At 34.2% G+C, this 144,179-nt stretch overlaps 2 protein-coding genes across 8 annotated transcripts; one reads left to right on the forward strand and one right to left on the reverse strand.

The window, feature by feature from the left end:
- The first annotated feature begins 3,801 nt into the window (after window positions 1-3,801).
- Window positions 3,802-28,342, forward strand: ZNF711 (zinc finger protein 711). 6 transcript variants are annotated; one of them, XM_072956115.1, is made up of 10 exons: window positions 3,802-3,935; window positions 5,679-5,804; window positions 7,403-7,507; window positions 13,188-13,736; window positions 19,665-19,820; window positions 20,526-20,663; window positions 22,696-22,833; window positions 23,702-23,749; window positions 25,004-25,147; window positions 25,644-28,342. In XM_072956115.1, the coding sequence occupies exons 3-10, from the start codon at window positions 7,429-7,431 to the stop codon at window positions 26,819-26,821; spliced, it is 2,430 nt and encodes an 809-aa protein (XP_072812216.1). In that variant the 5' UTR covers window positions 3,802-3,935; window positions 5,679-5,804; window positions 7,403-7,428; the 3' UTR covers window positions 26,822-28,342. The 6 variants fall into 6 exon arrangements, with proteins under 6 accessions (XP_072812216.1, XP_031527411.1, XP_072812215.1 ...); XM_031671551.2 differs by lacking the exon at window positions 22,696-22,833; XM_072956112.1 differs by lacking the exons at window positions 3,802-3,935; window positions 22,696-22,833 and adding an exon at window positions 4,364-4,411.
- A 3,856-nt stretch (window positions 28,343-32,198) lies between these two features.
- On the reverse strand, window positions 32,199-104,113 carry POF1B (POF1B actin binding protein). 2 transcript variants are annotated; one of them, XM_015250767.3, is made up of 17 exons: window positions 104,010-104,113; window positions 103,578-103,901; window positions 87,795-87,869; window positions 86,216-86,296; window positions 78,286-78,387; window positions 72,814-72,996; window positions 59,357-59,487; window positions 54,852-54,879; window positions 53,626-53,700; window positions 48,449-48,541; window positions 47,485-47,598; window positions 46,528-46,680; window positions 46,053-46,172; window positions 44,555-44,683; window positions 43,596-43,678; window positions 35,167-35,281; window positions 32,199-33,721 (listed from the first exon to the last, which is right to left on the reverse strand). In XM_015250767.3, exons 2-17 carry the CDS (start codon window positions 103,860-103,862, stop codon window positions 33,716-33,718), a joined length of 1,773 nt encoding a protein of 590 aa, XP_015106253.1. In that variant the 5' UTR covers window positions 103,863-103,901; window positions 104,010-104,113; the 3' UTR covers window positions 32,199-33,715. The 2 variants fall into 2 exon arrangements, with proteins under 2 accessions (XP_015106253.1, XP_006217816.1); XM_006217754.4 differs by lacking the exon at window positions 32,199-33,721 and having other exon boundaries at window positions 35,143-35,281; window positions 104,010-104,058.
- Between the last annotated feature and the right edge of the window lie 40,066 nt (window positions 104,114-144,179).

A 144,179-nucleotide genomic window follows, 5' to 3' on the forward strand; every position in this document is an offset into this window, starting at 1 on the left:
AGATATCACTACACAACTATTAGACCAGCTGAAATAAAAAAAAAATAGTGATAGTATTAAATGTTGGCGAGGATGGGGAGTAACTGATTAAAGGGTTCAAGTAATGACAATCTGAACGCCTTTATAAAGTTTTCCATCAGTCTTTCATCTAATGTTTCATCCAATGATGATCCTTGCTTGGATCTGTTACTTCTTTAAAAGTTGTAAAATGGCGATTTCCTATGTTTATTCCTATGTTTCTTCTAAAGTTATTAATTGTATTTCTTGTGAAAAAAAAGAACTTTCCTTCAACAACCTAGGGTTATTTGGTTGTCCTGAAATAGTTTGTACAGGAAAAGCAGTATAAAACACTGAGTTAATTTCTTTTAATTGCCAATTGTCAGAGTAAGGAGTTGAATTCTTATTTACTTTAAATGGTATCCAGTGAGGCTTTTCTTTGGCAGAGGTTGGGGGAGGCACTCTCTATTTCTCTCTCTTTCATTAAGTATCCTTAATAAATTCATGATTTTTTTACATATTCAATGTGCTTCAGTCACTTAGTAATCATGAAGTTACTATTATTTGTTGATGCTCTTGGGTACTTTTGACACGATCCGATTAATCTTTGATGGTTTTCTTGCTCACCGACACAACAATATAACACAATTTCATCTTATTCATTTCCTATCTCAAACCTGGGATTAGCTATTATCCCCGAAGAGTCTTGATGCTTTTTCTGTAGAATAGAATTTAAAGATCTTTTGTGCATCCTTTTGTATTTTTTGTATTACAGACTAAAGGAAAAATATATGTACTCAATGTTGATTTAAACTAGTGTTATTACAATGTTACTTAAATATAAATAAACACCTTAGGTTTATGGTGTTTATACAATTACAAAACAAAAATAATAAACAACAAAACTAGTAAACTAACAGCATTAATTTGATGTAATGCATTATATTGTTTTGCTGAAACTAGATTACATTTCACGACGTGAATATGACCCCACAATGGCATATTGAGCGCAGCTTAATCTTATTGTATGCTATGGTATGACTCACTTCCCCCACCACTTTATTCCAACTATCAAGAAATTGTATCATGTACAGCACATCTGGTATAGGACCATATAACTTACAAAGTCTGACTCCTTCACATCATATCAACCCCAAACAATTAAAGCAGTACTATCTGGTGTTGATGTGCTTGTAAATACAAATACAAATGTGAGTGTTGATAATGCATGATAGTGTTCAGTTACAAGGTGGTCTTCTAGATGGTCCTGAATATGATTACGTTAATTTATTTTAGATTCTTTCCTTGGGAGATAGTCAGGTGACAGTTAAAGCAAGAAGACTAAATTTTCACAGAAGAGGCTGAGGTTAAAGGGAATCTAGCTGAGGACAAGCTGTGACTCCAGAAGCGTATGAGGAAGAAGAGACAGCAATATGTTGTTTCTAAATGTACCACAGCAAAACACTATTAGGTAGCCAAGATTACTATGGGAAATAGAGGGAGTGAAGGAAGCAAACCACAAAACAAAGCAAGCTACAAGTGACAAAGAGCTTACAGCACCTAACTAACATTATTGGTCTTGGGGTGAATATGAAACTGCAAAAAGCTGAACCATGAATATAAAAGCAACACTTATTATTTAAAATAATAGCACAAACAGCCATCCTTAACATAGCATTCAATTTACCCTTCAAATAAATATTGACCAAACATCTAAAAGATGTACATTGGATGGTCTTCCACATTGATGGAAGTCCCACAGGTCTCCTTCTCTCCTTGCATGAATGTTATCCTTGACTTCTAGTGGGAACTGAAAGCAATGTTTAAGTAGGGGAATGAGATGTCAGTTTTGTTTGTTTTGTTAGGCAAGTGATCTCTGCAGTGGTGTAGACTCTATAATGGAAAAGACATCAAGTGGAGTAAAGAGACACTTGTAGCTGAGAAATGAGTCAGGAGGCTACTGCACAGTCCTGTTTGTTGAAGGCCTCAACTGAAGTGAAAACGGAGTGGGGAGGCTTGATCTGAGATATTTTTCTGATTTGGTGGTTTCTGATTTCAAGATTTGATGAGCAAATGGACAGAGATAAACAAATGAGGAAGGTGCTGCAGTAATCCAGGTAAGAAAGGATATGAACCTGAACAAGGTAATGATATTAGGAATGGAAAATTGGATAAATTCCACTGATATTACGGAAGTAGAAGTCTCAGGACATTTTCACGATCCAGATGTTTGGAGAAAGAAGAAGGAGCAAGACTGACCTTCAGGTTTTAAAAATTATCTACCACAATGTATGTTCACAAAGGTTATTGATGCAAAAATCCCACATCTTTCTTGGATTCTTCCATCAGTGTCCTATTGGAATTGCCGCTGAGAGAAGCCCTTTCAAACAGTATTTACCAGGGTATCCAATATAGAAAACACACCATGTCTGGGAATACACTCATAAAAATACCTTTCTTCATCTGGAGGGAAAATAAAAGTGTAAACAAATAATACATTCAGGGGTCAGCAAACTGGCACTCAGGCCAAAGCTGGATGACTGCTTGTTTTCTTAATGGCCTGAGACTAAGAATGATTTTTAGGTTTTTAAATAGTTTTTCAAAAACTCAAAGAAGAATAATTTTTATGGCACTTTAATATCACAAAACCCAAATGTCAGTGCCCATAAATAAAATTCTACTGGAACACAGCCATGCTCATTTATGTACATACTGTCTATGGCTGCTTTGGGGCTACAGCTGCAGACCTGAATAGTTGCGACAGAGACCCTATAGCCCTCAAAGACTAAAATTGGCTCTGTATACAGACAGTTTGCCGACTCTTGGTCTTCTATAGGCCAGGGCTTTCACACCGTGTTTCCTCTACTGTTCTCAAAACCTCGAGTGGTATATTAGGCTATAGAGACCTGGAGAAATTATCCAGCTAATCAAGAACAATAACATCTTTTATTTGTAAAATATTCAATTTAGGCAAAGGTAATGTTACCTTTTTTTAAAGGATCGTAAACTTTCTCTTTTTAAACACTGCTATTCATTCTAAATGCTTATAGTACTAGAACTAAATTTTCAGAACATAAGGTCCTTTGCAAATGCAACCTTTTAGTCACATCTCATCACTTTTTTCCCCACCCGTCACCACTGAATTTCTCTGTTCTCCCATTTTGTGCAGCCACAAGCTGAAAGTGACACATGCAAGAGATATTTAGTATTCACTTCATTTAGGTCCCTTGTCCACCTTTCCCTTCTATGCTCTTCTTCACTTTACTTTCTTCATCAAATTGTCTACCATTACGAAATATAAAAGGAATGAAGGAGGGAAAGAGGAAAACTGCAAAACGCGCAAGGGTTTTACTTGGGGGAGGCATACCTCTCATCTCTCTGGTCAGCCTAATTGGTCAAATCCTCGAGGGTAGGGACGATTTTTTTTAACGTTGTCCAACAGCTATTAGAGGTTCAGTGAGTGGCCATCCAGTCATTGATTTCCCCCCTCCCCCTCCCTCTCCCCTGGGAAACCTGGAAAACAGAAAATCTTTCCACGGAAACTCCTCATGGGCGCGCCAAGATCGAGGCTCGCGCACTGGGACTCGCCCTGCGCTGCAGTCCCCCACTTGGAAGTCCTCGAGGTCTCCCAGCAGAAACTGAGCGCGGGCTTCTCGATCTACCGCGCGCGCGCGCCTGCGCGCGCTCCCTCCTCGGCCCCCTACCCTGCAGCAAGGGGAGCGTGACGTAATGCAACCTCAGCATGTCAGCAGCGATATAAAGGAGGACGGGGCGGCGCGCCTCCCAGACGCAGAGTAGCTTGTGATTGGCTCGAGCTGCGGAACCTCGGAAACCCGAATGTGAGGAGCTTACGGATCCACAGCTGCCGCCCCCCGCAGAAATCCGGAGCGCGGTCAGAATCCAACTGGCGGCGGTGGCGGCGGCGGCGGCAGCAGCAGGTAAGGAGACTCCTGAGGAGAAAGTGGACGGACTTGGATCCGCGGAGCTCAGTGTTGTTCGCGTGACGGGAGGAGAGGCTCCCACCCAGCGTGTAGTGTAGGGCGAAAGGGAACAATGGAAGTGGCGTCTAGTCCTAAGCTTTCCCTCCCCCTCGGACAGACAGTTCTCCTCCGCAGCAGCCGGTGGCTGGAGGAATTGAGAGAATTACTTTCCCCCTCAGCCAACCTCTTCTGCCCTCAGGCCAGAGCCCCCCCGGGGGCGAGAGCCGTCGCTGAGCCCGTCGGTGGTTTAGGGTGAGGGGAAAATGGCGGAAAACAAAACGGTGAAGTGAAGAATGCGGCTTCCCCTGGCATTTTCTCTCAGCGACCCCCCCCAATATTCCTTTCACTTGCAACCCCCCCCACCTCGCCCCCGCCCCCGCCCGCGGCGAATGGTAACCTTGGAATGCGCGAGGGATGGCGGCGTTTGCGAGAAGGTGGTACCGAATCGGGCATTTTAGGGGCTAGGGAGCCGGCAGAGACCGGGGGGGAGGCGGTTCGGGGGGAGCCGTGTGCGGCAACTGTCGTCTCCGCTGAAACACCACCATTTTGGTTCCCAGCCGTCTCCCGTGTAGCGGGGCAGAGGGAGCAGGAGAAGGATGAGGGTTTGGGCAGCACGGCGTGGGTAGCAGCGGTGGCGACCGCTGCACCAAGTGAGAGGGAGGAGGGGAGAGGGTATTCTTGTCTCTTCTCTCCCTGCCTCTCCACTGCGAAGGTTATCTCTTTCGGTTTAAGATCCAGTCAGATGGGTAATATTGGAGAGGGCACGTGTGTGTATTCTGCTCAAAATGATTGAAACTTGGCATGATCGTGGGAAAGGGAGACTTCTGCGGGAAGAGGGTTGCGTCCAAAGCTGCAATACTGCTACTTGCCAGGGCTCCTTTGTCTCCTATCTCTGCAAATACTACTTTCGCATTCTCTTGTTCTGCCGCCTTAGGATTTCTCTTCTATCCCTCACCCTATTTACATCATCCCGAAGCTAGGTCCTGAATGAGCTGTGCTTAGAGGGGTCGGATGAGAGCAAGATGTGTTTTGTTTTGATTTGATTTTTGTTTTGTGATTCCTGTTCCTCGTGCATTGATGGAAAGATGTTTACTTCAGGCGTACTTGGTGGTTACCTCCATTCAGTGAGGATGTGAGATACACTCTCGAGAAGACTGAGAAGCCTAGCTATCTATTGGCTATTGAATACTTAACACACTACTGTTCTCAGACCTCATTCATTATTGATCTTATTGAAACTTCCTATATGGGAGAAAGGTGCTCCAATTTATTTATTTGGTATTCTTACAGTGTGATGTTCCCCCTAATAGTTGCACTATGTGTTAAATTTTACGCTTCACTGAGCACTAGTGCAGGTTTTTCTCTATGGATTTGGCAAGGATAAAGCTTGCCCTTGGTCGGTTCTCTTTCACTTTCCAAAATAAGGTGTTGCTAGTGATTTTTAAAATATGTTTTAGAGAAGATACTGGTTTAGTCAAGTGGTCTAATTCTAAGTGTAATAACGTTGCTTACTTATGTCGTCGTAGGTAGTTGTTTCTGTTAGAATCCCTTCGGTTGCTTTTTGATTGACAGATTTAAGCTTATGAACCCTTCCCAAACTCACCCTGCATGTTAAAGTGTGACGAAAAATTTTTAAGTTGTGTAAGAGATTTGGTTTAAAATGTTTTAACATATCTAATGTTGAGTGTATTTTTACAATAGGTAAAAAGGACGTTTTTCCCAAGAAAATAATAGTTCAGAAGGAACAATAACAAAAAGAAATTGCTGCAGACTGTATTTTACAATATGTAAGAAAATCTACAGTTTCTTCGAGACACTCATATTAAGGTGATTAACAAATTACTTAATGTTTTATCTTGTTTAATAATTAAACAAAATTAAATGTTTAAAACATTTTTAAGAAGTTCGTAATTGTTCTGTTAGTTACGTGGTAAAGAAAGCGGTTGCTCTAATTAAATTTGAAATAGTACACTATTTTAAATTAAAAATAAATACTTTTGGCATTTTAATTTATCTCTGTGGACATATAGGTAGTTTATTGTGAACTCTCTTGGCCCTTCTAGACCTCATTTTGAAGGCAGAAAACAATATGGTATTTGAAAAGAGAAAATACAGCTAAGAATTTCTAAAAATTTGTAATTTTGCTCACACAGAAAGTAATTATTTTGAATTGTTTTAATATACAGAGATGTCACCTACTGCTGTAGAATTGTGATTATACATGACTCAAATGTTGATAAAGATTACTCTGTGAGTCTCTCCTGCCTCCGGGACACCTATAGAACTTTGAGGCAAGGGGAAAAAATTCTTAGTGATCTCCTGTACTTTTTTTAAGGATAGATTAAGTTGTCTTACATGGCAGCTTTCTAAAACTTTCTAAAACTTAATGATGTAACCTCATCTTTTGTGCAATATAGCCCAATTTATTAACCACTCAACTGAAAATGAGGAAGTGTTTTATAAAATTGACAGATTTTTTGGCTGATTTACTTAGAATCTTATGTTTGAAAGGGAAGTATACACACAGTTGTAAGCAATATGTTGAGTGACAGAATCTGACTTTTGGTTCCATACTGTCTGGTGGTCTTAAATATAGGGTAAGTGATTTGAAATTAAATAGGTTGAGCCCTTGCTTTCAAAACTAACATAAGTCTAGCATGACTTTATTAATCATTAATGAAAAAAATCAGTTATACAATTAAAGCTATCAGTTGTACAAGTAAAAGATATTCTAAAAGAAACAATTTGCTAAATGTTTGTATGTGATTGATCTTATCTTTACCATATTTAGGAAGCAGTCATGTTTCATGAGTCCTCAAAACTGTGAGACAAGAGAATGTAGTAGAGTGAGGCCAGACGTCCTTACTGGCTCAAAGAACTCCAGGGATACTGGGATAGAACATTTTACATTATAAGTAGAACCCCGGGATCCAGAGGTGAAACACAAGTTTATCTGCAGAACTACGCTGCAGGGCTGATCTGGGTCTGGAAGAAATGGATGAGAGCCACTGGATGAAATTCACTAATACTAGACATCTGAGTCCTCTAGTAATGTATAAATATCCCAACTATTGTCTGTTGTCATCTTGTTCTCCCTTTTCTTCTTTTATAACCTATATTTTAACTGGAACCTCAATGCTACAGTTTTGTTCTTTTGCTTGTTTCTATCACTTCCCTATGGCTCATCACCCTTACTGTGCTTATTCTCCATTATCTTTGGTTTACTTCCATTTGGCCCTTCTTTTACTTATGGTTGTCACATAAGTCATCTAATAGAGGTTTTTGTTTGTTTGTTTTGTTTTCCTTTGTAATGAAATTTGCACACCTGGTTGAGAGGCACATTTTCAATAGCCATTTTTTTTCTCAAAACTGCTGGCTGTAGCCTAAATGTATTTAAACTATTTTTAAAACCATTTCTTTTACAGAGATTTGTGAATGCATTTTGTTAAGTATGGATTCAGGTGTTGGAAGTCTTGGACTACACACATCAGACTCTAGAATGGCCCATACCATGATTATGCAGGATTTTGGTAAAGCATTTTCTTTGTTGTACTTTTTTTCTTTCTTTTTGAAAAGTCAGAACATACTAAATATAAAATCTATATTAAGGAAGGGGGTAATTACAAGGAAAAATTGTTCTTTTGCTGGGAAAACACATTTGTAGGGCTTATTTTCTTAAAGTGAAGCTATGTGTCAGTAGTCTAGTTAAAATCATTCTTATAATTTTGTGGGCAGTTTGAGGTAAAGAACTTTGGAATATAGTGGTAATATATCATTGGAAATGAAAACCCAATTTGCATAAATACCTGCATCAGTTCTCACATGTAGGAGATACTAAATTGGTTTACTAAAATACAGTTTTGTTGCATTGTTAATAAAGGTGAAAAAGTAAGCACTTCAGTCATTTCAAAGAAGTTAGATGTTTATATAGTGATAGAGGAATATTTTGCACTAAGTGATTAATCATATTCTGATGCCATATCCTCAGAAAGTTGTTACTAATAGCATTACATTTTTCTTTTTTTGAAAAAGAAAAAAATTCCTACTTGAGTGGCCACATTTTTCAGTAGCCTCTTAACAGTAGTCATTTTGATGAAGATGCTAAGATTCCATTGACAGTCAACAAAGAAACTGAATTTGGGCAGAGTCAGTCTGAATGATAGAAGATAGTGAAGTATAAGAGTCAGGGAGAGGGTGGTAAGAATGAAAGAGAAGATCAGAGTGAGAATGGAAAAGACAAATGGTAAATTGGGATAAAAAGTAAACAGAAACATGAGCTATTGTGGAACTGTCAAAGATGAAATTAGGAATGGGGGATTACAACAAGTGATACTTAAGAAAATGCTCCTACTGTTTTCAGATAATATGGTTGAATATGTTTTTTTGTCTCCTGTTGTAAAGCCCACAGTAATGAGAGTCAGAAGAACTGGAGTCTAGTCTTGGCAGTCCTATTAATTATCTGTGTAAACTTGAGCAAATTACTTAATTCACTTTTATGAGGGGTTTGGACTAGATAACATTTAATGTCCTCTCCAGTTCTGTGATTCCTTGACATTCCGTCTGATGGATAAAGCTGCAGTGCGTAGATCAAGATTCAGTGTGGTGGGAATTGAGATGACTATGTAGTTAATTGATGAAATAGAAAGGAATCATAGATTTATTCAGCTGAGTCAGAAGTGAGTTGTGTTGACTAGGGATGATTTAGAAGTGATTTTAGGTGAAAAAGGGATAAATTCTAGAAGAAGGACAAAGAGCTGAAGAGTAAGATTTCAAAAAGAATTTTGTGAATTCTTTGCTAGAGAGAGTTTTTCAAATACTGGCACACTTGAAATTCAGTATGGTAAATTAAGTTTTGGTTGAAATGTCAACTTTTTTACCTCTTAAAAATAAGACATTTTAAGTAGAAGAAACACACTATTTCTTCCATTTAATACAAAATATTGCCTACCCTGTGGCATTTGGTACAGTGCCAGAACCTCCTTCACTCCTAAAGAAGTTGCCCATTAGCAAGTAAAGCTTAATTCCTTTCAAAGATTGAAAAAAAAGTCTAATTGGTGCTGGTGAACATTTACTTGGAGTTCCTCTTACTTTTCTTTCCATTGTCTCTCCTCAGTGTCTTCAGGTTTAATTAATCCCTTATTATATCTAATACTAACCTTTCCAAATTCTAAAATTTCATTAGAAATTAGATACATTCTTTAAGTTTTGGCTAACATCAAAACTTAGATATCTATCTGAAGTCTCATAAATTAATGATATTTGTGAAACATGAAAGTTTACCATTCATAGGTAGCGCTAGCCAGGTAAGCACACTGTGTGGTACAGGATCTCTAAATTCTGTAAGGTTCTTGGTTGGAAAGGGGTAGCAACTATATTAAGAATCTGAACTATTAATTTAATTCAGAAATGTATTGGAACAGTTTCTTTTGAAGGATATTTGAGAGTTTAAATTTTATAGTAGTATACTTTATGTAATAATTTTGCACACATCTCAGTATAATGGTTGGAATCTGTGCCATTTAATTTAGTTGTTAAGATTTCACTGCTAAAAAGAATCCATATTGCTTTGGGATTTCAGCAACAAAATAGTCTTAGATAGTAGCCCAAGACAGACCCAGCAAATACCAAATTTTATGCTGTCCTTCTGGTGAGATTCCAAGTATTCACATTTAAATGTAATAATTTTAGTAAGAAGGGAAATGATGACTTGTTTCTTACTGTTACCTGGTTATCTAATTGATTTCACACTTTTTAAATTATTTTCTTCATATCATTTCTAATTTGCTACCTAGTGAGATAAATTTTTAATGCTCTTTAATGCTGCTTACTGAATGCCTTAACATTTAAATGATTGACTTTTTTGGTAGGTCTTTTAATTCTTTCTCAAACTATTCCTTTAGTAGTGGTTCACTTGGTTAATCCTATAAATTTATTTTTTTTAAAAAAAACGGTCTCTAAAGTAAATAAATTCTATTCTCCTCATTTAACCAAGTGAAAAAAAGCCAGTCTGGGGTGAAACAATGAATTCAGTTCCCAACTTAAACCTTGGGCAATCTTATTTAACCTCTATAAACGATGGTTCCTTCATATTTAAAATGGGGATAATAACACACCATACTATACAGTTCTAAGGCTTAAATGAGGTAATATATGTAAAAGATTTAGGTTGCTTGGTGCATAGTCAGTACTCAATAAATATAGCTTGTGTATAGCTAAAATAAGTGACTTTGTTTAGAAATTCAGTGGAATCTAACAGATGATCTGATAAGAGGAAAGAACAAAATTTAATAAAAGACATCTTGGATCTTGGTCTGAGTAATCTTCCAGTACCCTATAGGGAATTCATCAATTCTTAGTCTAGGGTAAACAAGCATATTTGAATTCATTTTGGTTTAGCCCTGATTTATTTTGACCTACAAGTTCCTGCTAGAGTAAAGGCTAAGCAAGCTGAAAAACACTTATCTTAGAATTCTCCCAAACAGTTTAATCTGAACCCAAGCTAGCACTTACATTATTCTGTCCTCCCATTCTTCCCTAGTGTCTACTCTCAGGAACCAAATTAGCTTCCAACAATGCTCTAAAATAAATGGAATTTCTCACAATTTAAGTCTGACTTGTGAAAAGATTTTATAAAATACTAATTTTGTTGTTCATATACATGGAATTTCAATACTCTGAATTTTATAGGCATAACATTTAATTTTTCCTTACTAAAAACCACATTTCCATTCTGATTGAATACTAAATTTGAACCCCCACCTTCTCCTCACCTCCAGAAATGGCCAGTGGAGTAATGAGGGAATAGAAAGTATTTGTTCTATACATACTCCCTTTCTCTACCAGATTTTTAAGGTTGAGGGCTGTGTCATTTTGAGGTAATACGATGGTTCAGTTGAGAGTTTGAGAATAGGGAAAAGATACAGAAGAGTTGAAAGGAAGGTGATCCTGAAAGGCACCTTTCCCTTCTCATTGTTATTTTTTGATGTGTTAGGGTATTTTTTTAGAGTGAGAGTAGGTTTATTCAGAGAGATGCACACTCCATAGACCCAGTGCAGGCCATCTCAGAAGGCCAGAGAGGCAACAAGGTGTAGGGGTGGGTGTTTAGCTTAAAGTAAAAGTAGATACACACTCCAGAGACAGAGTGCGGGCTGTCTCAGAAGGTGAGAGAGAACAATAGGCTTAGGAGATACACACTCCAGAGGCAGAATGTGGGCCATCTCGATGTGTTAGGGTATTAATAGTGTTCACTCGTCTCCATCCTAACTTACTAACAACTTCCATAATGAATTGGTTAGTAATAGTGGATAATGCATAGCAAGTGGCACCCTTTCAGGTATTACTTTGTAGGCAGTGATCATTATGTTAAAAAAACCAAACTTTGTACTGGATTATTTCGTGTAGATAATTTTGTTATAAGTTAGCCCACAGATTCTCTTAACTTGTTTACTCTACCACTCCAGAGAGGCAGAATATAACAGAATTACTCATGAAGGAATTTTACACCCTTACAATAGTTATAAGGGGGTAGGAATTGGTGTTTACCATCCTGCTCAGGAAAAACATTATTTAAAACTTTCCTTCTGCAGATTTGCTAATTTAGAATTCAGTACAATTTAGAGTCTATGCATGCTTTTTAAATAAACAAATCAAATCTTTATCTAAAATGAGTTGAGTTTTTTCTCCCCAAATCAGATGTTAAAAGATGCTGTACACCAGAAATTGATACAACATTGTAAACTGACTAGACTTCAATAAGAAAGATGCTTTCTAGTTTTGTATATAGTAATTCTCATAAAATAAAGAAGTTCAGGGACTTTTATGTTCATAATACATTTTTTATAATATAAAAACTTATATTTTATTAACTCAATGTAACATGTTAGCAGCCTTTTATGTTTGTGCGTCCTTTTTATTTTTTATTTATTTATTTTTTTTAGATTTGATCTTGTGTATATTTCCCTGTGCTGTACAGTATAATCTTGTTTATCTGTTCTATAATTTTGAAATATCGTCTATCCCTTTTTATTTTAATTTTAATTTTTTGAAATGCTAGACTCACAGGAGGTAGAAAAATAGTCCATGGGGGTCCTGTATACCCTTTACTCATCTTTCTTAAATGGTAACATCTCATATAATTGTAGTACAATGTCAAAAACAGAAAATTGACATTGGTGCACTACTGTTAACTAGACTACAGACCTCATTTGGTTTTCACCATTTTTGTGTGTGTGAGTGTATATAGTTCTATGCAGTTTAATCCCATATGTTAATTTGCGTAGAGACTACTACAATGAAGATACAGAACTGTTCTATCACCATATATATGCTATGCCAATATATTCACACACACCCCCTACCCTTCATCACACCACAATTTCACCCCTCACACTAGAACTGCTAGTCTGTTCTCCATCCCTGAAGTTGTAGGATTTTGAGAATATTATATAAATGATTCCATTTGTACATTATATGGTACAGTAACTGTTGGAAATTTTCTTTTTTTACTTAGCATAATTTTCTTGATATTGATTCAGATTGTTGTGAATATATCAATGGTTTGTCCGGTTTTTATTGCTGAGTAGTATCCCATAGTAAGGATGAGCCAGAGTTGGTTTAACCAGCCATCCATCTGCTAACGGACATTTGGGCTGTTTTCGATTTTTTGCTACTATGAATAAAAGCCTACTATGAACTATTATGAATATTCATATACAGCTTTTTTGTAAACGTATGTTTTAATATATCTGGGAAAATGCCAGAGTGTAATTATTAGGTTGTATTGGTAAGCCCGTGTTTTTTGTAAGAAACTCTCAAATTATTTTCTAGAGTGGCTGCTACTGCTACTGTTAAGAGATCCAGTTTCTCTGCATCCCCACCAACCTGCGGTGTTATCACAGTTTTTTGTTTTAGCTGTTGTAATTGGTATGTGGTAATATCTCACTGTGGCTTTTTTGTTTTACTTGAAAATAAAGTACATTAATTTTAAGGTCTTAATTTAGATTTTACTGACATTGTTTTCACCCACCTCTGCCCTAATTCCTGGTCAGTAATGATTTTTATTGCAGTTAAATTGTGTGATTTTTTAAAATGATAGTTTGGCCAGGGCTGTTTCATATTTAAAAACTATTTTATGTCACCTGATATACTAAGTATAATAATTTTAATTAATAAAATAACTTTACTTTTTTTGGATAATTGTTTGTATTATAGTGGCTGGAATGGCTGGTACTGCACATATCGATGGAGACCATATTGTTGTTTCAGTTCCTGAGGCTGTATTAGTTTCCGATGTTGTCACAGATGATGGGATAACTCTTGATCATGGCCTTGCAGCTGAAGTTGTCCATGGGCCTGATATCATCACCGAGACTGATGTAGTAACAGAAGGTGTAATTGTTCCTGAAGCTGTACTTGAGGCTGATGTTGCTATTGAAGAAGATTTAGAGGAAGATGATGGTGATCACATCTTGACGTCTGAGCTAATTACAGAAACCGTTAGAGTACCTGAGCAGGTTTTTGTGGCTGACCTTGTTACTGGACCTGATGGACACTTAGAACATGTGGTCCAGGACTGTGTTTCAGGAGTCGACTCTCCCACGATGGTATCAGAGGAGGTTCTTGTAACTAATTCAGATACAGAAACTGTTATTCAAGCAGCTGGTGGTGTTCCTGGTTCTACAGTTACTATTAAAACCGAAGATGATGATGATGATGATGATGATGTCAAGAGCACTTCTGAAGACTACTTAATGATATCGTGTAAGTGAAATTTAAAGTCCATAATTACTTGGTAGATTGATTTATATGTAACACGGAAAGGTTTTCTAGGATGAGGAATCTATTCAGTAAAAGTCATGGAAGTCATCTTTTTGAAGAATATTTTTCAAAGCTGTGTTGTTGAGGTGTTTTTTTGAATTTGCTCAATGAAACTCCATACCCACAATGAAGTAAAATAATGCGATTTATTAATATATTAGAACAAAAATATAGATTGGAAGGTTTAAAAAATACAAAATTGTAATGGTAAATATATATATATATATATATATATATATATTTCAAAATGGAAAGTTTGTATGGCCACTGCTTTCTTTTTTCTTTTTTTTTTTAAGTGCAGGGAGGTAATTAAGTTTATTTATTTATTTTAGAGGAGGTACTGGGGATTGAACCCAAGACCTCCTGCATACTAAGTATGTGCTCTACCGCTTGAGCCATAGGCTCCCTCCTGCTTTCTTTTTAATATGACAGGTACTGGAGTTGTCAGTTTAGTTTTGCTTAGGAATTTAAGCATAATGTTAAGAAATGTCTAATTAGTTTTTTCGTTAAATCCTGGAAAAGTAAACCATCAACTCAGATTGTATTCTACAATTCTTCCTGTGTTTATTTTCTATTTGACTATATATGTGTGTGTATAATCTCTGCAAAAATACTTTAAACGTATTTATTTCAGACTGCTTTACAATGTCCTTAAGACATGCTATCGGAATGAGGAAGATAAAAATATCTTGTTTTTGTTTTAAGTGGTAGGTTTGCCTAAACAGCAACAATAATAAAAATCTCATGATAAGTTGTTGATGGAACTTGAGGAAGAAGTGGGTCTATTCTTATAAAATTTGAAGGCATTATGCTAGAAGGAGTAAAGGTTAGATGAAGACTTCACTTTTCCAGGGAGGAATTTTGTTCTTTTTAAGATAAAACACTGTTGATTGGGGGTGCATTACTGGGTAGAATAATTGTGTATGTGTGAAAGTGATTGCATGTTTTATGTGTGCATCAGTGAATTTAAAACTAAAAATAATTTAGATTTACTTAATTTGTAAATATGTTTCTGAAGTCTGAAATGTTAACTTTTTTCCTCTATAAGCACTTTTGAAAGTGAATATGTACGTTGTTTTTAAGGGAATGATTCAAGCCACTAAAAGAACTCTGTGCAAATGTTACTACTTCTTTTTAAATTGATGTGGATTACAAAAGCAACTTCATATTTACATCTTAACCTGGCATGAAAAAAAAAGCAAAACTATAGTTATGGTATGGCAAAAGTCGGTAGTCTTTTCTATACCAAAATAAATTCAATATGCCTTTAAAAGGATACTTGTCAAATTAAAATCTTTGGTATTAAAGTGGTCTAAAATTTAAACGTCATATATATTGTGAATAGGCACACCTTAACATATATTCTATGATTTGATTCTACAAAAGTTTTTTTAACTTTCTAGAATATTTTAATTTCGAATTTTTTTCTTGATATTACCATATATGTCAAATACAAAGACTTCTGTCTTTCTAGTCTAATAAAATTAGACTGAAAATTATAAAGAACATTGTGCTGCTCAGATAATACTTGAACTGCTGTGGGTTCATTTTCGGGGGAATTTAGACTGGGGATTAATTAGCTCCTTAATCATTAGTAAAGAAACAGCAATGATTTTTAAAAATCCCTTTTAAACTTAAGCAATTTTTTATTGTGGAAAATGGGATATACAAAAGTTAAAATTTTTTTATATCATCCATTTTCCCACCACCCAGATCCTTGGCCATTTTTCTAATGGTTAGAATACTCAAATTAGGATGATTTCTCTTTATTACCATTTTCACTTTCTTTATTTTATTCAAAATTTTATTTTTATTTAGTGTTTTCTTCATCTCTTAATCTTCAGTTCATTTTTTTTAACCTCTTGTTATCTGTTGACTATTGAATCTTTCAGGAGTTAGAGAATAAATTGCCTTGAAAGGCCTCAATGTTGATTTTAAAAGGCTGTTTTTTTTCCCAAGATATCTTCAAACAACTCTAAGAGAGAAAGTTGAGGATTTAAAACAGACTTCTGTTGTGTTCCTGAATCCCTAACTATTCCTATAAGGAAACCTTATCAGTAGCTGAGTTTTAGTGGTAGGAGTTTGTCTTCTTTTGGTTTCTGAAGTGCATCTGAGTTATTCCCTCTTTCAGGTCAAATGTCACAATTTCTTTATTTTAGCAGATAGGCTCTTTCACTTGTGCTGAGTAACTTGGAAATTAATATAAGATAACTTTGTCTGTCTAAGGTTATCCCAGGTGTGCTATTCTTTAAAAATACCTAATACCCATAAGACATTCATGGGTGATGATTTCTTTTAAGAAAGCTTTGCTACAGAGGGAGATTCCTTTAATAATGAACCAATATAATGCATTCAAATTATTTTTTTTACCTTTATATAAAATCAGCTTATATTTCTTTCAGAAACATAGTTTTGTATAAAGCAAAATATCTTGGTAGGGTTATTATGGGATGGTTCATCAAACCACCAGTTTCAGGAGTGAAAGAGAAAAAGTTAACATCTTTGTATTTTTTTAAATATAACAGCTTTATTGAGATGTAGTTCACATACCATACAATTCACCCTTTTAAGGTATGCAACTCAGTGGTTTTTAGTATATTTGCAGAATTGTATCACTATCACCATAATTAATTTTAGAATTTTTTCTTCCCCCCAAAAGAAATCCCCATACCCTTTAGCAGTCACCACCTCCTACTCCCGCCACCCATCAGGCAACCACTAATCCAGTTTCTCTCTCTATAGATTTGCTTGTTCTCAACATTTCATATAAATGGAATCATCTAAAATATGGCCTTTTGTGTCTGGCTTCTTTCACTTAGTAGAATGCTTTCAAGGATCATCCATATTGTAGCATGTGTCAGTTCTTTATTCCTTTTTTATCAATGAGTAATATTTCATTATATGGATATGTGGTTTATCCGTTTATAAGGTGATGGACATTTGGATTATTTTTGCTTCTTGGCTATTACAAATAACGCTGCTATTAACATTCTTGTACAAGTATTTGTGGTCATAGATTTTCAGATCTCTTGGGTACATATACCTGCGAGTGGAATATCTTTGTGATTTAAATGTTACTAAGTTTTGTTTGTTTCACATTGTGAAATACAGATCCTTTACACATTGCCTCACCACATCTCTGTGGTACATCAACATACAGTTGACACTTGAACAACACAGGTTTGAACTGTGCGGGCCTACTAATACAAGGAACTTTTTTTTCAATAAATATGTACTACAGTACTACATAATTTGAGGTTGGTTGAATGCACAGATGTGTAACCTCAGATATGGAGGGCCAACTGTAAAGTTACACACTGATTTTCGACTGTGAGTAGTCTCAGTGCCCTTAACCCCCCGCATTGTTCAAGGGTCAGCTGGACTTTATATTGATAATATATTCACCATATAATTTTAGTGGATGTAACATGAAAAGGGTGCAGTAAAAAGCCTACTTAGCTTTAAAAAAGAATATTATATTGTACATTTTGGTAAAATTAAATTTTAATCAAATTGTGCCAACAGGCTGTAGAAGAATATTGAACAGTAGCAAACTTTGCAGTGTTGGCAATTAGTGCATCTTACTCTTTAGCACTAGTAGATTTCTGTGTTGTGTATAATATTACAGGCTTATTATTGGCTGAGATGTAGTATGGATTGAGAAACAATGCTGCAGGACTTGAATATTGCAAGCCTTGTAACAAACAAAAAGGTTAAGCTTGAATTTTGGATATTCTGAGTATTATCTGCATTAAGAAGAGTCTTTGAGGATCTATTTCTAAAGTGTGTTGATTGCCTATTAAGTCTTTGTTAACTTTGTACTTTCTATAACAAAGGATATAGAATAAATCTTGGTAAAGTTAATGGTTTACCTCTTAAAACTGCACACTAACACATTTAATAACTTTATCATCGTCTATGAACTTAAATACAGAACAAGTTTAGTTACTCAATAAATTTCAAAATTGTCCATTCTGAGGAATCTAATCTAAGTAAAAAATAATGGATACACTAAGCTATGGACTTTAAGGAAAGATATAAATGGAATCAGAATAGCAACAGTAATTTCAACACTTCAAGCGAAAATTATGGTACAAAACTGTTGAGAAGTAACCAAACAAATGTCTGTTTCATTTCATGAGCTTAATTTTGTGAATTATAGTTTTAATTCAATTTATCCCAGAAGGAACTGTGTTCTCTTTAAACCATTGAAGTATAATAAAGTAGTATTTATCAAATGAGAGAATTTTTTTCATTAATTTACTGTAAGTTATTCTACCTAAGAAACTCATATTTTGGACACTTTGAGTTTTTTTGTATCCTATGTCTTTATTCCCAAGAATGAGAAAGTACTTTTTTTTCTGAAGGCTTAACTTGACTCTTTTAATTTTTTTGTGATCTCATTGTTTTTTCCAACATATTTTAAAAGAGAAGCTATTGAATCAGTAATATCAGAGTCTTCATCATCTTTTTTTCTTATTTCATTTTAATCTGTCCCATTGTAAAAAAAAAATTGCCCAAAAATGTAGTAATAGAATTAGGGGCAATGATGGAATGAAATTTTTTTTTCTATTTGTTTTGATCATTTAGGTGCTTTCTTTCATAGACAATAAACTATTTGAACTCTTAAATAATGTGGAATCATTTATATTTAATCAGAAAGTTAAATATCTTTGCACTGCGAAAAGAATTTCTGAAATATGTTGCTTTTCACCATTTTGAAAGGCCAAAATAATGTTTTTGAATTTGCATGTTCAAAACTTTGAAACTAAGGTAGAAAAAAAAGTAGACTTTGACCCATTTAGATCTTTCTGAAATTCATATTTTAAGAGTACTGAGTTAATAACTTTTTAATGTCACTTTATTCTGTTTTCAGTGGTTCTGGAATTGTTTAGGTATAGTCAGAGACTTTGTGACTTCATGTTTCATATATGATACTATGATATATATATATATATGTATAGTATGGAGGGAGGAGAAGATTTTTAAATTTAGATTACATTTCAACTTTTATAGAGACAGGACAAATATTGAAATAAAAAATGGTACACATGTAATATTTGGGGGAAAATATTGTTTAATATTTATGTCCAAAGAATAAACTCTATGAATATAATAGTCATTGCATAGCTTGTACATAATAGCCACTTGAAGCTAAATGCTGTCCTTAAAGAATCAAATTTTTAAAGTATACTTCAAATGTAAGTAATATCCTCAGATATTGTTGCTTTATCTTTATATATGATTTTGAAGCAAAGCCTAGAATAGGAAACTTAGAAGTATACAAAATTTCTGATTTGAAGTTGTCTTCCATCGACTCAAGAGGAATTACAAGTATTTACTAAGATTTTATTTTTATGATTTCTGAAAAGCCATTGTTGTGAAATCATTCAGGTGTTTACTGTGTTTCCTCTTTAAATACTAGATTTCATGTTAATTGGTTTTAGACATGGTGCTATTTAATTTTGAATTTGGTGTTTATGTCATCTTATTTTATGAGTACTATGTATTTTAATTTTCTGTTATTGATTTTGGTGTTAGGATTTAACTTAAAATTTTGAACGTGATGGAAGTTTATTTAATCTTTTCCCATACCATTCAAATTAAAGCTGTATAGTTAAGAGTATTTCATATATATAAATTGAAATCTTGAGTAAGTTTTTAATATAATTGTGATCATATAGTGTATCTATCTTGTATACTGTTTTTTCATGAAATATACCACTTTTAATAGTTGCATAATAGATCATTAATTGAATATAGTGGGTAGGTGGTTAACACATTATTTCACGTTGCACTTATTATACTTAACACCCACTAAATGTCAGTGGTACTTTCTGACTGAAATAGTTTCCTCTTTTTATTTTACAGTGGATGATGTTGGGGAAAAATTAGAGCATATGGGGAACACACCGTTAAAAATCGGCAATGATGGCTCACAAGAAGATGTTAAAGAAGATGGATTTGGTTCAGAAGTTATAAAAGTGTATATATTTAAAGCTGAGGCTGAAGATGATGTTGAAATAGGTACAAAGACTAATTTTAATTTGTTGTTATAATAGTTGAAATTAGAACTTAACTTTTTTGGCAACTATTCTAATATTGCCTTCAAAGTACAGATTTTTTATAGGTTTCTTTGGGGATGGAATATTTTTAAATTGTATATAAATATAAAGCAAGAATATAGAACAAGTCAGATCCTTAGACTTTTTCAAACATAAGTAGAGTATTCCAGTTGAAATATCAAATGAGTGGAGGGGATTTGGTTTAGAGTAGGAAATTACAGTTATTTAAGGGCAGGCTAGAAGCTAGAGGTTAGAGGCAGGCTGCTTGGATTTCAAGCCTGGTTCTGCTATTTAGCTGAGTGGTCTTTGGTGATTACTTAACCTCCCTTCTGCCTCAGTTTCTTCATCCATAAAATGGCTGTAATGATAGATAGTAACTACCTTATAAGGCTATAGTGAGGATTAATGCACAGATACATACAAAAGACTTATGTAGTGCTTGGCATATATAAGTGTGATGTAAGTGTTAACATTTGTTATTTCTAAGTGATGACTGAAAATTTAAAGTGCAATTTATAAGAAAATTCTCTTAACTCTTAGAAATTCATATTGGAATATTTGGAGGGAATATTTTTCTAAAGGAAAATATTTTTATATATCCTCCTTATTAACTTAAGGAATTATTTCATTATACTTACTGATTTTGATACGTGTTTTAATTTTTAAGGTGGAACAGAAATTGTCACAGAAAGTGAGTACACCAATGGACATTCTGTAGCTGGAGTGCTTGACCAGAGCCGAATGCAGCGGGAGAAGATGGTTTACATGGCAGTTAAAGATTCTTCTCAAGAAGAAGATGATATCAGTAAGAAAAAACGGCATTGTAGTGACTTATCAGTAGCCATGATGCATTCTTTTTTAAAAAACAAAGCAATCTTAGAGATTCAAGCAGTACATAGGAACAAAGTTCAATAAAATAAGTCTGACCCTTTGCTGTAATTAATTTAAAAGGGAATGGTCCTTTTGACCATTTGTGCATACATTATTTTTCAAATAAACAAAAATAAAATACAATGTTTCAGATACTAGGGATTCAGAGATTGGCAACGTATGGTTCTTGACTTTAGTAGAGCCCACAAATATGTAGGGAATTACTGAGAATCTACTTTGTGTGTGTTATTGAATATGTTGCATATATTATCTCATTTAATTCTCATAACTTATCTCTGAGGTAGGTGGTATTATCCCTGTTTTATGGAAGGAAAAGTGTTCAAGGAAATTAAGCAATTGCCCAAGATCATTCCAATATTAAGAGAGGAAGGTAGGATTTGAACTCATGTCTGTCTAATTTTACTGCCAGTGCTCTTTGCACATGGCAGTGAGCACTGTTGGCCTCTCTCTTTCAATTTAGCAGTGGAAGGGCTAACTGGTTGTTCTTCTGCCACTGAGGGATTAGCTGAGTAAGTATTCTTCCAGTCAAGCTGCCAGGATTGTATTATTGTGCCTTTGATGGTCTCCGAGTAGTTGGCTACTTAAGGTTTCTTGGGGCTGAGTACCACAGGGTGAAAAAAAATCTCCTCAGATTTCCTTTCCTGCCCTGGTACACATTTTCTTATGAAGACATTTTACTCTCTGCCTACTTTCTCCTCCCTTTAGTGTAGGAATATAGCCCTTCCCTAAGGTTTTTTTCTGTCTTCTTGCCATGCTGAGACAAAAAATGCTTTGTTTTGCCCTAGAAGATGAAGAGCCTCCACTTCAGTGCATTACTTTGACAATGCTTATAGACTTTACCTGTACTGCACTATGATCCCCACTCCTCAAATTTCCTTCCCTAGAAGCTATGAAGAGCTGAATTCCAATCCCAAACGTGAATAATATGCCACAGCTGAAAATATCAAAACAAATGAGTCTAGAGGATTTGGTTGGAGAGAAAAAGAGTTAAATAATTTCTCTTTGGTCTCTAAATTCTTTATTTTTTTGAATCACTGATCAGTAAAAAGGGACACAGTAGAAGGTGAGAGACTGAGGGTTAGGTTAGCTGATGCCACAATTCCATGGGGATGTAGAAAACTTAGACCAACGTCTTTTTCTGACTAATTGAAAGAAGGGAAAACTAGAAGAAGGATACCTTTATCCCCCACATTTTTTCCACATTTTTCAATAGTGAATAGAAAGTCCCAGTATGTGAATCAAATGAAAAGCATAAATTCGAGCCAATTTTCTATATAACAGGTTAAATCTAAATGGATTATTTCACATAAAATATACTAATTGACTATCTAGATTTAAATTCTTTTTACACCAATATACTGCATTTTGTTAAATGAGTCTCACGTAATGCTTTTGTCATCAGTAGGGTCTCTGAAAATCCTGCTTCTTAAAGGGTGTCCACATATCCTTGAGCACCAGTATTTTATATAATATATATGTATATAGTTTTAATGATCTCCATTTTTAATTCTTTTTCAGTTACTAGTATTTTTTATTATTTTTCATTGCATGTACAGTACTACATTTAAGTTATATTATGTGGTATAGCATGGACCACTTTCTAGTATTGATTCTATGGGAAGTGCTTTCTGAGTTCCAAAGAATTATCAGACAGAATTATGGAATACAACTCTTATAAATTTGCAATGCCCAATGGACTGTAAAATCAGTATATTTCAAGCGCACATGTTTTATACAATCTAAAAGTCATTTTCACAGGACTAGGTTCCAAGAGGAGAATAAGAATTCTAATAAATAAATTGGCACTAGCCTCCAAAGTGCCTAATGTAATTTTTAAATTAACCAAATTGAAATCTTGAAAGTTGAAAGATTTAAATTGTTTGGAAAATTTTACCCATTTATTAAATATTTGGGGTTATAAACAAGCAATTATTTCTAAAATTTAGGTTGCGCTGAAATAGCAGATGAAGTTTACATGGAAGTCATTGTAGGGGAAGAGGAAGGAACTTCTCTCCCTGAGACTCAGCTTGAGGACTCTGATGTTAATAAAACAATTGTCCCTGTTGTCTGGGCTGCGGCATATGGTAGGACACTGGCATTTTTTCACCTGATAAGTACATAACATATCTATTTGATCAGCCTTTAGGTCATTAAATATGCTATGCTAATGCCCCCCATGAGTTGGCTAATATAAAATGTTTTGCTGTGGACCGATTCATCTCTAGTTACTTACATGATTTTCATACCACATATCTTGTGTTATTTAAAATGAACCTTGCTTAATGCATTGTATTTTTCAGTAGGGTTTATTTTAAATCCTACCTGTATACGTGAGTGCCATAAAAATTTTATTTTTTCTAAAATAGGACTGTCCTTTGAAAATTGAAATATTCCCCTTTTGGAAAAACTTATTTCATGTATTAACACCACAAATAATAAGATATTGAGGTTTTGAAAAGGAACAGAAATCCAGGTGTGCTCTTCTAGGAAGTACGTAATGGAAGGTAAATTTATCAAGTTATTTATTTCCCTTTCTATTTTATCTCATTCCTAGTAATTTACAAGATGGTTCAGGTATACTCTTTACTTTGAAAAATTTTGTTGTTCAAATGCATTAATTTATCTTAACTTGGTTTTTCCAAAGGTTCACTCATTCGGCAGTCATTTATTGAACATCTTCAATTTTGAGGGTATTCTGCAGAAAGAAATATCTACCCAGGTTTTATTTTAAAAGTAAGGTTTTTTTGGATGTTAATAGTTCCAAGGATGCTGACAGCACCCCTTATTTTCAGTGTGTGAAATTATCTAATCTATGGGAGTGGAATAACTCAGCAACAAAAAAAGTTTAATCCAAGGAGCGGTGGTCAAAGTAAGATTTGGTAGATTGAGATGTAATCCACCAATAATCTTTATACTTGGTCTAGCAGTTTTTAATAATCTTTTTTTTTTTAGGAGATGAAAGAAGAGTTTCTCGAAGGTATGAAGATTGTCAGTCATCAGGTGAGAGAGCATTATATGTGAGATCTAAGTTAAGTAGCTGGTTTTATTTACTGCTTGGTATATATAGGGTTATTAGTTTGTGTGTACAGACACATTCGTTGAACTCTACTTGCCTGATCATATCTGGTTATAAGAATTTACCTCTTTGAGGGACTGATTAATTTATGTGCGTTATTCTATGAATGCAATTCATTTTAAATTTACCTATAGATAGCAAATATTAGGCCACTTACTACATATGCTATAAAAGATTGCTATGGAAAAAATTATAAAATAGAAATTATTTGACATAAAAGTAAAAATTATTCATGATATCAACCACTTATTAATGTCTTCTTTGGGGTGGAAATGTTTTCTTAATTTCTATGGCAACCAGTAAATTTATATAGCTGTTGCATAAAACTCATGTCCCAGCTTAATTTTTTTTTCAAGTTTTAATATACTTCATATAGTGTTATTTATTCCATGGTTGATAGTTTTTATTTTCTTAAGCAAGGAGACTTTTTTTTTATGATAACGTGTCTTACTGTTCTGTTTCTATCTTTAGGAGGTATTTGACTCTAAATTTAACTAGATTTCAGTGGAATTGATGAGAGTCATATATATCACAGCATTTAAGCTAAACAGTTTCTTAGGTCTACATTTTTAAGCTAAATTGTATAACATAAGATAGTGTGAGAACTGAGACTTTATTAAGTACTTTATTTTGTATACACTGATCCCGCTGAAATTATGGTAAATTGACTGCCACATTTATCTTAACACTTTAAAAAATTAATCTTAATACTTTTAACATGAAGTAAAGGTATTCTAAAGCATAAATACAAGAAATCTGTTGTTTGTCATGTATTACAGTCACCATGATTGTATTGGTTAACTAACACATAAAAATTTCTTTGCCAAATCTCTTAAATTTCATTGTCCTTCACTGATGAGAAATTTATCTGATGCCAAGACTTTGTTTAAGGTCATAGAATTAAGTTTCTTACATTATATTCACCTTACCAGTTTATTCCTTTAGGATTAGTAAATTGGGATATTTTAAAGTTAATTTCACGTGATATTGTATTAAAAGTGTTTGCATATATACATGTGTGTGAGAGAGTGTAAAAAAGAAAGGAGACAATGGATATACTTTGTGAAATTCAGTACCACAGTGGCCACTTGATGCCATGTCATCTCTAGTAATTTATCTAACCAAAACCAAAAAGTATAAATACATGTAGTTTCATGGTATATCGATTTATTTTTCAGGAAATACTTTGGACTCAGCGTTAGAAAACAGAAGCAGTACAGCAGCACAGTACCTTCAAATTTGTGATAGCATTAATACAAATAAAGTACTTAAACAAAAAGCTAAGAAGAGGAGAAGGGGAGAAACCAGGCAGTGGCAAACAGGTAAAATACTAATACTTTGCTTTATGAATATTATAATTCCTTTAAATGAGGAAGTATTTTTTGTAACCCAAGAATATAAGTCAGTTGTTTATAGTGTAGTCCTACTCACATGTACCTGTTTGTGTTTCATCTAAATAGTTCGGTTTTTTAAGTGTTTTACTGGTACTTAATAAAACTGTGCTTGTTTGCTCTTTACCTAAATGATGTTTTTAAGGAGGATTTCATGTTGGTTTAATAAACGGTGCCTGTTTCTAGTTTGCAAAGTGCACATGATACAGCATTTTGGCAGCTGAGTAGTCTATAGTAGAGTGCTCACTTTTTAGTGAGCTACTTTGTTATAAATTGCTTTTCATATGCATTTTATCTTACAGGATTTTATTTCACTAGTATAGTTCTCACATTGTGAATGTCAGCTAATTTTCGCACCTTTGCTGTAAAACCCTTTTAAAACAGTCTGGCCAAATGTCACAACTTCCCTTTTTTTTTTTTAATCTAGCTGTTATAATAGGCCCTGATGGACAGCCCCTGACAGTATACCCTTGCCATATTTGCACAAAAAAGTTTAAATCCAGGGGATTCTTGAAAAGACACATGAAGAATCATCCTGATCATTTGATGAGAAAAAAATATCAGTGTACAGATTGTGACTTTACAACTAACAAGAAAGTGAGTTTCCATAACCATTTAGAAAGCCATAAGCTTATAAACAAAGTTGACAAAACCCATGAATTTACGGAATACACACGAAGATACAGAGAGGCTAGTCCACTGAGTTCAAATAAACTTATATTAAGAGACAAGGAGCCGAAGATGCACAAGTGCAAATACTGTGACTATGAAACTGCAGAACAAGGACTGTTAAACCGACATTTACTGGCTGTCCACAGCAAAAATTTTCCTCATGTTTGTGTTGAGTGTGGGAAGGGCTTTCGACATCCTTCTGAACTCAAGAAGCATATGAGAACCCATACTGGTGAGAAGCCATATCAGTGTCAGTATTGTGTCTTCAGGTGTGCAGATCAATCAAATCTGAAAACTCACATTAAGTCTAAGCATGGTAACAATTTGCCATATAAATGTGAGCATTGTCCCCAAGCATTTGGTGATGAGAGGGAGCTTCAACGCCATCTGGATTTATTTCAAGGACATAAGACACACCAGTGTCCTCATTGTGACCATAAGAGCACCAACTCAAGTGACCTTAAACGGCACATCATATCTGTCCACACTAAGGACTTTCCTCACAAATGTGAGGTCTGTGATAAAGGTTTCCATCGGCCTTCTGAGCTCAAAAAGCATAGTGATATCCATAAGGGTAGGAAGATTCATCAGTGTAGACACTGTGACTTTAAAACATCAGATCCATTTATTCTTAGTGGCCATATCCTTTCAGTTCATACTAAGGATCAGTCATTGAAGTGTAAAAGGTGCAAAAGAGGGTTCAGACAACAAAATGAGCTCAAAAAGCATATGAAGACTCACACTGGAAGGAAGATTTACCAATGTGAGTATTGTGAATACAGCACTACAGATGCGTCTGGCTTTAAACGGCATGTGATATCAATACATACAAAAGACTATCCACACAGGTGTGAATTCTGCAAGAAGGGATTCCGAAGACCATCAGAAAAAAACCAGCATATTATGAGACACCACAAAGAGGCTCTTATGTAATAAGATCAATATAAAGAAAGAAGCTATTTAGAAAATATAATATGCTACATGGGAAGATAATTTCACAAACTTCCATCTGGTTACAAAGCTTGATATTAAATTTGCATTCTTTTTATTAAAGATCTTAAGATATTTGAATTGATGGGGGGTTTCATAGCCCTCTGAAAATTAAAGAATTTAAGGAGCACCATAGAATGGTTGCAGAAAAACCTTATTGTCTATTTAAATAGTATTATATGCATAATTAAACTACAGAGGGGAAGAGCAAAGACAACCACTTTATTTGGCTGATCATACTAGAGACAAATGTTTCTGAAAAGATCATACCTAATTAAGGAGTTTAGCGATGCTTTACTATGGTAAGCAAACCTCACTTTTACACAATTTTAGAAATGAGGTGGGGTCATCCATCAGTCACTTAGTCATTGAGCCTTTTATATGGTACCTGGAAATTGAATTCCAGAAATGGCAAGTTTTATGCATTCATTAAAAAAAATTTTTGTGCATTCATTTAAAAAAATTTCACTGGAGAACTGGTTAGATTAATTCAATACTATTTAAAAGAATTTCAGAGCTGCTAAGATTTTACCATGGGATAGGATGTTTAAATATAGCATTCTGTGCTGAAGTCTAAGGTGAGGTCTAAAGATTAAAGTTCCCTTTTTTCTGATGTTCAAGTTGATTGTTGTTCAGTATGGCAGTTATGACAAAAGTATATTTGAGTCAAATGTGGCTTTCTAAAATGGATGCAACAGTAGTGTTGCAAAAGTTAGCACTATATTTCTTAATGACCTAAAGATTAAATTGAGAGAACACAGTTTTCTTAACTATTATAATGTTTAGAGGTTTTTTTAGGACAGTTTTAGCAAGTATGATTGTTCTAGTCTTACTTGCTCTAATGTTTAAAGGTGCAATTTTATGCCATTATTGAAATTTTTGATTTTTAGAATCTATACACCATGTTATTAACATGCATTTTCAATATGAGGCAGTATTTATGCAGTATTTAACAAAACACTATGCTGCCAATAGTTTGGAGGTGGATATTCAGTTTACAGTGTGTAAATTTAAAATATGCATCCCTTTAACAACACTTTGTGTTAGCATGCTGCAAATCAAAATGGCGCTTAATATTAAAAAGCTGGTTTAGGGAAATTTAATGAAAATCTTGTTCATAAATGTAATGCATATGATGTGTACTTTTAAGTTTTAGTTGCTTCATGTTTACACTCAGCTGTTCAGCATAATTAAAATGTAATTTTACTTCATGCTATATTGTGGCTTTGTGTTTCAAATAATGTTCACCTTTCTGTTTTTGCACCAGATAAGAATCAGTTCCTTGAGAATAAATTTTTTATCTTTCTTAACTTCAGAATATTAAATTTGGAAAATCTAAAATTGTGTGTCATGTGGTTGTAAATGATGTACACGCTGTAAAATAAGATTGTCACTGTTACGTGGAATTATTATTTCTAAATGTTACTCATTGAAATGAGCATACAATAAAAAGCATTTATTGCACTTCAAGGTTTTATGAGTTTATTTAAAGCTGTGTTGTAATATTCAATTTTTATTAAAAGACTTTTCACTTAAAATTGCTCTTAGGCAATTTTGTCTGCAGTTTAACATCTTGGAGAATTTTGTGAAGTAACAGCTACATGAGCTAGGAATTTAAACAGGAATTTATCATTGTGGCATGATTATTCCTCAGAAATTTGTGATTTTCTAAAACCATGATGGAATGCTTTAAAGTTGCCCATCTTAAGACTTAGTATTATAGAGAAAACTAAAAATTATTAACCTGCTTAAGTACCAGGATCCTGAAAAATGAATCTAATTATGTTCCCCATAGACCAATATACATTCAAAAGGAAAAGTATTAAATCAAGTATTTGGGGAAGATTTCTGCAAATGAGCATAGAAATAACCTGCTATACTCAAACTAGTGAGCATTCAATAGAATTCATGTACCTAGATACATAGCACTGTTAAGACTTTTTGTCAGTTGGGTTAATTATTCTTTAATAACCACTAAGAGAAAAAGAAGACATCTATTACCCATTACATGTTAAGCTTTAAAGTCTATAGCATTCACCTAGGGATATCGTTAAAATACATATTGTATTTCAGTAGGTGTGGGATGGGGCCTACAATTCTGTGTTTCTAGCAAGCCCCCAGTATGTTACCACCATAGGATTAATAAGGTGGTAGACAAAGCCCTCCGTGTAATTCTGGTACACTTTGGCAACTTTGCTTAAACAAATACATATGGGTGAGTAGATAGAGGAAATCCACACTCAAGACATGGCATTTGAGCTGAGACATGAGTGACAAGAAGAAACCGGTCATATGAAGATCTTGTGCAAGAGCATACAAAGCAGAGAAACTTACATGCAAATGCAAATAACCTGAGATGGTACAAGGTTTGTCTGGATCATGGTGAGGGGGTGCTGTTAAGAGATGAGACCTGTGATAATTTCAAATGGGAAACCAATGGAAGGTTTTAAGTAAAGGAATGATGTGAGATGATTTACATTTCGAAGATCACTGTGGAGGTTGTGTGAAGAATGTACTGTAAAGGAGCCGAGGGAAGCAGGGAGCCATGTGAAAAGATTATTCCAGTTGTTCATGGTTACAGTGGAGCTGGAGAAAAGCAAATGGATTTTCTTTCTTATAAATTTGGTCTAGAAAATGTCAGCCAAGATAGAACAGGTAAGGATTCAGTCCATGTTGCAAATGAAAGATTGTCTTAAAAAACATAGATTTTGCCAGCACAGGCCTGCCTTAATATGACCTAAAAGTGTAGGTCAAAATACCTTCACAAGAAGGAGAAACAATTTGGGAATTACTAAAAAGGCATTTTTTTTTCAGAACAGTTCAGGGTGATAATGTGGAGATGGGTTTGTCTGATTGTCATTTATAAATGGCCTATACCATGATGGAGAGAAAAGTATTTAGAATTACTACTCAGGTAGAGCTCTCAAGTTCAACTCGTCATACAGAACCACCAGTTTGAACCTTAAACTTACCTTAAAGATATGTATGAAAGATACATGATAACTTTTATTGCATAAAATTTTCAACCATATACAAAAATACAATATAATGAACCCCTATATAGCCATCATTCAGCTTCAATAATCATTACTTCATGGCCAATTGTTTCATTTATACTCTTCCTCACTCCTACCTTCACCCACCGACCCCTCATTGGTTCATTTTGAAACCCTCTTCTCTCACCAGTTTAATTTGAAGTAAATCCCACACATATTTCTAAGAAATTTTGAAGAAAAATAGAGCACAGCTCTTAATCTTATATATGCTTACTTCCAGGGGCGGGGGGGAGACACTTCCCATGAAGGCAGAGGAACTAAAGAATCTTCTTGTTTAGATCTTTTATTTCCCTTTATTGTCAGAATCAATTAAAAAAACTGGCTATAATTGGGATTCTATAAAAAGGCTTTTTGGACTAATGAGGCTTCATTTAGAGAAAATACAGAACTAGATTAAAATCCTAGAATATCATTTGATTAGAAAATCTTTTCAACTTTGTTCAGTTCTAATCTGTCTTACCAAAAGAATTAGCTTGTAAATTTGATACTGCTTAACAAAACTTTCTTGGAACCTTGGATCCTTGAGAGGAACTGGCTATTATTATTGGCAATCTAGAGGCCCTGCAGAAGAAATTGTACAGTTTGTAGGGTCAAGGCTCTAGCACTAGATAACTCAAACTAAAAATGTTTTCACCTGCCTTGTTCGTTTCTATGCCTCTTTCTTTGAGTATTATCCAAGAAACTTCCAAAGGGAAATCTCCATTTTAAAACCATGACCAATTGGCATTTAATCCATAATGTAAGTCCAAGTAAGCCTCCCATCTGACTCGAAAAGCCTATTAGCCTAGATCCCAGCCTACCCATCGTAACACAGCTGGCTCATCAGACCCCTGTAGGGAACTACTTCAAAAAGCTTATATATTCTCCCATTTTAAGAAATTGGTCTGATCTGTTATATCTTGGCACACTTTGGCAAGGAGTGTTCAACACTGATTGTGTTAGCAAACCAGCTATTAAAGTATTATATTGCAAAGTCTATCCCTTGACAAAGGATCTCTGGAACATAAACTTTAATAACAAATGGGATGGGAAACCAAATATAAAGACCCTGGAACTTAAGATCTCATCTATAAGAGACCAATCCAAGAAGATTACCAAGACTGCCTGGCTATCATCTAATTATGTCATAGAACAATTCCAGTGTTCCTTTGTAGACTCGAGAGGTATGACTTATTTTGTCACTAAATATTAATGGTTTTATAAGACAAATGTACTTGTTTATTATACTTTTTATTTTTGTAAATGTGTTTATCCTCATCCTACTTATCCTAGAGTGAGCATGAAATACTTTGTACTTTTCATTGGACAAAAAAGTACTATGGAAATTCAATAAATTTAGTAAAGTTGTGTGGTAGGGTAGAGAGACCTTATAGGGAAATCTTTTCACAGCTTATTTGCTTTCAAGGGAATTAAGTCTACATGTTATCTTTGTAGATTACAATAACGGGAAAGAAGTCAGAATGGCTTTTTGTTAAAGTGATCTAAATTGGGCGGTAAGATGCAATTTTTAAGCTATGTTTTGTTCCTTTTGTACTGCTTGTGAAAAGACAAGGTATTACAGTTAAAGCACCATTACAGAGATAAGAAGAATGCTTTGTGGCATCTAGTTCTGAAGTTAGTGAGTTATGGAACTTAGAAGACTAGGTTTATAAGCTAAGAAATTCCTATTTAAAGCAGAAAGCTGAATCAACCAGAGGCCCAACGATTTTAAAGTGTTGTCTCTAGCAGTCCACATCAGGAATTTTTATTTTTAGAGTGGTGCTTGTTAGCTGTAACATAAACATTCACAGGATAACAACTTTCTGACAAAAATATACAACCAAGCTAAAAATCCATCCTGTAGGTTTCTTACTAGGACTTCCACAAAGACCATACAGATACACATTTTATTTAAACACTTAAACAAATTACTTTGCATGTCATTACACAGTCTCCATTTTATTTGACATCTGAAGCAAAATATGCTGGAACAGAAATTAGATCAACAGGTACTCCTCACCTGACAGTATCTTTGCAATTTTCAGAGAAAAGCTGTGTGAAACTTGTGAGAGAAAAAAAAATCACTATTTCTATTAATCAAAAATTGGAAAAGAAATACATTTAATTTTGCTAAGTATAATAAGCACCTTGTTATGACCCCCATTCACTCACTTTGAAGTGAGCCAATGAAGTGCTGACTTCTTAAATGTCCCAAATTTTAGACACTGTTATTTTTATTTAAGAGTATTTGTTTTTGAAAAATTTATACTTGTTCTAATTTTCAGTTATGGTGGCAGTTTTCTATCAAGCTACTAAAAACTTCCACTTATATTATATGTAATGGGTAGATAACGTGGTATAATTTTGTTACAGTTACATATATGAGTAGCTAACAGAGGAGAAACTAGCCTGTTGTTCCTACACCAAGGAAAAAATATAAGGACTGTATAGTTCATGAAGAATATTAACATTTTCTGTCACAAAGTATCAGGATAATAAAATAGAGCTTTTCACTTCATATCAAGACTTATTAGAATATTTATATGAGTATAAAAAGCATATTTCTCTTCATTTATGGTTTCATTTTGTATAGTGCCTCATATGTTCCTATCTTAAGTTTCTTAGTATAATGAGTAATTATTAGAATGTAGTTATAAAGCATGACAGAATTCTATATAGATATTTGCAGAGATGTTTCAGTGCAAAACCTTGCTCACATATAACCCGAATTTATTTGTTACCTTAATCTATACATTGTCAAATGCTAACATTTAAATTTTTGCTAATTCTTAACTTTTACCAGAGGGTTTGAAATTAAGAAATTTCATTCTTATCTACTAATGTATTTAGAAAATGTTAGTTCACTCTGTAAGGTCATTAGAGCCCAATTAATCAACCAACTTCTAAGTACATTAATATACTGTACTAGATAATCTCTTTCTCCCAAGAATCCCAAGTAGAATACAGATATCAAGTATTTGTTGTTGCTATTTTCATTCCCTAAGCCTTTATGCAATATTTCAATATTATGTTTTGTATACCGCTATAAAAAAGCCCACTTTCCTTCCTCCCGAGACTACAATATAGTTATATGTTTTTAAAAAAGTGGGTGGGCTCATTTGGGGATGTTATGCTTCAAAAGAACAGATTTGCCAAGCCACTGATACGTACTTAGAATCATAATAGTATAATGTGCAATTTAGCAGATTTAGTTACTTAAAAAATATTATCCTACTTCCCTGATAAATGAAATTAACCACCACCTTTGATTTAGTTATATCTCCCAAAGGTATTAAATAGCATATAATAAATCGTATCTTCTAATCACAAGATTTAATGTAAAAAAATCAAATATAGACTGTATATACCATGCACTAGTTAAACTGATTTTTTTAATTCAATAGTGTTACTTTTTGTTGTTGTTAAAAAACAGTATTTACTCTTGTAGGTGAATTGCACATTCAAAATCAGAGAAAATCTTTTAATGGAATAACCTGTAAAATCTCTACCCTAACAAATTAATCCAGTGTTTAGGAAGCACCCTATTGAAAACTAATGGATTAAGTCCTACAGTGTCTGTAATTAAAGTTTAAACAAGTGGTGTGTTGCTATATTGAATACAAAAATGAGGCTACAGGCCTCATTAATGGCTGGAGAAACTGTCTTCTATATAACTAATTAATTCCATTAGATTGCTGAGTAGTAGCATGGTTCAAAATATTGATTGGCCTCTAGTTATGGAAAAATAACAATTAAAGTACTAATGCAGACACAACAATATTCCTTTGAGTTGGAGATTCATTCATGGCTAGAAAAGAAAAAAAAAGTTAGTTTAGAACTGGCTTACAATTAAGACATTGTTATTGTACGCAGCTATAAAAATGATTTAAATCAATATGAATAATACCAAAGGAAATGCATGGCACTGTTTTGGCACTCTTTTATATGTATACTCAATGAAACAATGGTTTGTCTGACTTAGTCAAAATATATGTTTCAAATGACTTAAAGCGCAAGGGAGGGAAAATTGAGTAGATTTACTCCTTGGTGTCATATTTAGAGGTTAAATATGTCCAGACATCTCTATTAATAAATACAGCTCTATCATCTGTGAACTTACTTAAATATATTTTGAACTTACTGCCAGTATCTAGTCCCTTCAGATATCAAGTTTGATGTTCACTGCAGTACATTTTTAATGAAGAGTGAAGTAATGACTATTATTCTGTAGACACTTTATTTGTCAGGTCTTCACATTGATACCACCTCTGAGGCAAATATGGTTAGTAGCGGCAATTGCGTCTCAGTATTAAATTTCAGCATCAGATAATCTCTGAGTGAAAAATTTTAAATCCTGTGCTGACTTTCTGCTCATCTGGTTCTTGGGCCACCAAGTACCCTGTATCAGTTAAAAATTAGTAATAAGTAATTCTTAACTAATTAATGACCTAAGAAACACAATATATTTCAAAGCTCAAATTATTTTTATTTGGGGGTTACTAAATGTTGGTTGCTTTCACTGATAATAGATAATCATATTATACAAGATTGATGGCTTGATTGTAGTTAGGAAGGGTTTCAGAGCTAAAAACATTTTTAAAGTGAGTTATTTAACAGATGTTTAATTTTATTAACTATATCTGCAGTAATTTGTAATTTATACATCTGCAGTATTTTATTAAATGTAAATCTGCAGTTTTAATATTTCTTCAAAAGGTTCTGGAGAATAATTGACTGACGTATTTATCTATTGCTCATCACAATATACTTAAGCCTTATTTTAAGACTTTTATTGAAGTATAATAAATGTAGAAAAAATATACATATAGGTGTACAACTAAATGAATTTTCCCAAACTGGACACACACATATATAACCATCACTCAGGTCAAGAAACAGCATATTGTTAGTACCCCAGTATTCCTCCTTTTGTTTCCTTCCAAATAGTACCCGCCTTCAAGCAGAGCCTCTTCCTGACTTTAATAACCATAGATTAGTTTTACCTGCTTTTAGTACCTAAGAAGTTTTTAACATAACAAAACAAAGGCTGTCATTTTCATAGTGTTAAAGTCAGATTCTATATGGCTTTAGAGGCAGCTAAATATCCTACAATGTGCAGGATAGTCCCTCACAACAAATTATCCAGCTCAAAATGTTAATTATTGCTGAGGCTGAGAAACTGCTAACACAACCCAATGGTCGTGGAATTTTTTCCCTTAATTATATACTCTAGAAATGCCCAAGTGAACTTACACAAGTCCATTTGTCTTCTGTTTTCTCAATCACAATAGTCTGTGTGTCACTACCTGCTGGTATATATTCGTAGTCATCATACAGGAGGCCTAGGATTGGATATTGTGTTCTATACCTATACAGAAAAAAAAAGTTAGTTTACAAGCTGCACAAGAAAATAACTTTCACTACTTTTTAGTCACTTCTAGTTTGATACTCCTTATCAAATTAATTTGGTTCTGAATGACTTTGAACTCTTTCTAGAAAGAAAATCTCTCAGTTTACAGATTTACTACTATTTTCAAGAGAATAAGAAGGAAGTACTTCTGCTTCTGGCAATGATGGACCACTGGCAGAATAATACAATGATCCCAGAGAAGGGAAACAAATGACATGAACCCTACAAGTGCTTAGCTCACTGCCTGGAGTCAGAATTTGTGGGACAGAATACCAGACAGGAGAGAGTTACATACATTGAGAGAGGTCAGGAGATCTGTGGAGAATTCCTTACAAGTTTTTGGGTGAATACTGATCAGTGTAAGCATGCAAAAAAGGTACTGAGGCTGGGGAAAGAACCACTGAAAAGAAGGAGTCTTGAAATTCCTGAAGCTCACATAGTGAAGAGAATAGTTTGTGTTTCACTAACCAGAGTGGAAAGATCTCCTAATACTAGAGGGCATCAGGCAGACACTACAAAAGCTATTGCCTTAGTAGTGAGATGACCTAGCCTTAGACTGCAGGTTGTTCTAACAGTTCAAAAGAAAAGCTTAAAAATATCAAACTATTTCCAAGTAACTTAACCTCATCTCTAAAGACATCTCCAAAATTCTTAGAGTGATTACCAAAAAAACCCAGAACTCAAGTATGTAAAATCATAATATATGGCACACAATAAAAAATTAGTAGGCATGGAATGAAGCAGGAATATATGAGTAATAATGTAGAAAAAATAAATTAGTAGGAACATACCAAGAAATGAGATAAAAGAAATAAGCAGGGATGCATCTATTAGAAATATAAAATATATACATAAAATGTATAATCAATAGAGGAAAGCATGAACACAGTGAGAACAATGGAGGATACAAAAATCTACATTGGATTTCTAAAGATGAAAATTATGTTGTATGGGATTAACAGATTAGGCACTACAGAAGAAAATACTACTAAATTTGAAGACATCAAGAGAAACTATCCAAACTCAAACATGAGAGAAAAAAGACTGAAAAATACATACAGAGTACAAGTCAGCTATGTAAAATATCAGATGCCCTTATACATGTATAATTGAAGTCCTTTGAGATTGGCAGGAGACAAAAAATAATTGAAGAAGTAATGACCTAATTGTTTCCAAATTTGATGAAAATTATAAAGACAGAGATCCAAGAAGTTCAGTGAACCTCAAGAAAAAGAATGATGAAGATAAACACAGAGAGGCCCATCATTATCAAATTGCTGAAAACCAGTGATAATCTCAGTCAGAGAAAACAAAGCATTACTCAGAGGAATAATCATAACACAACATAATTATATATCATAATCATATCAGCCAACTTCTTATCCGATACAGTGAAAGTCAGAAGAGTGGAATGACATCTTTAAAGTACTGAAAGAAAAAATATCTTATCAACTTAACTATTCTATACACAGCAAAAATAACTTTGAATAATAAAGTCTAAATAAAAACTGTTATCAGACATAAAAAAACAAAAGAAATCTTCACCAGCATGGCAGCATGACAAGAAATGTTAAGGAAAGTACATCAGACAGAGGGAAAATGATATCAGATGGAAATTTCGATCTCAGCAGAAGAATGAATAGCACCAGAAATGATACATATGTGGGTAAGTTTAAAACATTATTTTTCTTATTTTAATATTTCTTTAGAAAATAATTGACTATTGAAAACAAAATTAGCATTGTGTTTGTAAAAGTAAATATAGATAACAAAAATAGCAAGAAGATTATGAAGGAGAAATAGAAGAATACTATCATGAAGTTTGTATATTACATGTGATGAAGTATAACATTAAAGATAGACTGTGATAAGACTAAAAAAAGAATGCTTTAAACCTTATAAGATTTAAAAAAAGAATGCTTTAAGCCTTATAGCAATCATAAAAAAGAAAAACACCTAATAAGCCAATAAAGTAGATAAAATGCAATAATCAAATAATGATTAATCCAAAAGAAAAGAGTAAAAAGGGGAATCAAAAACATACAGCAAAATAGTAAATTTAAACTAAACAATATAGATAATCACATTAAATATAAATGGCCTAAATGTTCCAATTAAAAGGTAAATATTGTTACATTGGATAAAAGCACAATATCTGGCTATATATGCTGTTTAAAAAAATTTTAAAGATAAACAAATTAATAGATTAAACTACAAGTGAAAAAAGGAAATATATATTATGAAATCTGTAACCAAAAGAAAGCTGGAGGAATTCTATTAATATCAGATGAAGTTGCCTTCAGAACAGGAAGCACTAGTAGAGATAAAAGGATTGTTTAGTAATAATAAAGGTGTCAATCAACAAGAGGTAACAATCTTTCATGTTTATTCATCAATACAACATAACAATCTTAAATGTTCATGCACCTCCTAGCAGAAATTCAAAATATTTAAAGCAAACACTGATAGAAATGGAAGGAGAAATAAGCAAATCCACAATTACAGTTGGAGATTTTGGCATGCTTTCCCAGATAATTGATATTAGAAGTATACAGAAAATTAGTAAATATATAGAAGATGTTAACAACACTATTAACCAAATTGACAAGGCAATATACAGATTCAATGCAATCCTTATTAAGTTACCAACAACATTTTTCACAGAGCTGGAACAAAAAATGTTAAAATTTGTATGGAAACACAAAAGGCCTTGAAAAGCCAAAACAATCTTGAAAAAGAAGAACAGAGCTGGGGGGGGAATCTTGCTCCCTAACTTCAGACTATACTACAAAGCTACAGTAATCAAAACAGTGTGGTACTGGCACCAAAACAGACATATAGATCAATGGAAGAAGATAGAAAGTCCAGAAATAAACCCACACACTTATGGTCAATTAATCTATGACAAAAGAAGCAAGAATATATAATGGAGAAAAGACAGTCTCTTCAGTAAGTGATGCTGGGAAAACTGGACAGCTACCTGTAAAAGACTGAAATTAGAACATTCTCTAACACCATATACAAAAATAAACTCAAAATGGATTAAAGACTTAAATGTAAGATCAGATACTATAAAACTCCTAGAAGAAAACATGGGCAGAACACTCTTCGACATAAATCACAGCAATATATTTTTCAACCAGCTTCTGGGGTAATGGATATAAAAGCAGAAATAAGCAAATGGGATTTAATTAAACTTAAAAGCTTTTGCACAGCTAAGGATACCATCAACAAAACAAAAAGACAAACTACAGAATGGGAGAAAATATTTGCAAATAATGCAACTGACAAGGGACTAATTTCCAAAATATACAAACAGCTCATACATCTTAATATAAAAAAAAATGCAACCCAATCAAAAAATAGGCAGAAGACCTAAATAGACATCTCTCCAAAGAAGACAGACACATGAAAAGATGCTCAACATCACTACTTGTTAGAGAAATGCAAATGAAAACTACAATCAAAACTCACACCAGCCAGAATGGCCATCATTAAAAAGTCCACAAACAATAATTGCTGGAGAGAGAGTGGAGAAAAAGGAACCCTCTTATACTGTTGGTGGGAATGTAAATTGGTGCAGCCACTATGGAGGACAGTATGGAGGTTCCTTAAAAACTAAAAATAGACTTATCCTATGATCCAGCAATCCCACTCCTGGGCATATGCCCAGAGAAAAATATAATTCAAAAAGACACATGCACCCCAATGTTCATAGCAGCACTATTTACAATAGCCAAGACATAGAAACAACCCAAATGTCCATAAACAGATGACTAGATAAAGAAGATGTGGTGTACACACACACACACACACACACTGGAATACCACTTAGGCATGAAAAGGAATAAAATAATGTCATTTGCAACAACATGGATGGACCTGGAGATCGTCATTCTAAGTGTAGTAAGCCAGAAAAAGAAAAATGCCATATGATATCACTTATATGTGTAATCTTAAAAAAAAGGACACAAATGAACTACTTATTATTTATAACTTAGGTGACTGATTTCTTGAATATGTGTAAGCACATTTGACTGTCCTTTATGATTGGATTACTGCATTCTGTTGATTCTTCTTTTGTGGTTGGCTTTATTTCTTTGATAACTATGTAAGTTTAAAAAGCTAAAGCTCTAATCTGTTCTTAGAAACAATGAACAGTACATATATGTAAATTAAAAAATATGTGCAGTATATTGTATATATGTATTTACATGCAATATATTGTATATGTGCAGTCAAATTGTATCAATTTTACCTAACACTGAAAAATGAAAAAAATTAAAAATAAGAATTTTAAAATGACATTTATAAAACACTCCAACTATCAACAATAGAATGCATGTTCTTTTCAAGAGCACAATGAATATTTACCAAGAGAGTCCGTATTCTGGACCACAAAACAATTCTCGATAAATTTAAAATGATTATATCAATGCAAAACATGTTCTTTGACCATGATGGATGTAAATTAGGAATCAATAACAGAAAGATATCTGGAAATTTCCCAAAGATTTAGAAACTAAAGAACACAATTCCAAATAACCATGGATCAAAGAATAAGTGAAATGAGAAAGTAGAAAATATTTTGAACTGAATACAAATGTAAACACATCTTATCAAAATTAGGGAATGCAGCTAAAACAATGGTTAAGTAGAAACTTATAGCATTAAAACTCATAAATGGTTTACAATAAATGGCCTTCGTTTCCAGGGTAGAAAATAGAAAAGAAAAGGAAAATTAAGTGGAAAGTAAACACAAGAAAGACATAAAGATAGGAAAAGAAACTGATGAAATAGAAAATAGGAAAATAATACAGGAAAATCTATTAAAACAAAACTGGTTCTTCAAGAATATCATTAAAATTGATAGAGTTCTAACCAGACTAGTTAGCAAAAGAAGAGAGAGCACATAATTTACTGGTACCAAGAAAGTGAAGACATCACCTTGTACTTGTGTTAGAATGGCTATTATCAAAAAGACAAGAAATAGCAAGTGTTGACAAAGATGTGGCAAAAAGGGAATCCTTGTGCACTGTTGGTAGGAGTGCAAACTGGTGCAGCCACTATGGAAAACAGTATGAAGGTTACTCAAAAAGTTAAGAATAGAACTATCATATGATCCAATGATTTCACTTCTGGGTATTTGTCAGAAGGAAATGAAAACACTAACTCTAAAAGATATCTGCACCCCCATGTTCATTGTGGCATTATTTACAGTAGTCAATACATGGAAACAATGAGTGTTCATCAGTGTCAGAATGGATAAATAAAACATTACACACACACACACACACACACACACACAGACACACACAGAGGAATATTATTCAGCCATAAAAATGAAGGAAATCCTACCATTTGCAACAGCATGGGTGGACCTGGAGGGCATTATACAAAGTCAGACAAAGACAAATACCATATTATCTCACTCATAAGTATAAACTAAAAAAAATGAACTCAGATAAGAGAACATATTGGTGGTTACCAAAGGTGGGGGGTGGGGAGTGAGCAAAATGGGTGAAATTGGTCATAAGGTATAATCTTCCAGTTACAAAACAAATTTTAAGTCCTAGGAATGTAATGCACAGTATGGTGACCATAATTAATAATACTGTATTGTATATTTGAAAGTTGCTAAAAGATTAGATCTAAAAGGTTCTTATTAGAAGAAAAATTTGTAACTATGGATGGTGATGGGTATTAACTAGACTTACTGCAGTGATCATTTAGCAATACACACATAATGAATCATTATATTGCATACCCGAAACTAATATAATGTAATGTCAGTTATATCTCAATTAAATTTTTTAAAGAGAGATCCTTTGTCTTAAAAGCATAATAAAAAAAGCCTTTGTCTTAAAAGCATAACAAAGGAGTATTATGACCATTTTATGCCAAAAAACTCAACAACTTAGGTGAAATTCCCTGAGAAATACAAACTACAAGACAGGAACAACCACTGTTGCCACTTCTATTTCACACTATACTGGAGGTTCTAGAGCAATTAGGCAAGAAAAATAAATAAAATGCATCCAGATTGGAAATAAAGTCAAACTATCTCTATTTACAAATGACATGATCTTATACATAGAAATTTTTAAGGAATCCAATAAAACCATTAGAACTAGTAAATGAGTTCAATAAGATTAAAGGGTACAAAGTAAATATACAAAAATAAATTTTAAACCTATATACTTGCAATGAACAATCTGAAAATGAAATTAAGAAAAAATTCAATTTACAATAGCACTGAAATATATAATACTTAGAAATTAATTTAACAAAAGTAGTGTAAGACCTGTGCAATGACAAATACAAAGTATTGTTTTAAGAGATTAAAGAGGATCTAAATGGAAAAGAATCCCATACTCATGGACCAAAAGACTTAATTTTGTTTACATGGCAGTAATACCTAAAGTGTTCTACATATTCAATGAAATTTCTATAAAAATCCCGATGGTATTTTTAAACAGAAATTAACAGACTTATCCTAAAATTCATACGGAAAACCCAAAGACCAAGAATAGCCAAAGCAATCTTGAAAAGAACAGTTTAAAGACTCACACTCCTGATTTCAAAACGTAACTAAGATGCTATAGTAATTAAGACAGTGTGGTACTAGCATAAAGACAGACAAATAGATCAATGGAGGAAAATTGGGAGTCTACAGATTTACCCTTGTTTTATGATAGGTTGATTATGGACCAAGTCAATTTAATGGGGGATATAATACATTCCACAAGTGATTCTGACACAACTAGATATCCCCATGCACAAGAATGAACTTGGATCCCTAATTTATACCATGTAAAAAATTGAATCAAAGTGAATCATAGATTTAAATGTAATAGATAAAACTATAAAACTTATAAGAAAATATGGATGTAAATATTCATGACCTTGCATTAGGCAATGGTTTCTTACATATGATACTAAACACACAAGTAAGAAAAGAAAAAATAGATGAACTGGACTTTCTCAAAACAAAAAACTTGTGCTGCAAATAATACTACCAAAATAGTGAAAAGACAACCCATGGAATGGAAGAAAATATTAGCAAATCATATCTCTGATATGGGACTTATATCCAGAATATATAAATATCTCTTGCAATTCCACAAGAAAAATCCAATTTAAAAATTAAAAAAGAATTTAAATAGTCATTTCTTCAAAGAAGATATACAAATGGCTAATAAGCACATGAAAAAATACTAAGCAACATTAATTATGAGAGAAATGAGATAATACTTCCCACCCCTTAGGATGGCTATAATCTAAGAGATGGACAATAACAAATGTTGAGGAGGATGGAAAGAAATTAGAATCCTCTTACACTGCTGGTGGGAATGTAAAATAGTGCAGCTGCCTTGGAAACGTTTACTGGTTCTTCAGAAAGTTAAACAGAGTTACCATGTGCTCAGCAATTTTACTCCTAGGTATATTCTTAAAAGAAATGAACACATATGTCCACACAAATTTGTACACAGATATTTATAACAGCATTGTTCATGATAGCCAAAAATTGAATATAGCCGAAATGTCCATTAATTGATGAATGGATAAATAAAATGTTGTACGTCCATAAAATGGAATATTATTTGGTAACAAAAAGCAGTGAAGTACCGACACGTGCTAAAACATGGATAAATCTTGAAAACATGTCAAGTGAAAGAATCCATTCAAAGACCACATTTTGTATTTTTCAATTTACGTGAAATATCCAAAATAAACTTTTGCTGAAACTATTCACAAAGAGTCACTTTCTACTTGGTTTTGCTAAATTGCTGAGATGTAAGCTGTGGTCAATTGCTACTATGAGGGGAGACCTTGCCTAAGAACAACTACACAGGAAGGAGCAGAGTCAAGAGATAAAGACAGATTTCTGAAGACATATTTTGATCACACAAATCCACATGGACACCAAGCAATCCCAATTAAGTGAATTAACCAATTCCCAGTTTAAGTTGGGTTTCTGGCATGTGCAACTGAAAGAGTCCTGACTAATAGGGTTGCTTAGACAACCATTATTTGCCTTTCACTTCCATTGTATTTAATGTATTGAAAAAAACAGGAAAAGTATGCTGTTGAATTTTTATTAACCATAATAGCTATGTCTTTTTTGTGAATATTCATTCTTCAGTAGAATTACTGGCCTGCAGAAAACACCAAACTCTGTCTAGGGGTGTATATATCAATTAAACATACTATAACTTGGATTATATCATAACCAAAGTCATATCCAAATTTCATTTTTTTAATACATTACTTTTTAGTGGTAATAGTAGTCCTTCCACCACTGGAGGGTTGGTTATGAGATGAATATATTTCTTGTCTCAACTTCGAGAGTTCCTTACAAATAAAAGACAATACAATCATTTGAAAACAGCAGAAACATGAGGTAAGAAGTATATTTGATCATTTAACAAGGTTACTAAGAATAATTTTTCCCTTCCTTTCTAGCCTTGAGGTAAGAATGTTTCAATCCCACTTGTTGAATTCCATATATTCTTGCTTCATGGTACCTAGTAAGTTACATTATAAGCCTGTGCAGGAATGTAACTGGTATAGGATTTCTATATTTAAGGGACATGAGGTTGAATGGCCATGCTTCTCAAGATGAAGATATGAAAGTTTTTGTCCCAAAGTTTTTTGAATATTTTTATTGATTTATAATCATTTTACAATGTTGTGTCAAATTCCAGTGTAGAGCACAATTTTGTCCCAAAGTTTCAAAAGTTGTAGCCATAGCAGAAAAGTACTGAACCTTCAGTATAGAAGGAGGCATTGTTTCCTAACAGAAATCTATCACTGAATGGGACTACAAGTGCCATTTGTCCAATAACAGCCACCATTTTTGGTAGTTTCTTCCTACAGTACACATTTTATAACAGATCCTGGGCTACCTGCTACAGATACAGGAAGATATATAACACAGTCCCTTGCTGAAACAGCTCAGTCTCCTTGGGAGTTTCACTGCAAATGAGATAGAAAATCAATGTCTCAAAAATATTAAATGCACAATGGCACATTTTTTTTTTGCTTCCATTCTAGCTTTCATTCAAATTATTTCTCCTGAAATATGAAAATTTTACTTCTTCACAGTCACTTACATTGTATTTCATAAATAAAGCCTTGGAAATGTGTCCTTTTATAGTTCATGGGAAGTATTTATCCTACAGGGCTGAGTTGTATTGTTCCTCTCCACTTGCACCCCTTCTCTCTTACCTCTGACTGACGCTTTATAAGGGAATCCTTCTCTTCCAGCAAGCTTGTCAGTTCATGAAGCTTGAACTGGAAGTCACTGCAACTTCCTTCTCTTCTTGAAACATCTTTTTGGTACTGATTTAATTGAGTCTAAACATTTAAAAAGAACTAAGAATTATAATTCTAATTTAACAAAATGGGTAACTGAGTTCCAGAGAGGTTAAGTGACATAAAGTTATACAGCTAGTTATGAAATGTACAGCAAAATACCAATAGCTATAAGCATTTATAGAATGTTATGAATGTAAAATATGAACTGAAATGTCAATTAGGAATTTCTCATTTTTTAAAAGTAATCCTACTATTTCAGCCTAGGCAGTACCTAGGTAACAGTCCTAGGCCACAAGAATTAAAATAAAGCTAAGAAAAACAGAAAAGAAAAAAAAAAGCTAAGAAAACAGGTACTTTAGATTCTTTTAAATACTAATTAAGGAAAGCTCAATAATAACTAATATAATATCATGATTTGCAGTCCATAAAATATTCCTCCTGCATAACTTATTTCAGTCCTCACAGCAACCCTCTGAGATAAGTATTGTTATAATCCTTATTTACAAAACAGGTAAATGAGATCTGGCGATGTTAAATGACACAAAGTTACACAGCTAGTAAGCAACAAAGCTGCAACTCCAAGACAGGTCTTCTGACCCCAAATCTTGTCCGTTTTCCCCTTTACTACATTATGTGTGCACAGATAGCTATTAGGTAGGTTAAAGTGTTATTAGTAACATTGGGCTGGAAAAGAAACTAGTGGAGGAAATCTGCAAGAAAAATTGGTAGACTTTTGAACGAATTCTATTTTGTTTCATTTTAACTTTTGGTAAAGATTGTACAGTTATATTTGTAAAGAAGGATCCTATGGTCAGTTTTTCTTTCTAGGTTTACGTAACTCCATTGAAGAATCAGTAAATTAAAAGTTAGTCAATCTGACCTAGAATGACAAGATAAGGCAATGTATACTTATTCTCACAAATATCATCTTAATTTTTATGCTAATTACAGGTACATAATTCGACACTGTTTTTATCCTTGTGCTTGATAAAGTACTTGATATGAATCACCCCACAAATTCAAGTGAGAACTTTTATGAATTCAAATGCAACTTTATTGGATAATCTTTAAAGTTACTCTTGCCTGCATAAGCATGCTTTATGCAAGATCATAAAGTGTTCCTTCCCGCCCCTGCCATCAAAAAAAAAATAAACAAATAGAAATTAAAACCCCCAAACTTGAACTTATTGTCTTCTTTTGTTTTCCTAGAAAAGGTAAAGCTAAATTAGGAAAGATTTAGCAATATTCTCTACACAGTGATATGTATTTAAACAAAGGGTTCTATGGCATATTCCTAGAACTCTACCTTCAGTTGATTTTTCTTTGTAGCATTGAACTTGAAACCATCATTATCTTATTAGAAACTTTGTGCTGAACTATGCATTTATGCAGTGTGGGATCCACATACCCTTAGTTTGGAGATCTCTCTATCTTTCTCCATTCTTAAGTTTTTAACCATCTCCATGTAATGGGTGCCAATCTCATCCATTTTAGCCTGCAGCATTGGGCCTGTACAAGTCTCAGAAACCTACACAAGAGAAAATAACTTTCTGTAATTAGATTGTTGTGAAGAAAATACATATTATATTATAAGACTTATTATTAGATGAAAACCACATGATTAAACAAGACATTGAAATAATGAGAGTGATTCTTAGGAGTTCAATTATACAACTCAAATGGCAATGAGTTAAGACCTAATTTTATGTGACACCATCAGAAAGCAGTCCACATATTTTCTCAAGAAGAACAGGATATATGTGTGTATGTATGTGTGTGTGTATATATATATATATATATATATATATATATATATAGCCAATGCTAGGATTATAATGGTACAACTAAGGCAATAACATATATTTAAAACAAAAATTTAATACCTGTATTCTAAGATTTTTATTCTCTTGCTCTAAATTACGCTTACAGTATTCCAGTTCTTTTAGTCTATACTCCATGTCTGATAGTGTATGCCGAAGAGAGAGATTGTTTTCTTCCAATGCTTGGCATTTTGAAGTTGAGTCTTGAAGTCCTTGCTATAAAGGAGGCACAGTAAATAAGACTAATGAATTCTACTTTGAGGGGAGAGTGCTTTTAGTTGATTAATTCAGTGAAATGAAGGAAATATTTTTCCATGCCCAGTTTTCTTCTATATTTCCCCTTAAATGGTAAGTTAAATCAGCCAAGAAAGATATTAATCTTACTTTCCTAACTTGAGTGAGAAAGAAGTAAGAGTAGATGAATTTTCAATGTACCAAGCAGTTTAGCAATCTGACTCTTGGTACTCTTTGACAATACCATAACCAGCCTTCTAGTAGGCACCAAAATGACCATGTGCCTGATAATGTGACAACTGGAAACTGAGCAAAAATTTGGGACTGTCATGGGAGTGAAGATTAGGAATGGATCAGACTTATAGATTTATGATTTCCTACAAATCATCTCTGCTCAGTTATCTGGAGAAAAATTGTAGAGTTCTTTCATTCAAATTATTCATTGAACAAACATGTGCTAAGATCTACAAAAACTTTTTTCATCAACACATTAGAAGATAAAATGAGTGAACTTAGATTTTCAATATTTATACAATTTTTATCACCCAACAAACACTGATAATTGTGGATTATATATATAATCATATCTAATACTTAAGGTTATCTGTTTTTCTGAGAGGGCTTCAGTCATTGGAAATAACCAAAGCCATTCAATTCTCATATGAGCAAACTGTTCCATCAAATTTTAATTCTGTCTGGATTGTATCTCATAACTCCAATGTGCCAGTAATTGTGCATATGGAAAACTATCAATCTAATTTATTATCAATAAAAATATCAACTTACCTGCTGCTGGCGATTATTTGCTCTGACTGATGCCAAAAGTTCTTCGTACTCTTTTATTTGAGTTTCTTTGAATGCCAAGTCTTTCTCAAGTCTTATCTTGTCATTTTCCAGTGACTAGAAGTAAAATTATTTGTTATGATTCAGAAGTACAGAAACTTGTCAATAGTTACAAAGACTTGTTTAGATTGGAAGGTTTAAATAAGCACTTGTTTCATTTGTAGTTATTTAATAAAACAGAATTCTTAAAAGTTAATCAAAATATGGGGATACAAAAGGATTGAAATGTTAAAAGCCTGCACTGAAAGAGACATTTTAATGAACTGACCAATTCTAAGTGCAATGAAGCAGAACCTTCTGAAGTATTTTAATGTTTTTCTTCAATATACAAAGACTCCTTGTTAATCCCAGCAGGTGGTGAATTTTCATATTCGAGTCTAAATATGTTCATCAGAACCCAGAAACAAACAAAAAAGCCGCACTCCAAAGTCCTCAAGGAGTTATTCATTGTATAGAAAGTATTCTGAATGTATCTATTTGATGGCATGAAGAGCACCAATTAAAATAGAAAATAGAAAAGGTTTAAGTTCTTGGAGAAAGTTTTCAAGTATTCAAAGAAATTCAAAGTATGCTTTATTTATTATTACAGAAAAGAGGAGTTTCCCAATTAATGAGTCAGATTATTCTAATTTTACAAACTACTCCCTAGCTTTAAGCATTAAATTACCTTAATGGTAAATTAAATAATGCGTACACCCAACTTTCTTCCATTTTCACATTGGCCAGCTTTTTATTTCTCTCCCAACCCGAATTAACTGTCTCAAGGAAATAACTATATCTGGGTGAGCATAACATTGTTGTGTTGTATTCAGTATTTTTTAAAGAAGACTGAATGCTTTGACTTCTATGCTAGGAAGCCAGGAATTAGAAAGGCTTTGGAAGAAATAAAAATCAAAATAAATGTTACTGTCAAGTCATTCTGAAGATGTCCAAGTTCTTCCCGTATGTTGCTGAATGTGGACAGCACTAACCGGAGTGATTTATCAGACATACCCCTCATCTGGAAGAAGAAAATGATTGATAGTTTAGTTTTACTAGCATTTAAAAATAGGCAATGTAAATAATAGTAGTCTTATTTTCCTGTTCCTACAAGCAAATTTATTAACAGTTTTATATTTGATATGGAAATATTAGAATAGGGATACAGGATATTTTACCAATAACATACATAAGTAATCCAAACAATATTCCTGAATAGATCATAGCTACATAATTAGAACAGCGGTCTATTATTTTTTTCATGATGAAGTATCATCTTTCTCATGACAGAAATCTATCAGCAAATTCTCAAATTTACTTTTATTCTCTAAAGATTAGAAAAGATGAGAGTCAAACTTCAAATAATAAATTGCAAGTGTGCTGCCAAATATGTGGATTTTGCCTTAATTGAATAGAATATAATACTAATTAAGTTTAACCTTGAAGTATAGAAATATCTCAAATTTTAAAGAGGAGAAAGAGAAACCCTTTCACTAGGTTGAACTAATTTCTTCAAAGAAAAATGGTTTTAAAAAGAAGCAAATTGTTTCTGAAAAGATGGAGCAAAAATACTTTTCTTTATTCCTCCTGCTAAGTTTAACTAAAAGCCCTAGACTTTATGTATAAACAAACATAAAAAGACTCTGAAAGGTGATCAAAAAATGAAGTCTGGTTAGGAACATTGGGAGCTGAGGAATAACACAGAAGTGAGTTCCTGGATTTTCTTTTTGCTTCATATATCACAGGGTGGTGTTGGGGAAACCAGTTAACCCAGAAACACCAGTGGATACAAACAACAAAAGTCCCTAGTATCTCTAGCCAAAGGACCATGAAAAGGGCGGCCTAGCAAGGCAGAGAACATTTAAATAATAACCACTCTATTCCAGTCAAACACCACAGAAAAAAACCTGTAACTCTACCCTACTCCCACCCAAACCATCGAAAGCCAAGAAGGGAACCTAGATTGTCTCTCTCGACCTCCCTGCTAGGATGATGTCAGGAGGATTCATAATGGAGAGTCAAGACTTTCATCACTGCCCAATAAAATGAGGCTATTCACTTTGCAGTGTTGGTAGAAGCCAAGAGGAGAAAGGTAATGAGACACTTCCCCCCATCCAAACCAGGGTGTTATCAGTGGGGGCCTAGTAGAGAGCCATAATTCCTAGCCCTGCCCAGAAGGAACAAAGAGCTATTCCCCTAACCAGTCAACAGAGGAAGAGGGGGGAACCTGGACGTCCACCCCAGTTGGCAGTAACAGGCAATGCCCCCATTTCTCCTGTTGTTTCAGTACCAGAGGAGACCTGATAAAACAGATTTGAACAAGATCGAAAATCATAACATAATACTCAAAATGTGCAGGTTTCAATTTTTTTAAATTACTCATCATTCTCAGAACCAGGAAAATCTCAACCTGTTAAGAAAAAACAGTTAATGCATGCCAACAAGACAGCAGAAATGTTGGAGGATTTTAAAACAGCCATCTTAAAAATGCTTCAACAAGAAATTACAAACATTTAAAATGAAAAATAGAAAGTCTCAGCAACAAAACAGAAAATCTCAGGAAAGAAATAGAAGACATAAAGAATAAGTAAATGGGAATTTTAAAACTGAAAAGCTCAATAACTAAAAAAGCAAAAAACTCGGTGTATGGAAAGAGCAAAGAATAAGTGAACTTGAAGTTAGAATAATAGGAAACACTCAATTCTGAACATCAGAGAGAAAATAGGTAGAAAAAAAATTGAACCGAGCCCCATAGACCAATGTGAGTATAATATATATCTAACATTCATGTCATCAGAGTCCTAGAAGGAAAAAAGAGTAGAGTTGAAAAGTATTTGAAGAAATAATGGCTGAAAACTTCCCCAATTAGCAAAAAACATAAATATACAGATTCAAGAATTTGTGCAAACCTCAAACAGGATAAACTCAAAGAAATCCATGGCTGGAAGTATTAGTCAAACTTCTTACAAGTGAAGATAAATTTTAAATCGTAAAAACAGCAAGAGAAACTATAACTATTGGAAATAACAATTCAAATAACAGATTTCTCATGAGAAACTGTAAAGGCCAGAAGGAAGTGGCACAACATTTTTAAGTGCTAAAGGAAAAGAATTATCAGCTTCAAATTCTGTATCCAATGCGGGGAAAAAAACTTTAGGAATGAACAGGAAATCACATTTTCAGATGAAAAATAGCAAAAAGAATTTTTCACTAGCAGACCTACACTAGAAGAATGGCTGAAGGAAGTTCTCTGAAGAGAAAGAAAATAATAAAAGAAGGAATTTGGAAGATTAAGAAGGAAAAAGTTAACAGGGTAAGCAAAAATAGGGGTAAATAGAGTAGATTTTCCTTCTCCTCTTGCATTTTCTAAGTTATATCTGATAATTAAAGCAAAAAAAATATGACAGTCTGATATGACTCAAAACATGTAGAGGAAATATTTTAAAAATTATAAATGCGGAGGCTAAAGAGAGATAAAAGAAGCAAAATTTTCTGCAGTTCACTGAAACTAATAAAATGTTGACACCAGCACACTGGGATAAGTTATGAATATATAATGTAATATTTACAGCAACCACTATAAAAGGTATAAAGCGATACACTCAAAAGCACTAGAGATAAATCAAAATAGAATTCCAAAATATGTTCAAATAATCTACAGGAAAGCAAGACAAAGAAAACAGAGAAACAAAAACAGAGAGAACAAACAGAAACCAAGCAAACAAAAAAAGTAAAAATGGCAGATCTACCCTAACATATCAATAATTACAACTTGGTCTAAATATACCAGTTAAAAGACAGATTGACAAACTGACTTTAAAAAAAACTATGACATATATGTGTTTTATATAAGATACTCATTTCAAATATAATGAAAATTAAAATATATATGAGAAGAAAAGTTTGGAAAAAAGATATACCATGCAAACATTAATCAAAAGAAAGCACGAGTGTTGTATTGATATTAGATTAAAATGAATTAGGAGCAAAGAAAATTACCAGTGACACAGAGAGACATCACATAATGGAAAAGAATCAGTCCACCAAGAAGACGTAGTAATCCTAAATGTTTATGCACTAAACAACAGAGCTGCAAACTGGACCAAACAAAACCTGGCACAACTGAAAGGAGAAACAGACAAATCCATAGCTATAAAAGAAGACTTTTATACCCTTCTCTCAGCAACTGATAGAACGACTTGGCAGACAATAAGCAAGAATACAGAAGAATTCAACAACACCATCAACCAAAGGATCTAATAAGCATTTATGAAATACTTCATCCAACAACAGATACACATTCCTTTCATGCTCACAGGGAACGTATAGCAAAATACACCATATCCTTGACTATAAAACAAAACAACTATTTCAAAAAATAGATCTAATATGAACTATGTTCTCCAACCACAGTGGAATCAAATTAGAAATTAATAACAGACAATAGGAAAATCTCTAAACACTTGGAAACAAAACAAATACACTTCTGAATAATACACCAGTTAAAGCAGAAGTCTAAAGGAAGATAAAAAATAAATAAAACAAAGAGAAAATGAAAATACATACCATAATTTGTGGGACACAAGCTAAAGTCATGCTGAGAGGATATGTATAGTATTAAATATTTACATTAGAAAATAGGAAAGGTCTGAAATCTATAATCTAACTTCCTATATCAAGAAATGAGACAAAGAAGAGCAAAATAAACCCAAAGCAAGCAAAGGAAAGAAATAATATAGACAAGAGCAAAAATGTGTAAACAGGAAAATAGAGAAGATCAATAAAACTAAAATCTAGTTCTTTGGAAAAAAAATCAGTAAAATTGATAAACCTCTAACAACACTGACAACAAAAAAAGAGAGAGGACACAAATTACTAGTATCAGGAATTAATAGGGGATATTAATACAGACCCTGCAAAAGTCAAAAGGATAATAGGGAATACTACAAATAATCATACACATATACATTTGACAATTTTGATGAAATGGACTACTTTCTTGAAAAACACAGGCTACCACAACTCACCCAATATGAAACAGATCATTTGAACAGACTTATACCTACTAAGGTATTGAACTCAGAATTTTTTTAAAAATCCTGGAAAAGAAATGTCCAGACCCAGATATTTTCACTGGAGGATTATGCCAAATGTTTAAAAAAGAGTTAATATCATGTCTATACAGTCTCTTCCAGAAAATAAGAAAAAAAAGAAACACTTCCCAATTCATTTCATGAAGCTAGATTATCCTGATACCAAAACCAAGGAGTGAACAAGGAAAGAAAACTGCAGACTAATGTCACTCAGGACTTAGATGCAAACATTCCCAGAGTTTTCCTAAGAAATAGGCCTTGAATGCACTTTGGGTGGACATCCGCCACCAGAAATAATACCAACGACATCTCTAAGATTCAGGTTCTGCCAAGCATATGCATTCCCCACACATATTCTCCTTATAATACAGACTGTGTACCACTTAAAAATAGTATTTCATTTAAGTTTCACAGATATAATGCCAAGTCTAATATTTTGATGATCAACAAAAACTTGAGACCAAATATCAAACTTAGAAATTTTCCTGACTAGACAAAACTAGATTATCTTCAGAATCCTTTCTTGCAAACACACCTACTCTTCTTTTTAGTCATATTTCCTTAGTACCTATCTTGATCTGTCCTGATCTGTCTCTCCCTTCATTGTAGGGGAATTTACTGCTGCAGTGGTCTCTATCTTTCCACAGTTCAGGAAAACCAAGGCTTTGATTTTTCCATTTCTCACTGTTGGGGTAGGATGCGGAGGTGCAGAAAGTAGAATGGAGGAGGACAAAGCCTGTAAGTTAAAGTCAGGTTATGCTACAGCATTAGAGAATAAGGCATTCCACAGCAGGGAATAATATTTCTATAATGATTTCCTGAATGCTAATCATTCAATACTAGTGTTTGATAGTCTGACCAAACTATAACACAATCCTTGTTTAATCAAAGTATAATCAACTCTTGTGAAACAGGGTTTTTATTTCGAACGTTCTGTTCTTAATTAAGGGAGATGCTCTTGGCTAGCAGTTTGTTAGTGTTGAGTTCCCAACCACTATGGACCCCATCTTACCTGCAAAATATAGCGAATTTGTTGTTTTGTAAATTCTGACAATCCTTTTGGAATCAACGATTCAATGTCTTCTGACTGTAAGAAAAGAGAGGCTTATCCATTAACAGATACACATTAGTATTTTAATGATAGGGTCAGTAGACCACAGACTATCAAGCAGCAGGACATATTTTTAGGGACATCAAAAGATTATTTCATTTTTTGAGTAAAGGTTGCTACAAACTTTACTTCTGGCTTTATCAGTTCTTACTTTAAAAATGTCGATTATACTACATACACCATGAAAAGAAACCTGAATTCCAGGAATTTCAGGGGAAAGGTTTTGGGCAACCAATCAAATATTCCATTTCTATTTTTAAAAAAAGCAATTTAAAAACAAAAGAGTGGACTCTAAAATCCCGTTAAACATTTTCTTTCCTCATATCTTTCAACAACTGGAAGTTTTCTTGGGTGGTAAACGTGACATTTTAGAGGCTGATTTTTTAAATAATGAAAATTTGGGGAAATAATTTTTAAAGGTTTATTGAGAATTTGCATAGAGCTGTAGTGACTTTTGAAAGATTATGATGTTGCCACAGCAACATTAGGAAGCTTCAACTAATTTTCAGTGAGGAGCTGAATTGAAGTCAATACTTCATAAAGGCAATTTAGGGCTTACTGAATTATTGTAATGAATGCAGTATATCAATACATTGAAAATAAAGATGAAAATTAACACAAAAGAGGCCACTTTGCCTTTATTACATTGAAATCAGTTCTTTCTCTATTTGATGACTTATTCTATTAAAAGTAATTATTAATAGAATGCATATATAATACTTGAAGTTGCTGGCTATTTGGCATGGGACAGACATGGCTTTGAAATACATTAAAACTAAACTTACTATTTATTTGGTTAATGTAGATTTCAGTTTTCTAAGGCAGAGTGTATGTAGTCAATGAAATTTTAAATGTTCTGGTAAGTAAAGACAAATTAAATCATAAAGCAATGGCTGATTAACCATTTTTTGTGTGAATGATTATTACTTTCACAATTATCACTTTTACAGCTGTCACAAAGATATAAATGGTTATATCATTTTAAAGGCAAAATGATCATCATTTCTGTCGCCAACCTGTGTTTCCAGTCTAATAAAGGTACCAAACGAAAATATTATTAGTGCAAAAATCAGAATCTGCCTTGTTATCAACTATATTTGATTTTCAACTCTTTTTTTACTACTTACCTCATCTGCAGATTCAAAGTCCTGTTTGCTGCAAGAATGAAAAAAAAAACTTAGGAAAATATATACATTGATCATATATAAATGCTAGTGTTCTGATTATTTTATCTTACTTTTTGATATATCATAATAGTACCAATTCAATTTATAATCCAAATGAAAAAATTTAAACTAACTAAAAAGGCACTTGACAAAAATAATTTTCCTGGAACTAGTCAATCTATTCAAAATGAACAACATCCAAATAGCAAACCAACTAAATATGCAGAATTGGTTAGTACCATCCATTAAGACCAGTCTATTTGTGGCTAGATGTAGAAGTCCTCAGTGTCTGACAATAAATACTACCGGAGTGAACAAATATCAATAATAGTTGTTCTCTGTTTCCACCTCCTTTTTCTCCTTGTATTGTTTCCTTTCAATGCTGACTCCAGCTTCTCCCTACAGTGTCTTTAAGTTGTTCACCTCCTTTTTATCAAAATCAAAACTTGCAAGATAAGACTGAGTAACTCATTCAATCTACACCACAGTCTATATGGCAGTGACAAAGTTTAAGAGATACTTGCATGTTTACATAGGGACAGCACCTTAAGCAACATGATCAAAATTCTAGTGGGATAATAGAATTTCCAGCATCAAGATAAGAGTTTGTCCATGAGGGTTGGAAGACCCTTTGTGGAGCCATTTTAGGTAGGGAAATGCTGCAAGAGAATTGTTAGTGGTCATACCAGTCTGGCACTTGCTCATTTGGGGAATGGTGACAGCAGGGAAGGATACAGTTCTAGTGTTGTCAATGGCAACAGACAAGCCTTTTCACCTACTTGTTCCCTCTGCACTTAGTAGAAATATTGGATATCAAATACATATGGTGAATATACGTCTCAAACAAACAAAAATACAGCAGTCATGTTCTGATAGCAAGATGGAGTATTTTAAACTAAGATGATCTTAGGAAATCAGATATGGTTGCCATATCTTCAAGTACAACAGAAAAGTATTTTAGACATATAAACTAGTGCTTTAGCTTCTACCTTTACCTTCTAAGTAAGTGCTTATGAGTAATATATTGCTTACAGAGATAAGTGGGTCACTCACTGTGCAAAACCTCTTGCATGCACTTACAAAAATATACAAAGTAATGTGGAGAATGAGAACTGAAGATTTCATTTCCCAAGGCATGACTGAATATGTGCAATTGTTCATATATATATGTATGAGGTATTTCCTGTGTTGCCCAAAATAGAAATTATGGGGAGGCCCTAGTGAAAAACTGAAATATCTCCTACTTTTTCAATGTGGTACTAAAGTAACTATGTATATACTGGAAGCTGAAACAAGTTAAAAATACGTATCATAATGCAGTTGCAGTAATCTCACGTTACTGTTAACTGGAATTATCACAGTATGAATAGTCTTTTTACATTTAAAATCCCAATTCCAGTGCCAACCTAGTACACATGTCCTTAGTCACTTACTTATTTCTACAAATAAGAAAACAAAAGAAACAAAACAAGGAGCAATCAACAGCCCTGAATACTGGAATTTACAAATGTAACCAAAATGGTTTCATAAGACAACCTTCTTTAATTCAGACCCTCCAGCCCACTCATTGTTGAATTCCAATTCAGAAAGAGAAGAAAAGTGGAGACAAAAGGAGAGGGAGAGAGAGATTGGAAACAAAGAGAGCAGAGTCAGGAGGTAAAAGGTCAGTGTGGATTTCATCTCCATTCAGCACAGGGGGATGGTGGCTAAAATTACAGTGGGCAGAAAAAAGAAAAAAAATAGGTGCCATCTCACCTCCTAGGAAGGAAGGAATGTAATAAGGAAAAACAAAACTAAAAGGAGGGAGAAAGGGAAGGAATGAAAAGAAAAAAACTAACAACCCTCTGACAAACAGAAACTCTTAAGCACCAAAACTTTATGCAACCCTCTCCACTCTGGAGTGTTTACTATGTGGAGACACTTTCTATTTTCTTTTGGGTATTTTATTTACTCTCAAAATTAAATTTAATGCTTTGCAGGGCTTAATTACACAGTTAGGTCACCCATGTATATTTATCAAAGCCCTCGATGAGAGGAAGTTATTTCAGAACCTCAGATTACACCTATAGCTGATTATTATAAAATAATTTAACTTCAGTTACTTTGTCTATTTATAATTAGTATGAGACTAATAAATCTGGAATATATCTAACTCTCATTCTGTAAACCTTTATTGAGTAGCAACTTTGTCAAGATCATGCACTTTGAACTGTTTGGGGGCAATACAAACACAAATATTTTCTTGTTCTGTCACAACCATAATTTAGCCAAAGCAAAATTTGAACAATGTAAAATTGGTCTCAGTCCTGTGACCTTTTCCAATTTGATGATTCAAAAATTGAAAATTCCTTTAATTTGTCTCCAATATCTTAAATAATTTGGAGATATGTATCTAGTATTGAAAGGTTAAGGGATTTACCTAAGGGAGAAAAAGGGTCTCCCATAGGTTCGAGTCCCAGATTTTGCCACTTTTGTGCCCATAGGTCAGTGGTTGTCAGACTTGAGCATGTATTGGAATCCTCTGGTGGGCTTGTTACGGGGCCTTGTAAGTACATGTCTTACTTATTTATTAAGTAAAATCATTTATTACTTATAAAAAGTCTATGAATTATTATTATTATTATTATTATTATTATTATTATTATTATTATTATAACCCCTATTTTACAGATGGTGAAACTGAGGTACAAAGAGGTTAAACAGAGAAGTTGCCTAATACTACACAACTAGTATGTAACAAAAGCTGGGGCATAAATCCAGGATATTCACAGGGCATGATTAATGCACAGAAGAGGAACACTCAGACCAAACTGAGTATCTAGGGAAGGCTTTGCGGAAGAGTTGGGTCATGATTTATAGGGATAAGAATGCTCAAAAATGCTGAAATCCACCTCAAGCACTTAATAGTTGTGTGATCTTAGGTTAATAACTTAGTCTCTTCGGGTGTCCATTTGAAACTTTCTATGGTTACTATGTGAATTAGACAATATATAGAAAAAGTACTCAGCACAGTGTCTGGCACATAGGGGACACTAAATAAATAACAGAGTACTCAGAGTGAGGGCGAAGATTTTAAGGCAGTGACCTTATGCAAATGAATGAATGTGTGAAATAGTTCTTTGGATAATAGGAGATGTTGATTGCCATAAAACAATGATGAAGGCTTAGCTGAAGATGGAAATCTTGCATTAATAATGACCTCAATTCAAATAAATGGCTGCGCTTTTCTCTTACTGTGCTCAACTGCATGGATGTAGTGTAAAGAAGGCATTCATTCATTCAACAAATATCTATTAAGTACCACACTAAAGCAGTCACCACACTAAGGACCAAGGAAACCAGGCTAAATTAAACAGTCCTCAAGGGGTCATGTCTGAATTCGAGGGATAGTGAGTGTTGAGTAGTGCATGCAGGGAAAAAAAAGAAAACAATAAAGCAGAGAGCTAGACTAATCCAGAGTTAGGCGCTTGCTAAGTCAGAGGGACAATAAGATAAAGAGGCCAGGCAGTTGATGATGATGATGATGAGAGAATGGCTGTAACCATGAATATAAAAGCAAGAAAATCCAAGGACGAGAGAGCTAATCAACAGAGCCGTAGTAAGTCGAGAGAAAGATAGAGAAGAGATTAAAGATTTCTAAGAAGTAGAAGAATCTAGTTAGTGAAGTCTGAACTAGAAAAAAATTACACTGACTTTTCCTTTATCCTCCAGATTTTTCTGAAATTTTGGCGTTTTCCTAAATTTTGCCTGACAGACAACAGCATAAATGATGTGACTATGTAGTAGAAGGCAACTTTTGGAGTACAGCTCATGGAATTCATTTCATAACATAATCTGCTCTCATCTACACTGAACAGTTGATAAATTGTTTATGTTTACACATTTAAATATTATTAGATATTATTATAAAATATCATTATATAACAGACATATTTATATTAATTTATAAATAGGTATTTATATAATTTCTATTTCATATATTATATATAATATTAAATAATATATACCATTTCTAATAATACATAACCATAAGTGTATTAAACTCTGGCCTTCATTTGGTGAGCACACATCAGTAGAAGATGAACAGTAGTGTGTTGACAGTGGGATTGTTTCTTATCTTATCAGTGTAATATCTTAAAACAAGTCATAGTGTGCCATCCATTTTTTGAGCTCCTTGCCCAAGAGGTTACATTTGTTGTCAAAGTACATTACAAAAGAAGGTACACAGAATTATTTACTGATCCTAAAATAGCTGGTGTGACCTCTTTGATGATTTTCATAAAGTACATTAACTCTTAAAATAAGACATTTGCTCAGATCTGCTCAGAGTTGCCCTGTTTCCCCATCAAAAGTACATTTTTGCTATGAACCTAAAATTGCTCTAAAACATAGTCTATTAAAAATACCAGAGTATTGTAAACTGTTTGAAAATTACAACATTGAGTCAAGTGATATATTTATAGTACCTTCCTCCAATTCTCTGCAAATGTTCTAATAAGCAGTGATATAGATCCGTATTTTTACGGCTTAGATCAGCAAGCAACTCTCCAAAATACTTGGGGTCCAATTTTTCAGGGCCATCATCCTGAATTATCACCTGAAGAAAACATCAACCACAATTATAAACAATATTAAGCAATTCTAAATTCACAGATGTTTTGACATCAAATGAAAAAAGTGAAATAACCTATTAATACAAGTAACTCATCACAAAGTCATCACATGAATCAAGCAGCTAAATCGTCTTTGCATCTGGTGTATACATTTTTCAATATGGGAGGAATTTAAAGGAAAAGCAAAAGTGCAATAACATTTTCAGTTTCACTTCACTCGAGTCTAAATGACCTAATGAATGCAAACTTGAATAATTTATATAAAAATTCTTGAATATAGACATTTAAATAAAACAGTAAAACAAGTAAACCAAAATCTTTGAATTGCTTGTTACCACTACATGGCTTATTCATCTATCCCCTGCTGGAAGAGAAGATGGGAGTTATTTAAATTATACTGACTATAGAAGAATTTCATTTGGACTTGCATTTCTCAATGAAAATCAGCTTGATGTACTAGTATATCTTAAAGTTGGATTAGATGAACCTTGGCAATTCAATGTATTTTTATTATTTCTTATTGGATTCCCTCCATTTATTATTTGGACTGAGTATTTAGCCAATCTGACATGGGAAAAAGTAGCTCAGAGCCAAATGTAAAACATTTGCAGTCCTCAGAGACATTTGAAATCCTAAACACAGATTACTATGAATAGTGTCCTAAATAAGTTTTTTTTTTGTGCTCTTCTGCACTCTCTTCCTACTCAAAAGAAACAAACTTAAGTAAAGATTGAGCCATACTTTTTGGTATATGCCATAATATCTTGCACAACACTGATTGAACACCCTATAGTGGTTCAGTAAGTACTCGTTGAAATGTAAGAAGTCATCTACCTACTTGGTTGTAAGTGACTCTGAATGCTAAGTGATTCTGGAAAGAATCTTTTACAGGTTTCTCTCTTAAAGCAGCTAACCAAGACAGATTAAGAAAGCCAGAGTACTTCCTCAAGAAATGGTGATTCCTTACACTTTCTTTGTAAGTTCAGGTACATCTAATGGCAGCAACCAAACTGAACTCCTTATAAGAGTTGAAAACTGACATTTGAGTCCTACTGGATTTCTAGATCTTGGCAGTCAGCTCCTTAGTGATAGACCCCTCTCAGTAAGTGAAGGTCAAAGTTAGGCAAGTTTTTATTCAGAATAATCAGTAACCTTTGATTTCACGTTTTATTCAAGCATTTCTCCATTATGGGCCATCTATATATTCACCAAACTGGGAGTGGCCTAAAAACATGGTTTCAAATCTGATTTTAAAGATCAAGGTTAATTGGATAGAGGAAAACCTAGCTGTCATGTCAATGTCATTCCAGTGATCTACAGGTCATTTCATTGCTGAAGCTGGCCAGACAGCTGCCTGCCTCCCCTCTCTTTGTGGGTCCCTTCCAAAACCGTTAACTTTCCCCAGCAGAAAAGGGCAGTTCTTTAGCCGAGGCTATTCAAGTACTGAGCTCCCCACTAGAATCCACAAACAATTAATTTGATATGTTTAGTATTTTGCTTGCCTTTCTCTTAGCCAATTTTAATCCCCTCATAATGCTGCGAAAATCATGGGGTTTTTTTTCCATCCCGTTTGATCCATTTGACAATAATTTTATAGTTTCCAATTGTCTTGAAGTATTTCTTTTTTAATTTTAGCATAAATATTCTGTCCTTGCGCTGTACACTAGTAAACCTTTTGGGTACATGAATCTCTAGTGCCATCACTAAAACTTTTGCTCGCATGATTTCTATGTGGCACCCAAGTAAAGAATCAGAGCCCAGGAAAAAGAATGATTTACATCGTGTCTGTGTTCATACATAAAGAGAGGTATTAAAAGTTACCAAAGGGAGGTGATTTTATTTTGAGAAATGATAGTAATAACTAATATTTAATTAGCTCTTGCTATGTTCAGGCATTATGCTACAAACTTGCCACAAAGATTAAATGAGGAAAGGCTTGTAACCACTATACAATATTGCCTCCCCAGAAGACCTCTTGTGTTTGCTCAGCAAACAGTTTCGGAGGTTAGTTAGGCTAGGAGTTGAAATAGTCAAGAGTTTGATTTTCTTGGTATGAAATTATGCAAAATGTTTAGAGAAAATTTAAGAGAGACTAAGAGCATTAGAATTGAAGAATAGGTTCTTTTGGCAAAAAAGATGGCAAGGTAGAAAAGCAGGAAGCAAAATTTCACTCATTTGTGTATATATTCCTCCTCGGTTTTGTACAGTCTACAATTTACAATAGCATTTGAGTAACATAGCAAAAACCAAAATCCAGTTCAGTTCAAAAGTTTGGAGGGAGAGGACAGACAGAAGTCAGCTTCTCATCTGCTTTTAAAGTCTTTGATGGAATTATGCTCAACAATAAAATGAAATTTCCTAACCATAAACTATGATGTGCCAGTGAGCAATATTTTCAATTACTAAATCACAGGTCAGTAGAGCTCCCTAGTTTTATTAGAACTGTTTGTAGGTGTGTTTTGACATTTCTTTTAAAGTTGGCTCAAATCCATGTTCTTGTCACCTTGAAAGAGCCAAGATATGGAGCCTCCCAAGGAAATACGAATGTTTTCGGTCAGAATAATGACAGCTCCTAATGGATAGAGGTTTTCTCTCTGTGACAAAATTCAGTTGACAGGATACTTTAGATAAAAAGAGTACCTCATGTCAACTCTTCTGCCTGATGAATGAGAGCTATCTCAAGTGTCAGTCAGATAAAAGCTTTAGCTTTTCACATAGAAACAGGGCAGAAATACAAACTGTGCTGAAGAATAGTTGCTTCCAGATATACAAAATGTGGGCTTTCTCAAAAAATTATTAGACATTCTTAAGCATGCATTCATCAAATATCTTTTATCAGATCACTTTCTGACCATAAAAATGGCCAAGCAGTCTAACTCCTTTTCTCTGATTCCTAGTAAAAAAAAAAAAAACTTTCATTAGAATTACTGCCATAAGTGGAGGAGGGTATAGCTCAAGTGGTAGAGGGCATGCGTAGCATGCATAAGGTGCTGGGTTCAATTCCCAGTACCTCTTCTAAAAATAAATAAAATCTACCAGCACCACCACAAAAAATAAAATAACTTTTAAAAAAAGAATTACTGCCACAAACCCAAAGAAAGGCAACACTGTTTAGGTGTGAAATCAGAGACAAATTCATGGTCATGTTTCAGAAAATCTGTAGAAAGGAAGTACCTTGTAAAGAAAAACCATGGGCTTCCACTAACTTGGAAGTTCTTGTCCTGGTTCCAATCTGGGGTTTTGTTTCTTATTTGTGATCTGTGAGATTCCAGGAGTGGAATTTTCTTGCTAGCATCAGGGGTTGGTGGGTATAGGTCAGTGGTAGAGCATGTGCTTAGAATGCACGAGGTCCGGGGTTCAATCCCCAGGACCTCCATTAACAACAAAAAAAGGGTTCAAATTTCTTGCTAGCATCTACATTATATAAACTTCAATATTCAAAGATACTTTTGACCAACCATACTTACAAAATTCAATGGTAGTGATTATAGAGTCCTGCAGATAGTAGACACACAATAGTAGCAGATTTCAGCTGAGCTGTCTATTTTCTTGCCTGCCCGCCCCCCTCAAGCTTAATGACACACATCCGTGAGAATGCTGTTCAAGACTAGGGACAGTCTGTGATCAAGGCACAAATCACAATCCAGTAGTAATCTAGTAGTAGAGGGTATTGGCTCAATTGAATTTATCCTCACCAGGCAACTGGCCTAAATGTGTGCATTTTTCACCTATGTAGAATGGTTGCTTAACAGATTAAAGTGCTTAAGAAGCCATGTTATATAAAAGCAATTGTACATAAATGCCTAATCCTCTAAAAGGTCATGAACTTGTTAAGAAACAAGGTCTGCTGTGCTTAGACCCTCCCGGGTAGTAACTTTTTGCTACATGATAACAGAAAACATTACTATTAAGAAAAGCTCACAATATATAGATTATTATCCTGCAACCCTCATAATGATATGGTGATACTTGTAGAAAAGTTACTGCTTCACTAATTTTGCTTTGATTTGGGACACTTAATAGCTATCAGACTGATTGAAACCACAGTTAATCCATTGGGCATCAATCCCTGTGAAATTAAATGCATTTTATGTACAATGTCATTTGGCTAATGAGGTTACAAAAAAACACAATAATTGGTCTTTTCCTATTTTGTACCACAAGAAGAAATCCTAGCAGGAGAAAAAGTGTCAGAATTTTAGGTTCTGAAAATCCTCATTGCTATTTTAACCTCCATAGGTATTTTAGGAAAGAAATGTTTCATTATACAGTATGTGGTACATAGAAGAATTTCAATAACTGTTGTCACTGAGTTGAATGTATTATACAATGATCACAATTCTAAAATGAAGAATTTACTCATCCCAATAGGTTGTTACTTGAAATAAAGACCTAATTTAATTTTCTATGAGTAAACTCAGGCAGCAAAGTGTTGCAATGAAGAAAGAATGGAAATTGGAGCCAAAAATGGAACCCCCACTTCCTAGTTGTAGGTTAAGTATTTTGCTTAATCTTTCTGAACCTCAGGTTCCTCAACTGTAAAATGTAGGTAATTTAGTACCTGTTTTAATAAAGTTGATGGAGGTATTATTTTTGGGGGGAATGGGGGTAAATTATTCAACTGTCATGTAAAACCATCATATAAATAATGGTTTTATTTAACTTAAGGCATATGGACTATTGGCTACTTGAATAATGATAGGAGTGGAAGATGATTATAAATTTTCTACAGAAAATTTTTCTTCTAAGACTCTCAACTACCTAAGAGTAGGTACAGTTTTTTTTTTAATTTTACTGATTGTAGTCATTTTACAATGTTGTGTCAATTTCCATTGTAGAGACACTATATCTTTCTTTAAGTCCAGCACCTACCATAGTGCCTGAGTATAGTAGATGCTCAGCAAACATTTACTGCATGAGGAAGCTATCATAAAGGATGAAGGCTAAATATTAAATATAATAGATAGAAAAGCACTAATTGGAAGTGATGCTTTAACAAAGCACACTGAAATTAACTTTATTGAAACCTAATCAAAGCTGTCCTTGCTCCATTTTTTAGTGTACATTTTGATATCTTGTTATAAAATAACATGATTCTTCCACTTCCAACCAAATAAAAAAAAGTAGGTGTTTTGGATTGTCATTTTATAATGAATCCAGGTGATTGAATTTTTAACAGCTTAAAGTATTCTGACTGGAAAATAAAATATATTTTCCTATAATACAAGTGGCTATTGAAAACTTATGAAGCTTTTTCTCATGGACAATGGGAATTTTGTCACTAATCATGTTTTTCTTGTTTTTCCCTATGGTTTCCAAAAATCTCAGAGCCAAGTTTTTAGTGCATTTTTACTAATGACATGGAACTCTGTGCCCTGCATTTCTCTGTACTCTCTTCTTTCTGGTGTTATTGCTCCATTATATTTACATTGTCTCTGACACTTCTTTTTCTGTTCTATTACATCTCATTTGTTCTCCACTCCAAATCCTTTTTGTAGTGAAGTGGGATATATATATATATATATATACATACACACCAAAGAATTAATTTGAAACAAATACATATTTTTCATACATAACTTCTTGGTAACACCTTTCTTGCTACCTTTTTCTCTTCTCCACCTCTGCTATTTATCTATTCTGCCATTCCTTAGTATACAATTTATTCAAGGAATGAAACCACTTCTGTAGTATGTAAGCTAAGTCAGTGGAGGAACTCACTGCACATATGCAATAGCTCTTTCAATGTAATTTATCTTATAGTCTAACTTTTTTCTTAACCTGAAAGCTAAAATCTATACCCACAAGCCACATGTAGGATTTAAAAAGTCTCAATGGCATACTGCTTTCATTCATTCAGCATAGATTTATTGAGAACTTACTAAGCACCATCCTAAGCTATAAAGTGCTTGGGGGGAAAAAAAGACATAAGATACTGTCATCTCCTCTCTCAAGGACTTTATGGTCTTTTAGAAAAGCTAAGATATGTACCTAAATAACTTTAATGTATGATAGATTGATCAGTTGATAAGGGCTATAAAGAGAAGCACAGATCAGATGGAAAAGAATTCTAAGAAAACCTAGCTTTCAGCTATATGAGAGAGGTTATACATAGGAGCAATCTTCAGATTACAATGACTGATTAAGTGTGTGGTGGCAAAAACAGAAAGTAAAAAAGAATGCTCAATGTTAAGTCTGGTGATTAGGGCACTAGAGATATTATTAATAGAAATAGAGGGCATAGAATGAAAAGCTGATACATGATCAGCTGGAGGTGACTGTGGGACAGCCAAATAGAGGCATCAACTGGTCCATTAAAAATGATGAAAAATGATGAATTAGAGCTTTAGGAGGAAAGTTTTGTGAGTTGTCCATGTAAAGGTGATCATGTAAAGGTGTCCAGGTAGAGGACATAGAATTCAAGATTGTATATCATATAGTCAAGGGAGACGTGGTAGAGAAAGGAGAAGGAGGCCAAGGATGGGTCCTTGGGAAAGATCTCCTGAGGAAAGAAGGAAGAGGAGCCTGAGAAGGAGAATTAGAAGCAGCAGTTCAGTATAATCGGCAGAAAGAATATCAAGAATACAATGGATCACAATGCCACAGAACTGAAATAAGATGAGGATGAAGAAAAAAAGGAAGTAGAATTTGTATTTAGAAGTCAATAACAGTAGTTTCAGGAGAATGTAGAAACTAGAATCTGGTTTTCAATGTCTTTAGGAATGTGTGAGTAATGAGGAAATAGCAGCAGCGAGTATGTCTTCCTGCTTCAGGGATTTTGCAGGTGAAGGGAACAGAAAAAATTGAGATCGTAAGTCAATAGATTGGTAGGGTTGCCAGGGGAGTCACTTTGAAGACATGGTTAGCTTCTTAATTCTCGAAGATCAAAAGAATCAGAAGTTTGTTAAAAGTACAGAGAAATTTTTTCAGTGAGGGAGGGTTTTGAAGGAGTTCACGTAGTGAACTCAAATTGTGGTCCTTGGATCAAGTAGCACTAGGATAACTCGTGAACTTGGAAATGCAAATTATCAGGCCCCAGCAATCTAAATAGGCCCTCCAACTGATTCTGGTGCACAATAAAATTTGAGTTCCACTGCCTATTCTCAGTAGAAGGCAAGGCCACCGGCAGAGAGTGAGAGAACAGCAGTGGACCCTGGAGCATGAAGAGCGAGGGGAAAATAAGGATTAGATAGAAGACTGTGGTAGCAAATCCATTAGAATTAACTAAAAGGGCTGTCCAGCAACAGACGGAGTCCAGCAAGATAGAGACAATCTGTACTAGATTAAATTGGCCTCATTTGTGAACTTTCTCTAGCACCCAAAGAAGTCAAAATCTAGGGGCAAAGGAAGTGGATGGCAGTCTACCCAAGGTAAGGGATCAGCAAAGTGAGGACTAATCAGAGAAGGCAACAAAACATTTTAAGGATTTCTAGCAAGAGCATTGTTGAATCAGCTAACAAGGGACACCAGCCTGGTTTGGAACTGAGGGCTAGAGAGCTTGATGAGGGCAAGTTTCAGTGGGAATCAGGGAGCAGGAGATGAAGTACGAAAGTGATGATAAGAAAAAGAGACATTCAGAATTCCAGATTAAACAGTTTCAAGTGATGAGGAGGTTCAAGGAGTGGCCAAAGTCTGCGTTGGCTGAAGATGTTGTAATGAAAAAATTAAGGGTGACAAAAAAGCATGAGGACAGAGCCTGGGAAAGATCACTGATTTCAGTGGTGAAATTCTCATAGATGATTCAAGGGCAGGGGTCAAGGGAAAGTGTGGAGAAGATTATAATATAAGCCTGCCAGTGAAACTGCTGAAGGATGGAGAGAGTGACTAGAAGGTCAGTAGACAGTAATGATACAAGCCAAGAGGAGTGGTGTATATGGATTGCAGGGTTTTAAGGAGAGGAACTGTTTGATCAACAAAAACCAGAACACTTGACTATAAAAAGTTATATTGAGAAAAGAATTAGCAAAAAATAAATATGCATTTTTAAAAGTGGGGAGTATTGCTCAGTGGTAGAGGGCATGCTTGGCATGTGCAAGGTCCTGGGTTCAATCCCCAGTACTTCCATTTAAAAAGTTTGGTATTTTTTTTTAAAGAAAAGAATTAGCAATAGATACATAGAAAACCAAGCAAATGAAAAAAAATTAAGGAATTATTAACACCAGCAAAAAATAGTTGTACTAATAAAAGCAGTAAAATAGTACACAAATTGGTTCAGCAGTAAATAATACTTTCATCGCAATAATAATATAAACACTGAATAATGATTTAGCCAAAAAATGGGGGTTTAACTATACTGGGATGGGATGGAAACAGGTGGATGGGGGATTAACAGAACTAAATCCTTAAGTACCAGAATTATCAACAGATAAGCTACAACACTAACAGAGAAATAGCAGCATAATAGCAGCATACTATTTAGCTATATGGAGATAAATACCAAAAGATAAAGCTAAGAGTTGAAAATGGTTGCCTCTGGGGATGCATGAAAAGGGTTAAAACCAGAAATTGCTATTTGCTGTATGTCATTTAATACTATTTGATTTTTTAAGCTATATATATATATATATATGCATTACTTTGATTAAAAAATAAAAACTATTTTTAAAAGAATAAATGATTCATTTGCTGCAAAACAAGAATTCAAAGGGGCACAAGAGCAGGAGGTAGCAGGAGACAGATAAGGGTGGTGTTGAGGAAAAAAAAATGGGTCCAAAACAGATATGGATTAAATGTTTGGAGCAGATAGCAGGAAATAGAGTTTTGCACAAAAGACATTCATTTTAAATGGGGATGAAGAAGGCAATAAATAGGGAGAGAGACCAGAGCCACGTGTGAATGAGTGAGGGAGCAGGTAGAACTGTGTGTTTATCGAGCTAACCAGCCCAGGGTTTCCATCATTAGTGAATGACTTCTGTTAATCATTCTAACAAGCTTCCTGGATACTTATCAGAAAAAGCACCTGACAGTAAGATCGGTGCTGTTGTGGTGTTGACAAAATTAAATTTTCCAGTGATGGAAGAAAGTCATCACAAATTGGGAGTATTTTCCATTGGCAAAAGCACAGTCCAAGTGATCAGGAATCTTCCCTTTACATGTTCCCATGACTCTTAAAATTTTCTTGGAAGCCTCAAGCCAAGTGGAAAAGAGTTGTACGTGCAATAAGTATAATTATTTAAGTCTTTCTTATAAACACCACCTGTACAACTTGTAAAACGAGTTCAGCTGAGCTTTTCCCTGTCCCTAGCATATGTGGAATTATCTGTTCCTTGCTAATGGCAGGGAAATGATCACAGCATGTTATTCTTAATGTCCTGAGGGAAGAAAATGTGGTCAGTGATGTTTTGAATTTGAAACCAAAACGGTGTTTCTAGGGAGCACCATGGAATACATACACAAATTTGTTTTATACAAAATATTTTGAAACCAGGTTTTTGGACACTTGATTTTCAAAAATATTTTAATGCCTTCTGCTTTGAGGAAAGTACTCTATAAAGGTGATTTCATTTCATTTAAAAAGATCATTACAATGGGAGCCAATTTCTTATTTTGATGCTTTGAAAGATTTGGGGCTTGGGTTTGGGAGAGGAAAAGGTGAAGAAGCAAACATTCATTTGAGCATCTACTATGTGCTTGGCACTAAGCTGGAAACTTGACATACTTTATCTCACTTAATCCTATTGTAGATACAGTGCACATTAAGTATGATTCTCCCTCAGTCTAGTTAAAGTCAATTACCTAGGATCATGCAGTTCAGCAGAATCAGGTTTTATAAACCCAGATAATTAAATTGAATGCCTCTGTTCTTTATGCTTTATTATGTTACCTCCAAATTGCAACGTAACTCTAAACACAAACTGAAAATGGGCCAACCTTTTTTTTTTAAAAAAAGCCTAACTGTTGTCTGCTTTATTACTCTTTAGAGACTCTTCCACTCATGTGAAAGGACACATAAACCCGAAGGAGCCTGGGTGAGCAAACTCGTCCTCTGCCCTCCTTTGTCCATGGGAATCTGCACAATCAGGTTAGGTCATCCTCACTCTGACCAGGAATGGCTCCAAGCCTCTGTAATCCACACAGGTGGAAATTACTAACTCTAAGCTTCCCAGGGCACTCTTCTGTTGTCAGCAGCACTTCAACTTTATCCACATAAAATACTGAAAAACTGGAAAAAAATTTTCTATACAGAAAGTCTTCAGCCTTTAACAAAGCTAAATTGGAATCTCAAACTGCAGTATGCATAATAAAATAAAAAGTAATATATTAGTTACCCAACTCTGCCCATTTTCTAAACTGACAATATCGTCTGGTCAAATGCATGATTAGTTAGTTGTACTAAGCTAGCAAAAGTATATTGTAGCATTACCATTGCCACCAGACAAGATTCTTAATCCTGTGATATTGTTTCCATCTCTAATAATTGTCTCTCACTCCATTCCATCTGTCATTATCCTAGTTTAAGTTTTACATGTAGACTAAAATAGCTTTTTTTAAAATGAATTTTTAATTGAAGTGCAGTTTACAATGTTGTGCTAATTTTTGGTGTACAGCATAGTGTTTCAGTCATACATTTAAATATTTTTTTCATATTCTTTTTCATTATAGGCTATTACAAGATATTGAATATAGTCCCCTGTGCAATACAGTAGGACTTTGCTGTTTATCTATTTTACATATAGTAGTTAGTATCTGTAAATCCTGAGCTCCCAATTTATCCCTCCCCACACCCTCCTTCTCCCCGGTAAACATAAGTTTGTTTTCTATGTCTGTGAGTCTGTCTCTTTTGTAAATAAGTTCATTTGTCTTTTTTTTTTAAGATTTCACATATAAGTGATATTATATGGTATTTTAACCGCATTTGTTAACTTATTTAACCATAAATTTGTTTTTTCTATGTCTGTGAGTCTCTTTTTGTTTTGTAAATAGCTTTTAATAAACTTTCCTCTGCAAATCCTTCTCTGTGACATTTTTTCATGTTGTAAACTTTATGAAACATGCTCAAGTTATATTTTCATTTACTCTTTACAACAACCCTGTGAGGTAGACTTATTACCTAAATTGTATGGATGAGGATTATTTCTGAAAGATTTAGGGTTTATTAAGAACACACAGCTTGGAAGGGACATAGCTGGGACTGGAACCCAGGTCTTCCTACCCTGAAGCTAGTCCACTTTCTGTTACATCACCAACATCTCCGCAGGGGCAGACTCTTTAATCCACTGCTTTACTCATATTTACATTATTGACCAAGGACTTTCCACATTACTGACTCAACTTCAAGAGGGAACTCTCAATAAACTCTGGAGTCAGGCTACCTCTGTATGAATCCTGGCTCTAACACATGCTAGCTGTGTAAGCCTCTGCAAGTTACTTAACTTCTCTGAACCTCAGTTTCTTTCTCTGAACAATAAGGCCAACGATGACACCTTCCTCATCTGATCACTGTGAGAAGAAAACTAATCCATCTTCCAGTCTATCTTGTACACAGCTGCTGGAATTAACCTCCTAAATCATACCTATCAGTACTTTCCTACTCAATAACCTTCATCCACTCTCCACTGCCTGCCAAATAAGGTTCAAAATTTTCAACTTAACCTTCAAGGACCTTGTGATCTGGACTTAATGTAACAATTTAACCCTACACTCTAGAACTCCTCATCCTATGTCTTCCTTGCCATACAAACCAAACCAAAAACTACTCCTGAAACTCAAAATGTACTTTCCCAAATATATGACTTATCTCATGTGATTCCCTTTTCTTTGGATGTCCATGCCACACCACCATACTACATATGGAAATTCTGCTCAGTCTTCAAAGCCCAGGCCAATCCTCACCTCCTCAACAAAGCTTTACTAGATCTCCCAGCTAAAATTATTTTCTTCTTTCTTCTGTTCCCAAAACACATTGTTTATTCCTCTTTTACAGCAGGCAATGCTTTGCTTTGTAATGTTTTACAGGTTTGCCACTTTCCCCTATTAGACAGTAAGCACCTATGAGAAATATGACAATGTCTTACCCTTTTATATTTTTCATACATTCTAGCATAAAGCTTTAATGTTTATGAATAATAATTACTGCTAAAAACTAACAATTACCATTTGTTAAGTACTTTCTATCAGCACTCAACTATAGTTAAATGATTAACATACAAGGCATAATTTATTCTTACAACAATCCTGTAAGAAATAGATGATAAATCTCTACGATGAGGAAACTGTGAAGCAAAGTTAAGTATTAGATTGAACCATATGAAATTGTTGCTATTTGATCAACTTTGACCTATAAAAATGATTAATTTCAAATGATTTAACCTAATAAAATGTCTAATGGTTATTACTAATTCATTTAATGTAAGAAATTCAACATCATCTGGACCATATTATGAGTAATTCTAAAGGTCAGTATTTCCATTCATGATATTCAGAGAAAGGATCATTTTAGGCTTTTTAGATTGGAAAAATGTAGATTTTAAATCTTTTGAGGTCCTTTTTTTTTTAACCAATATGGCCAAAGTACATATTTAATATAGCTTTTGTGGGCAGGCTCCTTGTTTTGTTTTGGTTTTTTTTTATTCTTTTTCTTTTGCTTTTTAGTAGGAATTGCTTATGAAAGAAGTCAGTTTGAGCAAGTTATTCCTTATTGGAAAGAATATGAAAAAATACAAATGGTAGTTTATTCCCCACAGTTCTAGTTATTATTGTTAGTTTTACCAAGACACAAGAACATCTTTTTTTCCTTTAACACTTGTATAACAGATGTTTACAAGATTCAAAAGTATTCAGAACATAAATTAGTCACTGATGATTATATCCCAAGAGATTTCTTCTTAGCGATTGTTTTAGTTTCTATTTTGTTGATGTAATATACAATAAAACGTGCACATATTTTGACTTAATATGCCGTATTTTCAAAGAAAACAAAGTAATTACCAGCTTGTGAAATGTGACCTTTACAATCATCTTAGACAATATCATTTCCAATTCACTGTTCACGTAAATACCATACCCCCTCCCTGAAAATATTTAATGTTGCACAACTGTTGGACCCATTCAAGAACTGAAGATCAGCTAGAAACTGGTATTTGCTGATTGGTTCATAACTTCTCTCAAAGATTTAATGTATTAATAGACCTGAATTATTTTGTCTTCTGAGGTGGAAAATTTTGTTTCAAAATGCATAACAAAACACAAATCCCAAGGATGTAACTGCTCAATATTTTGATGAAAGTTTAATGTGGGTACCTGCACAGTGGTTTAAGAAGGGTTTAAGAGAATTATTCCAGTTTTATAAGGAATCAGCTGATTACTCTTACCTGCTCATGGGTAAGGTTTGATCCACCATGGCACAGTTCATTTCCAATGTTTGTAGAAATTGAATCACTTCCTGTGATGGTTTGGATTTGCTGGCTAGAATGGGATTGTTGACAGTGTGGAGAGTGGATGATCTGGGGCTGTTGGACAACGTGATGATGGCACTGAACCTGAGGATAGCATTCCTAAAACATATACAAATGCCAAAAAAAGCCACTGAGAATAAAAAAATACTAATAAAAAATCCCCACAACTGAATCTATTTTTAAAAACTTAATGTGTTCTTTCACAAGATAATTCAAGTCCTAGAATGTATAGTTTCAATAAGTGATATATTTTTTTTTCCAATTATTCCATTGGGACAAATTACATTGAACCCTTTTTTTACTTGATCATGTGGCTGTGGCCATCCAAATACCTAAGTTGGCCAGGGAATTGCATGTTCTGATTAAATTAATATTCCAGTTATACTTAATGCTAAAACTGTAATGAATATTAATATTAGTTAATGTTTCTTTGATGATTCAACAGGCACTTCAGGATCTAATTGCATAATAATACTATAATACTGAAGATGTTGGCAGATATAAAATTAGAAAATAATATAATGTGGTGATTCTCAATGTCAGGAAGCATATTAAAATCACAGTGGGGGCAGGTGAAGTCCTTATGCTTATGAAAATCAAGCATAAATTAAGAAAAAAGATAGGAAAACAGAGACTGAAGCTTCAGATCCAGAAAACATGGATTCTAACTCTGATGCTGCCACTCACTCTGAATTGGGGAACTGTACATGCAACCTTTAATGAGCCTCAGTTTCCTCATTTGTAAAATGAAATAGTATGTACCTCATTAGGTTGCTACAAGAAGTAAATTAACTAATGTGTGTAAAGTGCCTAGTACAAGGTAGGTGGGTAATAAACATTTATTATTATTGTTACCATATTTTCATCATTGTCATCATCATCATCATCAACTTAATTATAATCCACTCCATTAATTTTGCAGGTGGGAAAAAAATAATTCTGAGGTCCAGAGAAATAAGATGATTTACTTATGACACAACTAATTAATGGTGCAATTGGAACTGGAACTCATGATTTCCTGCTCACTGTTCTTTCAGACCATTAGACTGAATTTGTACTGTCCTCAAAATATTCTAGAACTTGTTTTGGGGAGGAGGGGCGGAATTAGGTTTATTTATTTATTTAAATGGAGGTCCTGGGGATTAAACCCAGGACCTTGTGCATGCTAGGCATGCACTCTACCGTTGAGCTCTACCCTTCCCCCTGGAACTTGTTTTTAAACTAAATCTTTGTTATCTGCTTGCTTACTTATCTTTTTTTTTTCCTCATAAGTATAAAGCCCAGAATAAGAAAAGATATCTGGTTATTTCCCTTTTGGGGATTTCAGGTATGCTTGATTTTCTTTATTATTTTGTTATTATTCTACTTTGAAAACAAGTAGCTGCAAGCTGGTTTTCAGAGAAAAGACTCTGTTTTGAATCATAATGCTGCATTCATGGACATACAATTTTTAACTCTGAAAGTGTAAATTCAATGCTCTGTTTCCTTTTGACAGTGGAAAGCTGACCTATATTAATAAAGTAAAGCAGTTTTCACATTTTGAAAATTTTATATGGAACAATTTTCAAGCTATATTAAATGAAGAAAGCAAAATACATATAAAGGAATATAGTGTGCTCCTTTTTGTATAATATTCTTAAATGTATTTTACATTTAAAATGCATATATTTTGCATAATATTTTAAAAGTAAAATATGTTGTATAGTATTTTTAAATGTATAATTTTAAATATTTTGTATAATATTTTAAAATTTTAAATACATGTATATTTACAAATATACACAACTGCTTTTAAAGACATAGAGCAAAAAGTTTCACAGTGACTGCCTCTGGGAGGAGGAAGTGAGGGACAAGCAGGTCAGGATAGAGAAGCTTTTTTTCACTACATATATTTTTATTCACTTTTTAGACTCTTTTCACACTTTTTTATACTTTCTATGTTTTGAAATTTTTTACTCTGTATACAAATTACCTTTTCATGTATACAAAAATATTTTGAAAGAAAATACATATCTATAAAGAAACACATTTTACAGAGAGAAACTGTCTTGGTAGACATATAGACAATAAAGGTCATAGAATCAGTTCATTCACAGAATAATTTTCTCTAGGCTCTTTTCAAATATGACCCAGTTTACAAATATGCTAGCACTAAGATCTTTACAGTTTAGAAGTCTGACTGTGTATTATCAGTAACTTTTGTACAAATTTTGAGGGTACATGTATTATCTGTTCTTTTATGTTACCAAATTCCTTCATACCTTAGATTAGGATAAAGTTAAAGTGACAGTCTGAGAAAAGTTTTACCCAGTGGGGAGCTGGTACACTACTGAAATAGAACTCCTCCTGGAAAAAAAAGTGTTCCTTAAAAAGCAGATTAGGAAACCCTTGGAAAGGACAATAAAGAAAACAAAACCCATTTCTCAATCATCTTTCTTTATTAATGTATCAGTTGACTCTTGAATAGAATGCTGACAGTCTCTCCATCTAGGATGTCTTGTGGCTTCCCTTAGTCTATTTGGCGCTGAACCACTCACTGGTACTACTGAACTCTTAGCAGGTTTTCAGTTTTCAATACTCACACCTGAGTACTAAAATTATTGTTCCAAAGCAAGGTATTCTTACATTTCTCATACTTTTGAAACATACCACAAGCTGAATTGCTAATGTACAAAAGATCAAACATTGCTGATTTATCATATATTTTTTTCTTTGATCAAGAAAAAATACACATAGTACGATTTATATGAATTAGGTAATTATCTTGCTATTGGCACCACTTTTACCACCCTTCCACTGCAGAGACCTTTTTTTTTTTTTTGGATAAGTCCCAGCTCCTAAGAGCTAGTCTTATTTGAATAGTCTCATGATGTGACATTAAACAGGTTCATACAGACTCTGCCTTTATCCAGCTTATTCTACTGCATCTCAACCAGATCAAAGCAGTTGTAGTTCTATATGAATGGTTCCTTTTTAACTTGGGCAGTCTCCCATGCAGTTCCAAAAGTCCCAAATCATGTAAGTCATTAATAAAAGAAGTGAACATATAAAAAGAAATATTCAAGTTAATAGTAAGTAGCAGTGATCTTCTTCTTTTTTTTTTTAATGGAAGTACTGGGGATTGAATGCAGGACCTTGCGCATACTAAGCATGCACTTTACTGCTGAGCTATACCCACCCCCCAGCAATGTACTTCTTTAATTATTCTTCCTTAATTGTTCCAGATGTATAGCAATAATAATATACAGGATAGTCAATATTTTCCTCTAAGGCCAAGATTTAGAAAAGCTGTTTATTCTCTTTAAAATGAGAAGTTGGAAACAGCATGAAATGATATGTCTCAAACATTCCTTACTATTTAAAATGTGTCAAATGCATTGTTTTGGCAGTCCAGTTAGATAAAGGACAGATATAATTTGGTAGCTTAAGGAAAGTGCCCTTTGAAGAACTGACATATTTGATGAAATTTTTCTATTTGGTATCATAATGTCCAGGAATATTCTGCTATTCCTCTGGAAAATATGTTTAATATTTATTATACCAAACCCATCAGACTACATCCAGCTTTCCAAGCAGACCAGAATCCTGAAGATTTGGATGTTTATGATTCTGAGAGTTTACTCTGTTTCGTTTTTATTGGGCATCAGATGAGTTACCATGTATTAGTTTCTATGAATTTGGTAACAACTGCCCATAAATGTTCATAAATATAAGACATGTTCTCATGCCAAGAAAATGAAAGAGGTGAATTTAGTACAAATTAATGTTTTGTTTGTATATGAGAAAAATGATCTGCTCAAAATTCATTTGATAATATTTAACTGCCTGTTATGGGGTGAATTGAGCCCCCTTCCCTCAAAAAAGAATTTGTTAAAGTCCTAACCTTTAGTATTTCAGAATGTGACCTTATTTGGAAACAGGATCTTTACAAAGGTAATCAAGTTAAAATGAGGTCATTAGGATGGATCCTAATCAAATATGACTAGTGTCCTCATAAAAAAAGGAAATCTGGACACAGAGATAAACATGCACAAAGTGAAGGCGGGCATGTGAAGACACACAGGCAAGATGCTATGTGATGATGGAGAATCAAAGTTATGCATCTCCAAGCCAAGGAACACCTGGGGCGACCAGAAACAAGAGACAGGCATGGAAAAGTTCCTTCTCTAGAGGCTTTAGAGGGAGCATGGCCCTGCCAACATGGTGATTTCATATTTCTGGCCTTAAGAACAGTGAGACAATAAATTTCTGTTGCTTCTGTTGCCACCCAGATTGTGATACTTTGCTACAGCAGCCCTAAGAATCTAATACACTGTCTTAGCTCAAGAGATAAATCCCAAGCTTTATCTGGGTTGGGCATGCTTATCCCCACTGAGAAGATCAACGTGAAACCTCTGCTGGTTACAGTAACAACTCTGCTTGAAGGACAGATGGGTGGGAGCAGTGGGGGAGCTCTAGATGCCATGGAATTGTCACCCTGCTGCAGTTTTGTACTCTGTGTCTGGTCTCTCAATTAGAGTTAATGGAATTTTTGCAACGTGAATTGAAGCTTTAGTTTTCTAGATTTTTGACAGTATGCAGTGGTTTACAAATCTGTTCATAGATATTATTCATTTAAACATCCATTTCATTCTGGGTTTTTTTTTTAACCTTTGTTTTGTAATGGAGTGCGCTGGAAGTCTCTATAATTTTGTTCAGATGACTACAGAACCTGGAAAGGCTGTTGCTGCTATTGATGCATAACATACTGCTATTGGTCCTTTTATATAAAGAAAATAAATAAATCTGTATATACACATAGATTTATATAATTTGAATTTTTGGAAACTTTAGCTGTGCTGTCAACTTTGGAAAAAGTATCTCACTTGTACTTTGTTGGGTTGGCATTGTATAAAAATTAACAGCCAAACGTAATTTTTTCCATTTGTACAGGGGTAATACACTGCATTAAATATGTAAGGTCTTATCTACATGGGTTTGATTACAGAAACTAATAAAGTATTTTCTAAATAATGAAAAAATAAATAAAATTCATTTCATATTAAATGAATTAACACAAAAGTACTATGTTTTCAATTATGATTTGTGTGAGCCCAATTTAAAAGAGACATTCAAAGCACTGGGATATCTATATTAAGTTCACATTCTATTGTTATTTTTTTCCATGACTGGACATATCTTTATTTAAGTTTCCCTTTCAGTAAAATAGGGACAGTAATACTTCAAATGAGGAAAGGGAAATAAAACTGTTAAGGATATGAAAGGCTGTGGATATAATAATGGTCTTGCCTGGCACTTGACAACTGAATGTCGTTTTAGAGCTATTAAAATATTCTTTATTCAAAAGTATACACTTATAAAATAAGCCTTAAAACAAACTTTACGTACCTGATCCATATTTAGCTTCTCCACTTTTCTTATCGTTTTTTCATAAATAACATTGTTTCCTGGAAAGAAATGGCCTCCTCTTAGGAATGGAGACAGTGGTTCCTATAAAGACAATAAAGACTGTGTTTTGCTTTGAAAGTTACCTTTTCAGAATCTTAACTTAAAAAATATCCAGCTGCCTACACTTCAATACAAAAAAAAAAATCCAGTTTTGAGGGGAGGGTATAGCTCAGTGGCAGAGTGCCTGCTCAGCATGCACGAGGTTGTGGGTTTAATTCCCAGTACCTCCATTAAAAAAATGAATAAATAAATAAACCTAATTACCCCCCCCAAACAAAACCAAAAACAAACAAACAAAAATATCCAGTCTCTAATAAACTCTGATGTAGTGGTAGACTTTAGGAGGAGAGTGGAATGACATCCCAATAAGGTTCCAAGAGTTGTAAGGCAACAGTAATAAAGACAGTCCATTTTCTCAAACGGAACAATCTGGATCTCTCCTACTACATTTTACTATGCCTAACAAAGTGTCTGGAGGAAATTGGAAGTGGGTGGGAGAGATTTTTTTCTGTTTCTAAAACAAGATATAATAAGTTTCCTCTGAGATAGACAGACATGAGGTCAATCTCATTTAAATTGGGTTCACTGGAATGTTTCTTTCTATGCAAAATTATTATCAGAGAAAAGCAAAATAAACATAATTCAGCATCATTGAGCCATAAAGCAGGTAGAACTATATTAAAGATTGTTTTTCCTCTGGGAACTCAGTTTGGGTGCCCTTGAAGTGTATAATTCTTACATATGATTATAACCAAAGTGAAGACTTTCAGTATAACATATGTTTTGAATACTAAGAACAGAGTAGAGGCTTTAAGAGCCACTGTATCTCTATATAATCAACTAAATTGATGTAGGATTATCCAAGTGCTTAAAAGATGTCACCCAATGAAAAAAAGGCTGCTGACATGCCCAAGATCTGAAATAAACGAGGGAAGGGCTAATAAGAATCAGACCAGGAGTCCAAAATAAATGAAATATGTACTATACTCCTTTCCCTTATCTTGGTTTTCATATGACTCTTCACTTGTATAAGAGGAGTTGGGGTTATTTTGTTACAAACCAAAAATTGCATTCATTTATTTTATAATACAGAGGAACAGTATAGAAGGGGGTTGGCTAAGTCTGTTATCAGTTAATCTGTTCAGGACCATTTCAAAATCAACAAAATATGGTAGCATTTTTGTACTCTGTTTTTGTGAAAACTCATGGAACAACTGGACTAAAACATTTTTAATTTGGATAAAGGGTGCTTTATCTAAATATTTCTGGGACACTTTGGTAAAACAAACATATAAGTGATGAATTTTGGCTAGCTGATGAATTACTAAATCTAAAGATGGATATACTTTAAAAGATTCCCCTAGAAGATATTTTGTGTTTGTTTTGTTTTTTTTTTTAAAGCTTATTTGGTAGTTTTTTACATTCATGTAACACATGTTTAAGAGTTTACTATGCACAATATACTTTGCCAGATATTACGAGGCATGGATCAAACTTAGATAATTACTAGGAGCACTGAATATTGATCAGGGTTCAGGAAACTATAGCCAGCAACCTACTTTTGTAATATCCTCAAGCTAAGAATAGTATTTATATTTTTAAAGGACTTGTAAGTAAAAAGAAAGAAGACCAAGACACTATGTGGTCAGCAGAGCCTAAAATATTTACAGGCCCTTTACAGAATAAGTTTGCTAATCCCTGGTCTAGGTGATGTATGAACACAAACATCTATAATATAAGATGGAAAGAGGCAATTGCCCATAAAAGGTACAGAGAAATGGCTTATGGAATGTAATTCAGAAGAAGAAAAACTGAGCTCCACCTGGCAGTGCTCGGGTAGGTTATTTAGATCAGTTGGCATTTGAAAGAAAGTAATGGTGGGCTTTGAATATAAGGAGATGAAATAAAATGGTATTCCAACCAAGGAAACAAAACAAGTCAAGACACCAAGGTTAGAAAAGTGTAAAATTGTGTAGGGGACATAGTTGAAAGATGGAGCTTGGTTCTGCAAGCAGTGAGATGCCTTTGAATGCTTTTAAACAGGGCTGGGATGTGAATGTAAGTCTACTTCCAGAAGATTAAGTGGAGAATGGAAAGAATACAGGTAAGGAGACGAGTTAGAATATTATCCTAAATCATCAAGGACAGCACTTTTCAAAGATGACTGGGATTTTGAACCTGAGGAATCTACTTACTATATGTCCAATGGTTCCCAAAACAAAAACAGTAAAGGTGGAGATGCATGGAGTTTTATGTGTTCCTGGTAAGAATCTAGGTCTGATTCATGTTTTTATTCCTCATAACACTTAAGAAAGTATATAGTGTATAGTAATGTCTTCAACATGCATTAACTTACTGCAAAGAACTAGCCAAGAGACTTTTTTTACAACACACAGTTGAAAACATATGTCTAGAACTGAGTGGGGACTTCATGGCTACAGTTCTAGATTTCAGAATCATATGCTTAGAAGTTCTAGTTAAAACCAAGCAATTGATGAAAAGTCAAATGAAGATCAAAGACAGAACTAGACAAGTTTTAAGAGATATGAGAATCGTAAAAGAAAAATGTCATGAAGTCAAGAAGAGATATTTTTAAGAAGCAATAGCAAAGTGACTGAAGGCATAAATGCTTCAGAGAGGTCATCAGGTGAGAATTACAAAGTAGTCTGGATTTGGACTACTAAAAGTCTGTTGGATTTGACTACTAAAATTAGTGGAAGCAGCTGTAGTGGGAAAAAATTCTGAAGTAATAAAACTTGTGTTCAGTTCTGCCTCTATCACCTACATACTATGAAAACTTAGGCAAGTCATTTACCTTCTCTGAGGCTCAGTTCCTTTATCATAGGGATAGTAATGCAGGGTACTTTATATCAAGCAAAATAATGTATGTTAAAGTACCTTTAATCTGTCATTTTAATATACAATTAGCATTGGCCTTGAATAATACAATATTTAAAAGTCATGCTGCATTTAAAATAATTTATGAGAATCTTTTTAGAACTTTTCTAAGATATCAAGTTTAAAAATATGCAAAAGTAAGCTTGTTGAGGGCAGGGACTTTATTCATCTTGAATACCCTGTAGTGAATGAACAGATGATTGGATGAGAAGGGATGATATGAACCTTTATCTTAAGGATGTAACATCTTCTAATAGGGGGGAAAGTTTAGCAAAAGCATGAAATTTTCTTTTCTGTGAACTAAAGTTCACTATATATGCTGAACCCTTCTTATTTTTTAAGAAGAAAAATGGCTTAAGATGCTAACAGTGTTGATTCTCCCTAAAATGTATGTTGGACTCATTATTGTAAATGATTTACTGAAAGAAAAATTTCTAAATTTAGGGAACTGTTATTTTCCCCAAATCTATAAGAACTCAAAACCAAATACTAATATGAAAAAAAAATCACTCTGCATAAAATAGGTCAGTAAAATTAATCAAAAGTCTTAGCTTTCTCACAAATAAGCTGCTAGACAGTTTCACTATTTTGGGAGCTTATTTTTTTCCCTAGCCGTACATTTGAATTGGTGCCAGATCCACCCTAAAAATTAACAGGTGTTTTCAAAGATGGTTGATCTTATAATTTAATTGCTACTTTTAGAACCTCTGGCAGTAGTTCTCACATCTAACAAAGTACACAATCCCCAACAGCTACTTTACTGTTCCCAGGCCATGAAACCTTACTGGAGAAAATTAAAAAAAAAAAAAAGATTTGCAAAGATTTGCTATTTTGGCTCAGTACAAATTCAAGGTATCCAACTTTAAGAGGCCCTCCAACTTTCATAGTCATTAGTCATACTTATATTCACCAAATTCTCTATAACTTGGTTACTAATCTTTTTCTTTTCCTCAGTCCCCCATGCTCATGTTCCTTCATTCTTTTTCTACTTACTGAGAAAACCAAGATAATCTACCAATGAGACTCCCCCATTTTACTCCCCACCTCAAAAATCTTCAGTTTCTGCTCCTTCTACTCATTATGAACAAAGACATACTGCTCTTTTTTTTTTTTCCAGAAATCATTTCTCTGTCTTTACCTGGAACCTATCCCCTCTTGACTCTTCCAGAATTATATCCCATTTGTTTCCTTTTTCTGTTGCATGTATAGTCTTCCTTATTACTGGTTATTTCCCTCTGCCTATAAATTTCTCAGATTTCTGAGACTCTGTTTTCTCCTTCAGCTACCATCCCATCTCTCATTCCTCTGACCAGTATCCTTTGTGGAAGAGTAATCCTCACTTATTTCGTCCACTCCTTGATCTAGTCACCCATTAATTTTTTGCATTTGGATTTTGCCTCCACAAGTATACCAAAATGGCTCTCTCAAATATCACCACTGCTTTCTTTATGGTCAAATTCTATTTTCCAACCTCATCCTCCTTGGTCCTTTGGTCATGAGATGATTGACCACTACCTTCCTCTACCTGCTTTAGTCAGTCTGTGTTCCCATCCCTCTCTGACAACTCCTCTGCCTGTGAAAGTAGCTCCTTTCCTTCTATTCCTTTAGAGTAGCATTTTAGGTTCTGACCTCACGGTTTCCATTATCCCTCAGGGATCTCACTCATTCGCACAGCTACAAAGATAACTTTAAGAGGAATAACTCCTATGTCTCTATCACGTAAGTGACCTTTCTCAAGTCATTTTTAACTGCCTCTTGGGCATCTTCCCTTCCACGCACCTCAAATGCTACTGATTCAAACAGATCTCACAATCTCCCCCTTTCCGAAACCAGTTTCTCCTCCCCCTTACATCCTAATCCTTTTAATTGGGTTACCATGTTCCCAGGATCTCAAACTGGAAAATGTAAATCCTATTCGACTTTTCTTCTTCTTTTAACCCTATCTCCAATATAAGTTATCAAATCTTGTCAAAACTACTCCCAGAAGAGCTGTCAGAATAGATAGAGTGATAGACTGAGAGTCAGTAGACCTAAGGAAGTCCCACTTATTGAAGTTCTTGTTTCCTCATTAGTAAAATGATCCCGATAACAATGTTCATTGTCATAGTACTTTAAATACCACAATAAATCCTTTTCAGATTCCCCCAAACAAATGCGTTACCTCTAACCTCTGAACTTTGATAAAACTTCATCTGTATGTCTCTCGTGGCATCTATCACCCACCCTACCATGTGTTTTACATAGTGATTTGTGGACATATCTTATTCCCCTTCCTGAGAGGAACTGTAAGCTCCTTTGGTTTGGGAACCATGTCTTACTTCCTTTTATTTTTCAATTTGAAGGCTATAGAGTGCCCTCCCACAGCAGGAGCTCTGCAACTGGAAAATTAATGAAACTGATTAATATCAATTGGATTCTATCACCGATGGAGCAACAATATTTCCTCCATTTCTGGGTCATATTATATACCAGAATGGCTAAATCCCTTGACTAAAATGACAATAAATGGAAAATAAGGAAGATCAAGAACAAGCAAAAATAAAAAGGCAGAGCTAGAAGGAAATCATAATGAGAGAAGTGGATTGAGATCAGTTTAATTACAGGGAGAAGAAGTAACGATTAGACAAACTGGGAGGTGAAAGAGGATGAAGTTGCCATTTAGGAGGCTCAGCTTATTATAAATATTGTAATTAAGTCAGAATCTTCTCCTGGGAGAATTTCAAAGAACAAACAAAAAGGCATATACTTAGATAAATAAAATGAGGAATATATCTAGACAGGATTTTCAAGCTGCTGTGCAAAACTAGTTACATTATTTTTGTTTACAGAGTATGGGGATTGAAATGTGTTTCATTCTTCAGTAATGGAAAGAGTTAAAAGCTTTAAAATGATCATTTTTCTTTAACCCTCTGTGGGATCTTCTCCCTGAGAAACTATTTGCTTCTCTGCAGTTGAACACAACCATAATAATAAGCCTTCACAGAGGGAGGCTCAGTGTTACAAATATGTTATATACTTGCATACATATTTCTAATTTCTCTGCTTCTGTGATTACACTGTGGCTGGGAAGGATGTGGGGCTGGGAAGGTGGTTATGTAGGTGAGTCTCTGGATCCTAACTCACTGACATCATTAATAGTCCTTAATTCGCAAATGTTTCTCTCCCACGTCTGCATTGTTCTGTTTCAATTCCAACTCTGCCATTTTGTAACTCAGTGGTTTGGGGCCAGTTAAGAACTTAAGTTCCAAGAGAGTTGGGACCTTGTTTTTCTCACTGCTCTATCCCCAGTTCTTGGGGCAATTTTTGGTACATAGTAGGCAATCAGTAAAAATTCACTGAATAAATGACAACTACTTTGTGCTTCTGTTTTCTTGCTTGTTTTAGGATTAAATAGGATAAAATATGTAAATTGCATAGCATGGAGTATATATCCAATAACTTAATTCTTCCATTTCCTCATTAGCTAAAGAATAATAATTCATCCAAAGTTACATAAGAATTGAGAGCAAAGAGGGTTGGAATTCAAATGATTTGATATTTCAAATCTCTGTGGATGTATCCTAGGCAAACACAGCAATTCTCATATTATGAAAAAAAGTACTATCTAGAGTTAATTCTTTGAAAGCCAGATAATCAAGTATAATATGCATCCAAGTCTGCATATTCCCCAGTTTGTTTGTGAAAGAAAGAAGAGAGGGACGTAAAAAGGGGAAAACGTAAAGTGATTGGCCAAGTTACAGAAGAGGCACTCTCATCTCCCACGTCCTCCTCATGGCTCCCCTCCCCCACACACATCTTTCAGATTTGTTGCTTAAACACTTGATTCTGCAAGAGGAGCAAGCAGCTGCTTTACTGTAATCATATTTTCTCTTGATATTTACATAGATATATGAAGACTCAAGCAAATGTCCCAATCACTGCCTCCAGCACAGAGCCTGCACACTCCTAGGTTTGCACGTGCACAACTAACAGCCTCTCTAGCTAGACATGAGAAAATAAGTTTTAAAGAAAGAAAGAAAGATGGGAGATAGACACAAGCAAAATGGTACATCCTCCCCACAGACCTAGAATAGTACCAAGTATGTTACCCTAATTTAACCTTTTGCTTTCCACAGCTGAAGCAAATAATCGATTTTATTTTGTGAGAGGAGAGATTGTTTCTTGCAACAGTGGAAAAATAAAATAAAGATAAAAGCTGAGAATTGCTGTATCATTATCTGGGGCACACTGTTTCTATTTGTGAAACTTTTATCCTTATAACCCCCTAGAAGAATCTCCTGTTGCAGCTTAAGTAAGGCTGTGTGTGTGTGTGTGTGTGTGTGCGCGCGCGTGATATATGAGTCTTAAGGAAAGCTTATTACTGTGGGGAAAATATTTTCTAAATTTTCTCCTCAAAATGAGACAGAATAATATCCTAGTTTTTAAAATATAAGATTATGTATCTTCGTAGAAAATATAATGTAACTTTCAAAAGAGCTCATTGCTGGGCACAAAAGTTCATACACCATAGGCAACAGACACATGGAGACACTTTTGAACTTTTGACTTTTCATTTTCTTCTTCCCAGCCCGTATCTCAACTGCAAATCTAAATAGACTAAAGACTCCAACCTCCAATACAGCAGCTGATAGTTTTTTTAATATGAAGCCTGTGAAAGAAATTTGTCCCTTTTTCCTTTGGTCCAAAGTGCACAAAAGTCCTCTGTAGCACAAGGGTGGTGTGCTAGACATAGAAAGACTTCATAACCCAAGAATTTCCATGCTACTTGAAACTGCTTCGTCTCTGACGCACATGGCTGTCTGGAATTAAAGATGACTTTTTTCATACCAATGATTAGAAATCAATGTTATAACTAGAAGGAAGTCCAACAATCTGATTTTAGGGATCTTATAACTGACTTATCCTTCTTATTTAAGTTATCAACTTCTGAGGAATAGTAGGTTTGGACAAGAGTTTACATGATATAGCTTACCTGTTCAGGATTTTGTACTATGTATCTCCTAATAGTGGTCTGTGGATATGTAGTGACTTTCACTGTTGGAGAATGGAGTTCCTGTGATGAAAAGACAGAAGCTGCATATAATCATAGTTATTTAGTGACTTTGAAGCCATCAATAATAATAGGAAGCAATTTTCAGAGTGAAATTTTAAAAGTCTTTTATATAAATGTTGACATATAAGCTTATGTTTTGGTTAATTTCAGTCTGAAAACATATATGAAAGCATCCATTTATGGGATAGGTTTGATTATGTGGGATTTTATGTAGGTTTTAAATTTCTTCATAATGAAAAACAAAACAAAAACTAAAAACAAAAGAACAAAGAAATCCCTATTTTTATTAGCAGAAGTCAAACATACAGTAAAACTACTTCTAAAGACCTTCATTATGACAAATAACAGTAAATGCAATTTTCTGACTGGTGAACAGCTCTGTGATTTAAGTGGACTTATCTTCTGTGATAATCTTATCTTGGTGGTCCCATAGGGTTCCATTTCTAACTCAGTTGTAGTCTTTATCCCACTGTCTTATGTCTTGTTAGGAACATGACCCACGCTAGACTGTGAGTTCTTTGAGAACAGTGATTGGTTCTAATTCATCTTTGTGCAAGATTTGGTTTATACTTGGCACTCAGTAAATGTTTACTGATTAAATACATTACTCTAAGTGACCAAGCTCTGGGCTAGGCCAAATTGGGACGTGGTAGGCAAATTTTTCTTCCGTAAGCTATTTGTTCTGCATAATATCACCTCTTCCTTACTAGATCCCAAGTCTAGAGACCAGCTTTTGTCCAAATTCACAATGTGGCACCTCAATCTGGGCAGGTCTGTTTTCTTAGAATAGCATCTTCCTCCCTCTTATCCTCCATGTTCTGTAGGCTTTATACTCCCCTCCTATGTACTGACAAACATGGGACATCTTATGGTTTATTTTCTTAGAATTTACTTTTTGATATATGGTGACTAGTTCATCAAACACATATTTGTTAATCTGGTATTTAATTATTATTACAATTACTTTTTAGAGATATAATGTCTACACTCAAAAAACATCTTAGAAGTGGGATTATTTGATCATAAAGGCTAAGGGAACTTGACCCTTGTGTGTCTTTCAAATCATGCTCCTCTGAGAAGATCTAGTTCTGATCCTGGATTATTCTTTCTGGATATACAGTTTCAGTATTATCACTCACCAAGTCACGTCATCAATCAATCGAAGATCTAGGTACTTTATTTGTGCTGAAATCAAGGACCCTTAAAATATACATAATCAGTGGGAGATCCTTGGCTAAAAATAAACTGCATTCAAACTAAAAGTAATCAGATTGAGTAAACAATGCAACTGAAAAATCTCAGTTCACAGCACTTGTTCCAGCACTTGTCACATTCCTTTAATGGGCTGAGCTGATATTCATCATGTGAGACTCCTCTGCAGTTTCATGTTCCTGATTTTTTACGAATGTGTAAAGTTTTATGGGGACCTAAAGATTGCTTAAGTGTACAAGCAAGGCTTATGTAAAAAGAAAATTATCTAATCCGTAACTTATTTTACCTGTTCAGTATTTGGGGTTATATGTAGAGCACTTGGGGCACAAGTAGATAGTTTCAGAGTTGGAGAATGGAGTTCCTGTTGAGAGAAACAAAAGCGGGTTCAGGAATTGTTACTAAGCAGCATCATCTGAATGTCTTAGGTTCTTAAGGTATTATTAGTTCCTTTATTTTTATAATAACCCAATTTGTTGGAAATAAGGTTAGTGTTTTCTTAGGTGATAGACACCTTTCCAAAGAGCACATTATTGAATTCCTTTGTCAGTGTTGCAAGTAACCTAATGAAAAATAATTTCTAGAATGCTTTCCAAACAATACATTTTTCTTGTACTTTTAGTTTGCATCCTTTTTTTTTCTCTTTGAGAACTCTGCTGATATATCTCCTGATATTGTTCGATGTTTGCAATCAACAAGATGCAAAATTTATCAGACAGAAACATTAAATGTAAAAAATTCTCAAATCAATATAGGAAACTCCCTTTGAAAACCCAAATAAGACTACTGCTCTTAGATTACTTTAGGCTGATTCTTAATTATGCTTTGTCTGATCTGCTTCTAGTTTCATTTCAAAGAGTAGATTCTGAGGTTAAAAAATGATCCATAAAAGTGAGTATGTTTTTTAATAAGGAGTAGATAAAATGGTCACTCTATCAATTATGCCAGCATTCTTTACATGTTCCCCAAATCAGCAAACTGCATAGCTCTATTAGTGTGCAAAAAGTTGATAGCTTTACTCAATTTCTTCATACATTACTATAATTCACAACCAACTGATACAACTCCAGGATAATATTCCTTAAATGATAAAAATATTGTTTTCTTCAGAACAAGGAGGTATTGAAAATCAGAATCACGGATTTACAAGGGAATCCCTGACAGACTCATACGAAGTATAGCTATAATGTAGGTGTAACATGCTGTTTTTAAAACAGACCTATGCGTTTACTCAAACTGCCAAATGTTCTGCACACTGTGGTTTTTCTTTTGGTTCAACTTGTAATATTTTTATCCCTCCTCCCCCTGTTACATCAACAGCAATACTGCAAGCTTAATGTTTCAAGGCAGCCTTTGAATATGTTCCCAGATTTCCTGCTGGTAGCTGAGGATAATTGCTCAGACAAATGCAGAGAATTAAAGACTGTCGACCAAACAGGTACATATTCTTCAGCTTAGGAATATGGCTGCAAATGTAAACAAGTGCAGGTGGATTTGGCCCACAGATCCAACAGAAGAGGGTTCAGAGAGACAAGGGGAAAAAATATGCTGTTTAGTTATGCAATAGCATGTGAAATGGAGGGTATAGCTTAGTGGTAGAGCACGTGCTTAGCATGCATGAGGTCCTGGGTTCAATCCTCAGTACCTCCATTAATAAAATAACTAAATAAATAAAAACCTAATCCCCCTCCCCAATGAAAACACAAACAAAAAATAAATAAGCAAAATAAAAATAGTACATGAATACATTCTAACATAAGAATTTATACAGATAAAGTCAAAGATCCTTCTTAACCACCTCCCCTCCATCCAAATCTATTACCCAGAAGTAACCTTTATTATCAGGGGTATCTTTACATAAATATATATGTATAAATAATAATATGCATTGCTTTATTATTCTGCAATGTAAGCCAAACAATATCTTACATTGTAGATTAGATATGTCTTAATTCATTAATTAATTCATAGTGTTCCATAATGTTTGTTTGATAGCTTGTTTAGCTATCTATCTTGTTTAAATTGTCTCCAGGTTTTCACCATGCTGCAATGAGCATCCTTGTCCAATGTGAGTATTTCTCGAGAATCTCACAAAGAAGTGATATTGCCATCAGCAACTGTGTAAAAGTATTATGTCTGAAACATGCTTTTCTGAAAATTTTTAGCCTTTTTAGGCTGGGCCTAGTAATACTAGGGTCATTTTGAGAAGACAGTGCACACTGCCTGGCACCTGGTTCTATATACAGTGATTCTTTCTCTTTACCTTTACCCAGTTCAAATCTAATGACATCAGCAAATTAAACAGAATGACACTGACTAGCTATGTAGACTAGCTTTTGAGATAAAAATGTGCTGAGTTCAATAAACTTGCTGAAATTAAGTCAAGTAGGAATACACACACACACACACGAATATACATATATCTTACATCTTTAGGACATCTATTTGTAGTAGTATAGGCAGGGTTACTTTATTCAGATGCCAGGACAGTAGATATTCAAAAGGCAAATTCGTGTATTTGCACAAAGGCTAGTGTGGTCCTAAAATGAAGGAATTATTCAATCTTCTTATATTTGGAAAGCCAGTACATTCATTCCATAGATTATACTTAATTGTTTTCAGCCTTATTAGAATTGATCTTGCCTCTTTGCATACAACCCTCATGGAAACAAAGGACAAATAGAAAAAATTCCAAGTGTTAAATAGTAAGGTGGTAGGTTAACATGGGTCAAAGACATTAAGACATACGGTGTTGACCAGCACGAAATTAAACTGTAGCAGTATTAGGTTGATCATAAAGTGGGAAAAAAAAACCCTATCTGAATATAAGGTTTATTAATTCCAGGAAGACTTGCTAAAGAAAATCCTTTTTTCTCCTGGAAGTCTGCAGAGTTAGGTAAGTAGTGTAAGTGTCCAAAAGGTAACTAGTGTAAGTTTCCAAAATTAACATTATCTGGATGATGGAAGATACCTTCAGTGGCATCAAGCTCTAGGCAAGATTGCAAGTCATCCCACAAATAGCTATCACCTATTCTACAGGAAATGATCAAAAATGTTTGAATGAATGAATGAAAAGGATGTCTTATCTTTAAAAGCATCTCAAGAATGGGAGTCAATCTCCCTCTTGGTAACCTATATAAATGTTTAATTTTCAGTGTCAGCCATCTGTGTACAGCTTACCTAAATCTACTCCATGTTGAAATCATTAAATCCAATGAATAGTTCACACCTTATGTGCCTATGCCTTCTAACGCCATAGCCATGTTTCTTTTTTTAAAAAAAAATGTTAAACAAATTTATTGTGGTATAATTTCTGTACAGTAAACTACACATATTTCAGATGTACAATTTGATGAATTTTGATAGATGTGTACACCTATGAAACCACCACCACAATCAAGATACCTAACATTTCCATCAATAATAAAAGGCTGGGGAAGGGGTGGTGGTGACTATCATAATATAGTGCAGAGTCCTGGACTTAAAGTCAGAAACCCTGGTTTCTACTTCCAGTTATATCAGCAGCCGGCTGTGATAATGAACAACTCATGCCATCTTCCTGAGCTTCAGTTTCCTCATGTGAGGAATGGGGTGTGAATATGGATGAGTGTAGATTAGAGGATCTTTAGGCCTCTTTCTATTTCTGACATTCTGTGAATACAAGAGGTCATTCCCAGCTTATTTTTCCATATAGACAAAACAATTCCAAATCCTTTCAACTTGTCAGTCTTGTTTTCCTTTGATAATGATGATCATGATAATGACAAGGAACAACTATTAAGAGCTTCCTTTGCCAAATATGCTACATAGATCTTATTTAACACTCAGAAAAAATGCTATGAGGAAGGAACTCTTATAACCCCATTTTACACGAGTAAAGTTAGGTAAATATAGATAAAGTAACTAGCTGAAGATCAGACAGCTAATACTAAGGTGTTGGAATTCCAACTCAAGTAGCATGACTCTAGAACTAATGCTCTTAATCGTTATACTTTGCCACATCCATAGCCTGTCTCATTATATTTTTATTTTTCAAGTGTGGAACATAATTCTACTATTAGCTTTGACTAGTTCTTATAATGAGAGGCGAGATATTTGTCTTTTTTATTATTTACTGTCAAAAGCAACTCTGAAAACAAGAGATCCACCCATAAGTGACTGTGTGAGAGAATAGCCCTGATTAAATAATTTAAACTTCTACAAATTCAATAGGGTTTTTAAAACAGACAGCCGGATATAGCTATGGAGTGTACTCACAGATCACTAAACTCAATAAAACACTGAATTTTTATTTACTACTCATAATCATTTAAGCTCTTTGATTTTAGAGGAAGGCCTTACTTTTTCTGATTAAATACTCAGCATAGTATTGAGTCATTTATTCCTGAGGTTCAGATTGGCTAAATATATAAATATTGCCTATTGGCAACATTCTTTAGGTAGAGTCCTGTGGAAAAATAATTTTGTTTATAATTAGGTAGGCTTAGCCTTAGTATAAAATCCAGGCCTATTTTTCCCCACACTGACTAAAGGAATGATTTTCAAGTTTGGGGAAGTTGCGGGAGCCCTCTTCCTTTTCTCTTCCCCTCATCTTCCACCTCCCTCCTCCTCCTCCTCTTCCTCTTCCTTCTCCCTTATAAAGTACATATGGAATTACCAATTTTAAGATCAGAGTGGATTAAAATCAGCCTGCTTTTGAGAGATAATCTTATTATGTCACTTGAGATAATTGGCAATTTCTTGGTATACCCTAAATCAGAGTTGGGAAACTCTAGTTGCCTTAAGGAGAATTCACTAGTCACAAACAGTATCTTATTTCTGTTTGTTAAAATGGCTATGTGATTCAGAGATAAATCACATGAAATGCAAATGGCCCCAATCACTCAGTTACTTACCTCAGTCAAAGAGCTTTTGAGTAGCTCAGTGCAGTAGAGATAGAAGGGAAAGCAGAAGCTGGAGAGGTGTTATTCTCCTTTAGGTGAGAAGGGAAACATTAAAAATTTAGGACATACTCTGAATTCCAGGATTATTACAGGGCAAGACCTTGAAAAGCAGAACAGAAATGATTTTTACCCTCTAAAATTTGATAATTTCCACTCTGATAATGGAATATTAGAATGGAAAAAAAGCCAGTAAAAGTGATCATCAAATGATCTGCTAAATCTAAAAAATAAAAACTTTTTAAAAAATTCCTCAGTATCACTGACAGGTATATATAGAATAGATAAACAAGTTTATACTGTATATCACAGAAGAATATATACAAGATCTTGTGGTAGCTCATGGTGAAAAATAATGTGACAATGAATATATGTATGTTTATGTATGACTGAAAAATTGTGCTCTACACTGGAAATTGACACAACATTGTAAACTGTTTATAGCTCAATAAAATAAAATTAAAAATTCTTCATTATCTAACTAAGGTTAACTAAGGGAGATAGCTGATATAGTGGAAATAACAAGAACTGGTTTCTAAACCCAGAGCATTCATTAACTAGCTGTTCTAACTTAGACAAGTTATTTTCAGCTATTATATGAACCTCGATTTTTGTATTTGTCCAACAGAAAATTCTCAATGCATATTTTCACTTGTACACTGTGCAACAGATGTAATAATAATTTTTCTACCTAATTTTGAAGTTCTAGTGAGTAAATAATGCTTGTCAAAAATTTTGAAAAATAAAATATACCATCTATTAACATGAGGCATTATTTTTACTGGATTGGTAACATGTAACTAAGTTATTTGTTCAATACTTGCTATGCAATAGTAATGAAAGAGATAGCAAAGATAGAATATACCCTCTACTCTCACAGAGATTATAATCAGTTGGGGGTAAAAACTATTAATGTGAATAACAGTAAAGTGTAGTATCATGAGAGCTATAAGGAACTTACTCTGAGAATTTCAAAGCCTAAGATAACTACTGCCTGGGACAATTTAAGATTTCATCACAAGGTTACACTTGAGGAAAGTTGCCTGAAAAATGAGTATAATTTCAGCATCTCAGGATTGGTGAGGATGGGGGATAGGAGCATTTCAAGTGTAAGAGCAACATGTGAAAAGACATAGCTGTGGAAAATGGGGGTTATATTTAAAGAACAGTTTATATTTTGGCTGAAACAGAGAACACTAGAAGGGGAGTTCCAGGCAGCAAGGTCTCTGGGAGCCAGGTAATGGAGGGCTTTGAAAGTCAGACTAAGAAATTTACAGACACTGAGTGTCATTGGAGGCTTTTGTGGCAGAAGAGAGATCTGAGGTGTTTGTAGGTCATTTAAGCAACGTTTCCAGAGAATATATTCTTAGCTGTAATTAGATTTGTAAAGATTTTTAAATAATTTTATTCAGGAATCTATACATCCAACCTGAAGTCTGTGTTAAAAAGAAATGGGTAAACACTATGTTTGAGGATAAAAATCTTTCCTTGGAGAGTTCTAAATGTATTTTGATATGTGGATAAGTACTGAACAGTAATAATAGTTTTTATGAGAGAATCTCAGGGCATATAACTGATAAGCTAAACCAATTACTGGGCAATTGACTAAGAGTCAATAAATAAAAACATCACCTAAACAGAATTTCAGTAGCAGGGGAGGTAGAGGGAATGTCTCTAAAAGCAGACTAATTAGCAGCTTTAAACTAATTTTGTTAAAGGAAGTATCAACAAGATCCCAGGGAAATGATCTGATGACAGATGAGAATCACTAACTCTTTAACAACATTTGCCATAAGTAAGGACAAATATTTGTCTGTAAGAAAAAGAAGTATTAATCAAAGATAAACAAGTCAAATCCAGATGCTTAGACCCAAGAACTAGAGTAAAAACTGACTTATTAAATAGCTTTCTTACATTTATTTTATATGTTGTTCACTGTTTGAAAGAAGGAATTTGCATCCTACTTTCCATTTTCAGTTCAAAGAGAGAGCATAAAGGAGTGAAACCCACTAAACAGTCCTAGTCATATATCTTTATAAAAGTGACTGGTGACAGCCACATGCAGGCATTTTTGCTAGCCATAATCACAAAGGGGAATGGGGAGAGGGGAGGGAAGAGAGAGAGGATTTGAAGTTCCATTCTATTCCCCCAAAACACTAATTTTGATTGGCTTTGAGTTTTGATTTTTTAAAAAATTTCAACCATCAACAAATGTACAGTCCATGGTGGAGGAAAATAAGAACCACAGAAATAACATACTACTCAGTATTATACATAGGTTACTTAGTTACATAACAAAAAGTGATACAAGCTTTAAAAGGAGATCACATCTGGGATGCAAGTGAGAGTAGAATCCTACATTGAGGAGAGAGCAGGAAGATTCAGGGTTGGAGAGGATGTCTTGAAGATGGCTTTCCAGATGGATTTTGAGGGACAGATAAAATTCCAGCAAACATAGAAAGGAAGGGTGAATGTTGCCAGAGCAGGAAATGGAATGAACAAAGGAAGGGGTGAGAAGGAGGCAAAATGCTCAGTTTGTTCAAGAAATGGAGAGCAGTACAGTGTGTTTGGAACACAAGGTGGGAGGATGTGGGTAGTGGCAGATAAGACAGTAACGACAGGGTAGAACTGTCCTAAGGAGGCGCTTTAACATCATCAAGTCGAGGAGTTTAAATATAACTTTGGAACTCGATTATCAAAGTTTTTGAAAAGGTTCTAAATTACCAATCAAATGCCATTTTATTGCTGAGATCATAAATTTCACAGAAAGGTACAAACCGATGCTATTTCTTCCTAATATTTCTATCAAAGTTCTCCCAAAGCATTGATGAGTCTTTCGATAACTAATAATTAATCAACTTGTTACCCAGTGCTGAAGCTTTGTATGTTTTGATACAAAACAATCAATAAAGTTTATGAGAGAAATACTGAAAAAAGAATTCTGAACAGCAACAAAATATATCTGCCTTCTTGGTAAATAACATTTTATTTTAAAAGCATTGAAATGTTCATTTACATTATTAATTTATGCCCTGACTTGTGTCCCAAAAGAGTTTTGGTGGTTCATAGTGAGAGCACATACAAGAAAATGATCATGAGGTATAAACAGCAATCAGATAACAGAGACTGTGGAACATAGATAAGCATCAAATGTGTAGAGCAGGGATATTCAGTATAGCATGGTGGTTACAAGCATAGACCTGGAACTAGACTGCTTGGATTTATTCATTTCTTTTTTGAGTTTGTTTTTTTAATGGAGGTGTACTAGGGATTGAACTCAGGATTTAGTGCATGTTACGTATGAGCTCTACCATTTGAGTTATAGCCCCCACCCCCCGCCCCGTCTGCTTGGATTTAAATCCCAGATCTACCACATACTAGCTGTATAGACTTGAGCAAGTCACATGACACCCTTGTGCCTTGGTTACCTCCTCTGTAAAACTGGGAATGATGTTTGAACTTTACTTACTAAAGTTTAAAATTGATTCAGTAGGCTAAGGGAGATAGGCAGTTCCAGAGAGGCTATGAAACCCAGATCAGGTGCCCCCCAAAAAGGACAATGCATTTTGATTGGAGTGAGGAGTATTTTTGCATCTTTTGCCTCTTTTCAACCATTTGCTCTTCCAAAAAGAGAGGTTTTGGGGAAATTACAGACATAGAAGGATAGAGTCAGCCTTCCAGTTTCACAGGTTCTGCATCTGCAGATTCACCCAATGGAGGACTGAAAATATTAGGAAAGAATTAAAATCTGGAAAGTTTCAAAAAAGCAAAACTTGAGTTTGGCACAATCCGGCAGCTATTTACAGAATATTCACATTGTATTTACAACAGCATTCACATTGTACTTGGTATTATAAATAATCTGAAGATTTAAAGGAAAGAAGGATATGCATAGGTTATACACAAATACTAGGCTATTTTATATAAGATACTTGAGCATCCTTGGATTTTGATTTGGTGGGGGTGATCCAAGTACCAATTCCCCTCAAATAGCAAAGGATGACTGTACGTGCATACATAAGTAAAAATCTTTCATTCAGCTCTTTTCTTAAAGGTTTATGGCTTTAATTCTCCTACTGAGTCATTCTAAACTTACACTTTAAGAGTTTGTGGCTTCATTTTTTGTTTCATTCCTATGTGTCTGTTATAGCTGATCGTGTAAATTGGCAGCGCGTTGATCACCACATTTGCACCACCATGAATTTCTTTGAATGTGAGGACCTTAGAAGTATTTCTATATTTAAATGAGTAGCCTGACCATATAGATCTTGAATATATAGATCTGAGTTCTCCAGTAGAACTCTCTGCAATGGTGGAAATGTTCTGCCTCTGTATAGTAGAGCAGACACTAGCCACATGTGGCTATTGCACACTTAAAACATGGCTATCAAGACTGAGGAACTGAATAATTAGTTTTATTTGATTTTAATTAATTTAATTGTAGATGTAAATAGCCACATGCTACCCTATTGGACATGCAGCTCTAGAAGCATTAGGTAAGAGGTAGACTGCAAGTAAGCTTTAATGCTCAGTGTCACCACATTTTTAAAAGGAAAAAGGAAAAAAGCACACACTTTAAAAAAAAACTCCATTTCAAATATTGAAGTTCAAGTTCAAAGATGCTAAGAGCATGGAAACTTCCAAATTACTATTTCTTAAGGATATATATGCCAGTAAACACTATAAATAAATTCCTTCTCTTCCAGTCTTTTGATCATACACCATCAGTTTTAGAAAATTGCTTTAATGCTTTTCCTCATTAGTCATTCCTAGCTAGTATAGCCCTAATAAGCCTTGCAAGCATATATGTTTACCTAATCTTTCCAGTGTCAAAGGACATCTTGCTTTAGAGTCTATTCATTTAGTTTATCTTATTTTGTGTGATTAGCAGCTATTGTTGGCTATATTTTTATAAATCAATAATACAAATGGAAAGAATTATTCAGTGCTAACTCTCAGCCAAACATTGTGCTGGACACCTGCACGTGTTACCCCATTCAATACTCACTACAGGGTTGGGGAGGGTGTAGCTCAGCGGTAGAGTGCATGCCTAGCATGCATGAGGCCCTGGGTTCAATCCCCAGTACCTTCATTAAATAAATAAATAAACCAAATTACCTATCATCCTCCCCCCCAAAAAAGTGTAAAAAAATACTCACTACAAAGCCTTAAGATTTTATTGTTCCCACTTTACAAATGAGGACACTGAGGTCCTGAGGAGTCATTTATTCCAGGTAATACAGCAGTAACATTGACTATATATGTCAGGCACTGTGCTGCGTGTTTTCCACCATTTATTATTGCATTTGACTCTAACAACAATCCTATGAGTTAGATGTTTAGGTGTTATCATTGCCCCGTTTTACAGATGAGGCAAGTGAGGCATAGAGCTAGCAAGTCCCTGAACCAGGAGTTAAACCCAAGAAGTTTAAAACCTAAGTCTACACTCTTAGCCACTACACTAGGCTGTTTTATAGTTCAGTTCTCCCAAAGTCTACCTTATCATTGCACATTTATTATTTGTAGCTCTGTCAAGATATTACACATAGATTCATTTGTACGGATATTTTCTCCACACAATGTTCTCTGTGATTGGTCTCTAGACTCTAAAAATAATGAACATCTTCAGTCAATACCTACTGGCTTTCATTTTCCTATTGATAGGCCTGGTCAAAGAGTTCAAGACTTTGGTGCAATACATACAGGAGAGACACCGAGATTGCTGGAAGTGAGAATTAGGTAACAGAAAAGATTACATACATAGTACAGGACTTTGTTCTCTAAATATTTGGAAGCTTGTTGAAATGAATGTGAAACTCTTTCATGTTGTCTAATTTGAATTTTAAAACTTTACTTAAAAATGAATAAATAATACAATGTTCTGAGAAGGAAAACCATGGGAGCCTTGTAGATGCTCCTGTCAGTTTTAATGACTATGAGAATCACTGAAAGTAATAATAGTGACTTAGGAACAGTCTAGGCTGAACAGTTTCAAAAGAGGCAGTATCTTTAAAAACCACCTGACATTCATGCTGACAGAATTTGCTAAGGCAAACTGCCATTTGAATGAATTCTCTGAATAGAATGGGAGATGTTTTTGTTAGAACCTTTCAATGTCAGTAACATGGTTAAACACCTGCCTTAGGTTATTGTTGAGATGCTGTTCTGAACTTTGTACAGAAAGAAACAGGTAAATTATAATGATCTCTCCTTGGAGGAAACAAACACTTTAATTTAGGATAAAGTCTGTGATTCTGTTCTCATGTAAAGAAAGCAATAGAATGTAATAGCAATAGAACTCCTCCTCGTCCCTTCCCTCCAGTGAAAATCCCTCATTTAAGAGACCCATTCCTAGATGCTTTCTCTTCTTTTCTTGAAGGAAACTAGGAGAGAAAAAGTAGATAGTCACTTTGCAATGTATGCTTTTTGTCTTTAAAAACAAGAAGTACATATGCTCCAATGTACGTCAAAAAAGAAATGGCTATGGGGGGGAGGGTATGGTGGGAGGGTATAGCTCAAGTGCTAAGGTGCATGCTTAGCATAACAACGTCCTGGGTTCAAGCCCCAGTGTCTCTTCTAAAAGCAAATAAATAAGTAAATCCAATTCCTCCCTCCAAAAAAATAAAAAAAAATTTTTAAAAGATGGCTATTAAGATAGCTGTTGGTGTGAAGCTCAAATATACTTGTTTAGAAAATGTTTCACTTTGAAATGGGGTTTAAGAGCATGGCAAATCCAAGACTTTGCAGTTGTTTTACCAAGAATTGTCAAGAGAAAAAAATTTGGATCACAACAGTTAAAGGAAAAGTTCACCTCCCTTGCCCTCGCCCGCCACACCTGCCCCCAACCCCCAACCTGACCTTCACACACACTCACACACACACACACACACACACACAATGATAGCTTGTGGGTGCCACTGACTGAAAACAGGCTCGGCAATTATCAGCCCTCCCTTAAACAAGAGACAATAGGCAAGCGCATTTTCACCCAGCAATTAACTGCACTCAATTTCTACAGCTTTATTTAATTGCAAGCACAAGAGGGATGACCAAAGCTGAAACCTCTGGCCTCTTTATCCTATGACCTCATTCCTCTTGCAGGCAACCTTCTTCCCTGAACAATCATTCACTTTAGTGACCACGCCTTTGAACAACAATTTATCAAAGCAACACACCCATCCCATAGAACAGGAAAATTGTCTGATAGTGTATAGAAATCCTGGCACAGTAAGGGAGCGATCCATGATCTTTGTAACCAAAGAAAAAGGAAAAAAAAATCATGTAAACAAAGAAAAGCCCAAGCTGAATAATTATTGAGAGGAGAGGCCATTCATAAATTCATGTTCTCCCCTGGGCTGCTTTCTGGAGTTAAATTTGGTTGGAAGTTTCAAATTTAAAAGATCGGTAACCCACATAACACATACTCTAAGAGGTCCCTTCTTGCACCATAACTTGTTTTATTTGATAAAATATTGATGGCTAAAGCACAAAATTATATTTTAAAATGAAATCTAGGCATATAGGACGCCTACAGACCAGGTCTTATATATCTGTCCTCAATGTGGACTCTCCCTCGATAAGCAAATGGTATTTATCCGGATAATCATGGTGCCTCCTACATAATAGGCACTTAATAAATATGTGCTCAAAGAATGCCTGGTATTGAAAATATTTTATTTTGATCAAGTTCTCTCTCACACAACAGAGCTCTTCTATATACATGGAAAAATAGCTTGAACTTCATAAACAGCTAAAATTAATGGAAAGGAAAATATACATGTCCAATGTGTATTCACAGCAATGCTGTTGAATTAAGGCAGTAGTTCATTTTGAGTTAGTGATGGTTGTTTAATATTTAGGCCTTTTAAGAGGTTGAGCTATAATTTTGTGTTTCCTTTTTTATGTAGTTTCTAGAACTCCATTTATTTACAAGACCACATTCAGTTCTAAAATGCACCCATGACCTTGATTACACCTGCTTTTGCTTTTTCCTGTTCATATGGATAAGCCTAGTCATTTTCATTCTACCATCAATTTAGACAATTTCCTCAGCAACTGGTTTCTACATTCAGTTTTTTCTGAGAAACCCTGAATCAATCAGACAAAATAATAACCAAGAGTCATAAAATGTATCTAATCAATTGTAGACAAGAAACAAAGCAACACTATATCTGAAGAATTTTTAAATATGTTTGTCTATAAACACCATTTTAATGCAAGAAAGCACAAAAAGCCAGAAATAGAAAATACTAAAATGCTGCAAAAAGCATTTGATTAAATCTAAAATGCCTACCACATAAGCTAAAATTAAGATTCAGGAAGCAAAGCTGAGTAGCATCAATTTCAGTTTCTAAAGGGAACATATTTTACTACCGGCAATCCTATTTTTTTTTAAGAATTATGAATTCTCTAACTGCCATCTTAACATCAAAATGCTAAAAAAACAATTGAAATAAAAGTTTAATTGAATTCATGTAACCAACAATTGATTATTATAACTATTTTCCTAGCTGCCATGGTCACAAACTCTAGCATCAGAATAATTGTTATATAACAACTCAAAATGCATGGAAACATGGCCTATTGAAGGAGAGAATTTTAAAACATAAAACAAACAAACAAACAAAAAGGGTTTTTAGTCATATCTACTCCTTGCCTGTGCCTGGTATGGTATATAATAAAGCCGCTAACATATCTTATCCATTTAGTTAGCATGAAGGTAATTTCAGATAAATTTGAAGTCCTACTCTATACAATGCCATCCTCCCAGTAAACAGGGAAAAGGGAAATAAAATAATAGTTTCCTAGTCACATTCTTTGTAGCAGCTATCTAAAAGCTTTCTTGCCAAATTATCTTTCAGTGGATTTATGAATGCCCTTTGATCCATAACTTAGTTTGAAATTTTATAGTCAAATGTTCTCTCTTGTTTCACTAAGGGAATGAAGATTCTTTTTTTGAAAAAAAAAAAAAGAAAGGCTTTTTAAAGAAAAAACTAAGAGGGAGAAGTAATTTGAGGTTTATTTGTTTATTTTTTTAAACAGAGGTACTGGGGATTGAAACCAGGACCTTGTACATGCCAGGCATGTACTCTTACCACTGAGGTATACCCTCTCCCTCAAAGACTCTTATTTTTTTCTTTTATCACAGATCTAGAATCTCACTTCCTTCATCCTCATCCAGTCCTTACTTTTCTTTCTTTCCAATTATGATTAACTTCACAACACCCTCCATTCCAATCTCTTATCCCAGTTTCTGTGGCCATACTTTCTGTCCCAAAGTTTCTTTATAAACTCCCCTATGGGGAGCTATGATTCAAGGTGGAACTACTCTTGGAAGGATCACTTTAGCAAATATCAGGTAGAAAGAAAGTCTTTTAAAAAACTCAACCAGCTTGGTCCCAGGACTATTAAAAAGGAAAGTTGAAATAAGGGAGTACATCATAAAGTGTGATCCTAAAAATTGTTCCATGGTCAATATTTATAATTTGCCAGATTTCAGTTTTTAAATTTTGATCTGTTTATCTTTCTTTTACTAGCAAGTTTGATAAGAAAAGAGGTTAATGTATTTAAATAATTCTGTCAGATAGGGTGATTTTAGCATTCCTATGATAATGGTAACTGTTGTTTTCAACTTTCACATTGTTTTGGGGCTACTCAGGAACATGGGTGACACCCACTCTGCTGTTCATTAACATCCTAATACTGAATATTGGAATGTATATTTGCATTATTAGGATCACAAACTAGTAATTTTAACCTTTTATTTTTCTTCCCTTTGACTTCAATACAGGTGGAGTTTTTCTCAACTAGGAAATTACTGAAAGTCAGTGCTGGTTTTTTTTTTTTTTTCCTTTGTATTTTTTTCCCCTCAAATTAGGCTAGGAGTGAAATAAAAGAGTAAAATTGTGACCTTTGTAGTTGTTGAGTTACCTATCTCTTTCAAAAATTCTTTTAAAAATAGTTTTATCATGCATTTTAGAAAGGTTGCTTCATATCCTACTTTAAATTGTGGTTTTGGGGAAAATAATCCATCTTATTCCAGATCAGCATAATAATGCAATCTAGGATAATATCATCCCGCTAGTTGCATTTTGAGCCCTTGACAGTACAACTTGTATCTTGAAATATAATTTCAGATAGGATAGAAGTTTCTGTGAAAGCTCAAAGACACGCAAATTTAATGTAAAAGAGTTAAAGATGAAAACAGACGGAGCTGTTAATCTGATATTGTCTTACAATGTTCTTTCACATACATTGGCAAGACTATTAGCACAGATACTGATGCTAAAATAACACCTTTAAAAATAAATATATCTCATTTTAAACGGTGGCTTAGACCTCCAATATTTTTAACTTTCATGTAACAGTTGCTTACAACTTGCCTTCCTCAATCTTATATCCACTCTTTCAATACTCCTTCTACAAATATTCATAAATTATCCACCCTGGCTATACAAGAGCCCATGTATCCTTTTCAGAAGATGAAACACATAAGACAATTCAGATATTTGTGCCTGTCGCTTATCCCAAGGCAGCTAAACACAAATAATTGCTCATCACTCCATACATGCTAAATCCCTGCACCACCATATTTGATTTAAAAAAAAGCCTGTTTAACTTTTGCTATATGAAGAGAACAAGTGGGAATTTATTTTATAAAAATGACTATATTCAAGGTGGAGTGCATAGCTCAGTGGTAGAGCACATACTTAGCATGCACGAGGTCCCGGGTGCAATCCCCAGGACCTCCATTAAAATAAATAAACCAAATCACCTACCCCACTCCCCCAAAAATTTCTTTTAATGACTATTCAAGTTGAGGATTGCTTTGCGGTGGGAGCAAAAGAATACTTCAAATCAGATATTCCAATCAAATAATCCAACAAAAAATGAAGCCATCCTATACTCTAGTTAAATTATGCAAATCTTCGGAACTGGTAAACAAATGGCTACAGGCCCTAGTAAATGAAAGAACAGCCAAAGGATAGAATTTGAGTGACCATACGTTGCCTAAATAGCTGCGATCCAAAAGATGAGATCCTGTAGAACAGAGGCAGAGAAGCAGGAAACAAAGGAAATGAGATTCAAGATTTCCCCTTGCTACTCTTCTGGCATAGCTGTCTTTGTGGTACCTGGGAACGGTCGCTCCAAACCAAATTTTGGTAGGAGGAGGCAGTTTTGAGAGGGGAGAGCACTTCTCGTGAGCCGATGGGGTCCAAGGCCTGAACCACCTTGTTCATGGGCCCACTGTAGGTCCTCACTCGCTCATAAACTACGTTTTTTTCTGGAGGCTGCTGGGCTGGGCTTGACTGATGGTAACAGTGGTAATGCTGGGGTTGGTACTGCAGCCCCTCTGGGGCCTGCTGAGTCCCACAGCTGCTGCTGCTCGTCTCACTCCAATAGCTTGAGCTCATCATCTTCTCAGTGGTCAGCAAGGTCCTCCCCAGATGCTCTCCCTAAGGAACAAACAGCGAAAGATCGTGAAAGAAAGGGATAAGAAAGCAGGCAGGCAGGCACACGTTGGAGCCTTTTATCAGCCACCTCTGCCTAGAGACAAGCGTTACCTGAGCAGCAGCAGAAGCAGGTCTGGCAGCTGTAGAGGAGGCAGCAAAGTAGTTGAGTGCAAATGCAAAGTGGAACCACCCTGGGAGATGGCTCCAGGAAATAGTACGGCCACGCCCCTGAGGGGCGGAATCACCGGGCAGGTTTACCTGCCCGGAGAGGCCCTGCTTTACCACGCAGGTAGCTACCAGGCTGCCCGGTAGGCTAAGAAGTCTGGAAAGCAAGGAAATGTGGAAATTCAGGGTAGCAGCCAGAGATTCCAAGTCCACAGGCTTGGAAATTCACTTTCACCGTAAATAGGCAAACAAAGACATGTCCATGCCAAATCTTGAGAAGAAAAAAGTCACAAACGTCACATGAAATTGGCTTTCCCAGGGTTCTTAGCTTTGGAAAGGTAATTACAAGCAGGAGTATTATCATTCCAGAGTCCCAGACCAAAATACGGGGTATTAGCCTAGAGACACACTAGGTTTCACAGATAAATTTGCATTCTTTGCAAAACCCAGCTGGTAATCGCAGTTAAGGGAGATTGCTATGGGGTCTCCTTCTAGCAACTCTCTCTAATTTATGGACCTGTTTATCTTGCTCCAGGCCTCGTATGGCTTTCTAATTTAAAGTACGGTAGATTTGTCTAAATGATTAAATTGCTGTCCCTTCGTGGGAAATTGGTCAAGAAGAATCTAACCATTCCACAAATGCTTTGCATTTTAGCATTTATATTTATTGTTTTGCATTTTTACAAAGGAATGTACCCTGACTTTATTTGTGCCTTAGGAAACACTGAGTTTGATTGTCTTTTTAATATATAGTTGTTAAGGAAGCTTGCAAGTCCTGAGAAGTGCCTTCCTTGATATGATGAGATTTAAATATGCTCAGCACTTACATTACTACTTAAAATTACAACCATAAGTATCTACTTATCCACCAGATTTTGCCTTGTGAGGTATTTCAGCACCACTAAACTCCAGAATACTCAATGAAGGTGTTTTCAGAAAAGGGAGATCTTCCTAGTGTGTATATATACTGTAGAACCTAAGACACCCCTACCATTCTAGAGAGGAAGAGAATATCATCAAGCTGGCTAGCCAGGTTTTTATCTGCTGAGTGAACAAAAGGTAATGATTTACTGGTCACTCACTATGACCATGTGGAGAACTTTTAAATGGATTATCTGTCATCCTCCCAAATTTATGAGGGTTTATAGGTGAGGAACTGAGGCACAGACATTACACAGAAAGGCTGAAAAACTTCCCAAAGTTAAACTACTGGTGTATGATAAGTCTGGCATTTGAACAGAGGGTAACTCATATTAGAGTCTAAGTTCTTCTCTACTATATTATTCTGCTCGATAAAATTGTCAATTATGTTCTGTATCTGGCCATCTAAAATATCTAAGTGGAAATTTAAAAAAAATGGTTTTGAACTGTTAGCATGTAAGCGACTTTAAAAAGAATCTCTGTATTTTTTTATGGGGGAGAAGAATGCAAAATGCTGAAAATCGACCTTAAAAAGTCTTTAAAATAATTTATTATATATTTACATTTATATTTGTGTGTTGTATGCAAAGCTTTCGAATCTAATCCTTGTTCATTTTAATGCTGTTCCTCAAGAATCAATGAAAAGTTAATTAGAAACACATGACCTGCCAGACAGCCGGGCAAAATATCAGATCAATAACTTGTTAATATCACTAGCAGTATCATTTTGAATAAGCTTTATATGTGAACAGGGAATGGGTGTTAAGTGAGGTCATCCAGCCAACTCTGATTGTTGAAATCTGAATGTCAAACATACGCAAACTCATAAACACTCACACAGAGTGCGGCTAACATCTGCATCCAAGAGGTGACCTAGTAAATAAAGCAGGAGATTGAGATGAAGAAAAAAATTACTTCACCTGTAGAATGGTGACCATACCTGCCCTCCATATTTCTTGGACATATGATAGCTTGAGGTAACCACCTTGATGCAGTTGGACAAAAATTAATGTGTGAAACTGACACCCTCATCCAATTCCTGAGCCTCATCCATCCCTGTTCCACATGCCTGGGTGTGAAGGAGCGAGAGCTTGAAGCACAGTATATTAGACACTATCTGACAGACAAACCACATTTAACTATGAAACAGATGTTGACCACCCTTGTCTACTTCAGAGAGGCTTATCAATCATTCTCACCAAAGTTTTTGCTCCTCTGAGAATTCCTGTGTGCCTTGGTTGATCTGTATCTCCAATTGTTTTATTTCTCCTTTATGCAGATAATATTAGTACTCATCTATTTTTTATTAATTGAAGTACAGTCAGTTACAGTGTATCAATTTCTGGTGTATAGCATAATGTCCCAGGCATGCATATATATATATGACACACACACACACACACACACACACACACACACATATATTCATTTTCATATTCTTTCCCATTAACAGTTATTACAAGATATTGAATATAGTTCTCTGTGCTATATGGAAGAAATTTGTTTTTTATCTATTTTTATATATAGTAAATCCAGTATTTCTTAAATTTGTTTGGTCACAGAATACTTTTCCAGGTATAACACACTGTAGACCAGTGTTATTCATGACACACTTTGAGAAATGCTACTGTAAGGTAATCTCTTTTACAAGAAAGTTCAGGCACCCCTGGGGATCTGCTAGAATCAGAGAGGCTTGGTGCCAGCTGCATTCAAAATCATACAGAGGAGTTATTTACTCTGCACAGAATCCAGGTCTGATTTTCTCTAATGTGGCTCTTAGAACATTGGAATTATTTAGTTCTGAGCAAAATTATGCCACAATTAAAATTTACTTAAGGACAGAGATTCAGAAACCATAATAGGGAATACCAAAGGACTCTCAGGGATCACCTATCTCTCTTCTAAGTACAGGTATCATCAGACACTTGATACTCTGATACAGAGTTTTGACTTGAATGGATATCAGACTAAACTGCTTAGTGTGTAAATTTGCTATTCTTTCTTTTTTTAATCAAGACTGTTTTTTCATCTCTGATATTCTGAAACTTTGCCTAGTCTAAAGTTTCCCAAGACCAGTTAAGCAAGCTCAACTTTAAGTTCTGTCAGAAGGCTGGAATGGAGTTCTGCTGGATCATATGACTTGGATCCATTTAGTAAAACCTACATGCTTTCCTACAGTCATCTCACTACCTTGGCCTTCAGCTCCCTCTGACCAATGTTTGTTGAGCCTTTCTATATGAACATACTTCTCCTTGATCATAGAGAAAGTGAAAGGAAAAAAGACTTGAATGACTTTGGTTTAACTCTATCCTTTGCCATTACACCATTAGCCTGAAGCAATGGGCTAGGGCTAGAGATAGATAGGAGCGTCAGCCCCATAAAACAGGAGGTGGAGTACAGCATTAGTTATACACATAAAAACTCCAGTGCTGCTGCTGACGAAATTCATTTGGTGTTAAATTCATAATTAGTATTATAATTTAATATTCTAACATAGTTCTGTACATCAATTTTGATAAATTACTGAACTGTTTTACCTTCATGGTTTTAGGTCCTAAGCTTTTAAAACACCAGACCTAACCTCTTGGGACATTCATATTTGCTTTCCAAAGCCTACTATTTCACACAAATCATACCACACCACCTGTGAATAATATATTTTAAAATTTTATATCTGGATAGTGTATCACAATTAGCAGACACTTTTGCATTTAACTGTAATAACAATTTTATGAGGTAGGTAAAATTAGGACTTTTTCAGATGGCCTTCAAAAACAGCATAGTCAAAAAATAAACAAACAGTTTAGTCAAAATGTAAATCACTGTTTTTTATGTATTACCAATAATGTATTAGGCAGCCATTCCTGATTCTTACTCCATCCCTTGGTTCCACCATCAATATGGGGAAGTTTCATTTTCAACTTTATTCCTGTCTTTAGTTATTTTCATTTTTAAAGAATGAATTACTTTTATAATGAAAAACAATAAAGATTTTTAAGTCTATTAGAACTGAATTAGCTTCTAAAGGGATATCACTTTTCAGAGGAAATCAAATCCATCATCGTAAATGAGATTTTTTTCAGTACTAAACACAAAATGTTTATATTACTGACTGAAAGAAAATAAATGCCAGAAATATAATTAAGGATTCTCTGAACAAGTCTGGAACTGGGAATAAGAAATCAGCTCTTACTGTCTCTCTCATACACCAATGTAAGAAGGGTAGCATAATCATGAAGCTTATGGAATGCAGTGTAAATCTCTTGGGTTTTTCAAGTAGAAAACACAGCAAGAACCATTATTAAACAGTCAAATATATTTATATGTATTTATTAATCAAAGATAGGTGAGTACTTATCTTGTAATAACTTACAATGAAAAAGAATATGAAAATGAACATATTTATGTATATATATGCATGACTGGGACATCATGCTGTACACCAGAAATTGATGCATTGTAACTGACTACACTTCAGTTTTAAAAAAAAAGAATGAAAGAAATATTGGGTTAAATATAATTTGAGAAGTAACTTTATTGACGTAATTCTTACAGCCTTTCATAAACTAACGTACACTGTGATCTAAATGGGTCAATACTGTGTAGACCTTTTCGAGTTTTGTTGGTGATGTAAGGTATTTTGTGTGGAATAATTTTAGTGACTGGGGCTTTTCAGACTTTTATTTTCTTTACGGTTTTTTCTTCCATATGTTTTATACTAAACTCATAAAATAAGTGGGAATTCATAACTAGTTCATAATTCTACCAATATCATGAAAACATACCAAAGACCATTTGATCACCCATATCAGTATACCAGTGATACTTGAAGTGAGGTCTCTGAACCAGAAGCATCAGCTTCTCCTGGAAAATTTTTAGAAATGCAAATCCTTGGGCCTCACCTCAGATCTACTGAGTCAGAAACTCTGGGGGTGGGGCCCAACAATCTGTTTAACAAGAACTTCTGGTGATTCTGATGCACAATAAAGTTTGAAAATCCCCAAATTATACCAGTATGTTGAGTGCAGGCTTGGACCAAAGAGGAAGGCTGTAGTGCCAGGGAGATGAGACTTCCAATGTATTGGATAAGAAATTATAAGCAGCTCAAGAATGGGTCATTGAAAGTCTATCAGAATTTCTTCTGTATGGCACAGGGAACTATATTTAATATTTTGTAATAATCTTTAATGAAAAAGAACACAATAGACTCATGGACAGAAAATACAGACTTGTGGTTACCAGGAGGGTAGACGGTGGGAAGGGATAGACTGGGATTTCAAAATTGTAGAATAGATAAACAAGATTACACTGTATAGCACAGGGAAATATACACAAAATGTTATGATAAATCACAGAGAAAAAAATGTGACAATGAGTGTGTATATGTCCATGAATGACTGAAAAATTGTGCTGAACACTGGAATTTGACACAACATTGTAAAATGATTATAAATCAATAAAAAATGTTAAAAAAAAAAGAAAAAGAACACAAAAACAAATATATGTATGTACATGGATGACTGGGACATTGTGCTGTACACCAGAAATTGACACATTGTAACTGGCTATACTTCAATAAAATTTTTTTTAAATAAATCAAATTAAAAAGAAAGTTTATGAGGAAGTAGAGGTGAGCTACAACCCTGGGTAAGAGTCACACTGTTATATATAAATGGAGAGGTTAGGATAAGCATGAACTACAGTGTAGTACATTAATTATAGCTATCTAAGGTATTCCGATACAAAATGTAAAATATTTTTATTTTAATAAAAGGAGAATATTGGAATATACCACAGGCTATATAGTGTAGTGCTGATGAGTGTAACTTTGCAGTCAGACAGATCTGGATTTAAATTTTTGCTTTTCCACATATTAGCTCTATGGTCTGGCAAGTCATACTTCTTCTCTAAGCTTCTGCTATGCTCAATGAAATGGATAATAGTCCCTAACAAATGGCTTGTTGTGTAGATTAGATAAAATGCATGCAAAATACTTAGCATGGTGTCTGGTTCCTAGTAACTACACAATAAATGGGAGTTCTTAACACCATGCTTTAGATTGGGCTTGGGATAAAGAGAGAAAGGACTTGCCATGGCTTTGCAGATAGATCTGCCTATAGAAGAAAGTATCATATGAGACAGGTCTGACTTGAGAAAAGGGAAAACAACAGAAGTGGGGAAATGCCAGATGACACAGTCACAGAGAAGGCTCAATCAACTTACCAAAAAGGAAAGATAGAATCAAGCTTGGTTGTAAGACTTTCATTTATAATTTAAAAAGCTTGGCTAGGATGGAAGAGCTTAGTTAGAAAGTAAAGCCCTATGATGTCTGTTCTGGATATCTGTGTTGTAATGCAAAGAAATTATAAAGAGTAATTTTAACCTAATAGAATTATTCAAAATATATGTACAAAAATACCCAAAGCAAAGAAAAAAAGGGAAATAATAAGTATAAGCACTGAAATCAATAAGATTAAGAACAGAAAAAGAATAGAAAAAAATCAATAAAGCTAAAAAAAGATTCTCTGAAAAATCAGTAAAATTGATAATCCTGTAACAAGATAGACAAAGAAATAAGAAAGTACAAATAACTAAAATCATGAATGAAAGAGGAGAGATATCATTATTAACTCCACAGACATTAATAGGATAATAAAGTACCCTATTAACAACTCTACATTCATACAGTTTCCAACTTGGATGAAATGGACCAATTCCTTGAAAACCACAAACTACCACAACTCACACAAAATGAAATAGATAAACTGACTAAATCTATATTTATAAAAGAACTAGAATTCATAATAGTAAACCTTCCAAAATGAAAAAGGCTAAATTTCACCAAATATTTAGAGAAAAATCATTACACTTTCTATACAATTTCTTCCAGAAGAAAAGAACACTTACTAATGTATTTTGAGGCCAGCATTACCCTGACATTAAAGCAAACAAAAATAATACAAGAAATAATAATTATAAAACAATAACATGAACATAAGCTCAAAAATCTTCAACAAAATATTAACAATTCAAATACAACAAAATACAATAAGAATAATACATTATCAACAAATGGGGTTTGTCCCAGGAATGCAAAGAATTCAACATTTGAAAATCAATCAATATAATTCACCATATTAACAAACCCAAAAAGAAAAAAATATATAATCATCTCAGTTGATGCCAATAAAGCAGTGGATAAAACCCTACATTCATACCTAATGATAAATATGATAAAAAATATCTACAAAAAACCTACAGCATATATCATACTTGATGGTGAAAGACTGAATGCTTTCCCCCTACAATCAGGAACTAGCAAGGATGTCTGCTCTCACCACTCCTCAAAGTCCTTGACAGTGAAGAAAGGGAAGAAAATGAAATAAAAGGATTTCATATTTGAAAGGAAAAGAATAAAATTACCCTTATTCACAATTGACCAGATTGTCTATGTAGACAATCTCAACGAGTCTACAAAAAACCTCTTGGAACGAATATAAATAAGTTTGGGAAAACTGAAGGATATAAGGTGAACATACAAAAATCAATAGTATTTCTATACACTACCAGTGAACAAGTAGAAATTGGAATAAAAATGAACAATGACATTCACAATATCCCCTAGTGAAATATTAAAGTATATATCAAACAACATATGAGCTGTATGCTGAAAACTATATAACACTGATAAAGGAAATCAAATAAGGCCTAAGTAAATGGAAAATATCCCATGTTCCTGGATTAGAAGATTCTATATAGCCATGATGCCAATTCTCTCCAAATGCATCTATAAATTTAATGCAATCCCAATAAAAAATTCCAACAAAATTCTTTGTAGATATACACAAGTGAGTTCTAAAAATTATATGGAATGACAAAGGTTCTGGAATAGCCATGCCCATACTAATTTTGAAAAAAAAATAGTTAAGTTGGAGTACAGGTATTACTCAATATTAAGCTTACTATAAAGCTACAATAATCAAGACAGTGTGCTATTGGAGAAAAGATAGGCAAATAGATTGATGAAATCAGAAGAGAGAGTCCAGATAGAAACTCACACAAATATGGTCAATGAACTTTTGACAAAGATGTAAAGACAATTCAATGGAGGAAGGCACATCTTTTCAACAAACAGTGCTAAAACAACTGAATATACACATGTAAAAAGGAATGAACTTAAACCTAAACTTTTCACCATGTGCAAAAGTTAACCCAAAATGGATCATGAACCTAAATTAATACTATTAAAATATATAACTCTTAGAAGAATACATAGGAACAAATTTTCATAACCTTGGGTTAAGCAAAGACCTCCTAGATCTGACGTCAAAAGCAAAATTCATAAAAAAAAAAACTCACTAAATGGGATTTCACCAAAATTAAAAACTTTGCTCTGCTAAGGACACCATAAATAGAATAAGACAAGCCACCATCTGGTAGACAATTGCATACCTGATAAAAGACTTGTATCCAGAATACATTAAAAAAAGCTCAAACTTCAACAATAAGAAAACAAGCAGCCCATCAATTTTTTTAAATGGACAAAAAACTTTGACAGATAGGCAATTCACCAAAGAAGATAAATGGATAACAAGTAAGCATATGAAATATGTTCAGTATCATGAGTCAGGGAAATTCAAATTTAAACCATGAGATGCCATTAAATACCTATTAGATTGGGAAAAAAACAGTTATAAAACCCTGACACTAGCAAGTGCTGGCAAGGATTAGGAGAAATTGTAACATTACCATTACTGGTGGGAGTGCAGAGTGGGTACAGCTACTTTGAAAAATAGTTTGGCAATTTCTTATAAAGTTAAATATACACTCATCATGAAACCTATCAGTCACACTTCTAGGTACTCATCCTAGAGAAGTTAAAACACAAAAGCCTACATGCAAATATTTAATACAGCATTATTCATAATGCCCCAAATTGGAAACAGCCCAGATGCCCTTCAACTGTTGTACAGCCATACAATGGAATACTACTTAGCCATAAAAATGAATGGATTTTATATATGTAACAATGTGGATGAATTTTAAATGTATTTTAGTAAGTTAAAGAATGTGAACCCAAAAGGATCCATATTCTATTATCACATTTATGAGTTTATGGAAAAGATAAATCTATAGAGACAATGGATCCCTGGGGTTAGTAGTGGGAACAGGGTCTGAATACAAAAGGGCTCATATGAGGGAATTCTTGAGTTTTTTTTTTAACATTTTTTTAATTGAGTTATAATAAGTTTATGGAATTCTTGGGGTGTTGAATTGTTCTTTATCCTATCAGTGGTGGTGATTTAAAAAATTCATGCATGCAATACACCAACATAAAATTTAATTTTATTGTATGTCAAGTAAAAATAATAATAATGAATGATATTTTTTAATCAATATAATCATTAGCACTGGGATTCTGACTTCCTGCTGGAGAGATCAGGCGTACATGGCCCTTAGGAAGGCTTCAGTCTCCATGGTGCATACTTTCTTAGGGCATTCTTGAAGAGAGGGTTAGTATTAACCATCAGACCATGAATTACTAAGGGGTTATATCCAAAGAAAATTGTATCTATTATCAGATAGGCATCCCTTACTCTGAGGATAGGGAGAAGTCTTTGGAAGGGCATTTCCCTTACTTTTCTGTCCTCTCAGACCTTTTCTCAAGACCCACAAATATGCATTTGTATAGCTATGTAAAAAGGTTGATAGGTTGATATTTATCAATATCATTCTTTAGGAGAAATTAATTACTTGTGAGTAGAGTAACCATGGTTATCTTTCTATTTTCTTCTTCCTCCTCCTTTTTAAAAACAAAAACAAAATATGAAAACTGTCTTATGCTTCTGTATAGGTAATTCTGCAACAGATTAGAAATAACTATAAATGTACACATGAGTCAGAGTTGTTACAGTTCATCCATAGTATACGCTACTCATTTTTATGATTTAAACAATAAAAAAGTATGGTATTAGTCACTTTCACTTTCTGGCAATGTTAAATGAAGCAGATTAGTTAGGATCTTGAAAGTTTCTATAGATTTATTTTAAGTCAAAGTCAAATGGACATTCCAAGTGGGCTAACACCTTTCTTTTTAAGCATGATATTTTCAACATCAAAGTCTTCTATCATCTATGTTTATTTATAGTTAAATTAGATAAAGTTTGAAGTGACTCCCTTAGAAAGGAAATTTTTTCTAAAAAGGTCATTTTCTCTAAAAGTCCAGATAGTAAATAATTTAAGATTTATAATCCATAGAGTCACTTTCTCAACTACTCTAATTTGCCTTGTACTGCACAAGCAGTCATAGATAATGTGCACAGAAATGAAAGTGGTTGTGTTATAATAAGATTTAATTTACAAAAAAAGTATAGGCCATAGCTTGCCAACATGTGCGATATAGGTGGTGATAAGTTTTTTTTTGATGTTGCTACATGTTTTTTTTCCACTTATAAAATGTGCTTATTAGAGATTATTTTAAGGAAAAGTAAATTTTTAAATAAAATTTGCATGCATGCAGACCTGAAGAGGTTAAAACCCACATTTTTTTACTGAGTCTTATTTCCTAATTATTTGCCTCCTTTTAGAGAAACATCTAATTTTCTTCCAATGATAACAATGGACTCACCACAGGATGAGGGAGGCAGAAATCAAAGGAGATCTACTCCATATTGAGCTGGGGTTCCAAAAGGGTTACACTCTCTGATTAAGGGTGAACCAGAGACATATCTTCCCTTTTACCACCTCCAGGATATTGCTAAAGAATTGCTATCATACTGAATAGAGCAATAAAAAATAAGGGAAATCAGTTCATACAGTTGGAGTTGCAACCCAAACTTTTACCATTGGTATGATTGGTATGATATCAGGAACCATAAGCTGTGGAAAAAAGTTTAAAATGGTTCTAGACTGGTAGTACTTCCAAGCACTTGGAAGAAGTAAACCACAGTTTCACAGGAGGAAGAACTTAGGCTTGAGAGAATCTTCTGAAATAAATTTGCCAAGGACAATGAACATCACAGTCAGTAGTAACCAACTACATGAGGAAAAAGACACCATGAGCTAAATCAACAGACAAAATAATCATTAGACTCATCAGACACAATATGAAACATCTAGGATAATTATGTTTCAAGAAATAAATGACAAGTCTGAAAACATCTTCAGGGAAAGGAAACTAAAAAGTGATGTAGGAAACTAGAAACAGAATGTTAGAAATAAAAAATCAATAAATGAAATATTAATCTCAGTGGATTAGTTTAATAGATTGGCCACAGCTCAAGAGAGAACTAATGAACTAGGCTATATATGAGAAGAAATTTCCCAGAATGCACCATAAAGAGACACAAATACAGAAAATATGGACAAAAAGTTAAGTAATGCAATGGACAATGTGAGAAGATTTAAACATCTCCTCTGAGTTCTAGAAGAAGACAGAGAGAATGGAACAGGAGTAATACTAAGAAGATAATGATTTAAAGTTTTTCAAAGCTGATTTAAGGCATAAATCTACTGAGTCAAAACACCCAATGAATCCCCACCAGGGAAATAAAAACAAATAAATAATGAGACACATTACACTGAAAGCGGAGAAAAATCAAAGCAACAGGAATATTTTAAATCAGTCAGAAAAAAAGAACATATCCAAAAGGGCAACAGAATACTAAATGACTTCTTTACAGCCTCATAATAAAGAGAAGTCAATGAAATTCTATCTTCAATATGCTCAGAGGAAATTACTGTCAACCTGAAAATGTATTATCAGCGAAAATGTCTTTCAAGAATAAAAGAGACTTATTTCAACTACCTATTGATGTATAAAAACTTATCCCCAAATATAGAGGCTTAAAATAACAATTATTTTATTATCTCTCACAGTTTCTGTAGGATGGGCTTGCTGGGGTAGTTCTGTGTTGAGATCTCATGCAGTTATATGTCAGAGTGACTGGAGCTGGAACACTGAGGGGTGGGATCATATTGGGCTTGGATCTGCATCTCTCTTTATGAAGTGCCAAGGATTCTGCATGTGGTTTCTCCATGTGGATAGCTTGGGCTTCCTTATACCATAGAGTTCTCAGGGCAGGTAGACTGCTTTCCAAATGTCTGAAGTCTTCAAGAGTGAGAATTCCTGGGGACAAAGTAAAACTATATCAATTTTTATGTTTTAATTTCAGAGTCACATAGTGTCACTTCTACCATACTCCTTGGGTCACACAAAAGCTGTCCAATGATGTATCTGCAATATGTGGAAATTAAACAACACACTTCTGAACAAGAATGGGTCAAAGAAGAAATCAAAAGGGAAAAAAGTTTTTAAAACCCTCAAAACAAATGAAAATGGTAACACAAAAATAACAAAACCTATGACATACAGCAAGAGCAGTTCTGGAGAAAAGCTTAGAATGATAAATGCATATATTAAGAAATTAGAAAGATCTCAAACAACCTACATTTACACCTCAAGGAACTGGAAAAAGAAGAAGAAATAAAGTCAAAAGTTAGCAGAATGAAGGAACTAATAATGGTCAGAGTGGGAATAAATGAACTAGAGACCAGAAAAACAATAGTGAAGATCAATGAAATTAAGAGCTAGTTTCCCAAGAAGATAAAAAGAAATGGACAAATCTTTAGCTGGATTAATAAATAAAAAAGACAGAACACTCAAAAGAATAAGTTAGAAGTGAAAGAGAAGCTATTACAACAGATATTACAGAAATACACAGGATGAAAAGAAACTACAGTGAACAATTATATGCCAGCAAATTAGATAAATTTATTTTTCTATTTTTATTATTCTAATAAAAAATTTTTAAAAATTATAAATTTCTAGAAACACACAATCTATGAAGACTGAATCAGAAAGAAATATAAAATGTGAACAGGTCAATAATGAGGAAAGACATTGAGTCAATAATCAAAAAACCTCCCAAGACAGAAAACTCCAGGGCCAGATGCTTTCACTGGTGAATTTTACTCAACATTTTAAGAAGAATTAATGTCAACTCCTCTCAAACTCTTCCAAAAATGTAAAGAGGAAACAGAAAATCTCAATAGGGAAGGCAAATATATAGTAAGAATAGAAGATCACTAAAATAAGCCAGTATGTAGATTAAAATACAAAAAAAAAGTAAAAGCAACTATGACTACAATAAACAGTAAAGACACAAACACAAAGATGTAAAATATGATATAAAAACACAAAATGTAGGGGAGAGGAGTGAAAAAGTAGATGGTTGAGAATGCATTTGAACTTAAATGACTATCAGTTTAAATCAAGTAGATATGATTATGGGTCAACACATATGAACCTTATGGTAACCACAAATGAAAAACCTACAAAAGACACACAAAAACCAAAAAGAAAAGAACTCAAGCATTCAACAACAACAAAAAATCATCAAACCACAACAATAGAAACAAGAAGAAATGAACAAAGAAGAACTATAAAACAACTGGAAAACAAGTAATAAAATGGCATATCTATCAATAATTACTTTCAATATCAATGGACTAAACACTCTGTTCAAAAGAAATCGGATTGTTGATTGGATTAGAAAAACAAGACCCTTCAATATGCTGCTTGCAATAGACTCACCGCAGGGCTAAAGACACACACAAACTGACAATGAGGGGATGGAAAAAGATATTTCATGCAAATGGAAGCAACAAGAAAGTGGGGGATAGCAATACTCGTATCTGACAAAGTACACTTTAAAACAAAGGCTGCAATAAAAGACAAAGAAGGACATCATATAATGATACAGGTATCAATACAAGAAGAGGATATTACACTCATTAACATATACACACTCAAATACAGATGCACCTAAATATGTAAAGAAAATACTAACAAGTGAAGAGAGAAATTGTCAAAAATAAAATAATAGTAGGAGACTTAACACCCCACTGACTTCATTGGATAGATTATCTAGACAGAAAATCAATAAGGCAACACTGGCCTTAAATGATACAATAGACCAGTTGAACATAACTGATATCTACAGGACATTACATCCAAAAATAGAAGAATACATATTCTTTTCAAGTGCACATGCAATATTCTCCAGGATAGATCACAAAATAGGTAACAAAAAATAAAAAAGACTCAACAAATTCAATAGGGTAGAAATTATATCAAGCAGTTTTCCAACCACAACAGGATGAAACTAGAAATCAACTACAGGAAGAAAAATAGGAAAAATAACAAACAGGTGGAAACTAAACAACATGCTACAAAAAAGCTAATGGGTCAATAATGAAATCAAAGAGGAAATCAGAAAATGAAATTGGAAACATAACTTTCCAAAGTATATTGGATGCAGCAAAAGCAGTAAGAGAGGGAAGATTTTAGTGATACAGGCCTTCCTCAAGAAACAAGAAAAATTGCAAATAAACAACCTGATCTACCACCTCAAATAATTAGAAAAAGAACAAACAAACAAAGCCTAAGGTCAGTAGAAGGAAGAAAATAATAAAGGTTAGAGAGGAAATAAATAAAATAGAGATTAAGAAATAGAAAAGAGCAATGAAACAAAAGAGCTGGGTTTTTGGGGGGGGTGTAATTAGGTTTATTTATTTATTTCACAGAGGTACTAGGGATTGAACCCAAGACCTTGTGTATGCTAAGCACACACTACCATTGAGCTATACCTTCCTCAAAAAGCTAATTTTTTGAAAAGATAAAATTGATAAACCTTTAGCCAGGCTAACAAAGAAGAAAAGAGAGAAGACCCAAATAAGCAAAATAAGAAATGAAAGAAGAGAAATAACTGTTACTGCAGAGATCAAAACAAATCATAAGAGAATATTATGAACATTTATATGCCAAAAAATTGAGCAACCTAGAAGAAATGGGCAAATTTCTAGAAATATAAAGCCTGCCAAGACTGAGTCAAGAAGAAACAGACAAATTGAACAGACTGATTGCCACAAGTAAAACCAAATCTGTAATTTTAAAAAACTCCCAGCAAACCAAAATCCAAGACTGGACAGATTCAAGGGGGAATTCCACCAAATATACGAAGAATTAATACCTATAATTTTCAAACTATTCCAAGAAGTTGAACAGGAGGGAACACTCAGAAAATCATTCCACGAGGGCATCATTACTCTGATACCAAAACCAGACTGAGACACTACAGAAAAATTAAATTACAGGCTAATACCTTTGAGGAATACAGATGCATAAATCCTCAACAAAATATTAGCAAAACAAATCTCCAACAATATAGAAAACACATCATACACCATGTCCAAGTGGGATTTATTCCAGGGTCACAAGGATGGTTCTACAATCACAAATCAATCAATGTGATACACCAAATTAACAAAAGGAAGGATAAAAATTGCATGATCATCTCAACAGATGCAGAAAAACATTTGACAAAACTCAATATTGATTCGTGATATAAATTCTCATCGAAGTGGGTATAGAGGGAACATATTTCAACATAATAAAGCCTGTTTATGACAAATGCACAGTCAATGTCATACACAATGATAAATAGCTGAAAGTCTTCCTTCAATTCAGGAACAAGTCAAGGATACCCACTCCCACCACTTCTATTTAACATTGTATTGGTAGTCTTAGCTACAATAATCAGACAAGAAAAACAAAGAAAAGCTATCCAAATTGAAAGGGAAGAAATAAAATTGTTACTATTTGTTGATGATAACATACTCTGAATAGAGAACCCTAAAGTCTCCACCGCAAATCTATTGGAACTAATTGATAAATTCAGTGAGGCTGCAGGATACAAGATTAATATACAGAAATCTGTTACATTTCTATACACTAATAATGAATTATCAGGAAGAGAAAGTTAAAAAAAATCCCATTTAAAATCATATCAAAAAAAACACAAATAACCTAGGAATAAACTTAACCAAGGAGGTGAAAGACCTAAACTCTAAAATGTGTAAAACATTGATGAAAGAAACTGAAATAATACAAATGGAAAGATATCTCATGCTCTTGGATTGGAAGAATTAATATTGTTCAAATGGCCATAAAACTTAAAGTAATTTACAGATTTAATGCAATCCCTATCAAAATATCTATGACATTTTTCACACAACTAGAACAAATAATCCTAAAATTTATATGGAACCACAAAATACCAAAATTACGAGAGAAATCTTGAGAAAAAAAGACCAAAACTGGAACTATAACCTTCTCATACTTCATACTATACTACAGAGCTATAGTAATCAAAATAGCTTGATTTTGGCACAAAAACAGGCACATAGATCAATAGAACACAACAGAGAGCCAAGAAATAAACCCATGCTCCTATAGTCAATCAATATATGACAAAGGAGGCAAGAATATACAATGGAGAAAAGAGAGTCTCTTCAACAAGTGGTGCTGGGAAAACTGGACAGCTATATGTATAATAATGAGATTAGAACATTCCCTCACACCATGTACAAAAATAAACTCAAAATGGTTTAAAGACCTAAAGACTGGAAACCAAAAAACTAGAAAAGAACATAGGCAGAACACTTTTCGACATAAATTGTAGCAATATTTTCTTAGATCAGTCTTCTAAGGCAAAAGAAATAAAAGCAAAAATAAACAAATGGGAGCTAATTAAACTTAAAACCTTTGGCACAGCAAAGGAAACCAACAACAAAATGAAGACATCCTACAGAATGGGAGAAAAGAATTCTCAATGATGTGACAGATTAATATAAAAAATATACAAACAGCTCAAACAACTCAATATTAAAGAAAATAATAACCGAATCAAAAAATAGGTAAAAGACTTGAATAGGCATTTTTCCAAAGAATACTACAGATGGCTAACAGACACATGAAAAGATGCCCAACATCACTAATTTTTAGAGAAATACAAATCAAAACAACAGTGAGATACCATCTCAAACCTGTCAGAATAGCTATCACTAAAATGTCTACAAATAATAAATATTGGAACAGATGTGGAGAAAAAGAAACCCTATACACTGTTGATAAGAATGTGAACTGGTGCAGCCATAACAGAAAACAGTATGAAGGTTCCTCAAAAAATTAAAAATTGAACTACCATATGATCCAGCAATTCTACTACTGGGTATATATCTAGAAAAATTAAAAACACTAATTCCAAAAGATTCATGCACCCCAATGTTCATAGCAGCACAATTTGCTATAGCCAAGACATGGAAACAGCCCAAGTGTTCAATAAAAGACTATCGGATAAAGAAGATGTGGTATACAACGGACTATTCCTTAGCCATAAAAGAGGATGAAATTTTTCCATTTGTAGCAATGTGGATAGACCTAAAAAATATTATGCTTAGTGATATAAGTCAGACAGAGGAAGACAAATATTGTATGATATCACTTATATGTGGAATATAAAATGAATTTGGAGTGATACAGATAAATATACAAACGTGCAAAACAGAAACAGACTCACAATTCTAAAAAACAAACTTGTGTTTACCAAAGGGGAGAAGGAAGGAGAGAGGGACAAATTAGGGGTGTGGGATGAACAGGTACAAATTACTAAGTATAAAATAGATAAGCAACAAGGACATACTGTATAGCACAGGGAATTAAAGCCATTATCTTGTAATAATCTATAATGGAGTATAATCTGCAAAAGTACAGTATAGTATTGTAAATCAATTACACTTCATAAAAAAGAAAAAGAAAAAAATAAAGCAAACTCTGCCATTCATAATAGCATCAAAAATTATCAATTATGTAAGAATATATTTAACCTAGGAAGTGAAAGATCTGTACAATTAAAACTACTATACTTTATCTAAAGAAATTGAAGAAGACACAAATAAATGGAATTGGAGAAATTAATATTCATGAATTGGAGAAATTAATATTGTTAAAATGTCCATACTACCCAAAGGTATCTATGAATTCAATATAATCCTAATCAAAATTCCAATTGCGTTTTTCATAGAAATAGGAAAAACAATACTAACATTTGTATGGAACCCACTAAAATCTTGAATAGCCAAATCAATCCTGAGAGAGAAGAAGAAATAAAGATGGAGGCATCACACTTCCTGATGTCAGACTGTACTACAAGGCTATAGTAATTAAAACAATATGATACTGGCATAAAAATGGACACATGGACCAGTGGAACAGAACAGAGAGCCCAGGATTAAACCCCTGAATATTACTGTTAACAAATATTTGAAAGGGAGCCAAGAATACCCAAAGGGGAATAAATAGTCTCTTCAACAAATAATGTTGGGAAAAATAGACATGTTGAACAATAAAAATGGATCTTATCTCACACCAATCACAAAAATTATTCAACATAAAAACTGAAAATTAGACCTGATATCATAAAACTTCTAGAAGAAAATGTGTGGAAGAAACTCCTCAACACTGGTCTTGGCAATGACTTCTTGAATATGACATCCAAAGCACAAACAACAAAAGCAAAAATCAACAAGTGGGACTGCATCAAACTTAAAAGCTTCTGCACAACAAAAGAAACAGTAAGATGAAAAAGAAGCCTACAGAATGGAGTAAAATTTTGCAATATATATATTAAATAAAGGGTCAATATTCTAAAAAGAATACATACCACTCAATAAGAACAACAACAAATAGTTAAATAAAAAATGGGAAGAGGAACTAAATAGGCATTTTTTCCAAATGGCCAAAATACATAAAAAGATGCTCAATGTCACTAATCATCAGGGGAATGCAAATCAAAACCATAATGAAGTATCATCTCATACCTGATATAATGGCTGTCTTCAGAAAGACATGAGATAAGAAGTGTTGGCAAGGATGTAGAGAAAAGTGAATGCTTGTACACTGTTGGTGGGAATGTAAATTGATTAACCCCAAAACAATTGAAAAACATATAAAAAACAATATGAAGGGTCCTCAAAGTTTTAAAAATTCATCTACCATATGATCCAGGAATTCTACTTCCAGGTAAAGATCAACCCAAATATCCAAGAATGTATTGCTCTATCCATAATAATAACAACTACTATGCAGCCATTACTATTATATTATAGAAATTTATTTAATTTCATGGATAATGGTCATAAAATGATAAATTGGTATGTGGAAAAGCAGGTTATGTAAGGTGTGATCTCATTTTTTAAAGAAAAACATATGTATATATAGAAGTACTAGAAAGACACAACAAAATATGATTATTTTGAAGTAATGTATATTTGTAAGAATTTTAATTTTCTTTGTGCTGTACTGCTTTCCATATTTCCTATAATGAACATATATTTATTTTATAATAAGAAATATTATTTAAAAGTCGTAACATTTATTTTAGGATTTCCAGTTAAGATGGAGGAGTGGTAGGACCACAAGTTTGCCTCTCCTCGTGACTACAACAAAACCACAACTGAATGCTAAACAACCATCAAAAAAGACTGGAAAAAGATCTTCTTCAACTGGAAACATAAAGAGGGAACCACAGCAGGAAGGTAGGAGGGGTGTGCTCACAATATAATTGGGTCCCATACCCCTTGGGTGGGTGACCCACAAGCTGAAGAATAATTAAGTTGCAGAGGCCCTCCCACAGGAGTGAGAGCTCTAAGCCCCATGTCAGGCTCCCCAGCCCAGGGTTCTGGCACTGGGAGGAGGAGACACCAGGACATCTGATTTTGAAGGTCAGTGGGGCCTAGCCCCAGGAGTCCCACAGGACAGAGGGAAACAGAGACTTCATTCTCTTGGGAAGTGTACACAGAATCTTGTGTGTGCCATGTCCAAGGGCAGAGGCAGTGATTTTGTAGGAACCTACACCAGGCCTGCCTGCTGGTTTTGGAAGATCTCCTGGGGATGTAGGGGGTGGCTGTGGCTCACCCAGGGGACATAAAAGCTGGTGGCAGATATTCTGGGAGTGTTCATCTACATGAACTTTCCTGGAGGCTGACATCTTGATTGGATCATTAACACCAAGACTTAGCCCCACCCAACAGCCTGTAGGGAAGCCTCATGCCAAACAACATTCAGGGTAGGAACACAGCCCCACCCATCAGCAGACTTCCTAAGCCACAAACACCTCTAGAAACAGCCCAACCCACCAGAGTTCCAGGACCAAGCTTTACCCAGCAGTGGGCAGGCACTGGCTCCTCCTGCAGGAAAACTGCATAAGCTTCTAGTCCAGCCTCACCCCTCAGGGACAGATATCAGAAATAAGAAAACAACAATCCCAAAGCCTGTTGAAGGAACCCACAAACACAGGCTAGACTCTACATTGGGACCGGCTGGACCCTGGCCCTTGGGTGACAAGAGAGGAGTGTACTGCTGGGACACATAGGACATCTCCCACAGAGGGCCACCTCTCCAAGGTCAAGAAACATAACTAACTTACCTAAAAATACAAATCGAAAGATAGACAATATGAGGTGGCAGAGGAATATCTCCCAGGCCAAGGCACAAGATAAAAGTCCCAGAAGAAGAAATAAGTGATGAGGAGATAGGCAATTTATCTGAGAAAGAGTTTAAAGTAATGATGGCAAAGACATTCAGAGAACTCAAGAGGAGTATAGATGCACAGAGTGGAGTTTTTAGCAAAGATTTGGAGCATAAAAAAGAATACCCAAACAGAGTTGAAGAATATAATCACTGAAATGAATAGCACACTAGAAGGAACCAAGAATAGACTAAATGAGGCAAAATAACAGATCAATGAGCTAGAAGACAAATTACTGGCAATTACTACTGCAGAGCAGAAAAAGAAAAATGAAAACAAATGAGGATAGTTTATGAAAACTCTAGGACAACATTATGCACACTAATATTCGCACTATATGGGTCCCAGAAAGAGAAGAGAGAGAGAAAAAACCTGAGAAAATTTTTGGAGAGTTAATAACCAAAAACTTCTCCAACTTGGGATAGGAAACCGTCACCCAAGTCGAGGAAGCACAGAGAGTACCACACAGGATCAACCCAAAGAGAAACACACCAAGGCACATAGTCATCAAATTGACACAAATTAAAGATAAGGAGAAAATATTAAAATTAGTGAGAGAAAAGCAACAAATAACATACAAGGAAACTCCCATTAGGTTATCAGCTGATTTTTCAGCAGAAACTCTACAGGCCAGAAGGGAGTGGCATGATATATTTAAAGTGATGAAAGGGGAAATCTTCCAACCAAAAATACTCTATCCAGCAAAACTCTCATTCAGACTTGATGGAGAAATCAAAAGCTTCACAGATAAACAAAAGCTAAAAAATTCAGCACCACCAAACCAGCATTACAACACATGTTAAAGGAACTTCTGCAGTCATCAAACCATAAAAAAAGAGAACAAAAAGAAGAAAGGGGGAAAAAAAGACCTACGAAAGATTGCTTTGGCAGTTCAGGGTCTTTTTTGGTTCTATAAAATTTTGGAATTGTTTGTTCTAGTTCTGTGGAGAATGTCGTGAGCATTTTGACAGGGATTACACTGGATCTGTAGATTGCTTTGGGTAGTACAGCCATTCTGATGATGTTGATTCTTCTAATCCAATAGCACAAGATATCTTTCTATTTCTTTGTAACATCTTCAATTTCCTTCATCAATGTTTTACAGTTTTCAGAGCATAGGTATCCTCATAGGTTAAGGTTATTTCTAGGTATTTTGTTGTTTTTGACACAATGGAAATGTTTATGCCAGTCATAAAATTCTGGTTTTTAAAGTGAAAAAAAAAGTGAACAAAGGCCCAGTAATGGCAAAATATCCTTCTTTCTTATGAGTGAGTTATATTCCTTTACATACATATGCTGCATCTTCTTTATCTATTCATCTATTGATGTGCACTTAGGATGCTCTCAATATCTTGGCAATTATAAAGAATGCTGCTCTTAATAGCAGGGTGTATGTATCTTTTGAATTAATTCTTATTTTGTGGTTGGCTTTATTCTTTTGATAACTATGTAAGTTTAAAAAGCTAAAGCTCTAAATGTTCTTAGAAACAATGAACAGTATGTATACATAAATTTTTAAAAATATGTGCAGTATATTGTGTATATGTATTTACATGCAATATATTGTACATGTGCAATCAAATTATAACAATTCTACCTAATAAAACTGAAAAATGAAAAAGAAAAAAGTAACATTTATTTTTCTTTCCTATTTCTAGCAGTAATTCATGTATACTCTAAAACATTTGGAAAAGCTAACAAGTATAAAAAAAGAAATACATTTTCTGCAGTATCACCACCACCAAGAGATTCTTTTGCACATCATACATTAGGATGATTTTATCCATACCTAATAGAAAACTTGATTCAAAGTGGCATAAATTATAAGGATATTTATTATCTTAATAAGTAATCCTAGAAATAGGATAAAATTCAGAGATGGTTGATTCAGCAGCTCAATGATATCATTAGGTCATCAGTTTGAGTGAATCTCTATAATCTGTTCTCAACAGCATCAATTTCATCCTAAAGCAATTTCCCTGAATGTTTATAGGTTACTTTATAGTAGCAACCGGGGTTACAGGCTTCCTCATTCAAATCCAGCAGCAGAAAGAACATCTCACACACAGTCTTGAAGAACTAGTTGATTGGAAGCCCTTCAGTCAAGTTGGACCAACTTATGCTTGGTCATATGCTTACTCCTGGATCTATTAGACTCACCTCTGGAAATAGAGTTAAAGTCAGTTTCCCTTGAGACATATGAACTAAAGTGGGAAGGAATGGATACCTAAAAAAAATTGAGTTCGTTTTAGAAAAGAGAAAGGGGTGAATAGTTATTAGAGAATCAGCCAACAATGTTTATTACATATATTTATAAAAAATATATCACTTATGTTTAAATCTTAACATCTTTGTACATCTCACAGATCCTATGATCCACTTTTGCAAATACAAAAAATTGTGCTTGATAAATGCTTGATAATTTCTTGAAGACAAATCTTTTATTCTACTTATATATCTCCCTTGGCACATAGAAGACTACTGGGAGCTAGGATAATAAAATCTGAGGGTTGGAAAGGAACCTAAACACCATCTTACTTTATGTTATCATGTGTGAGAGGTTCTCAAAAGTTTGCAGCAAATATCACTGAATGATCTATTGGTTGATTATTTCATGTATTTACTATCTCCTTAATAGTGATTAGCTTTCCAGATGTTCTCACATGATATGGCTGCATCTTCTTCCCATCCTCTCTCCCTCTTTTCCCTTCCCTCCCTCCTGCCTTCCTTCCTTCCTCTATTTTGATAGCTACTTCTTAAACTATAGAAGCAATACACACTTGTTTAGAAAGTTCAAATGATGCAGTCAGGTATAAAATGAAAACTGAAATCCTCTTTATCTTCCTCCACTCACTCTACATAGGTAAATAATATTAGCAGTTTTGTGTGTATTGTGTCTGCTCTTGTAGACATTTATTTACATAGATGTATACATCTGTATTTTCATACACAGACACATATACAGATATTCTGCAATGTGCTTTCTATTCCAAATAATTTATCATGGGAAATTTTTATATAAATAGCATATTAAAAGTCTCTTTTAAAAATGGATCAAAGACTTAAACATAAGACAAGATACAATAAACCTCCTAGAAGAAAATATAGGCAAAACATTATCTGACATACATCTCAAAAATGTTCTCCTAGGACAGTCTACCCAAGCAATAGGAATAAAAGCAAGAATAAACAAATGGGACCTAATTAAACTTACAAGCTTTTACACAGCAAAGGAAACCATAAGTAAAACAAAATGACAACCCAAGGAATGGGAGAAAATTTTTGCAAATGAAAACGACAAAGACTTGATCTCCAGGATATATAAGCAGCTCATACGACTTAATAAGAAAGAAACAAACAACCCAATCCAAAAACGGGCAAAAGACCTAAACAAGCAATTCTCCAAGGAAGAAATACAAATGATCAATAGGCACATGAAAAAGTGCTCAGTATCACTAATTATCAGAGAAATGCTAATCAAAACTACAATAAGGTATCACCTCACACCCGTCAGAATGGCCATCATTCAAAAGTCCACAAATGATGAATGCTGGAGAGGCTGTGGAGAAAAGGGAACCCTCCTACACTGCTGGTGGGAATGCAGTTTGGTGCAGCCACTGTGGAAAACAGTATGGAGATTCCTCAAAAGACTAGGAATAGACTGACCATACGACCCAGTAATCCAACTCCTGGGCATATATTCAGAAGGAACCCTACTTCAAAAAGACCCCTGCACCCCAATGTTCATAGCAGCACTATTTACAATAGCTAAGACATGGAAACAGCCTTAATGTCCATCAACAGATGACTGGATAAAGAAGAGGTGGTATATTTATACAATGGAATACTACTCAGCCATAAAAACCGACAACATAATGCCATTTGCAGCAACATGGATGCTCCTGGAGAATGTCATTCTAAGTGAAGTAAGCCAGAAAGAGAAAGAAAAATACCACATGAGATCACTCATATGTGGAATCTAAGAAAAAAAAAAGACAAAACATAAATACAAAACAGAAACAGACTCATAGACATAGATTACAAACTTGTGGTTGCCAAGGGGGTTGGGGTGGGAAGGAACAGACTGGGATTTCAAAATGTAGAATAGATAAACAAGATTATACTGTATAGCACAGGGAAATATATACAAGATCTTGTGGTAGCTCACAGCAAAAAATAATGTGACAATGAATATATGTATGCTTGTGTATAACTGAAAAACTGTGCTCTACACTGGAATTTGACACAACATTGTAAAATGACTGTAACTAAATAAAAATTGATTTTAAAAAGATTACACTGTATAGCACAGGGAAATATACACAAAATGTTATGATAAATCACAGAGGAAAAAATGTGACAATGAGTGTGTATATGTCCATGAATGACTGAAAAATTGTGCTGAACACTGGAATTTGACACAACATTGTAAAATGATTACAAATCAATAAAAAATGTTAAAAAAGTCTCTTTTAAAAAGCTACATAACATTCCAATGTATGGAGGCATTATAAATCAATCTCCACATTTGTCAACATTTAAGATCCATGTGCTTTTTCTCTAGTTTAAGCAATATTGCAACATATTCCTAGTTATGGCTACATTTTCAATCTCTGTTATCACATATAACTTAAAGTTGTCATATATAACTTCAATAAATTATGTGCATGAAAACCTTTGAAAAGAGCAAAAGAAATGATTCTGAGGGATGCTTATAAATAAAAACTATTAAGCTTAAAAGTATTGATTGTTCACTAAGTTTCATAAATAAGATTTTGTTTAAAAGCCAAAATATTAAATAATAGAAACAAAACATTGGGTAGGACTGTTTGAAACAGATGCTACTGAGTAAAATATGACCCAGTTACTAAAGGCAAAACTGTACAATGAAAAATTGCAACTGTATAGAGTATTCAGACTTCTCAGGAGCAATAAACAGTGTGCAGTTGGATGATAAAAGCTAGGATAAATAATTACAATAGTGTAATACAAACGTGGTGGGAGAGGAGATAAGAATACTGAGGGAAAAAAAATCACCAACACACCCAAGAAGAATAGATTGACCATGTTCTCAGACTTCTATTAAATTTTTAAATTGAAGTATAGTCAGTTACATATGTGTCAATCCCTGGTGTACAGCATAATGTCTAAGTCATACATATACATATATATATTCATTTTTGTATTCTTTTTGATTATAGGTTATTACAAGACATTTAATATAGTTCCCTGTGCTATATAGAAGAAATTTGTTTTTTATCTATTTTTATATATAGTAGTTAATATTTGCAAATCTTGAACCCTCAAATTTATCCCTTCCCACCCCCTTTACCCCTGGTAACCCTAAGATTGTTTACTATGACTGCAAGTCTGTTTCTGTTTTATAGATGAGTTCATTACTGTCTTCTTCTTTTTCCCTTTTTTAGATTCCACATATGAGTGATAGACTCAGAAAGACAATCTCCAAGTCCATTGATGTTGCTGCAAAAGGCATTATTTTATTCTTTTTATGGCTGAGTAGTATTCCGTTGTATAAATACACCACAACTTCTTTATCTAGTCATCTGTCAATTTGCCATTTAGGTTGTTTCCATGTCTTGGTTGGACTTTTATAACAAGATATGATATTCATCAAATTATAATGTTCCCAACATTGTCCCAGCATAAGTGTAATTTTAGGTACAATCACATTACAGAGATATAGTCTCTCATAAAAGCTACTTTCCAAAAACAACCACCACCACACATAGTTATATAACATATATAACAGGAGATTGACTTGATGATCTAGATTGACTGGGAACTCCTTGAGGGTAGTGATGGTGTCTAAATTACATTTCTTCACTGGGTGAAGTCTTGACTCTCATGGACTTTTAATGAGCATGGCCAGGCAACTAGAGATTCAGCTGCCAGAATAAAATTAGCCCACCAACTTTTTAAATCACATAGCTGAAGCCACACACAAACTTCTATTTCAAACTTAGCATTGATATTTAAATTCAAACTTCTGTATTATAAACAGGTTACCTTAGTGAGCTTTAAGGCACTATAGCTTCAATTAGTTTATGCAAGAATCTCTTGACCAAATAAAGAAAGTGACATTTATGAAGAAACATTTACTTCAGGAGGCATGGATTCCACCAAGGAAATTGTCTCAGGGATATCCCACTAAGACATAATTCAAAAATGTTTATTACTTGTCTCATACCAAACCCTTGGAACATGGAAGAGACTGGTAGAGATTCAATTTCCTTTTCTAACTCCACTCTTAAAGGAAGTATTTAATTTTGTCTCATGGACCCAACAATTGGCGATATAGCTAAGGAAAAAGGGAAGGAAATTAACATTCTTTTAAGAACCTACTCTGTTGAACTAGACAGTTTATTTTAATTGAAAAAATACACCTCCTCACTTTTAAATCTTCATGAATCCTTGTTGTCTGATGATCCAGCACGAATTCTTACAGTAACCTTAAATTGGCATTTCTGCTTCTAAATTCATGTCTCCTAGGAGATTTATGGTGTTTTGTCTTATATTTAAGTCTTTAAGCCATTTTGAGTTTATTTTTGTGTATAGAGTGATGGAGTGTTTTAACTTCATTGATTTACATGTTGCTATCTAGTTTTCCCAACACCAGTTGCTGAAGAGACTGTCTTTTCTCCATTGTATATTCTTGCCTCCTTTGTTGAAGATTAATTGACTATACATCTATGGATTTATTTCTGGGCTCTCTCTTCTGTTCCAAGGATCCATATGTCTGTTTTTATGCTAATACCATGTTGTTTTGATTACTGTAGCTCTGTAGTATGGTCTGAAGTCTGGGAGGGTTATTTCTACAGTTTCATTCTTTTTCTTCAGTAATGCTTTGGCAATTCTGGGTCTTTTGTGATTCCATATAAATTTTAGTATCATTTGCTCTAGTTCTGTGAAAAATGTCCTTGGTAATTTGATAAGGATTGCATGAAATCTGTAGGCTGCTTTGGGTAGTATGGCCATTTTAACAATATTAATTCTTTCAATCCAAGAACTTGGGATATCTTTCCATATCTTTAAGTCATCTTTAATTTCCTTAGTCAATGTTTTGTAGTTCTCTGCATGTAAGTTTTTCACTTCCTTGGTCAGATTTATTCCTAAGTATTTTATTTTTTTGGATGCAATTTTAAAAGGGATTATTTCTTTACTTTCCTTTTCTGACATTTCATTGTTAGTATAAAGAAATGCCACTGATTTCTGTATGCTAATCTTGTGTCCTGCTACCTTGCTGAATTCTTTTATTAGCTCTAGTAGTCTTTGTGTGGAACCTTTAGGGTTTTCTATATACAGTATCATGTCATCTGCATACCATGACAGTTTTACCTCTTCTCTTCTAATTTGGATCCCTTTGATTTCTTTTTTTGTCTAATTGCTATGGCTAAGATTTCCAATACTATACTGAATAGGAGTGGTGAAAGTGGGCATCCTTGTCTTGCCAGATTTTAGGGGAAAGGCTTTCACCTTTTCACCATTGAGTATTATGCTGGCTGTAGGTTGACATAAATGGCTTTTATTATGTTGAGATATCTTCCCTCTATACCCACTTTGGTAAGAGTTTTTATCATAAATGGGTGCTGAATTTTATCAAGTGCTTTTTCTGCATCGATTGAGATGATCATGTGGTTTTTGTCCTTTCTCTTGTTGATGTGGTGTATCACGTTGATTGATTTGCATATGTTGAACCATCCTTGTGTCCTTGGGATGAATCCAACTTGATCGTGGTGTATGATCTTATTTATGTGCTGTTGGATTCTGTTTGCTAATATTTTGTTGAGGTTTTTGTATCTATGTTTATCAGCGATATTGGCCTATAGCTTCAGTCTTAATATCTCTTCTCCTCACCACTGAAAACTCCTGACAGCCTTAATGATCAGAGCTGAGATTTTTTTATTGGCTTAAAACATTATATAAACTTTATGTGTACAGTATTATATTTTGACATCTGAATACACCACAGCATGCTCAGGACCAAAGGTTTAGTTTCCATCTGTCACCATAGAGTTGATCCCCTTTACTCATTTTGTCTTCCCGTACCACCTTCCCCTCTGGTAACTGCTACTCTATTCTTTATAACTGTGTGTTTGTAATTGTTTGGTTTGGTTTGTTCATTTACTTTGTTTTGCTTTATATCCCAAAGAAGACATAAGATGGCCAACAGGCACATAAAAAGATGTTCAACATGACTAATTATTAGGGAAGTAATAATTAGGGAAATATAAATCAAAACCACAATGAGTTATCACTTCATGCTTGTTAGACTGGCTATTAGTAAAGACGGCAAGAAATAACAAGAGTTAGAGAGGATGTGGGGAAAAGGGAACCCTCATACATTGTTGGTGAGAATGTAAATTGGTGTAGCTACTAAGGAAAACAGTATGGAGAGTTCCCCAAAAAAATTCAGAATAGAACTGCCATATGATCCAACTACTCCACTTGGTATTTATCTGAAGAATACGAAAGCACTAATTCAAAAAGATATATGAATCCCTATGTTCATTGCAGCATTGTTTACACTAGCCAAGAAGTGAAAATTTTAATAGTTTTTAAATAGGCTTTGGTAAATGGCTTCAATTAACTCCAATAAATAATGCACTTATTATCAGAATCATGCATAAGACAATTCTGGTGGAAGTCCCTGTTTTGAAACAGAAGATACAATGTAAGGGCTGTTTACTGTAGTTTTAAATTTACATATAAGTAGTTTTTCAGCCAAAATGATTTTCTATCTTAATAAAGAATTGACATACAAGAAAGCCAGGGCTGTTATTGAAGAAAAATAGACAGTGAGATTATTATGGTACTAGAACCAAAAATTTCCAGTTATTAGAAGCAAGTGCAAACACAATGTTCTTAGGAGAATTACTAGTGACTATGTTACTTACCATCTTTGTGCTTTCAGGAAGGGACCAAAACAGAATAGCTCTGGTTGGTTAAAGGTCATAAACCCTGCCAATTAAGAGCAATACATCTGGGGCTCTCACCTGCCAACAAGCATGGGTTTCCATTTAACCATCTCCACTTTAACAACTACTCATCTTAATGGCTGGAAAAGCACTAAATTCTAGATAGCAATCCTAATCACATGTTGAAATACAAACCCTCTTTGTAGTGGTGACACACGATTGATGACTTACTGAGAACATACCAAATAGTGTACAGTGTCAAACTGAGATATCGAGGCTATTTCTCACCCAAAGACTGAACAGAATCTGATATTATTAGCAGGGAAGAATAATTAGGAAATTCAGAACATTGATCATAGTTTATAGGTCTACTGTAAAAAAAAATAGTCATGTTAGCTTAAGACTGTCCAAGATTGGGGATGTTTTATAGTCTATTCAGAGCCATCAATGGAGAAATAAATATAAAGGCCATATAAATAGCAAGTTAATCACCTGCTTATTTTTTAATACCATGCAGTAAAATTGAATTTTTTCTTTTGGTATATGTACAGTTTTATGAATTTTTTATTGAAGTATAGCTGATTTACAATATTACATTAGTTTCAGCTGTAAAACATAATGATTCTATATTTTCATAGATTATATTCCATTTAAAGTTATTATAAAATATTGGCTGTTTCCTTGTGCTGTACTATATATCCTTGCAGCTTATTTGTTTTATACATAGTAGTTTGTACCTCTTTATCCCCTACCCTTATCTTGCCCTCCCCACTCTGTAACCACTAGTTTTTTCTCTATATCTGTGAGCCTATTTCTGTTTTGTATAGTTACTCATTTCATTTGTTTAGATTCCACATATAAGTGATAACATAATGCACGTATATATTTGTGTGATCACCACAGCAATCAGTATACAGAACTGTTCCTTCACTCCCCAAAACTCCTCTGTGTTACCTCTTTCTAGTCACACCCTCTCTTAACTTTGAACCCCTGGCAACCGCTGATCTGTTTTCTATCTCTATAGTTTGGTCTTTTCAACAATGTCATACAAATAGAATCATACAGCATGTAACCTCTTGAGACTGGATCCTTTCAATCAATAAAACATTCTCTAGATTTATCTAAGTTGTTTTTTCCTTCTTATTGTTGAGTAGTATTTCATTGTTTGAATGGACCACACTTCTGTATCCATTTATCCATTGCAGTACATTATGGTTTTTTTGCAGTTTGGGGCAATTATAAATAGAGCTGCTATAAACATTCTTGTATAGGCATTTGTGTGAACATAGTTTTCATTTCTCTAGAATAAATAACCAGGGATGTTCAGATTTAAGTCTATCATTTTATTATATATTTTCTGTTTGTACCATCCATCTTTCTTTCCTCTGTTTTCCCTTTCCTGCCTTCTTCTGGGCTATTTGAATAATTTTCAGCTTTCCATTTTATTTTATCTATTGTAATTTTAACTATATCTCTTTATATAATTTTTAAGTAATTGCCTTAGGAATTACCATATATAGATTCACCTATTTGACACTATATTTATAATTAACATTTTATTACTTAAAGTGGAATGTAGAAAACTTACCACCATACAGGTCCTTTGTACTCCCACTTTTATGTTGTGATTCTCATATATATGACATCTACACACATTAACAACCACATTAGATAATGCTGTACTTTTTGCTTTTAACAGTCAAACATATTTAAAGAACTCAAGAGAATTGCCTATTATATTTGCTCATAGTTTTACTCTTTCCATTGTTCTCTCCTTCTTCCTGATCAAAGTTTCCTTACATTATTTCCTTTCTCTCAAGAACTTCCTTTAGCCATTCTTTTAGAGCATCTCTGTTGGCTATGAATTCCCTTAGTGTTCCTTCATCTGAGAATGTCTTTATTTCACCTTTATTTCTGAATGATATTTCAGGTAGATATAGAATACTGGGTTGACAGTATTTTTTTCCAACATTTGAAAAAATTATGCCACTTCTTTCTGGACTCAATAGTTTCTGATGAGAAATCTGCAGTAATTTGAATGATTTTCCCCTACAAATAATGTGTCATTTTTCTCTAGCTTCTTTGTAGTTCTCAGCAGTTTAATTATGACATGTCTGGGCATAGATTTTTTTGATTTTATCTTGTTTGGAGTTTATTCAGTTTCTTGACTCTGTGCATTAATATCTTTCATCAGACTTGGTAAGCAGTCAGCCATTATTTCGTCAGCTATTTTTCAGCACCATACTGTTTATTCTCTATTTCTCAGACTACAATGACAAGAACATTAGCTCCTCTTGTTGTACAGGTCCTTGAGCTTCTGTTAATTTTTTCAATCTTCTTTCTTTCTGTTGCTCAGATTGGATAATTTCTATTGATCTGTCTTCAAAATCACTAATTCTTTGTTATCTTCTTTCTGCTACTGAGCCCATCCAGTAAGTTTTTAAATTTTGGTTATAGCATTTTATGTTCTAAAATTCCCATTTGGTTTTTCTTCATGCTTAATATTCCTTTGCTGATTCTTTCCATTTTATATTGGTTCAAGAATATTTGTGACTTTGTGTTTGAGCATCATAATAATAGCTGCTATGAATACCTTGTCAAATAATTCAAAAATCTGTGTTACCTTGTCATTGGTATTTGCTAGTTGTTTTTCTTCATATGAGTTGAGATTTTTATGGTTATTCATATGCTGAGCAATTTTGGTTCATATTGTAAGCATCTTAAATAATACATTATGAGACTTTGGTTCTTGTTTATATCCTAGTGATAATATTTATATTTTTGCCCTATCAGTCACTTGGCCTGGTTAAGTCAAGTGAATGGAGAAAAAGGGAAGAAAAAGACCTGGAGGATTTTCCAACTACCTCTGTATTTTGCAGGGTTCCCTTTTCTTCTTTAGCTGGAACTAGTGGGTTTCTCCTCAATCTCTTTATCTCTGTCTCTATTTCCCTGTCTTTTTCTCTCTCTCACTACTAATTTCCATTTCAGGCATCTTTGAATTCAGGCTACAGAATACCAGAGGGAAACAATGCTAAATTCCCATTTGGTTCAATGATACTTCAAATTTGGGTATTCTGTACTTTTCTTCCTGTTAATATTTACTTTTCAGAGACCTCAAATAGCTGTATCATGAATTATATGCAAGTTTTATTGTTGCATCTGTAGGAGAAAATGGTTGCTATGTGTTTACTCCATCTTACTTAGAAGTGGATTCCTTCCCTGTTTCTTTTAAAGGACAAATGTGAAACATTGTGGTGCAATGAAAATATTCCATGATTTAGAGTCAGACTACCTGGGCTTTGTCTTATCAATTGGATAATCTTGATAAAGTAGCAACCACCACGTGTCTTGTTTTCTCAGCTGAAAAATGGAACTAATAAAAGTATTTCAAAGCATTGCTGGGAGATTAAAGGAGATAAATGACAGAAGCAGAGGCTACATTGAGAGGCATAGAGTAGACAGATTGAAAGACAGACAGAAGCAGATAAAAAAGAGGCAAATAGAAAGAAGTTGTAAGAAACAAGTGGAGACAGAAGCTACAATTACAAAACATTCCTTTCCCATCTTCTGCCAAATACACACACACACACACACACACACACACACACACACACACACACACACACAGTGTAATAGAGTGTTTATAAAGACACAAAAAGAGCAAAAGAGTGATATGGAATCAAGAGTGATGAAATTTGTAGATACTGACAGGTATGTACAGAATAGATAACAAGATTATACTGTATAGCACAGGGAAATATATACAAGATCTTGTGGTAGCTCATGGTGAAAAAGAACGCGACAATGAATATATGTATGTCCATGTATAACTGAAAAATTGTGCTCTACACTGGAAAGTGACACAACATTGTAAAATGACTATAACTCAATAAAATAAAATTTAAAAAAAGAATGAATATTTGTCTTGCATACTTTTTTATTAAAAATTTCGGGAGTAATTAGGTTTATTTATTTATTTTTAATGGAGATACTAGGGATTGAACCCAGGACCTCATGCATGCTAGGCACACACTCTACCACTGGCCTATACCCTCCCCCTTTGTCTTGCATACTTTTGAAATATAACAGCCAAAATATCTTACTAAATTACTTTGTAACATGGGCATTTAAAAGGCTATCACCTTTGAGTTAAGTAGAAGTTTTCCATCTTCACTCCGTTTCTGAGTATAATTAAAATCTCATGAACTTTCCATGCTAGACTGTAAGTTCCATGAGCACATAAAGTTTTTGCCTGCTTTAATGTATGCCAAGTAATTGAAATATTTCTTGGCACTTGTTTGGTTCTCTGTAAAATGTTTATTGAATGCATGAATAGTTGTATCTCTTAATTTAGATATTTTTACAATTGGGAAATGGCCTCTGATTTTTTAGTTTCTTGATGTTTATGGAGGAAATCTTTTATTATGTAATTTAATAATGTAAATATACTTTTAAAGAAAGTTTAAGCTACCCTCAGAGAAGAAAGTAATATTTAAAAGCCTTAAGTACCTTTTGAACATTTGCTATGCTAATTTTAAACTCTTTTTAAAAAATCTATTCATTAAAACAAATCCTATATGAAGTCCTTTACAATATGTAGCTTAATATAATGGCTATAAAATTATAAGTTATAAAACTGCATTTCTTTTAGAATAATTTATAATCTTTTTATATCTTCAGATTCATGTCTCCAAATAGTTCAGAGAAGACCTGATTATCTGTTAAAAGAAAAACATGGACTGAGCCTTAGTTGCAAAATGTAACATGGTCTAATATTTATGTGAACATGCAAATATATATTTCATTCATTGACAATATGAATAATTTAACACTCCATTTACTCAAAAACCAGTCAAAGCTCTTAATAATACTTGGAACATTTAGCTTGTGAAATTTAATTTTATACTTGCTTGTATGCCGCTTTGTATAGTTGTTAATCAGTTCTTTGAAAATGTGTCAATCTTTTCTGCCCAAGCTAATTTTTAAATTTCTTTACAAGATGAAGCCAGTCACTGTTTTCTCTTGAGTCCCCCCTAAGACCTCTTTCAAGGCTTGGCTCAGAGTAGTTTCTCAATTAAATATATATTCACTGATCAAGCTCATCAACAAATTTTTATTGAGGGTCTTCAACTTTATGCCAGTTATTTTTCTAGGTATTGCATGAAAATTAGTGATTAGATTGCTGCAAAAATGTGAATAATGCATTAATGGATTATCTTAGTCCGATTGAAAACAAATTTCTAGTTTTCAAAATGGAGTAGTAGTTTGTATTTTCTCTCAGTGAGTGGGCCTTTACACACAAAAAATGACTTACACTGTATTAGTGAAATGAAAGCAATGAAGCTAGAACACTCCCTTACACCGTATACAAAAATCAACTCAAAATGGATTAAGGACTTAAACATAAGACAAGATACAATAAACCTCCTAGAGGAAAACATAGGCAAAACATTATCTGACATACATTTCAAAAATTTTCTCCTAGAAGAAATAAAAGCAAGAATAAACAAATGGGACCTAATGAAACTTACAAGCTTCTGCAGAGCAAAGGAAACCAGAAGTAAAACAAGAAGAAAACCTATGGAATGGGAGAAAATTTTTGCAAGTGAAACCGACAAAGGCTTGATCTCCAGAATATATAAGCAGCTCATACGACTCAATAAGAAAAAAATAAACAACTCAATCCAAAAATGGGCAGAAGACCTAAACAAGCAATTCTCCAAGGATGACATACAAATGATCAAAAAGCACGTGAAAAAATGCTCAATATCACTGATTATCAGAGAAATGCAAATCAAAACTACAATGAGGTATCACCTCACACCAGTCAGAATGGCCGTCATTCAAAAATCCAAAAATGACAAATGCTGGAGAGGCTGTGGAGAAAGGGGAACACTCCTACACTGCTGGTGGGAATGCAGTTTGGTGCAGCCACTATGGAAAACAGTGTGGAGATTCCTCCAAAGACTAGGAATAGACTTCCCATATGACCCAGGAATCCCACTCCTGGGCTTGTATCCAGAAGGAAATCTACTTCAGGATGACACCTGCACCCCAATGTTCATAGCAGCACTATTTACAATAGCCAAAACATGGAAACAGCCTAAATGTCCATCAACAGGTGACTGGATAAAGAAGAAGTGGTATATTTATACAATGGAATACTACTCAGCCATAAAAACCGACAACATAACACCATTTGCAGCAACATGGATGCTCCTAGAGAATGTCATTCTAAGTGAAGTAAGCCAGAAAGAGAAAGAAAAATACCATATGAGATCGCTCATATGTGGAATCTAAAAAACAAAAACAAAAACAAACAAACAAACAAAAACAAAGCATAAATACAGGACAGAAATAGACTCACAGACAGAGAATACAGACTTGTGGTTACCAGGGGGGTGGAGGGTGGGAAGGGATAGACTGGGATTTCAAAATTGTAGAATAGATAAACAAGATTACACTGTATAGCACAGGGAAATATACACAAAATGTTATGATAAATCACAGAGAAAAAAATGTGACAATGAGTGTGTATATGTCCATGAATGACTGAAAAATTGTGCTGAACACTGGAATTTGACACAACATTGTAAAATGATTATAAATCAATAAAAAAATTAAAAAAAAAAGAAATGAAAGCAAATTCTAATTTCAACTAGCCCAAAAGGAAGTAAGGAATTCTAGTTTCTGCCTACTCCAAGAAAGGTAGAACATATTCAGACAATAGAAAACAAGGGTGACCATCATTACAGGAATCTTTGGCTTGGCAGGGAATTGAGCCTGTTTTGTCAAGTAGGTCCAGTCAGGAGAAAAACAGCAATCCTTCCAGTGAGTCTCAGCAAATATAACTGAAAAACATAGACACAGGCCTCCAAAGAGAAAACAAGCCACAGGATCCTTTTTTTTTTTTTTCAGGGCTGAGTGTAGTCAGAACTTTCATAGGAACTACACATGGAAAATTCTTTTAACAACCTTTTAAAATTATGTTGCTAAGAGTCAATCATACTCTTACATTTGAAAAAATAGCATTTGCACCGAAGTGCAGATAACCACCTCATTAATAAGTAAAATTCAGCCAGATTTTAAGGCCTATAGTCTTAAACTGATTTAGGCAACAGTATAATAACCAAAAGGAAAAGGTAAAAGAGTAATACATGAAAGAGGTAGCCAGGTCTTAAAAAGGGATTATTCAAGGGACCAGCACCAATATTTGAGTGAATTTATTATTTATTTTTCCTGCTATAGACATTGATGATTATTCCTTCTAGCCATAATCATAGAATGTGTCCTATTCTCAAGCTGCCCTAGTAAGTTATTTGAAAGTGTCGTACATTCTGCTAAGAGCTAATGTAGAAATTCTTTTCCAGTAACAGCTCTACATCATACATTTTTTCATCCTGTTTGGTTTATTATTTTTGGAGCCATAAGAATAAAAGAATACAGAAATTACTCAAATTATGCACAACTAAATTTTTCACCCACCAATAAATTAATAACTTAGCAGATCAATCAACTTTCAATCTGAGATGTACTCAGCTCTTAGGTGAGTATTTTGATGTTTGTTACTTTAGCTGCCTTTCCACGGTGGTTGTTTTGTTAGCTACCAGAATCCAAGCCTACAACAGTGTAGTGGTTATGATTTAGGGATCTATATTCAGACTACATGGGTTCAAAGTCTGGCTTTACAATTTCCCAATTGTATAATACTGTAAAAATTTCTGAAGCTTGCTAAGAACAAATATAAAAAGTTTAACACAATAACTGGTTGATAGTAAACCCTTAGTGACTGATAGTCACTCTCCCTCATTTGCCACTCCCTTCTCCTGGAAAATTCCTTCTCCTCTTAAGATCAATTTCAAATGTAACCTTTGTAAAGCTTTTCCTAATACCCTGTAGACTTGATGTTCACGTTGCCTTTTGTGAATGATTAAACTTTAGCAATTTTTATGATACTGCACTTAAATTATTCATATTTGCTTTATCACTTGACGTAAGCTTTTAGCAGAGTGTCTGGAGGAGTTAGTCATGCCTTCCCTGGACTTATAGACCTAGCATTTATCTCAGTTATCCTTTATCACATTATATAGCAATTTGTTGTTTGTACATATCTCTGTATCCCACTACAATACGACCTATGTCTTCAATGACCAGATCAGAACTTATCGCATGATAGATGCTTAATAAATCCCTGTTGAATGCATAAATGACTTCTATGTAAGTAGCAACTGGGGTGAGATGAGGGTGTAGTATTAGTGATGGTACCAGGCATTTTATAAACTATAAGAATTGCCATTCCAAGATCAATCAATACTTTAACCCAGAAATCATGATTTAAGACAATGATTCTCAATTCTAGCTGCATGTTACAATCACCTGGGGAACTTCTAGAAACCAATGACGACCAGAGCTTACCCTCAAAGGTTCTTACTTAATCAGTCTAGGAGGAGACTAGATATTTATAACTTTTTTTAAAAAAACGCTTTTATTGAGGTATGAATTACATACCACAGAATTCACTCATTTAAAATGTATAATTCAGTAGCTTTTAATAAATTATGAAGGTGCACAACTATCACCACAATATAATTTTAGAACATTTCATCAACCCCCTCAAAAATCTCCAATCCATTTGCAGACACTTCCTATTCTTACTCTCAGCCCAGGCAAACACCAACCTACTGTGTCTCTACAGATTTTTTTTTTATTGAAGTATAATTCACATACCATACAATTCACCCATTTAAAGTATACAATTAAGTGATTTTTAGTATTTTCTTGGAGTTGTGCAACTATCACCACTATCCAATTCCAGAACAGTTTCATCACCCAAAAAAGGAAACCCATACCAACTGGTAGCCATTCTCCATTGCCTCCCCACCTGGCAACCATGAATCTATTTTCTATATTTATGGATCTGCCTATTCTGGACATTTCATATCAATGAAATCTTACAAGCCTTTTGTGTCTGGCTTCTTTCACTTTAGCATAATATTTTCAAGGTTCATCCAGGCTGTAGCACATATCAGTACTTCATAAGTTTTTATACTTGGATAGTTTTGCTTTTTATGAATATAGCACATTTTGTTTATCCATTTATCAGTTGATGAACAATTAATTGGGTTGTTTCCACTTTGGTGCTATTATGAATAACGCTAGTATTAGCTTTTGTGTACACGTTTTTGTGTGAATATTTGTGTTTTCATTTTTCTTGGGTAGAGCCCTGGGGATGAAATTGCTGGGTTTAATGGCAATTCTATGTTTAAATTTTTGAGAAACCATCAAAATGCCTTCCAAAGTGGCCATACCATCTTACATTCTCACCAGCACTGTATGAATGTTCCAATTTCTCAACATCTTTGTCAACACTTGCCATTTTGTTTGTTTTTTTCTTATAGCCATTATAGTCTGTGTGAAGTGGTATTTCACTGTGTGTTGATTTACAATTCCCTAGTGACTAATAATGTTGAGCATCCTTTCTTATAGCTTTTTAAAGCTCCATAAATCTGTGTCTTTGGCAGCCAGAAGTCAAGAATCACTCATTTAGGAAATAAAGTTCCAAGATTTTAGGAAAAGCACAGTGAGCCACTGTGTCTCTGAACTGGAGTTTATTTGGGCAAAAGCCAACAATCCTCATGTGTGACAATAAGTGGATGAGTTGGGGCCAACAGATATCTCCTCAGACTAAAGACACACATAATGTAAGGGAATAAGAGTGACCTACTTACACTCTTTCAGAATGTTGACTTAATAGTGAAGGCATTGACTTACTTTGAAGAAAATGAGAGTTGAGGCACTCAAACTTGATTTAGATGGCTGGTGTGGGTAACAGGTGAAGAATGATTTGAAGTGCAGTAATGTGGGTGCCAGTGAGGGTCATGTGATGTTGATAACTTCTGGGCCTGTCCTGGGAAACTGTGACAGATCACTAGGGCAAGATGGCCTGTAACAGACTTAAGGAGTCAATGAAGTGAAAGAGCTACATCCAAGTTCTTCAAGTAGATTAGAAACAGAATGCATAAGGTACTTTTGCTTTGTAGTCTTCTAAAAAAGCTGATGATGGGTAGGAGATAAGGAGGAACTTTTTTCCCCCACTTCCCTGTCATGATTGTTAAATAAAATCCTGGCCATCCAACTAAATGAGGCATAAGGGAACAGTGGAAAAGTATCAGTAGCCAAGAAAGGTGGTTTCATGGGGTATTATAGAAGCTTCAAATAACCAAGAAGCCAGAATAAGAATGGCAGACAGAGTGGTGAGAACCACCCATCAAAGTGGACACTCATAATTTACGAATGCATGTAAAACACCACAGAGTCTCCCTAGAAGAGAGATAACACAAATAAAATACTCTCAGGACTAGATTTTTAGTGAATGATCCACAGAATATTTTGTTACAAGTCACCCTATTTTACTAACATGTTAATGCCACCTGAATTAATAATGATTACGCTATTCTATTACAATTTATTCAGGCAAGGCAGATAGCCTAGCTTCCAGCCTGTTAATCTGTAAGAGCTATTTTCCTTCTCTTTGCTTCTTCCTCCTTCCCTCCCTATCTTCCTTGAAACTTCTTTCTCTTGAACATCTGACATCAATTCAAATTTGTCTTAGCCTGAAAAACTTTAGCTTCCTAGTGCCTATTAGGTAACTCCCAACCATAAACACCACTTCAGACTACTTGCCTCTCTAAATCCTGGCTTTTTGACTAAAATTTCTTCCAGTTTTCAATTGACCTTTTCTGGACCATTCCCCAAAAATGTTTTCTGTTACAATTTTAAAAGTCTATTGATAATATATATCAGCCACATCATGAATTAAATTGGTTTTG

The sequence above is a fragment of the Vicugna pacos genome, chromosome X (assembly GCF_048564905.1).
Source record: "Vicugna pacos chromosome X, VicPac4, whole genome shotgun sequence".
Classification (NCBI taxonomy): Eukaryota; Metazoa; Chordata; class Mammalia; order Artiodactyla; family Camelidae; genus Vicugna; species Vicugna pacos.

What these genes read in the sequence shown, in the direction of transcription:
- ZNF711 (XM_072956115.1), top strand. Translation starts at nt 7,429, where the DNA reads ATGGATTCAGGTGTTGGAAGTCTTGGACTACACACATCAGACTCTAGA. An exon ending in TCAAGAAGAAGATGATATCA is followed by an intron (nt 20,664 to 22,695) that starts GTAAGAAAAAAC and finishes TCTAAAATTTAG; the next exon opens with GTTGCGCTGAAATAGCAGAT. An exon ending in TGAAGATTGTCAGTCATCAG is followed by an intron (nt 23,750 to 25,003) that starts GTGAGAGAGCAT and finishes TTTATTTTTCAG; the next exon opens with GAAATACTTTGGACTCAGCG.
- POF1B (XM_006217754.4), bottom strand. Translation starts at nt 103,862, where the DNA reads ATGATGAGCTCAAGCTATTGGAGTGAGACGAGCAGCAGCAGCTGTGGG. An exon ending in TTTGGAGCGACCGTTCCCAG is followed by an intron (nt 87,870 to 103,577) that starts GTACCACAAAGA and finishes TTCTCTCAACAG; the next exon opens with GAACTCCATTCTCCAACTCT. An exon ending in ATAAAAATCTTAGAATACAG is followed by an intron (nt 46,173 to 46,527) that starts GTATTAAATTTT and finishes TCTCTTGTGTAG; the next exon opens with GTTTCTGAGACTTGTACAGG.